Source organism: Sebastes umbrosus, chromosome 10 (genome assembly GCF_015220745.1).
Source record: "Sebastes umbrosus isolate fSebUmb1 chromosome 10, fSebUmb1.pri, whole genome shotgun sequence".
Classification (NCBI taxonomy): Eukaryota; Metazoa; Chordata; class Actinopteri; order Perciformes; family Sebastidae; genus Sebastes; species Sebastes umbrosus.
Genome location: NC_051278.1, coordinates 15801673 through 15912423, shown reverse-complemented (window position 1 = coordinate 15912423; position 110751 = coordinate 15801673). Strand labels below are relative to the sequence as shown.

Here is a 110751-nt window from a genome sequence, read left to right as displayed (position 1 = left end):
AAACATTATCATATATATTTTCAAGAGGCCCTGTGTAAATGCATTTTCTTCCTTGTTTCATGTTTTGTTTTTTGTTTTTTTACCTGGGATCGGACCCTTGTCTATTTACTCTTTGAATGAATGCAGTTTTACAATAATCTTGCACTTATATGAACATATAATTATGCTCCTTTTATATGTGAATTTGGGGCTCTGAATCAGAGAGAAAAACAGGTCTGGCACTGAGTCTGCACACTAATTTGCACCAGAGACACTTTTTGTGAATCATATAAACTGCATTGACTCACCAGTCTTCACACAGAACGCGACTGAAACTGAGTTGACAAGAGAAAATGTACACTTGAAGTTCATATTGTCCAGATTTCTCCCGTTAGTGAATAATGTTTGCTGTGTTTAGTCTGGGAGTGGATTGAAAGCAAACATGTTTTTGCACATCTATGACTATTGGAATCGGTGGGCGGTGTAACATCTTGCAGGTCGATGGATAAATTCTTTTGACACAACCTGTGCACACTCATCCTGTCTTTTACCTTATAAGGCCACTGAGCTACATCTCAACAGCAGATGAGCTAAATATGTGGACAGGTTTGTTCTCCTTATAAGGGCGTTATGTGCCACTCCCACCAATGACTGGCTCAAGCTCACCTGGGGGTTTTACCTAAAAAGGTAGAGCTCTACCTTCACCAAACTTAATGTTGGAAAAGGTGAGAAAAAATGTTTATATTGTGCCAGACAATGAAACACATAAATCCATTGTGATTTAGGCTTTAAATGTAATGTGGTTAAATGCAAATGCTGAGGTTGCAGCTGAAACTGTGTCACACCTGGGAAGACTGGGTGGGCCTTCATTTGGAGGTGTGCTCATTTACCCCGACTCCTCCTCTATGAGTCAACCTGCTCTCTTTCCTTAATATAACCCTTCAGCATTTTGACTACTGCTGCCATTTTTTCTCTGCTGCCTGTTTCATCACACATCAGAAACAAAATGGTGAGTAGCTTTCACAAAGACTTTGTCTGGAATGACTTGTGCTTTGGCAGTTGTTCTTCTTTGTGGTTTGTGTGCCCTGCAGGACATGTAATGTAGAGAGTTGATGAAACTTTGAAGTGCTAAATCCTCATTTTAACAACATAAAAGCTGTGTAAACTCAGTGAAGCCTGGTTGTCATTATATCTAAGAGTGTACGATTTTCATTTGGTGTTTCTTTGAGGACATGGTGTGCTGAGTGAAAAGCGAGTTTAGTGTCTGAAAGGGCTTGTACAAGGTGTGGTTTTGCCTCCAAAATGGAGGGAGCTTTGTTCGTGCTTCAAACTTGTTCTGGGAGAATCCCTTGGGGCGGTCTTTCTTGTGCTAACTTGTTCCACAATGACTGGAATGTGACAGAGCCAAGGCCTTGAGTATTCATAGGGAAGCTACACCCATGGCATGTTACTGCTGAAAAGCTGTGCACATTGAATTGCTTTGATAACACTTCTCTCCAAAGTTTTGAAGAACTACCTGTTTCTAAATCTTTCCAGTTCTTTCTGTCTCAAAACTAAAATACAAGTGAACACCTCCGCTCAAAATATGAGTCAAGTCCCAAATCCCATCAAAAGTGCTCAGACTGTGATGGTCTTTTATCATCTCCCATTTTACAAGGATCTGTACACTAAACTGGCAAATTAGACTGGGTGCTGAATTTACTAAATCCCATGATTTTAAAATAAGGGAGAAGAAAATGTAATTTCATTTGAATGAAATTCAACCATTTGCATCTACTCTTAAGACATATGGTTCTTATCGTCATTCAAAATACAAAATCTTATGCAAGTTAAAACCGTAAGATGCAATTGTAGGCTAACTCCATTTTTGTCTTTGTGTGTTATGATTTGTCATTATGTAACTTAAAATGTGTGGATACATTTTGAATGTGACAACAGGTTTCGATTGTCTGTGGGTTGTTTGTTTTTTTTTGTACTAAATACTAATATGTTTTGTGTTTTCTCAAAACAGACGTCTGGAGCAAAAGCCGCTGACTGTGTGAAGGATGTATTCCAAAAGATGAAAGTAGTGAAATGTGGTGATGACCAGGCGGAACGTATAAGATTGGTGTCACTTAAAATTGATGGTCTCATTAGTGTGGAGAAAACTTGGACGCAAAAAGAGGTTGAAGGCCTGGATGTCTTCCAGGTCTTCCAGGACGCGCTGCATGGTGAATACAAAGATTCGTCCCGCTACTTTATATATGACTGCCACTACGACTGCGAGGAATCCAGTAAAAAAGAGGAACTGGTCTTTGTGCTGTGGTAAGTCATTGTATTTCAATTGAAGCATAATTACTCTTACATTTATTTTTCCATCTGCTTCCTCAACTGACTGTAGAGCAGGATTAGCAATATAATCTTGGTAAAATCCTCACATGTATTTAAGAGATAATCTTATTCTGAGGATACTGTACATATTCTTGTGTGTGTGAATATTTCAGTCTATTAAGATAATGATTTCTCTTCCCATCAGGGCGCCTGAGAGTGCAAAAATCGCAGACCGAATGCTTTACTCCAGCTCGAAAGGTGCTTTGGGCCCGATCATAGATGGTAAGGTTTTTTTTTTCAGCTTTGTTCAATTTTTTTCATCACATTAAATTAGACTTTCCTAGATATTAGAGTTCAAGTTGAATGGTGTTCCCTCTCTTTATGTAACTCTTATTTCTTCAACAGGTGTCAAGCATACCCTGCAGGTAAATGACCCAACAGATTTTGACAAGGAATGCTTTCTGGACAAACTTGGAAAAGACGTAATTTCACTTGAGGGCCAGCCGTGTAAATAGAGCTTTTCCACAAAGATTAAAGGGAAGGTTTGGGCTCTGAATGGTATTATATTCCTGCAACATAAACCCCTGATGTTTGTGCCATACTAAGCTGTCCAGTTTGGCTGTGAAATCAGTCTTGTTCAGATGTATTCATTCGTAGACATATCCATACATTAATAATTCTATTGTCTGTCACTTGACTCTTGGTGCATGGTACATTTTATATTTCTCAAATCAGTAATTTGTGTTTTTTATTTTCATATGTACTGTTTGAATACCAGCATACGCCAGTCCATTTGTCTTCCTTGTGTGTATGTTCACTGCATACAACTATATCCTGTAAAATATCTTAATGGACATCCTACTGGAGTTTACTAGGTCAACATGACTGGGCCTGTGAGTTTTGACATAAACCTGCTTTTCTAGACTGTTACACTTTGAACACCTATAAATGGCACAACTTTTACAAATAAACAAAGTTTTGCCGAACATGCAACAGTTGTTGTTCTGTCTGAGTATTCAAATAAATCCGATGCAAGCAAGTGTGTGCTGTTTTTTTTTTTTTTTTCCACTTAAAGCAAATATGGACGAAGGCTATACTTAACAGGTAGCTGGGGGTTGGCCTAAGCACCTGGATTGTCCCTCCCTTTAGAAAACCTGGGGCCTGTCAGGCTCAGGAGGCCAGACTCAGCCTGGACCTAAACTAAACACTGAAAGTGATGCTGTCCATAATAAACTTGTATATTGGAAATATAGTAAAATCTTATGGGACTATAAAAATGTTTTTTAACAAACAGCAGGATAGCTTTAGTTTTTAGTTAATGAAATTTGCAGTTGAATAAAATTAACTAATTTTACTCTTAATTCCTATTCCATCACTGCAGCCATGTTTATGGACTTAATGATATATCAATACCATAAATAAAACTGCACCTTCGCACAGATTTTATACTCATGCTGTATTTCACACCTGCAACACAACCAGCATTAACAGTTTAAATGAATAGTTTGACTTTTTTTTGGAAAGACTGGTGTGCTTATTCACTTTCTTGGCGTGAGTCAAATGAGAAGATTGATACTACACATTAAATCTGTTTTCTAAATATGTAGCTGGAGCTAGCAGCCAGTTGGCTTAGTTTAGTTTAGCATAAAGACTGGAAACAGCTAGCCTTGCTCTGTCCAAAGGTGGCAAAATCCGCTTGCCTGGCAACCAGCAGAGACTCCATGAAGTTACTGGTCCAGTATAGTATAACCCATGGATGTATATAACCCATCATGAAACAGCAAATTGTTATTTTTACACTTTAATTTTTGTACGGATAAAAAAAAAAAAAAAAAAGATATAATCTGCTCATTAGTGAGCTTTAGGTGGATTTTGCTTTTAGCTACTGGCTGTAGTTTAATTATAAAGACCTGAAAGTGAACGATCTGCTACAAGGAAGTAACAGACAGCAGAACGCTGTGATTGACCAATCAGAATCAAGTATTCAACAAAGCCGTGTAATATATATATAAAAATATATATATATATACACTATGTATATATATATATACATAGTGTATATACAGTATATATATATATACATACAGTATATATATATACACACTATATATATATTGTATATATATATATACTGTACATATATATATATATACTGTATACGTATATATGTATATATATATATGTATACATATATATATATATATACATACATATATATGTATACATATATACATATGTGTATATATATATGTATATATGTATACATATATACATATGTATATATAGATATATGTATATATCTATATATATATAGATATATACATGTATATATACATTTTGTTTACGAGAAGAGCCCATATGAGACGTTGTCAGGAATGGCGGAGCCTACTGAAGTTCATTTTTCGTTACATAATAAGTTAATATATTGTAATTTTATTCGTATATTGTTTTTCTTGGTAATTTTATAATAGGTCTGAGGAAAATGTTGATATTCCCAACGACCTCATCTTTTATCCTCTGTCATTATGCCTTTGCATTTACAGCATTATGTTACCCACTTGCAAGCTTGCTGAATTGTTAGCCTCATCATCATCATCATCATCATCATCATCATCCTACTTGAATCGTCTCAATGGTGCATTTAAAGCTCTAATTCAAGCCAAATGAACATGTTGGCACGTTGAGGAAGGTCGTTCCCGCCCTCCGGACACGTTCCTGTATGTATCAATAATGTGACGTCACGTGTGTGACAATGGGCTCGCTACCTGGCAGATTTGTTTGATTTTTCAACTTAACCACAGTGAATTAAGAATAAAATAAAGTTCAATTTCTGTTTAGGTTGGCTTGTTTTGCTCACCCACCCACTATCTTGTCTTTCTATTCAGGGAGCTAGTAGTGAGGGTGTGTTGATGGGGGGAGGGGAGGATGATAGAGATCATGGCCGTAACAATCCCATACGTGGCTGTTGTTGTTAACCAACTCCATTTTGTAATATACTTCCTTGTGTCTGTAACAATTAATGCAACCTGAACCTCACTGTGTCAAAATAAATAAATGAATAATATACAGTGCAGGAAGGGGCAAAAAAAAAACACAGCAGCGAATGCTTTGCTATTGTTACTTTAATGTATTTATTTATTTAGTTGTTTTTTTTTGTTTTTTTACAAGAGCTAACTTTCGTTTACTTTTTTTAATTTTACTTTTTTTTTTTTACATAAAAACAACAGCAGCGAATGCTTTATTATTGTTACATAGCACCACAATAATAATAATATACACTTAAGTGACATTTTAAAATAAACGATAAAGGGCGCCGGTTACTGCTTCCATGGTTACTGTTGGCTAGCAACCAGTCTGGTATCCCGTGATGCTTTGCGTCGTGACGTATTGATTTGTTTTGCACAATTTAAGACTATACAACATAACAAAAAAAATAAATTAATAATATACAGTGCAGGAAGAGGCATAAAACCCACAGCAGCGAATGCCTAGCTATTACTACATTTATTTATTTATTTATTTTTTATTTATTTTTTTTTTTTTACAGAAGCTAACTTTCGTTTACTTTAAGCCACAATGAATTTATAACTCTCAATCTTGCTGCCACGTAGTAATACTTCCCGTAAGAAACCAAAGACTGATCTCTACACAGAAGAGCTGCAACAGCTTTTCACCCTGGCAGGGTGGTTTAAGTTTTAATAGTCAGCCTGAGCCAGCTGTGTTAAATCTTTAAAGGGGAACACCACCTAAATTAAGAAATCCAATATGTTATTTCCATGGTTTAGTAAAGTTCAATCAATATTTGTGAACATGAGCTGCAGCTCTCTCTCAAAGCCAGAAACCAGAGAAATAATTGTCTCAAACTTGTGATGTCATCGGGTATAAAGTCTGGAGCTGCTTCATAGACGATGAATGGGAGACTGATTTTGTGGAACCATCAAATGTTGTTCTTTTTTTATACCCAAACTACCTTTATTTTATTTTTAGCACTCTAGTTTTTGGATTTAGGATTGAGTTGTTCATGTTAACTAACATTTTTTTAGCTCCAGCTACATATTTAGCAAACATTCATGAGTGTGGTATCAATCTTCTCATTTGACTCGTGCGAAGAAAGTGAATAAGCACATCGGTCTTTCCAAAAAGAAAAAAAGTCAATCTATTAGGCTGGGCATACACTACGATTTTAGAAATGTTGTGTAATTCCTACTCATACTGTACAAGTAGATTGTTCGCGATGTAAAGCCAAAGCTCAGGGTTTATGTGCTCACACTGTACGGTCCGATCATCAGCCACGACCTTTACACTGTACGTGTAAAATAGAAAAAGAAAAAAAAAAACACGTCCCGTCTATAAAGATTTATTTGAAAGCTCCGAGACAGGTAACGTTTGTTTGGTAGCAGAGGTCTGTACGGGTCACAATGCTAACAAGGCAGAAAGGTGCTGCCTTGATCATCTGTTCCATCCTGTCGGCTGGAACGCCTAAAAAAAAAAAGAGGTGCCGGCGTATATACTCTGGCAGGTGGTTAGGAAGACGTGGACAATATGGCTTGTACATTTTGAAGAGCGAATTGGAGGTAAGCTACGTTTTACAATATCTATTGTACATTGTTATCTTGATACCCAAACTCTGATTGTAAGAAAAGTAGAAAAAATGAACTAACGTTGGGGAATCGGCTCGTGGCTCTGCTTCACCAATGCGAGAGCCTCTGACATGTCACAAATTCATCCGACTGTCTGACAGACGGTCAGGGGGAGTTAATCGGTCTTCGGTTCGGCTCAAAATTTGGGCCAGAAACGGGCTAAAATCATTCAGTTATGCCCAGCTTTAGACAATTTTGAAAATGTACATAGTTCCCCTTTAAATGTCATGAGTCAGATGTACAGTAGTACAGTATGTGCATACTTGCAGATTTTCCATTTGATTGATTTACACCGGATCTGAAACTATGTCAAAATACACAGTGACCAACTTTTCCTTTGCTTCCTGCCTGCACTCGTTGCACCTTTTCACAGTAACTTGCGACACAGACGCTGAACAGGAATTATATAGAGCTACACTGTAGTTTATTCATTCATACAAATTTGATGCGTGTAATTGGCAGCCGGCTACAGAGGAAAGCAGGCCCAAAAGGTAATGAAACACTGAACCATAAAAATGTTCCCATCATTCAACCACATAGAAAAGACATACAAAGTAATTGCACAGGTTGATGTACGTTTGACGTACAATCGGTTTCCCTTTTTAACACTGAACTATGGGGAAATGTCTGGAATATAAGGCAGGGGGATAAATAACTTCTGACATAGCCAGAATTGTTGATGGAATGTGGGTTTCAATAAAGATTGTAGCAGGATCATCTCCACTGATCTTACTTTGAAAATGCTCATAATATCATACATTTGATTCCTACAGTTGCAACAAATGCAATCAAACTACAGTACAAGAAAGAAATAGTTTTGGAATGCATAACTATGGTAATCATAAGGCATATTTGGCAGTTTTTTTGTTGTAGTGTCTGCGGTCAACTTCCTCTCAGACGGATGTTCCTTCCTTCAGCTCCACGTATTCTCCCTTGAAAACAGAAATATAGAGTCAGAATTGACAAGCATACTAAGACAATTTGAACTTACCAGTGTTTATGTGTAGTCTTACCTAGGGCTGTCGATCCATTAAAATATTTAATCGCGATTAATCGCACATGTTTTGATTTGTCAAGTATCTAATACTCTGAACGTGGGCAAATATGCTTGCTTTTTGCAAATGTATGTATATATTTATTATTGGAAATCAATTAACACAAAACAATGACATATTGTCCAGAAACCCTCACAGGTACTGCATTTAGCATAACAAATATGCTCATATCATAACATGGCAAACTCAAGCCCAACAGGCAACAACCTCTGTCAGTGTGTCAGTGTGCTGACTTGACCAAAACAACATGTGATTATCATTAAGTGGGCACGAGCTAGTATGACATGGTTGGTACCACTGGATTCTTTAGTTGTTCTACTTTCATATGATGCCAGTATCTTCACTAATTTTAAAACTGAGCCCGCTACAACCTGTGAAAGATCGATTAAGTTAAAGCGTTAAATAAATTAGTGGTGTTCAAACAAATTTGCCTTAACGTGTTGTTATCGGGTTAACTCTGACAGCCCTAGTCTTTCCACATTGGTTGTCTCACCTTTCCTTCCAGGTGCTCCTGTAGTGTTCTCACTGTGTCTCTCTCTTTGGTCAGCTGCTCCTGAGTGGCTTTGAGAAGCTGCTGAAGCTTGGTGGCTGCCTGGCCCAGGTCTTTGGACAGCTTCTTCTCCTTCTCCAGGCGCTCCTGTTCCAACAGCAAACGTTACTTCATAGCACCGAGCAAAAAGGAGACTCAATACAGAGATCTAAAGTGTTCAATATTAAATAAATAACACATGGGCTGTGTCCGAAATCATTCATTACTCCCTACTCACTATCTAGGGTGTTCTATGTAGAGGACTATATATTGAGCTCAATGGCAAAATGAAAACACACTTTCGGACACTACTCAGGTCATTTTAATTGCTGCCGCACAATTATAATGTGCCAGATCAACGTCTGCTGTTAAACCATCCATAATACACTGACATGTATTTTTGTGTGAGATAAATACATATTGCCTGTCAATCTGAGATACTCTGCAAGTTATGAGATTCATAAAAATAAAAGCATTAATCACAGTTAACGTTTGGATTCTGGGTGACGTTTGTTACCGCACCTTGAGCTGCGCAACATCTTCTGTGTCAGCTTGTGGTGACTCTGCAGAAACGTTCAGAAGATCCAACTGAGCCTGAAGTTCTGTTATAGTCTTCTGGGCCTAGAAGTTGACAACACACACTGATGTTATCCACTGGGAGTTTATTAGTCACCCTCTGGCATGACACGATTTAAAAAGGGTGCATCAACAATGCTACCCGCTACCTGCTGAAATTCTTCGGAAAGCTGCTGTCTCTGAGCCGCTTCCCCGTGCAGCTTCTCAGTCGTCTGACTCAACTCGTTCTGGAACTGAACGAAGACAAACAATAAATAACACTCGCACAGACAAATGGCCTACACATCCTTGTCTGTGGGCTCATTCTTGTGACAAAGCAGCAGCACGACACACCCACACGCACAAAAGCTGCTCGACCTGTGTGCCAAGTTAGTTGCCTCTCAGGTGAAAGTCAAACACAAACTTTCTGTTGATGTTAAGAATCGTACAAACAAATATCTGAAAACAAAAGGAAGAGTGAGCATGCTGAAAAAGGTGAGAGAAGCAGAGGTTAGAGTCAGAGAGGTTAGGTTGGAGCTATTTCCACTCAGTCAGTGCAAACAGTGGTTAGATGTGTGTCAGAGGAATACTGGACAGACTGGAAATACGGCTTTTTGCCAGTGTCATGCGTCACTCAGTATCTGTGTATTGTGGCCACATCCTCAATTCAGAACACGGGTTTGATGACGTGTTGAGCCAGATCACAAAGAAGAATAATTACAGAGTAACAAATCCATAACTTATCTTTGGGATTTTATACTAAATTGAGGCTCATTTGAGAAGTAAAGTAAAAACAAATCTTAGATCTTAGAAGAAGTGTCCTAGTCACTGTCCAGTACTCTCTGACAGGAAGTGAAGGGTGCCCTGTGACCTTTGCACCCTGACCTGACTGGGTTGAGCCTCAGCTGGGCCATTCTGTTCTCGCTGAACCCGCATCGTGATCTCGCCCAGCTGCTCTGTGACCTGAAACAGGAAGCCGGCACTGGTTACATAACCTCCCGTCCGTGAATCCCCTTTGTGTCACACGTCACCGACACCGCACTTTGATGGTTGTGTAGGTTAAAGAGGCATTTCCACAAATTTCTTGACATCTCATAAATAACATATCTCCCCTCTCACCTCAGTTACACTGAGGAATGACTGTGTAAATATTGTCGCCTGGATGACGGGGAAGTATGTTATGTCAGTAAAGTCACCTGTGCAAGCTCCTCCTTGTGCGCCTGGGCCTCCTTCTGGGCCAAATCCAGCTGGCTCTGATACTCCGACAGCTGCAGCTTCAGCTGAACACAGAGTACAGCGGAGACATGAACAGATGTCAGACAGGTTTAGTTTTAAATGCATCACGAGAGGTTGATACCTAGGATTTCATAAAAACAACCCCCACACAGAGTTAAATCAAGTGTAGATTGCTAATTCTTTTGGTATTTCAATAATTTTTCATTAATTAAACAAAACTTTAAAAGACAATATTATTCAATCAATAAAAAGGTGGAAAATTACCCTGAAATAATGTTGGAGTAAAAATGTTTGAAATGCAAGAAAATTAAAAATGCAAATAATATACAAGGCCACCTCCTTAATAGGGGAACTTGCTCATAGAAATTAGGGCTGTCAAACATTACCACAATTTAGGATTTTTAGATTGTAGTGGACTCAGAGTGAAGTCATTGGTACGAACCATTTCATACTAGCTTGTCGCAAGGGAGGTTAAATAACGCTCCAAACTTATGCTACATTTTCAATTTCATTTGCCCACTTTATGATTTATAAGTCATAGTCAGCACACTGACAGTTGTTGTTGCCTGTTGGGCTTGAGTTTGCCATGTTATGATTGTATGCTAAATGCAGTACCTGTGATGGTTTCCTGACAATATTTGTCATTGTTTTGTGTTGTTAATGATTTCCAATAATAAATACATACATACTTTTGCATAAAGCAAGCCCACTCCCATGTTGATAAGAGTACTAAATACTTGACAAATCTCCCTTTAAGCTTCATTTTAAACAGATAAAAATGTGTGATTAATTTGTGATCGATTGACAGCCCTAATAAAAATACAACACTAACCTGCTCCATCTCCTCTGAGGTCCCCTGGTTGTCTGACTGCTTCTCCAGCTGGGCTTCCAAAAGCATCATCTGCTCCTTCAACTGCAGGGAGAACCAAAATGAACTGGTTTACGTAGCCGCACACATTTCTAACCTGCTAGTTTACATCAATTTAAACTGTGTGCGGGGAAAAATCCTCACCTGCTCTGCACTTTGGTTTTCTGCCTCCAGCTTGCTGACTTTCTCTAAAGCCTGGTAATGTGTGAGAGGGACTATTGTGAGGAAGGGGTACCCACACATGGTGTAAAAAATCTCCAACGCTTAGTGATTTCAATGAGGTCTTATAACTTACCACCCTCAGCTGTTCCTCTGAGTCAGCCATCTTGGACTTCCATACCACCTCTTCCTCCTCCACACTCATCTGCAGATGTTTCAGCATTCCTTCCTAAAAGGAGAAGGGAAACAGGATTAAATGAGCTGTAGAAATTTACCCCATATTCACAGGACTGTTTCCCCAATCACTTACTGTTTCAGCCAGGACTATCCTGTACTGGTCACATTCAGCCTGCAGTGAGCCATGGCTCTCCTCGGCCTCCTTCAGTTTCTCCAGCAGCTCCTGAGACAAGGACAAACGCATTCAGAACGTCTTCTGCTGGGCTAATTCAAACCAGTATATCCTAAGTGAGTGTATAAAATTGTGGCTTACAGGCGACGCTGTGCTTGACTGAGACTCCTGGCTCTGTTGGCTGAGAGCTTCCTGAGCTTTCTGCGTAAATACTTGTAACCATTTGGACTAAGTGAGGAGAAAAAGCAGACATAAATCATTCATGTGCACATTATAATGCAAGAATAATGACCGTCAGAATAAAAGATCATTCAGCAAATCCTCTTGAGAAATGTGTTTTTCCTACCTGCTCTGTCTCTACGGGTATCTGTGGGAAGAGCGTCTGGAGAGCTTCTTTGGTTTCAGATTGAAAAGCTGTCAGTTCCGCCGTAACGCTCTGCTAAAACAACCGATGTCATAATCAGGAAGGTGATTAAGAAGGAAAACCGGCTCAATTGAGTGTGTAAAGAGAGCCTTACCGCATCAGTGGTCGTCCTTTCTCTCAGCTCCTCTTGTAGCGATGAGACAAGGGCATCCTTCTCAGTCATGCTAGCCAAAAAAAACAACATAGTCAAAACTGACATCTACAACAGACCTGACAATATGTGAGACTGATCTTTTTTTCATTCAACAAGATTATTTTACCTGCTCTTTAGTAGTTCCAGCTCTGTGGAGCTATCTGGTTGCTGAAACAGAATGGACATGCAAATGAGTCACTCACTGAGATCATTTTTTTTTCTGTTCTCCAGGGCAGCTCTAGAGGAAGAATCACGCAACACATCGAGAAGCACACTTACTGGTGTGCTGTTAAGTTGCACCATTTCTTCTTTGAGGTTTTTAAGCTCATCCTGAAGCGATGTGATGAGGCCGGCATCCTCACTAAAAAAAAAAAAAAAAGGGACACAATTCGGATTAGCTATAAATAAGCAGAGAGCAACAGTGTGGAAAATACATTAAAATTTGAGTCAAATACATGGATAGTAAAAAAAACACCATACCTCTTATTTCTTTGCTCTAGCCCAACAATAGTGTTCTCCTGTTAAAACAATACATTATTTGGGATTAGCAGTGCCACTCTGCAGATTTGGATGATTAAAAAAATATTAGGGCTGATAAAGTTAACACGATAATAACGGGTTTTGTGTTGTTAATTGATTTCCAATAATAAATATATACATACATTTGCATAAAGCAAGCATATTTGCCCACTCCCATGTTGATAAGAGTATTAAATACTACGATTAATAATGATTAACTATTTAATCGATTGACAGCCCTAAAAATATATATATTTCTCCTGAATAATGGAGAAGTGATTTTATTTGATAGTAGATCCAACAACCGATGTTTGAAACACTTACAGCAGCTTCCTGCTTCACCTGCAGTTGCTTCAGTTCCTCTTGAAGAGTGTTCAACTGGTTGTCTCTCTCCTGAAGGCTGCAGAGGGGGGCAGAGCATTTCAATCAATACAAGGAACAGCTCTGGATATGATGTTGGCTCTGAAGAAAGGAGGCTCACACACTTACCTGAGCTTTAGCTGTTCCACCTCTGCAGCATTCACCTGTCGAATCAGACATAACAAAACATCCTTAGGGGTGACTGCGTGGTCAAGCGTCTGTGGCTATTTCAGAAATGAGAGAGTATTGTCCTACCTGATCGTTATCCTCCTCCTTTTTGGTCTGATTGGCCTCCAGCAGTGAGTTGATGGAGGCCACCTGCTGCACGAGCTGGCTTTTCTCTGCCTGTGTCTCCTCCAGCTGGGCGGTGAGCGCTTCCACCTGAGCAGAGCGCTCACTGACCTCAGCCTCCAGTCCCCCAATACGCACCTGAACCTCTGCCGGGACAAATCACAGCACTCACAACTTGATCCATATTTTATATTCTGTGATATAGCCACTGGTTCTCATGTTTCTTTTTCACCATCAAGATGCCAACTCCTAAGCCTTGACACCTGGTAACCATTTAGACATTGCTCCTCCATTCTCTTACCTGCGATTGCGCTGTTGTCCTGCTGGGCATTGTCCAAAGAGGCCTGCAGGCTGTTGGTTCTACTCTGTGTGGCTCTGAGCTCCTCGCACACCTCCTCCAATCTCCTCTGTAACGCCTGCTCACTCTCACCATGGCTGGCCTGACAACAACATTGATGAAGATGTGTCAAACAGCAGGGGGCGGCAAAGATTCACAAAATAATCTTACTTGACAGCATTGATTCACTATATCAGTGCTTTTCTGTTGAAATATATTGCGACACATTCAGAGAAAAAGATTAAATAGAATATTCACAGATAATCCACAATCACAATATAATTTGGTTTGAGGTTGAGTAACAAGAAAATTAAAATTGACATTTTATCAAGAATATGTTTGGGATTTTTTTTTTTTTAAAGGAAGTGTCTTGTAAGAAGTTCTTTGAACAGGAAGGGAATTATAGATGATTAGCCTGCCTGTGCTTCTATTACAAAGCAGTTAATTGATAGTTGATGACAACAGAAGGCTGACAGTCCAACAACACATTTCACACGAGGAGCGAAACTCATCTCAAGTCAAAGAAATTAGAAATGATGCATTATTTGTCTACTGTATATTGACTGACAGCCTGAGCTATTGCATAACATGTTTGAAGACCTTAAACTGTTAGCAAATGATTTAACTGAATGCACACTTGACTGTCAGGACGTGCCGACTCACTTGCTCCACGTAACCCGTAATAGTTCAGACCAACAGCATTCCATCAGTGAGTGACTGTGTTGGCTGATGGTATATTTATATATATATATATATATATAGAACAGCAAATTAACAGATAATGTAAGACAGGGATGTAAGTCATGTGTCGTAAATACCAGAAGACCGATCCTGCTCTTTCACAGCCCGTTTACAGACGGCTTGAGGTGCTCAGACACGCACACATTCCAGCTGGTGCTGCTGAGACACATTTTCCCTGCAGCCCCATTATCGTGTGGCTACATTCCAGCCAAGCCCTCGGCTACGTGATTACAAGGCAATTAAACTTCAACAACATTAGAGGGTTGGTGTAAAGGTGGGAAAGGTCTAAGCTTGCTTTTTGAAGAGATGCTGTGATTAACTGGCTGCTCCAACAAGAAACAGCAAAAAAGATGGAATAAATTTGTTTCCATGTGGAAACTTGATCGCGTCCGACGTAATTCATAATAGAGATGATGTGGTGTTCCCACAGGCCAGGCCAACCTGCAGCAGGGAGAGCTGCTTCTCTGTAGTGGAGACCTTGGCTTCCAGCCCTTTCCTGACGTGGTCATCAGCAAGCAGAGCTTCTGTCTTCTCTCCGAGATCCTTGGTTAACTTGGTGCATTCCTGACGCAACTTGGCCAGCTCCGCATTTTGCCTGAGGACAGAATGAAAGACACATAGGAGAGACACAGGGAGAGTCAGGACAATTGTCTCATAAACATATGAGCCTTTGAATTTGTACACACTGTACTGTAATTATTACTTTAATTAGTATCAGTAGTAACAGGTAAAATGCAAGTCACTATGGGTTTCTCATTTACCGTTACAGGGAAACACTCACTTGCTCTCAGCCTGACTAGTGGCTTGGTTGAGGGCGTCACGGAGAATGGAGTTCTCCTGCTGTAGACGAGCCAGCTGGGCATTGGGGCCCTTTTCCAGCTGGTCCTGCAGGCTGACGATCTGTAAAATTATTTTAAAGTTTTTTAAAAGTTAAACCAGCCATGTTGGACTCTCACATCTTGGACAGCTGCTCTAAATCATCGTCAAGACAACTAAATTATAAAAGAGGACAAAATGCATTTTCACTTCCAAATAGAAGCCAGGACGGCAATAAAAGGGAAAAAAGCAAACTCAAATGTACTCATCTGAATTAAGAAACTGTAGCATTTGTGTATGACAGAACTGACCTTTGCATTGAGCCCCTGGGTCTGTGCTACATGGTCCTGGTAACTGGCCTGCATGCGTGCTTGCAGAGCGATCATTTCTTGCTCCCTCTTACTCAGCTGGGAACTCAGCCTCGTCTCCACACTGGTCACCTTGGACTTCTCAGCAGACAGCTCCTGAAAAACCAGAGCAAATTCAGATTCAGTGCATTGTGTCTGTGGCTAAAAAGCAAAGAAAGAGCCATTTCAGATATTGTTTCTCTAGTGCCAACATGATGACACATAAATGTAAAAAATGCTTCTGTGAACAATAGACCCTTTCATGTGCTGCCACCCATAGGCTGACATAGATAATACATGAGATACTTAACATTGAAATTGAGTGAGCCCCTTAATGCTTCTTAATAGATGTGGCCTGTGTATTACAGTCACCTTGTTAACTTTCCTCTAGTGCCACCTTCAGGACAAAAGATAAAGAGGACTGCAATCCAAATGTTGTTCATGTTCAACGACATGGCGTTTCCCTCCGCTGCCACCTTCAGGCCAAACTACACTTTTTGCCTAACTAGAATATTATTTTTTCATGCTATGCGTATTAAGAGTCTCAAAGGGATGCCAGCATGGCTATAGACCAGATGATGTGTTGTGGCAGGAGTATGGCACCCTCTGCAGCTTTACAGATGTGAGAGACACTTGTACGTCTAACCTTGGTAAGTTCTCTGAGACGGTTCTTTGCCGCAGTAGCATCCTCTTGCTCAGCCGCCAGCTGTTTCTCCCTCTCCTCCAGTTGTTTCTTCAGCATGGCAATGGGGTCTCCTTTCTGAGTGGCCTGAAAACACAGAAAGACAGCAAAAATAAAGTGAGTCTCCCTACAAGTCCCATTCAGTGAACTATCAAGTGCCTGTACACTCCAGCGAGTTTAACAGGTGCCTTTTCCTTTATCATCACTGACTGCTGTGTCCATTACCGTGTGCCAGGCGTCCTGAATGATGCCGACTTTCTCAGACAGGATCTCGATGAGCCTGTGAGCCTCTCCCTCACTGAACACCATGCTACTGATAGTGGACACCAGAGCCTTGTAGGGCAGGTACAGAGGAGCATCAGCAGAATCCACCGCTGCCACTAAAGAGGAAAACATGTCATGTAAGATAAGGAGGTTGTTTCAGACAGTTTTAAAGCTCATTAGGCTGTCACGGTGAAGTCTGAATTCCCACACTGCCTCAGGAAAAGGACAAGGTTGCGACTTGTCCTTTGGGTCTGGGGCGCTGGGCAGCTTCGGATGGCAAAGTGATGGGGCACTGTGGCACCAGGCGGAGACAAGCCTCAGGCAAGGGAGAACCCCACTCCCCTCCCTACCCATTGTCAGGGCACTGAGAGCCTTTGTCAGCTAACAAAACAGGGCAGTGGTGTTTGGACAGGCTGACGTGCTCTATGCCCTCCAGAGCGGAGTGCCAGACATTACCCACAACTGCCATTGGCACTACTTTCCACGGGTACACAGCTGGAAGTTCATCAGTACTGACAGGGTATTACTGCCTTAGATCCTGAGTGTATGCATGTGTAACTCAACTGTACAGACATGCCACCACTCCACCTCCAAACACTCAAGTGCTATCTCCAGTGTTAGGGCTAATGAAGTTCCTTCCTAGACAACCATTTTCACTTCAAAGGAGAAGGCTAATTTAACAATGGCGGTTCTAGTGTAACAACGTATTGATAGACTACAGTGAATTTGATCCTTGATGTGCAGAGAAGGGTTTGTGGGCGCTGATGTGGACACCACCAAGTCCAGACTACATGAAGGTTATAATAGTTTGACATTTTCAATTAGTTATAATTCTATTTTAGTTTTAGTTAGTCTTCAGAGTGTGTTTGCTAGTTTTAGTTTTTCAGAAAGGTGTAGTTTTATTTTAATATATTTAGTTTTACAGTAGTTTTTTTTTGTTAGGGCCAGGTATATTGTCTCAGAAGTATGTAGCTACATATACAGACAAAACACATGGTTGGAGAACTGTGTAGGAATGGCCATACTGTTTACTTTTCGCGCTAATTTAGTGAAGCAACTGCAGCATCGCGTCATCTCTTAGAATGTCAAGTCACAAGAGTTGACAGAAATTCATGCCGTCTCCTTTTTTATCCATATTATAGCTTAAAAAAAAAAAAAAAATTGAAATTAATTTGTTTATTTGTATTCTTATTAGATTTTTAACCGGGCAATATAGTTTCAGCTTAGTTTTTCTTAAAAGGATATTGTTTACTAAAAATATTTTTCACTGCTTATTTTCATTTTAGATTCAGTTTACTATAATAACCCTGTTACACGTCGAGCATAATAACGGCAGTCCTCTATAAGTGCAGACCAAACATCAGGCAGCTTTTACAATTTATTTAAAAAAAAAAAAAAAAAAGGTTATTTGTTTGAAAAGCCCTATAAATCAGTGTAAGAATATTGAAATTTGACAGAGGGAAAGACAGCTGTGCTGCCCTTTTGGCATAGTGGCCACACTCAAAACTGCAGATTATGTGATTGATACCCTTCAGAGCCTTCATCATGCACAATACAGACAGGATCCTTAAGACTGATGAGCCATCTGTATTATTCTCTTCCCATGATGAGATTATCTGTGTGATAATCAAGTGATTTCAACACTTTGGAAACTGTCATCTCTAATAACCACTTCTAAATTATAGAACTAGAACATGAAACATCTTATTTTAATTTTTCTAAGATGAAATGTACAGTTCCAACTGCAAAATGATAAATAGATATCTCTGAAACTTATCTGCTTACCAGGCTCAGTCTTCTTCTTGGAGGCCTTCTTCTTGGGCTCCTGTACTTTTCCTATAACAGCAGGAGCCTGCTGAGATCCCACTGGGGGCACGGCCATCACTGGGACGTCTTTAGTGACAGCTTCCAGCACTGCGACAGTCTTGGATGGAGCAGGTGAAGACTTGGCGGGGGCTGTAGCAGACTTGGCCGGGGCTGCAGCGGCTTTGGTGGGCGCGGGGGCAGACTTAGCCGATGCAGGAGCAGACTTAGCTGATGCAGGGGCAGTCTTGGCTGATGCAGGGGCAGTCTTGGCTGATGCAGGGGCAGTCTTGGCTGGGGCAGATGCAGTGGATGGAGCGGTTGCTTTAGTCGGGGCAGACGCGGGGGCCTGGGTTGGTGCAGGGACTGCGGAGGTCTTGACTGCTGCAGGGGCAGCCAGGAGTGGGGCTGTTTGGGTAGAGGCCGGCTCGACCTTAGCCACCTTCTTCTTCTTTTTCTCTTTTGGTGAGGGTGCAGGTGAGGGCTCAGCAAGAGGAGGGCTTGGTTCAGCAGCAGGCTTTGTCTGGGTGTCTGCTGGTGCCGGCGCTGCAGCTGGCTTAACCTCAGGAGCAGGGACAGGTTCAGGTTCAGGTACAGGAGCAGCAGCTACAACTGGGGCAGCGGCAGCCTCAATGACTTCATCAGCTTCAACTTCCTCTTCAAGTTTCTCAGGCTCTGGGATCTTTCCATTGGGCTTTTCTTCTTTCTTCTTCCCACGGCCCTTCTTCTCAGACACCTTGTCCTTTTTCTTTTTGTCAGAGCGAGTTGACTGTATCTTACCCAACTCCCTGCGCTGTTTAGCCAGGGCCTCCTCATAAGAGGTCTCCTTCATGGAGAAGGTGGAGACAAGAGCAATCCCGAGAGCAGAGATCACCATGAAACCACCAAACACCATTATCCCAAGGGTCTGGGGGTCGTAGATATCCATTGTTCAATTTCAGATGACCTAAAAAGAGAGCGGCAGACTTGTTAAAACAGTTAACAAAAAAGAATGTTTTTCTAAAGAAACTGCTTGCTGTGGACAATGACAGACCAGAGATTTGTAACGAGGGGAGAAAGAAGTTCACATACTTATTAATAATAAGTAAGTCAAAACTGTAATATCACCACCAGTATTATATATGCCTAGGCAAAATGAACCTGAACTGACAGCTGTATTAACAGAGCAGCTGATGAGATAGAACTATGATTAATGCTGTCTGGAGAACCACCACAGCCTTTCCTTTCAAAAGCCTCAAGGTGTCACTGTTATCCCCTTAAACTTGTGCATTGAGGCTGGCTGCATAATACACACCAGCAAATCTTATCAGCAAACTGTGTGACGAGTAGCAGCTGCTCAAAACCCACTTACTTCCACCTCGGATAAAACATATGTGTTCATGCAGCTCAAATTCACCCTCATAGTTAAATCTCAAACAATGACTGATTCAATAGCTTTCTGAGTTAAGTACAAGCACTGAAAACAAACTAAGCCAAAGTAAATACGATTAAATAAAATGTTTAACAGTTTACATTTCTTTGCACATTCTTTTTATAATTTTGGATTATTACACTACTGCGGTAAGGTGGCACAACGTGAACTAAAATACAGTGGTACTGTATGAAAATGTAATTTTACTCATCAGCAAATAGCCACATTGTTTTGGTTGCATTATACACCCAGAAATGCACCGAAAATATCTTTTAAAACAAACACAAAAATGTCCATTTGAGTGTGAGGAGTAAGCATTATAGTTAATATAAAGATTATTTTATTTACATATACAAACATCATCATATCTCTCATATTTCTGTAAATGTTCCTGCTATAGTTCATGTTCAGCCATCAACAAAGAGTTATGGAAAAGTTACTAAATCCTGTGTAGGCAAATTGCCAGAACTATCACACAAAAATGACCATTGTCATTTTTTCATATTTGATGAATGCTGCTAAAATTATGAGAGATATAATAAAGTTAAGTGCATTCGTGAAAGGGGCTTAAGACAAAAACTACCTACACTTTAAAACAACCTTAGTAAATTTGAATTTAAGGCAGGGAACAAAATCCAAACTAGGGATGCACCAATCCGACTTTTTCAGTCCCGATACGATAGCGAAACCGATACCAGTGTTAATTAATAAGCTGTATGCCTCATTGTGTGGAAATGACTAGGATCAATCTTTTATGTGTAAGGCAGGCTTGATTTAAACATTTCTTTCCTAACTTTGTTCAACAAAATGTGACCAATAAATACATCGATATAAATTTATTTAATTGTTATTTATTATTTAAATAATAAATCGTACACCAGCAACTTGATAAAAAAGCTTCAAAATTAACAGGAATTACAATAAACCTTGTTTAATGCAGCAACAAATTGGTCAAAACACAAACAGGAATTAAAATAAGAGTTCATAATGTGTATAGTATATAAACATAAAACAGAAACAATTGTCCCCATTGTCACCGATATCCGATCCAGTATTGGTATCGGTGCATCAGTAATCCAAACCACAGAGGAAAAAAGGGTTTCAGACAAACACTACATTGCCAGCAACTGCAAAAAAGTCCAGCAGTTGGCTGGTGGTTAGTGTTCATTTCCTGCCCTGTAAAAAAAAAATCCCTTAAAGGATCTTTCAGCTATCCCTTTAAGGCTCTCGGAGGATCCTGTCACAAACCAGAATGTTTAGCCTGCAGGGGAGGAAAGTTGGCCGAGTGTAGATAGCAGCTTAGGGACACTAAAAACCCCTTCTTTGATTTATTCTTGCAGCACTATCAGTTATAGCCAAATTTATATTATGGTTAGGGATGGTATCACATCAGAAAATACATAAATGCAAATGAATGTGGAGCTTTACAGTTTTAAAAAAAAACATCGTGACACGGTACAGGAAAACTGCTGAGCTATTTAAGCATGATCGAAACAAGAGTCCAGAGTCCCTGTTCATTGCAGGGTCTAATCGCTAGAAGTGAAGAGGAAGAGTTTGTACCGCCTGCTTATCTGTGATGTCACACGTCAGTGCATCTCCACCATAGACTAAACTCAGAAATATGACTTCAAGAAAACTGACTTTCTGAGGATGAAAGTGCATTTCAAGGTCCATGAGAGATAGGACTATAAGATGAAACTTAACTTGTGTAACAGTTATATAAATGTATAGCCTTTTAAGTCCAAAATATCATTCATTCAACTTTTGAAAACACATTTTTTTTAGGATAGCATTCCTATAAGTAGAAGGGTATAAATATATGTATGTATACATCCGTTTCTGGACGCATGTGTATATATATATATATATTTATATATACTGTATATTTGTTTTATCAACTTGTCATACCATTTTACCACTTCTATTATTATTGATATGTTCTGTGATGTTAAGTTTTAGCAGTTACCATATCTTTTACTTTAATTATCTGTTTTTATTGTCTTCTTGACATCTGTTTTGAGAAGTGCTATATAAATAAATGTGTTATTATTATTATTAATTAGAGTACCTACAGGGGGTGCATTATTAATTTAATATCAAACTAAAATTACAATACTGAGACCACAACTAAAGAGTTTGTACCGCCTGCTTATCTGTGATGTCACACGTCAGTGCATCTCCACCATAGATTAAACTCAGAAATATGACTTCAAGAACACTGACTTTCTGAGGATGAAAGTGCATTTCAAGGTCCATGAGAGATAGGACTATAAGATCAAACTTACTTGTGTAACAGTTATGTACATTTATAGCCTTTGAAGTCCAAAAAAATCTGGCTTTCATTCATTCATTGGAATACCTACAGGGGGTGCATTAGTACAAGGAATAGTCTTCAGCAAAAACGAAACCTATTGATTTTATTAAGCCATTAAATATGTAAATTCATACATTTTATTTTCCTTTAATGACTTTCATTACTTGTAGTTTCAAACATACTGTAAAGCATGAGAAATATACATGCAAACTTAAAACAAACATACAGACTTTTTTGGTCCATACTTTACTTTAACACAAACACTTCCAAGATAGTTCATTTAATATCAAACTAAAAATGACAATACTGAGACCACAACTTAAAAAAAAAAAAGGCCTTGAAAATGCATGCAACATTAGAGACACCCCTAAATGGTTATCAATGCAAATATGTATTAAAACAAAAAGTAATTTTTAAAATGCTTTCAATCATGACTTCTTCCAATCTAGCATTGCAACTAACACTATGAATCAATGAACTTGGCTATCATCCCTGCACATTATGGTACATAAAGTGTTGTTTTATGTTACAAAAATGCACCCCCAGAAGCTGTAATAAAACAAGTCTGCACGTTTGTGTTAAGTTTGCATTTATATTTCTCATGCTTTACAGTATGTTTGAAACAAAAAGTAATGAAAGTCATTGAAGGAAAAGAAAATGTATGCATTTACATATTAAATGGCTTAATAAAGTCAATAGGTTTCATTTTAGCTGAAGCCTATTCCATGTACTAATGCACCCCCTGTAGGTTATTCCAATGAATAATAATAATAATAATAATAATAATAATAATCAAATAATAGGCCTACATGTATTTATATAACACTTCCAAAACTTCCAAGATTCTTTTAATATCAAACTAAAAATTACAATACTGAGACCACAACCTTAAAAAAAGGCTTTTAAAATGTGTGCAACATTACATCATTACACCACTACATCATTATCAATGCAAACATGCATTAAAACAAAAAGTAATTGTAATTTTTATGCATTTACATATTTAATGGCTTAATAAAGTCAAGTTTTAATTTTAGCTGAAGACTATTCCATGTACTAATGCACCCACTGTAGGTTATTCCAATGAATAATAATAGATTTATTTATCCAATAACTTCCAAGATAGTTCATTTAATATCAAACTAAAATTACAAATCTGAGACCACAACTTTTATAAAAAAAAAAAAAAAAAAAAGAAATCCTCTAAAGTGTGTGCAACATTAGAGACACCCTATTATCAATGCAAATATGCATTAAAACAAAAAGTATTTTTTTTATGCTTTCAATCATGACTTCTTCCAGGCTAGCATTGCAGCTAACACTATGAATCAATGAACTTGGCTATCATCCCTGCACATTATGGAACATAAAGTGTTGTTTTATGTTACAAAAAAGCACCCCCAGAAGCTGTAATAAAACTGTGAACAAATAGCTTGTGAAGGAATAATTTCAGATAACTTTAACTGTCTTTCTGTGCTAGTAGTTAGCTCAGGAGTTAGCAGTAGTTAGCTTCCCAAGCTAGCTCTGATGAATACAACATTCCCACTCACCTCTCTCTGCTGATGACGACCTTTACTTCTGCTTGCTTCAAGGGGAAAGGAGACAGCTTTGACTTGTAACTGTTAGACTGTATGACTACCTATTTATCCAGCTATCTATCTAGCTAACTAGCTCTCTTTCTCTTCTCTCCCAGTGCTCTTCCTTCTCCTCTTCTCTCCGCTGGAGGATCCTGTGCTCTGCTGTGAAGTCGTGGCACTTCGAGCTGGCTAGACGTGCTGGCCCCGTGCCCCACATAGCTGCCAGGAATCCTACGAGGCTTCTGATTGGCTGGAATGACACTCCAAGCCCGGAAGTGAGCACGCTGGGAATTGTAGTCTTCATACATGAAAAATTGTAGTCTTCATACATGAAAATGTAGTCCAATCTAAAACTAATGTAGTTAGTTAAACAAACGGGTTTTTTTTAAAATGGAAAGTAACTATAAACGCGTTTACTCAAGAAAAAGTGTCAAAGGAAATGTTTTTTAACCATTTTATTTAGTGTTTTTAGCTATTTTAAGAGGTCATACTTTGTACCTTTCAATGAGAACACTGCAGTTTTGTTAAGCCTAAACTTCATTAAAGCTGAAGTAGGCAAGATTGGAGCAAATATGATTAAAAAAAAGTGATTTAGTTATGGAAAGGTTTCTAAATCCTGTGTAGGCAAATTACCAGAACTATCACACAAAAATGACTCTTGTCATTTTTTCATATTTGATGAATGCTGCTAAAATTATGAGAGATGTAATAAAGTTAAGTGCATGTGTGAAAGGGGCTTAAGACAAAAACTTCTTAAACTTTAAAACAACCTTAGTAAATATGAATTTAAGGATGGGAACAAAATCCAAACTAGGGATGCACCGATCCAACTTTTTCAGTCCCAATACGATAGCAAAACCGATACCAGTGTTTAATTAATAAGCTGTATGCCTCATTGTGTGGAAATGACTGGGATCATTATTTATGTGTAAGGCAACATCAGGCTTGACTTAAACTTTGCTTTCCTAACATTGCTTTCCTAAAACAAAATGTGACCAATAAATACATAGATATAAATATATTTAATTGTTACAAACTATAAAAATGTTTACTCGAGAAAAGTGTCAAAGGAAATCTTTTTAAACATTTCTTTAGTGTTTTTAGCTGTTTTAAGAGGTCATACTTTGTACCTTTCAATGAGAACACTGCAGTTTTTTAGGCCTACTCCATTAAAGGGACTGTTTGTAACTTCTTACACGTATAAATCAATCCGGGTCGGTGTCCCATGCGCGCTCACGTTTGGCTACGCTGTTCAGACAAGACTCCAACACAAACTACACGGAAGCACCAAAACCGCAAAGTTATATCTAGTGAAGCCCGTCGGTTAAACAGTGTTGGCCGCGGGGGAGACCGTAGCTTTGGTCTCCAGGGCCGGAGTCTCTGCTCCTCTGTTCCTCTGCCTGCTTGCCTTCACTCACACACAGCGCTCGTTCTCGCTATTTCGCTCCACTTGTGCATGTGCGCACACTACACACTGCAAAAGAGTTAGTTTAGCTCTGAGAATATCTAGTGAATGTACAGTGGACGTTTGTGCAGAAATAACTGCTGCAGCTCCTCCAGACCAACAGAGGTTTCCCGTGTCTTGTGAAGTGACGGGGCTCCGCAGCGAGTGACTTTATCGTCTCCGACTGGGTGCCGGTGTCTTCCCTGTTTCCTCCGGCCGCGGTCGGGAGGCTGAGGCAGGAAAAGCCAACACTAGGATCAGCAGTGATTCATGGAGAGACCTTCGTCTGGTCAGCTAACATTACTGCCAAGCAGGTGAAATATAGAGTGATATTGTGGTTTTAGCTGACGTGTGTCGTCTCACTGTGTTGAGCGATGTTCGTTCATGTCTATGTAGAGTGAGCAAGCGCGAGCCCGGCGCTGACTTTCGTTGACTTAACGGCCACAGGTGTCGCTGTTAACAAGCATTTCTGATTCTTACAACCAGTCCCTTTAATGTTACATGTAGGCTATGTGCAGTTAGTAGTAACAGTAGCCTAATAGTGACAGTAGTAGTTTTGTTTGAAAAAACATAGAGTTTAGGAATCTTATTATTCCAAGCTGTCTGTCTGTATCATTTATGCATAGGCTATTTATCATCTTATTCTGTTAAAGCTTTTCTGTGAAGCTGTCTAGGCCTATGATGTTTACACTGAGATAAAGGTAGGGTGACCAGATCCCAACAGACCGAATGTGGGACAAAGTATATTTGTGTGGGACATTGTGGGACACGTTACCAGTAGTAGTTACTAGAGGTAGTCTACAATTTTGACTATACCTCTCGTGTTCACCCTCTGTACGATTGAAAAATAACTGGCAAATTTCATCACATCCTTTGTTGTTGCTGCTCTTCCTTTTCTTTGTGGTAGTTTCCATCATATTCTGCCCAAATCTGCACAGCGTGTGACTCTGCGGTCACTCGCAATTTTCTCCGTTGGGCATATCATAGCAAAGATGGTGACAGGTCAACCTGCACTTGACCCACGCGTGCACAGTTTGACAGCAAACACAGCCCCGTGATGACAGCCTTCACTGCTTTCTTCACAACCACTGGATAAAAGCCAGATTTTTAAGATGTGTCTGTCCTGGAGTGGTTTGACTTTTGAAAACTAGAGCCAATGAAAATGTGGGATATTGTCTCAATATGTGGGATGTGGGACAAAAATGATGTGCAGTCCCTCATAAATTGGGACACCTGGTCACCCTAGAAAGGCCCGAGATGTTTATGTCTACTAATTTGTTGAAAGCAGTACTTCTACTTTTATTTACTTTTTTTTAATATGGGATCACCACTTTACCTTAAGTATCTTTTTTAATTTTTCCCAATACTGGATAGACCAGAGCATCAGGATAATTTCACATCCAGAAGTAAGCCTTTCAAACAATGCAACAGGCCTCCCAGAAATGATCATCATTAGCCACACCTGAATGTGCGGAAAGGTCACCTGCAAGGTGCAGGATAACATTGTTAACACTTATGACTGACAGTCCTTCCTGGAAGGCTTGTTTACCACACCCTTCATTATTATACCGCCCAAAAGAACTGGCACAGGGAGATTATAATGATATTGTATTAATGTGATGCATTATAACAATGTGAAGGCATTGTGTGCAAGTTATTAATTAAGTATGACGTGTAAGATTACTGTCAATGCGTAGCTCCTCCGCACATTTCCTCACACTGGGTCACTCATTTGAACACTGTGTTCATAGGCGTCCTCTGCTCAAACTGCTTACTAAAACAGTTTGTTAAGTGGACGCACTTGTTGCTCAGGTCTGGTCACAGATTGTCCTCGTCAGTCATCAACAAATTGTACTGTAAAAAACCTCACATTAACCTTACAATACTTAATAAACAGAAACAAACACAACACAGTACTTAACAATATACCAAATGTTTTGTAAAAAAAAAAGACTTCCAATGTGAGCTCTAACTATTTTTCTTCATAAGAATAGAGCATCTTGAGGAGTTGCAAAATATGATTTTGATTGAGCATTTTGTTTGTTTATGAACAACAATAATAAACCTCATTTATACACACAAGTGTGGTTTCCAATGCACTGATGTACCAAGTATATGTGACTGACAGTGTGAATAACAAAGTTAAACATGTTCGTTGGCATCGATTGCTGCTTGTTTTCTATCCTACGTCATAATAAAGACATTCAGCTGGTGTCCTGGGTAAAATCATTTCTTGTTTATGACACATTGTTGTACCCTGGGATGCAAAGGTTTTACTGGTTACAAACCAATTACCATATAACTCTTTATATGGCCACTGGTTTATCTGAATTTACAGCTAGTGTTTTTAATCTGATGCACATGAACCCCAGTCAGTGATTTTGCCTTCACTTTGCATTGCTGCTGTAGTTGATGTGTGGTATATTCACTCCTTTTTCCCACATTGACTGCCAAATGTTCTCACTAAACTCTGTCTTGCTCTCGTATTTGCATATTGTGATAATCAAGATGATAACTTAGCCCTTTACTTAAACAACACTGCACAAACTGCTGCGAAATATAAATGATTAGTCACACTCAAGGTATTTTATGTGATGAGATTAAATACTTGTCTTGTTGGTCTATGCATGCCAATTATTTAGAATTTGTGATTGTTTGTATTGTGTGTATGAAAGCAAAAGACTGCCTGAGCAGGGCAGGGCAGGGTAGGGCACACTGACCTAGAAAGGTTTGGCCTTTGGTCGTTTGAGCTTTTTAGTGTTTTGTGAATTACATTATTGGAGGAAGAAAATGTCCTTCAGATTGCTATAAAACTTAGTTTTGCCAAGATATTACTGTGAGATTCTCTGAGAATCAGAAAGAGTTATGTGATTTTCATTCAGTATTATGTTAATTCTCATTGAATAAGTTTCATATGTAACTCATAAGCATGAGAAAGCTGCTCATTTGCCACCACGCATCTGTATATTAATGGCTAAATCCTGAAAACTGAAACTGCCATAGGTCTCCCTTGGACTGGAGGACATTTAGTGATTTGTTTGAACTTGCAATCTGCAATGTTTCCCACTAAAGAAGAAGACGAGCCACTTGTGTTGGGGGTCTCTCAAGGCAGGACCCTTACCAAAAAGAAGTATACTTCAACTTTATTTGCGAATAAACTTAAGTATAGTTCTTGTATATTCCCAAGTATACTTTATGTAATAAGTATACTAATATCAATGTATTAGTAGTATACTTTTAAGTGTACTACTTCAATACTTCTTGGGACTAAATTGGCCACCTGTTTAATTTATAAAAGTATACTTTAAATATGCTTTAAATGTAAGTTTACATCAAAGTTGTATTTTTTACTGTAACTATAATATGAATTACTACAAGTGAACTTATAGGTATACTGTTAGCTTACTAGTTGTATACTTGTAGCCCACTTTTTAGTTTATTAAAATACACTTTAAAGTATACTCTCAGTAAACTACTAGTTTAATAGTTTTTACTGCAAGTATTTGTAAGTTTTCTTTAAGTGGACTTATAGTAGTTAGCCAAATGTACTTATACTTTTCTGTATACTTTTCAGTATAAGCCAAGTGTACTTGGACTTTTCTATATACTTGCCAATTACACTTAGACTTTTCTGTACACTTGCCAAGTACACTTAAACTTTTCTTTATTCTTGCCAAGTACACTTAGACTTTTCTGTATACTTGCCAAGTACACTTAGACTTTTCTGTATACTTGTCGGTATAAGCTAAGGATACTTAAGTATAATATTGTTAAGTATATCCCTGATAAGTACATAAAAAGTAAACTGAAAGCATACTCTCTTATTTTAAGTTTAAAAGAAGTATACTAATAGCACACTTGAATAAACTTATTTTTTTGGTAAGGAGTGACAATATCGGAGATACAGTATAGGCCCAGAGTCTCAGGGCTAGTAGTCTGTCTTTACATTTACTGTATATCATGAAACTGAAAATCTGTAGCTGTGTGCAAATTTTACCTGATGGCTACCAGGAAGAAGCATCATGTTCTTTCACTGAGGAAACGCAGACAGTTCAGTTATGTCAGCAAGTCCTGCAGGTGCACTTCTTTTTTAAAGTGAGTCCCTTCAGAGGACACGGTTTCTATTTGAGGAGGCCTTCATGCTTCATGCCTCCGGGCCTGCTCCGAGGCTTCTGTCTGCATTTATCATGACCTTTCAGTTGAACAGTGTAAAGCTGTGGGACATGAGGCAGGTGCTCAGTCAGCATAAGTAATTTGTTTACGGTTCACCTATCCATGACCTCAGCCACAGTGGTAAGTAGAAGACTCTGAAACACCTATATTTCATGACATGACACAGCATGAAATCTCTATTATTTGCTCTGTCCTTTCCTGGGCCTGCTTGTCTAAGAGGGTGTGACTGATGATTCTACAAGATTTGGGATCATAAAGACAGAGCTGAATTGATTATTAATGGTCACCGATAATGTCTCCAAAAGCTCTGAAAATGTGCAAAATCGTACTCCTTATCGTGCGTTAAGAGCCTGCAAATTATCTAAGCGTGCCCGGGGGGAGATAAGGAAATTCATAAAGTCAGCACCATAAGTCTTTGAAGCAGGCAGATTAGTTCCTTTACACCAGATCACACATATTTTACACAGTGCACTATTGCCTCAGAAGTTTTATTTCTGCAATTAGAGCAAGAAACGGAAGAAATTCTTTATCGTAATAACACAGCAGCTACACAAAGGGGACATGAAAAAGAATAAATTTAGCACTGATACTTCTCTGTTTCACACTGATATACTCAGATCAGTAACTGCATATTTTCATACAGGGACGTGACATAAGCTCTCTGCAAGTAAACGCCTAGACCACGGCAAATGAAAACAGACATCTTAATGTCTGGGCCTTGTTCTTTGAATCCATCATAGCAATACTTATTTAATGTCATGCTTTCAAACACTGTTTGCTCTGATCCCAGTTAGCAAACTTCATCAGTTTGCACTGATAATGTGTTATGATCTCATTGGCTCTAGTCTGTGGTTTCATCCAATCAGTGAATCGACCACACAAGGTCACTGCGACTGCACTACTGGTGATGTCAATATTGACAAATCCATCCTGGGCAGGTACAGTATATTCTGTCACTTAGGTGTAACCTTTCACCGCTGTGTGTGTGCGAGTAATGCAAGAGTTTCACATGGGCTGTAGTGTCACTGCAGATTATTTCTTTAGGCCATGTTGCTTAGTGCTTCTCGTGAAGTAGGACATGAAATGTGCGCTATGGTGGTTCCCATGAGCACGCTGGCATTTCCTCAAAGCTTATACGGTCCCATCACACTGTGGTCAATGGATTTAACACAAATGTGCATACAGCTGTATTGAAATTCAAGGGCCAACACACTAAAACTAACTGGAAACTGGATACAGTGGATGATAGATACCGCCACCTAGTGGTACGATAGGTCGCAGATTCAGTGCATTTTCATACACATGCTACTTGTTGCTTAAAAATAAGCTACAAACCCTCAAAACAAATACAGAAAGGCACAGGTCAATCTTGGGAAAGTAGGATTTATTCAATGCCATTATTACAAATTTATAAAAATGCTAATGTTCTGTAAGAAAAGCAAAATGTAAAGGAATTCACACAGTTGGAATCCAATAGAAATACATTCAATTTCTTAAAAAACTATAATGCATTTCAACACTCCACTGCGCCTGGTCATGATTTTAAAGTGTTTTTCATCTCCTTAGTGCATCTTTCTTTTTTCTTTTTATATCTGCTTTAAATAAACAGAATGTTTAGAGGATCTGGTAAATATATCAGGTCTGATACAGTAGACCCCATCAATAATAAAAGGGGGAATTTAGGGCAAAATAATGAAAAACAATAATTACACTGAAAAGTGGTTGGGGTGAAGAAGCTGCTGAGGATGTGATACATGTAGCGCAGGGGTATTACGCATGCCTTGTGAAAATAAATGGAAAATGCAAATTCAGAGTCATTACTAATGTTGATTTTGCTTTGAGAAAAATGCTAGATGCTTAAATAGCCTGTTTGACTTCTTCTCCTCACCAACCTCTTTCTGAAATCTAATGTGCATCTTTGATAACTGTGGCATTTGAGGCAACTTCCTACAAACAAGAATGTGGGGACCGATCCAACTGTCCATTCCTGAGGTGAAGAGCAGCTATTTTTAGACCACTTGAAGATGATCGGTCTCGTCTTATAAGTCAGTTTGGGGTTTTTCTTACTAGAGGGTTGGTTTGGTAGCACACTAATCTCAGAGCCCAGGAATGCAGACCATGAGGATGTATTTTTTTCCAGGCACTAGTTTTGCTTCTGTAAAACTGTTCCAATGGCAAACAAAAAAGCCCCAAAAGGTTAAGCATATGAATCATAAAACTCAGGTTATGGCTATGCGAAAAAAAAACATGCTCTAAGCCTTTTAAAAAAATTAAAAGTGTACATGAGAGAAGAGCTTTGAATTTACGGAGGCAAAAAATGATCAAAAAGGCAAGATTTTTACTATGTGCAGAATGTAAAAATAAGAAAACAAGAAATTGGGAAAAAAGATAAATCACCTCTATTGGTGCTGAAAAGTAATGGAAGACCTTAAATGTTGGCAGCCTCGTTCTCTAGAGGAATTCACATCGAGTTAGACTTCCATAAATAATGGAAAAGGATGGACCGCGGACCAGAGGACAGGGACTCTGTAAACATGAAGACATTCTGCTTACAAGACGCTTGGTCTCGTGCAGGGTTTTAAAGTGGCATCAGACCCATGGGTGGGAGCAGAGATGGGGCTTGGATTCATGTCCATACAAGGTCCCGGGGGACGCCGGGTTTCCATTTTCTATGTCTGGTCACTTGGTGATGGTAGGACAGGAATACTTGAATACTTGTCAGTTGCTCTTGAGCAGGTCAATGCATCCCTGCAATAGAGTCACATTGTTCTGTGGAGACAGGAGGAAACAGTGTCAATACTCATGGAGAATAGAGTCTGTTCTCATGTCATGAGGACATCCAATATGTCACAAAAATAAAACATTTAAACGCACACTTGTATCCCAGTTATAATCAGGTTTTTGAGTATCCTATCTAATGCGTTTGCAAGTGTTTTGCATTGATGCAAATGTTTGTGCATTAATATAGCAGTAAACACCTATTTGCTATGTAAAGTTATAGAGGAATAATGTCTATCTGAGCAGAGAATGAAGTCTTTCCCTCTGTGTGTTTTTAATCAGAACTTCTCTGTGCTTTGTTTACGTAACCCGTCAGGCCGCACGTGCATGTTGGGGCATGTGAGTCCCCGTGTGTTACCGCTGATAACACCGTCCCAACCCACAGCGTCACTGCAGAAGCGTATAGCACCCACCCTGCGGTTGATTAACACTGTTAGATCAGTCAGCACTGTTACTGCAATAGGTCTGCCTCCATTTTGGACTGAAAATGCCAATGACTCTGTAGCCATGGATGTATAAAGAGACGTCTGTGAATCAGCAGATCCTTTTTTGAGGTAAATCAACTTCTCAGTACAAACACTTAAATAGCCTTCATTTAAATTGTTATGTCCTAAAAGTTGTAAAGTTCACTAATCCAGAGTTTTTTTCCTCAGCATAATGATCGTGCATCAGAACCACGGGACTGCACCGACCTGCACGCTCATATGATATATCCGGTTCTGCTGGCTTCTTGCTAGCTGTATTAATAGTATTAACGTCTTTGTTCCCAAACAACCGGCTATCAGCCAGTAGCTAGTAGCGCTAGTAGAACGACATAAACGGAATTTAACATAGTATTATTAGTTGTAGGCTAACACGCAATTGGTTGCCTGTATTGTGCTGCTCACCTTGGCATGTTTTATCTCCAGCTCAGCCATCTCTATGAGGTTCTTCCTGAAGGCCACAACACGCCTGCCCTTGAAACTGGTCAGTTCTATGAAGATAACAGTGTCCGGTTAATGCAGTGCATATCGTTTTACACACAAAGAACCAAGTACAGGATGAGCCTGCATCTCTTTTGCACGGATGCACAAACCTTTCTTCCCAGACTCCGAGAGCTTGTCAAATTTCTGCAGGCACTGCTGCTGGTGCTCCTCTGCCTGGGGAATGTCCTTGCTCTTCAGTCGAGCTTTATCCAAAGCCTTGTTCGAGTTCTCGTAGTCAACTAAAGCCCGGGCTCGCCTGTACAGAAGGTCCTGACATGTTCCAGAGAGTTTAACAGGAGATCTAGCAATCCATTAAGCATCCAATTTCATGTTTGCAAAAGACAGAAGATGTGCTGGACAGAAAATGATAGTTATTGAGAAATACATGCTCTTCTGTTTTGTATAATATGGTTTCTTACTGCTCCTTGAATTCAATTATTTAAATTTGAATAAATACTCAATTAGTCCTTCTGCTGAATACAACAAATATGAACATCTAGAATCATCATCGACATCTTTTCCCATAAATCTTACTATAACTTACTTATAAAAGGACATGAGGATTAACACTGAGCCCTGATCAGTGGCATATAGCAGAGTGTTTGGTATTTCATTGAGTAGTGTTCTGTCTGGGTGTATTTGTTCGCATAGTTTTTGAAATTCAGCAATATGTGAACTTCATAAATGTTGTGAATCTGTGCAGAAGATAAACATGTCTCACCTTGGCGGCCTGGATGTCTCTCATGTAATATCTGAGCAGCTCTGTGAGTTTCAGCTCCTGGTCAGACGCTACTCTTCCCTCTACTTTCTGCAGGGACACGAATGAAGACACATAGTAGCTACAGCCACACTGTATGTACAAATCAGAACAGGCGTCTCAGTTTGTTGGTAATTGAAGTTCTACTCACTCTGAGCTTCTCAAACAGGTCTGACAACTTCTCCAGGTGCCTGAGATTTAAAAAAAAAAAAAAAAAAAAGTAAGTCCATAATATGGAAAACTCTGCACAAAGTATGTCTTTGCATAAAAATCATTAAAGGAACAGTGTGTAGGATCTGGATGAATCTAGCCGTGAGGTTGCAGATTACAACTTCTCCAGTGTGCCAAGCGTGTAGGAATGCTACGGTGGCCGATGCGAAAATGTGAATGGCCCTCTCTAGAGCCAGTTGTTGTAAGAGTAGAGTCCTTAGAGAGTGTGTGTGTACGTGGAAGGGAGTAGTGAAGTAAGAGAGAGAGAGAGAGCGGCGGCGATGGGAGCGAGTAGCGTTATCGACCCAAGCAGAAAAAGGTTAAGAGTTTGGTTTGTCCGTTCTGGGTTACCGTAGAAACATGGCAGCCAGCTCCGAGAAGAGGACCTGCTCCCTATGTAGATATAAACGGCTCATTCTAAGGTAACGAACACAATGATTCTTATTTTCAGGTGATTGTAAACTAAAGAAAACATACTTATTAATATGATATTACATTTCTGCTAATAGATCCCCCTAATTGTTACACACTGTTCCTTTAAATAATATATTAAACTCACTTTTTATTTGCTGTGCTATCATCGGCAGAGAGACTGTTCAGGGTGGCAGAGATATGAATGTAATCATCCGCAATATCTGTAATAACCGAAAATTAGCAATCAAAACTAAACAAATTAATTTATTCTTTTTCAACTCAAAATCAAATTTGATGAGGTAATGTAAAAACTCTGTTATACTTTTGTGCGAGCGGGTCATTTTCTCTGCTTTGGCAGTGGAATCTTTTATCTTGCTGTAGTAGTCCAGCAGGAATGTCTTCTCCTGCTCGAAAAAGTCGTCCACTTCCTGTGTGGGACACAAACACACAGGCAAAAGGTAATTGGGGAAGTGGCTACGACGTTACGTTTGAATGCCGTCATGAGTATAATCTAAGCAGATCATGCATGAGCCTCACCTTTATTCCTGAGATAAGGACCTCATCAGCTGACTTCACCATGTTTTTAAAGAATCCTCCAAACATTTCCTTGGCGTTCTTTCTTCTCACAGTGAGCTAAAATGACAGAATTACAAAAGGTACATATTAAACCTATAAGAGGAATATAATTTATTTGTTAAAGCTTATTATGTGTTGTTGTGGGAACTAAGTAGGGAAGTAATGTTTGTGATTGGGAACTAAGTAGGGAAGTAATGTTTGTGATTGTTCCAATAATTCATTGTTTTTGTATCATGTCACAATATGGTCCACAAATACATGTAGCCTATGCTCTTTTATCAGACTAGTATCTACATATGTAAAGAGTTTAACTCTTAGCCAAGTTCTGTTAACAAACACCACAGTCACTGACTGACAAAAAAGACTACATAGATAACTGCTGATCTCAGCAGGATGTAAGCCATGTGTCACAAGTCTCCAGTAAACTCTGCTTCCTCTTTTCCAACTGACAACCCAGGAAAGGAAGTCAGCATAATGTGGAACTCACATCCTGGTCATACTCTAAGAAAATCTGGAAGTTTCTGTCTTTGCTTAAAGTGGGGTGAGAGGACAATCTCTGCAGGAAGACTTCGTGCACTTGGACAGTTTTCTTGAACACAGCCAGGTACTCACTGAAAGTAAAATAAAACAGATACAGTAACAATATTTCAGTGACTTTTGTAAAGGATCTAACATGACAGTATCTAAAGAATACAAAGGAATATATGGTGTTTTGTTTGAATGTCACACTCACGCCTCCAGCTCCTGCTTCATTTTAGTGTACTCCTCCTTGGTCATGGTGGCTTCACCTTCCCCCAGTTTGTGCATCTTCTCTCTTGGGCTCTCAAAGTCAGGCTTTGGAGGTGCTGGAGGAATCTATGAATGACAACGATTAAGATTCAGGACAGGTTAAATGGTCTTAATGTGTGAGTCATGTCTGAAAGTAGTCCAACTTACTATTAGGCCAGCATAGTCCTCCGTCTCATTCAGAGTGTCATGTAGCCAGATGAAGTCTTCGTGCTGCCTGGGAACAGAGAAATCTGGCTTCTGGAAAGAGCTAAGTGTGGTCTGGGAACAAACATAATTTAATAGTATTTTGTAAAGAAAACTGTCAACATATCAGCAAATACCATCACAGAATATGTTTAAGGTTATGAGTAAGTTTATGTGTTGGGGTACACATTTTTATTTTACCTTAGTATGGACAGTAAACTTGACTTTGTCCCTTTCACAGAGTGCGTCAGGAATGTCAATAAGAAGAGAGGCATCATGGTTTAGATCCACAGACACAGAGCGCATCTAAGGAGAAAGAACACATCTGGGTTATCAAAAAAAAATGTAGCTGGCTGACTTTATGTGTACACACAAAATACATCACTAGTCATGTACAAATGCAATTTTTTTTTTGTTTATGGTCACTTGGTTTTAAATCTGGCTTTCAAGAAATATCCAACAGGTCTCTCCTCTGATCATCATTCTGGACTATATCATAAATGCCATTTGATTCATTTTATTTTGGTTTGATGCAACAGTTTATCTGCAGCGTTGCCTCGTCTTTGACGTTTCTATGAGGTACTGACGATTTAAGCTGTAAAGTGGGACTGCATGGAGACACTAATCAAGCCCAGCTTGTGACTGTTATACTTTGAATATTGGTTCAATAATACCAATAACCATTCAGTATTCACAATTAACATACTTAACAGTATCAGCAAAATCTTAGCCAGTAACACAGCAATACAAATCCACAGTGTCTGGAGTCTTTCCTAGCTTGACAATATACAAACAGGTCAGAGAAATGTTCATGTTAGACGTGCATGGCGGCCCTTTAGAAGTCATTCTTCCATGAGTTTAGAGATTGAAGTGTCGGTGTAGTGTTGGGTAAAAGGTCTGGAGACAGTTTGTTTTGGATCTAACAGTAGGCACAGACTCAAGTCCTGCTTCAGCCTAAGGCCTAGTTCCACACCCTTGTTGATCTGTTACAACATTTCACTATACGTACTTGTATGTGTATATTTGACAAATAAAAACATAGTCTTTACCATTTACTCTCTTGCTGATGAATGTACACACACACACACACACACACACACACACACACACCTTACACTCAGTTGTAAAAGGATCAAATGTTCAGTTTGTGTTTGCATCTGCAAATTTTTCTTGGGCACATAATCAGCTGTCCTGCTCAGGCTAAACAGGCTTTCCAGCGATGTAAAATACAATGCCAATTAGCATTGTAACAACAGGGAAATAATCGACCAAACACAAGTTTCCAAACTTTTTTTTCCGAGTTTATTTTGTTCATCCTATTTACATCAATTCCTACAAACTACACCCTGTGAACTGACCACGAAGTTGTATCAACACCTCTCTAAAACAGATAAAACACAAACTGAACATTATATCCTTTGTGATGGGTGTGCTTAATAAATTGACAACTAAGTGTAAGGTGTGTGTGTGTGTGTGTGTATACATTCATCAGCCAGAGAGTAAATGGTAAAGACTATGTTTATTCTTTATGCCATTAAAGATTCAAGAGATTTTATTTGTCACATATACACATACAAGTACTTATAGTGAAATGTTGTAACAGATCAATAAATAAAGGCTTTCCAACTATGTAAAATACAATGCCAATTAGCAGTGTAACAACAGAGAAATAATCAAAAACAAGTTTCCAAACTTTTTTTCCCAGTTTATTAGAAATTCCTCTTAGCAACACAAAACTACATGCTCCAAAAATTACTATAGAGTTGAATGTATACACACACACACACACACACACACACACACACACACACACACCTTACACTCAGTTGTCAATTTATTAGTTACACCCATCACAGAGGATATAATGTTCAGTTTATGTTTGTATCTGTTTTAGAGGTGTTGATACTTCGTGGTCAGTTCACAGGGTGTAGTTTGTAGTCATTGATGTAAATAGGATGAACAAAATATTAGAAAACTGCTCCAAAATTACTACAGAGTTGAATCAAGAAGGCCAAAAAAAGTAAAGTTATTTAGACACCTGTCAGAGTACTTTTAGCTCACTACAAGTCCAATGAGTTGTCACAGGCCAGTATGCTGCAAAACAGTTTGATAGAGTCAAAGCAGTAGAAGAAGAAGACATAACTTTAACATTAGGTTACTTTACTGTCACTTTTACATTATGTTTTGTTGCATGTTTTAGGTAACACTATCAAACACACTTTCTCCTGCATAAAAGCAGTTAGACACCACTAGTTTAACACTGAAGTGACCCACTTATTGATTAGCTTTATCAGCAGATCGTTAGCTCGCTTTAGCTTTAGCTCAGACAACAACAACACAAGTTAGCTTCAGTAACGTAGCTTAGCCAGAGAGCTACTGTTAATGTTAGCCAGCTCAACGCTACCTGGGCTGCCTTTAGACATATTTAACTCACCTTTTCTTTATTACTTTCGTCTATGGTGGATGTCATGATATCGACGTGAACAGGCCAACGATCCAAATAACAGACTACACACAGGAAGCTTCTCCTCTGCTGACTGTTAGCCTCCTGACGTTGCTGTCAAACCGTCGCCCCCATCCTGCTGATGACGTATTAAGTCCCGCCTCTAAGAGAATCTGATTGGACGACGTCGAATCTACAAATGCTGTGATTGGTTGTTAACCCAGTCACTCATATCACATATTCTATTCTTGTGATTTAATATAGAAATCTTTCAGATAACTTCTTTTTAAACATTACATTTTGTTATCATTGGGTAAACGACAGATAAGGCATAATAAACAACAAAAGGTAAATGAAAGTAACTAAACTAAACTGAGTACCTCCGGCTCACCACACGGACGTATTTCAATGATACACACGTGAGATGAGTGACAGTCAGAAATGAAGCAGCATGTAAAATTATGATATTCTGGAAATTATAAGGTTTCTTATAATTATATTGAATAATTTAAGTGATATAGATAGATAGATAGATATATAGATAGTAACTTTATTGATCCCGAGGGATGTTCAAGTTTCCAGCATCACAGTTCCATAGTGCAAAACATGTTAGTAAAAAGGCAGTAAAAAAGTTATTAGTGCAAAATACAAAGTACAAAAAAATATACCAGATATAAAAATACAAGGAGATGAAGAAAACTGTTAAAACTGAATTTAGTGCAGGGTAACAGCTGTGATACACAACTATTAAAAACAAGTGAATATAGTGCAGAAGAGACTGTTAAAGGGACTATTTGTAACTTTCAGAAATGCTTCTTAACAGCGACACCTGTGGCTGTGAAGTCAACGAAAGTCAGCGTCGGGCTCGCGCTTGCTCGCTCTCAATATACCTGAACGAGCATCGCTCAAAACAGTGAGGCGACACATGTCAGCTAAAACCACAACATCACTCTATATTTCAGCTGCTTGGCAGTAATGTTAGCTGACCAGACGAAGGTCTCTCCATGAACATGATTTAGATCTGATCCTAGTGTTGGCTTTTCCTGCCTAAGTGCAGGCTGAGGCAGCGGGGCTCTCCAGCGTGTCTCCCTGCTCTCTCCGCCCGCAGCCGGAGAGAGCAGAGGAGACACCGGCACCCGGTCGGTAACGAGAAGACAACGTAAATCTCTGTAGAGCTCCGTCACTTCACAAGACACGGAAAACCTCTGTTGGTCTGGAGGAGCTGCAGCAGTTATTTCTGCACAAACGTCCCCTGTGCATTCACTAGATATTCTCAGAGCTAAACTAACTCTTCTGCAGTGTGTAGTGAGCGCGCGTTCACGTCTAGAGGTGGAGCGAGCTGAGCTGTCTGAGTGAAGGCGAGCAGGCAGAGGAGGAGGGTACATCGGCTACACGCGAACGCGCATATGCGAGCGCGCATGTGTGCCGACCCGCTACATTTATACGCTTAAAAAGTTACAAATAGTCCCTTTAAAAGTGAGTATAGTGCATTATTATCCACCCTGCAGACCGTCCTCCTAACCCTAACCCTAACCTTAACCCTATTTGCGCAAACATACTGATCAAAAATTAAAAAAAAGCACTAAATTTGGCTGAATTATAAAAAGGCAGAAGTGATAAAATGAAGAGCCGAAAGAGCCGGCTCTTCTTTGGGGAGCTGAGCCAAAAGATCTGACTCACTAAAAAGAGACGGAATTCCCATCACTAGTCGGAAGTGTGTGTAACAGCAGAAGCGCGTCGTCTAGAAACAGTTGCTAGGGCGAGTTACTCTGCTGGAACGTGTTGGGGCAAGTACCATCACCAAAATGAAGCTAAACACTTTAAATATAACAGTTAAGTTACCATAAAAACACTGAAACAACTGTACGTATATGTAGTTAGTTATCTAGTGGGTTTCTGTTGTGTGAAAGTCGTCACAATGTTGGTTATTAAACGAGCAGTGTGTGTTATGGGCATCATTGTGCCTCCATGCGCCTCCCTCTCTGTGAGAAACTTCTCTGCTTGTCAGCAACTATCATCCTCAAAGAGACCCAGTCCGTACAGCTCAGTGGACAGTGAGCGCTACTCTTCTCTGGTGAAGTCAGTCATGTCCTCCAGGGTCAGCTCCCAGACTCCAGAGACCCTCCAAGCAGAGGACGAGCAGGTTTATGGACCTGTTGTCAAAGGTCAAGCTCCATCCTCTAGAGCAGAGAGGAGGGTACCCAAAACCCTGCATCCCTTCTTACACAGCGAGGAAGGGACCCTAGAAACAGAGGAGCCAGAGTCAGGAGGACCTCCAACCAGGATTGTGTTGAACAGGGGTGAAGGCAGGTCTTTGGTTCCCAGTGTGACCCGGATCATTCAGCAGACCCTCTCCCCAGAGCAGATCTTCTACCTGGAGAGGTGGAAGAGGAGGATGATTGCACAGCTTGGAGAGGAAGGCTTCAGAGAATACAGTCAGAGTAAGTGTTGTTACATCAATGTAATTAACTAACAATACATCTGTGCACTATTAATACACTGAATGTGAAATACATTTGTCCGTGCAATATATCCTTTGATGCAATATATACCTCAAGTGCAACTACCTTTGTTTACATTTTATTTATTACATATTATTTATTTGTTGCATCTATTTTATATTTTATACTTCTAGTGTAACACTTCTGTTTATATTTATTTATTACATGTACCCTACCTATTTTACAAGTGCAATTACCTCTGTTTACATTACATCTATTTTATATTTTATACCTCTAGTGTAACACTTCTGTTTATATTTATTTATTACATCTACTTTACCTGTTTTACAAGTGCAATTACCTCTGAATACATTACATCTATTTTTATATTTTATACCCCTAGTGTAACACTTCTGTTTATATTTATTTATTACACATACTCTACCTATTTTACAAGTGCAATTACCTCTGTTTACATTAAATCTATTTTATATTTTATACCTCTAGTGTAACACTTCTGTTTATATTTATTTATTACATCTACTTTACCTGTTTTACAAGTGCAATTACCTCTGAATACATTACATCTATTTTTATATTTTATACCCCTAGTGTAACACTTCTGTTTATATTTATTTATTACATATACTCTACCTATTTTACAAGTGCAATTACCTCTGTTTACATCTATTTTTATATTTTATAACTCTAGTGTAACACTTCTGTTTATATATATTTATTACATCTACCCTACCTATTTTACGAGTGCAATTACCTCTGTTTACATTACATCTATTTTTTACATTTTATACTTCTAGTGTAACACTTCTGTTTATATTTATTTATTACATCTACTTTACCTGTTTTATTTGCTTTATAACTGTGTGTGTTTTACCTGTTATATGTTTTATCTGCCTCGTTTAGTCTTGTCAAGTATTTGTTTTAAAGCACTGACCAGAACTGGCAACTGTGAAACTCGTTGTATTTAATACAATGACAATAAAGCTTTCTATTCTATTCTATTGAATTATGTGTGGTAAGAGAAACTGAAAAGTAACTAAAAGTTGTTGTATTCAATCAGATTTATTCAGGCAAGGGAGGCTTTTCCATTCAGCTTTGGAGGACATCTTGACATCAGGTGCAACATTGAAGAACAAGGAGACACCTGAGGAGCATCCACCTGAGGTACGGGGATACATGGAGAGCATCTCTCATGTACTGGAGGATGTCAGAGCAGTGAGAGCTACTGAAAGCACCGTGCAACACAACACACTGAACTATCTGGGAATTGTGGATTGTGTTGCTCGCTACAGGTAAATATTCAGATTTGCAGACTAAAGGTACTTTTTTCCATACCAGACTTGACTTCTTGACTGCATGTTTTTTTTTTTGTCTGCAGGGGTGTACTGTGTGTGATTGACTGGAAGACTTCAGAGAAGCCCAAACCATTCCTGAGCAACACATATGACAACCCTATTCAGGTGGCAGCCTACGCCGGGGCTTTGAACAATGACGACAACTACAAATACCAGGTGAATCTACTGAGATAAACGATGTGATGATCTATTGATTCTCTGCTTTTCACCCAGATTGTTTAACTTTCTCTCAGCCTGAAGTCAGAGTCCTTACTTAAAATACAAATTATAGCAAAAAAACAACATAAAAACACTTTTTTTGTTTTTTTTATTCTATTTTTTATTGACACTTCGCAACAAACATACTTCCATGAAATGAGTTACAGACCTTGTATATATACATCACCCACCTATGTCTGTCTAAAGTGCCACATTTTAAGAATTGTTATATATAGAAAAACTAACCAGTTAAAACTATGAACAAATCTTTTCATCACCATACAATCATAAGAAGCTGTCCTACTTCCACATCGGAAAAACCATGATGATATTATTTTATCGTGCTTTTATTGAGTCTGTTTTATCCTTTTCACGAGTGTCATGGTTTGGTAATATGCCTCTGAAGGACAGAAATAGACTGAGTCAGATCGTTAAATGGTCCAGTCAGCTGATTGGTGAGTCCCATCTGAGCTTAGAGTCCCTGTATACCAGGCAGTTACAGCGGATAGCCAGCTACATCTCACACGATGACTCTCATCCTCTGTCTGATGAGTTCCAGCTTCTCCCATCTGGTTGGAGGTTTAGGGTTCCAAGGTGTAGAACAAAGCGCTACAGGAACAGCTTTGTTCCAGTTGCAATTGTTCATTTGTTCATTGTTCATTTTTCTTTTTGCTGGGTCCTGATCCCAGTAAGCCTTTGAGTACTCTTTGTCATGTTTTTGGTGTGTCTGTCTCTTGTTTGTGCTCTACCTTAATGTCAATACGGATGCCATCCTCTATTTTTGCTGCAAAACAAATCTACCTACGGGTACAAATAAAGTCACCTGTACCTGATAGATTTGCAAAAATAAAAATTTGGCCTGTGGGCTGTTACATAGTTAAACCAGTTCCAGCGTGACACAAATAATTCCAATTTATGGTTAACATATGCTTTTATCCTCTCCATGTTGTAAATGTCCATCCATGCATTTAAAGTTGGGCTCTCCTGTGACAACCACTTCCTCGTAAGAGCCTTTCTACCAGCTACCAGCAATATATTTAATAAATATTTGTCTCTTTTCAGCCATTCTTGAGGCATACATCCAAAAAATAAGGCCTTACTCTCCAGGAGTACATGACAACTGAAAATATCTTGTCAGGCATTATGAATCCCTCTCCAAAAATCTTGAATCACGGGACAATCCCAGAAAACATGGTAATGATGTGCATTTAGATTTCCACATATTAAATCTTTCTGTCTGTCTGCTACTGATCTCTTCTCACTGCAGGTTGGACATGGACTCATTGTAGTAGCCTACAAGGATGGCTCACCCGCCCATGCTCATGAGTTGAGCTCAGAGCTGATGTTGGAGTACTGGAAAAAGTGGCTGATTCGTCTCGAAGACTTCACAGGCCAAAGGTAAATCAGTCAGAACAGTGTTCTATATCCATTTCAAAATAATTTAAATTCCATTCCCACTTAATTTTTTTATAAATCTGGAGCATATCCTAGCTATCGGCGCCGAATAATCGGTTTGGCCAAGCTCTACCACAAGTATTAATTTGATTTACACCAGAGCAGTATGGATAATAAATACTCTGACAACTAAAATTTCAAGTTCAACTTTAACTTCAGCAAGTAGTCGTTGACAATGAAATCCTTAAATCTCCCTCCATCTGTGCACTTACAGATATATATAAAAAAATATATGTATACAGAAAAAGTGTAACAAATCAAATTAGAATCTAAGGCATTAAATAGTGCAGCAGCTAATATATAGGAATTAAATATAATATAAAATTAAATATACTATACTGTGTTAGCCTGGTGGGTAATAGTAACATGTATAAACTGTAATGTAAACAGGTTGTGCAGTAATGTAGTATGTACTGTATATATACATAATGAGAACATCATTTTCCAATATGCACATCATTTACATTAAGATTTTTCTTCTTTTCATCTCAGATCCAGTCATGCATCGAGTGCTTTTGTGGAAAAGAGATGAGACGTGTGAAGAGAGGTGTGTCGGGGCATGTCCATGAAGCAGTTTGAGGCAAATGAACCTGAACTGAAAATGGAACATGCTCCCCATGCAGCAGGAGTGTAAAACATACACATTTTAAGCCGAAATTCTTGTACCTTTTCTATCCTGGGAGCAACTTATCATATTAGGGGACGTCTTCTTTGAGCTATTTAAAAATCATTGAATCCAAACCCGGCTTCCCTATATGAGGCTTTTAAAGAGCCCTAGTTCTCCTCCTCTAGGAAGCAGTACACTGGGTAAACCACGGCGTGGAGTATCTTGGCCCTGATGCTGACCTTTGGCGTAGTTTCTCCCTCTGAGTGTACAACATGCCCACTGCACATGTCACGTAGGTCAGGATCCAGGATGCAGGCTTTCCTTCTGCGTCCAGCACGATGCAGCAGGAGGGGAAGTTTGCGATCATGTTCTAGATCATCCTGACGGCGTCCTCGTTCTTTCCAAACTTCCATGTCCGATTCACCGAACAAATGTGTGATACATCCAGAGAGCTCAGTAAGAGCTGATGCAGAACAGAACAGAGCAGAGTCCTGCTTTACTACTGAACTATTAAACCTAAGATAATGATTTAGTCACACGCTAAGCCTGCATGGCTATGCTCTACTTGTCTACAGAGGGAAGGATACAGTATCATCATGTGACACATTGACAGTTTTCTGCTGGACACGTCTTTTTCTGATGCCACTGCTTTGAATATCTCAATGTGGCGAATAATGATTCCTTGGAGAGAAGTTATGAAAGAAAAACTATTAATAAATGTGTGAAACTTAATTTTGTATTTGTTTTGAGTTCTATTTTATCAGGATTAAAGATTTCAGTCTATCAGAAGGGATTTCAACTTTTCTTTGAAACCACAAAAGTGCAAATGTTGATGTATTTGGAAGACAGAAGCAGTTAATGCGTATGTTTTTACACAGTCATCTTGAAATAGAGGGTTTCAGTTCCCTTATGATATGAATCCTCCCTCAACACATCTCGTCTCCCTAACTTCTCCTTTTTAAATCCCCTTTTTGTTTTATAGCTCTCTGGCCATATAATCATTCGGATACTGTAATGGCACTATGGTTCTGACCTTTGCACTCATTGTGGTGCAGACATATGCCATAAGATGGGGGCATTATATGCCATAATAATGGGAGGACTTTGAACACAATAAAAGAAAAGATAATAAAATTCTACTTTATACCCCAGTGAAAAAACAATCACATTGAATAGAACATCAGGTGTCTGGGTTTTGTAGCTTCCATGTCATTGTTACGTCTGGTCATTGAGTGATGCAGGAATTATAATTTAATAGCACGCTCCTGAAAAATACAAGTTGAATTTTACTTTGGGCTGCAAAGATCAGTGCATTAATTAATTATTTTTTGCAATTAATTAATCAAAATGAACTTGCATGTTATTATTCAAGAGATGATGAAAAGAACAAAAGTGCTTATTGCTATTGTACTGGGTCCTGTCAATAGCTTCATCATTTGCAAAAACCAGAAGAGATCACCCTTCTGTAAGAAAAGAGTGATGTGAAGATACAGTATATGCAGAAATACGGATAAATATATATAATGCACATGGATAAGTAGCCTAGTTACCTGTTCCTATTGTGGTTTGCAGACACATTGAACTCTGACCACTAAAACCTTTACAGCTTCTGAACTCTGATCAACCTTTGATCTTCTTAAAAATGAAATAGTTATGTTGCAATCCAAAGAGTGGCTCCATGAGTTATTGAGGCAGTGAATATGTTGAAAGGTGTAGCAAACTAAATAATAATAGGATAATATTTCTCATCGCCTTGCAATAAGGCAGGCTGTACAATGTACAGTAGGCCTATTAAATTCTAGGTTACATGTGAGTTGTGCATGAACTTGTTCTCTATTGCCCAGCAGTGATGGAAGAAGTATTGGGATCTTTTACTTCAGTGAAAATAACAATACTACAGTGTAAAAATACTTTGTTACAAGTAAAAGTCCTGTATTCAAAATTGTACTCTAGTTGCGTCAAAACAAATATACGTAAAAACATTATGCAGGATAGCCAATTTCAGATTCATATATATCATATTACTGAATTATAATTAGTGATGCATTAATGTGTATATAAATTCAATGTTGTAGCTGGTCAAGGTGGGGATATTTTTAATTACTGCATATAGGCTTACTGCTGGGTAGTTTACTCTATAATAATTATAATTTTTAGTTGCTTTATATTCTGTGTTAAACAATCTGAATCCGCAAAGTAACTAGTAACTGGAGCTATCAAATGAATGTAGTAAAAAATACAATATTGGCCTCCAAAATTAATAGAAGTATAAATTAGCATAAAATGGCAACACTCAAGTAAAGTACAAGTACCTCAAGATTGTACTTGAGTACAGTTCTTGAGTAAATGTACTTTCAACCACTGTTGACCAGTGTATTAGAGGCTAATACTTGTCAAACAGGTCAAATACTTGTCATAAACCCAGTTTCAGATTTTTAAACTTGGTTTTCATCTTTGTCAAAATATAAAAATGGCAATATCAAATTGTTTCTGGAGACCATCATAGCCTATAAATCCATGTCTAAAAACAATGTACTATACCTAAACTAGTCAAAGCTGGACCCTAAAGACTGTTTTAGCTTTTTTATAGTTATGGAAACATAAAAAATACATTAAAAACTGCAGTCCTTAAACCTGGACTAAAAGGACACTGGGAACCTGCTGAAGATTTGACAATAATGTGAAAAGGAGAAAATAGATTTAAAACATGAGTAAAACAAGGTATGCATGACATATCTTTATTTTGGGGAGCCATTGTTACTGATCATTACATTGGTACTGTACTGTGATACTGTATGTGTTCATGTACATCATTTGATAATTGTTCGGTGCCGACAGAAAACAAGGAATGAATCCACCATTATAACAGTTCAGGTTTTGATACAATGCTTTGGAGAGCCTATACAATTTACATTTTAATCACAATTACATTCACTTGCAATTTATGTTTACCTGATAATAAGTCAGCTACACATTCAATCACAGTGGTTAGAAAATCAAAAGTTGAACTCACACCATTGCGCCCTGTATGAGGGATCCTCAATGAAGCCCAGGTTTTTAAATAGCCTGTAAGAGACCTCGTTCTCCTCCTCTATGAAGCAGAACACTGGGTGGCCCTCAGCGAAGAGCCTCTTTGCCAAGGTGCTGACCAGGACTTTGGCGTAGCCTCTCCCTCTGTGCTCTGGCAGAGTGTACAATAAGCCCAAAGCACAGTAATCATACACCAGAACCCAGGACACCGGCTGGCCCTGGTCGTCAGTGATGCAGCAGGATGGGAAGTTGCTGATGAGGTTTTTAATGTTCATGTAACCCTGCTTGTTCCCTCCGAACTTCCAGGTTTTATTCACCAAGTCAACGTGGGAAAGGTCAAGAGTGGAAATCCTCGATTCAAGCTCACTGTGTAGAGAAACACATTATGATGACCTTTCACTTGAGTGGAGAAACAATACTATTAAAAGTTATGTACACATGTCCTTATGAAGCACATTTTAATGATCTGGCTATACCTGTCAACTGCTGGTGGGAGTAGATGGCTGCTGTCTGGCAAATACAGGAGATGCACTGGGACGTGGCCTTGGTTGTTGACTTCTATGCCAGCAGACACTTCTTTGAGCATGGGGACATGGGAAATGTCATATCCTGTAGGACAAAAATGATTTACATGTTAATACCATTCTGTTATTTTTCTTTGCAAGGGGTTGCAAACCAGTAGTGGAGGAAGTATTCAACTTCTTTACTCGGTAAAAATAGCAAAGCCCACACTGCAAAAATACTCTATTACATGTTAAAGTCCTGAATTGAAAATATTAAAGGAACAGTGTGTAGGATTTGGTGGGATTTGGAGGATTTGCAGATTGCAACCAACTGAGTATCCCTCCGCTCACTCCTCCCTTGCCAAGACTGTGGTAACGTGAGCCGTCGAGTGTAAAACCATGATAACGCCGTTCGCCTCACTCAGAGACCATCCTTACCATGATAACACTACTTTAGGAGCAACGGAAGTCAGACGGCGACAGTTTTGCACTCTGCAGCTCACGTTACCGCAGTTTCATAAACGTGTTGGAGAATTACGGTGGCCTTCAGGTAATGTAAAAACGTGAAAGGCTCTCTCTAGAGCCAGTGTTTGATTTGTCCGTTCTGGGCTACTGTAGAAACATGACGGAGCAACATGGCAGACTTTAGATATGAAGTATGGGTGTAAGAAAATATTGAAAAAATCTAATATTGCAATATTATGTTTTGTGATACTGTATCAATTCTCAAAAACACCGTATTGATTTTTAATTAATAGTTTATGGGTTAATCAATACTTTATTTTATTTTCAAAGAGATGTGCCCTCTCAGTGTATTTGTCCTCTTAAAGTAGTGCTATGATGTTGGATGTTACAAGGACTGTGATAAATGCAAATGCAGATCTCACTGTCCTGATTGCATGAACAAAGATTTTATACATATGGTGGTGTGTTCTTTCCTAAAATAAGATTTAAAAAATCACAATATATTGCCTTACTTACAGTATCACAAGGCCTAACCCCTGTATCGTGATAGATATCGTAACGCCAGATTTTTGCCAATACACAGCCCTAATATGAAGGGCTCATTCTAAGCTAACTAAAACACAACGATTCTTCGTTTCAGGTGATTATACACTAATAAAAAACACAGTTATCAATATTATATTCCATTTCTGTGAGTATCAAACTTTTATATATTAGGCTGTTATGAAGATTATTATCAATGATGCATTCATGTTTAACTATCATATTACTGTTAGTTGGTCGAGGTGGAGTTCAAGTGGCTGTATTATATAGCTGTATTGTTATAGCCTATTTACACTAGGCTACACCACTGTTAGATGCAGCAGTGTCTGCAGAGATTTAGACTCACCTCCAATAAGAAAAAAAACGCTCCAGTCAATTGCATTCTCCTCTGTCAGTATTTTCTTTAAAACCTCTTCATCCGTGCTGTAGTAAGTCACCTTTTTCACGAAGTCCAGGGCGCGCTTGTTCTGTGAAGTAAAATGTATTAATCATGTGGACAAAAAGCATGATGTTTAGGTTACAACGTGTCTAATTCTCCTATGGGATGTGAACTCACCTTGGGGTCAGGTCTACAAATGATGACCTTAAAGTCAGGCCATGTATCAACGATGACCTCCAGTGTGGTTGGTTTCTTCCTGTTAATCCCATATAGGATACCGTATACCTAAAAACAGGAAAAGTTTAGACTATATTTAGGCCTATGAGCTGACATATTGAGGAATGTATTTTAAATAGTTGCAGCTTGTCTACCTTAAAACTCTTGGGTAAGTGTTTAAGCAGAACTCCTTCAGCGATCTGTAGTTCTTCTGAGTTCAGGACCTTCATGTTTGAGGAGTGAAGCTTCTTTAATGGTGCAGTTTATCCTGCCTGCTGGATTAAACTGCTCTGTTCCAATAAAAATAGTCTCAGCCTTCATAAATCATTGACAGGCGGTCACCAATCGCAGGCAATGTTACAAAGTGTCTCATAGCAGCTGAGCGGGTCAACTCAAAACAGAAAAATACCTTGCTACTTTCTGTCTGAAAATTAAAGCTCTTATATTTCTTTGATCCCAAATTGTTTGTGCAATTATTTAATGGCCAAAATACATTTTAATTACAAAAAAGTTTTATTATTGATTATGTAGGCCTAATGCTGTGACATTAGATACATCCCCTATTAATTATTAAAATAAAATCCGTAGTATAAAATGGAAATACTCAAATAACTAGTACCTCAAGACTGTACTTAAGCTAACTGCTTGAGTAAATGTACCTTCCACCACTGTCGTCCAGTGTATTAGAAGCTAATACTTGTCAAACAGGTAAATACTCGTCATAAACCTAGTTTCAGATTTGTGAAACTTTTTTTGTCATAATATTAAAAGGGCAATATCAAATTGTTTCTGGAGATCATCATAGCCTATAAATCTATGTCTAAAAACAATGTACTATACCTAAACTAGTCAAAGCTGGACCCTAAAGACTGTTTTAGCCTTTTTATAGTTATGGAAACAGATAAAAAATACATTAAAAACTGCAGTCCTTAAACCTGGACTAAAAGGACACTGGGAACCTGCTGAAGATTTGACAGTAATGTGAAAAGGAGAAAATAGATTTAAAACATGAATAAAACAAGGTATGCATGACATATCTTTATTTTGGGGAGCCATTGTTACTGATTATTACATTGGTACCGTACTGTGATACTGTATGTGTTCATGTACATCATTTGATATTTGTTCAGAAAACAACAGAAAACAAGGAATGAATCCACCATTATAACAGTTCAGGTTTTGATACAATGCTTTGGAGAGCCTATACAATTTACATTTTAATCACAATAACATTCACTTGCAATTTATGTTTACCTGATAATAAGTCAGCTATACATTCAATCACAGTGGTTAGAAAATCAAACGTTGAATTCCCACCATTGCGCCCTGTATGAGGGATCCTCAATGAAGCCCAGGTTTTTAAATAGCCTGTAGGAGACCTCGTTCTCCTCCTCTATGAAGCAGTACACTGGGTGGCCCTCAGCGAAGAGCCTCTTTGCCAAGGTGCTGACCAGGACTTTGGCGTAGCCTCTCCCTCTGTGCTCTGGCAGAGTGTACAATAAGCCCATAGCACAGTAATCATACACCAGAACCCAGGACACCGGCTGACCCTGGTCGTCAGTGATGCAGCAGGATGGGAAGTTGCTGATGAGGTTATTAATGATCATGAAACCCTGCTTGTTCCTTCCGAACTTCCAGGTTTTATTCACCAAGTCAACGTGGGAAAGGTTAAGAGTGGAAATCCTCGATTCAAGCTCACTGTGTAGAGAAACACATTATGATGACCTTTCACTTGAGTGGAGAAACAATACTATTAAACGTTTCACTTTTAAGCAAAGGGGATTGTATAGGGTTTTTTACGTATCCAAAGATTGATTTATTTTTATTTTTTTGTCCTTATAAAGCACATTTTAATGATCTGGCTATACCTGTCAACTGCTGGTGGGAGCAGATGGCTGCTGTCTGGCAAATACAGGAGATGCGTCGAGACATAGCATCGGTTGTTGACTTCTCTGTCAGCAGACACTTCTTTGAGCATGGGGACATGGGAAATGTCACATCCTGTAGGACAAAAATGATTCACATGTTAATACCATTCTGTTATTTTTCTTTGCAAGGGGTTACAAACCAGTAGTGGAGGAAGTATCTACCTCCTTTACTCGGTTAAAATAGCAAAGCCCACACTGCAAAAATACTCTATTACATGTTAAAGTCCTGAATTGAAAATATTAAAGGAACAGTGTGTAGGATTTGGCGGCATCTAGTGGTGTGGTTGCAGATGCAACCAACTGAGTACCCCTCCGCTCACTCCTCCCTTTCTAAGACTTCAATAACGTGAGTCACAGAGTGCAAAACCATGGTAACGGCGTTCGCCTCTATCAGAGGCAATATTTAGCATCTAAGTATCAAAAGTAAAAGTACTCATGCAGAAAAATAGTTCTGTGAGTATCAAACTTTTATATATTAGGCTGTTGTGAAGATTATTATTAGTGATGCATTAATGTTTAACAATTATATTACTGTAAGTTGGTCGAGGTGGAGTTCAAGTGCCTGTATTATATAGCTGTATTGTTATAGCCTATCTACACTAGGCTACACCACTGTTAGATGCAGCAGTGTCTCACCTCCAATAACAAAATAAGTGCTCCAGTCAATTGCATTCTCCTCTGTCAGTATTTTCCTTAAAATCTCTTCATCCGTGCTGTAGTAAGCCACCTTTTTCATGAAGTCCAGGGCGCGCTTGTTCTGTGAAGTAAAGACTAAATGTAGCAATCATGTGGACAAAAAGGACGATGTATAGGTTACAACGTGTCCAATTCTCCTATGGGATATGAACTCACCTTGGGGTCAGGTCTGCAAATGATAACCTTAAACTCAGGCCAGGTATCAACGCTGACCTCCAGTGTGGTTGGTTTCTTCCTGTTAATCCCATATAGGAAACCGTATACCTAAAAACATGAAAAGTTTAGACTATATTTAGGCCTATGAGCTGACATATTGAGGAATGTATTTTAAATAGCTTGCAGCTGTCTACCTTAAAACTCTTGGGTAAGTGTTTAAGCAGAACTCCTTCAGCAATCTGTAGTTCTTCTGAGTTCAGGACCTTCATGTTTGAGGAGTGAAGCTTCTTTAATGGTGCAGTTTATCCTGCCTGCTGGTTTAAACTGCTCTGTTCCAATAAAAATAGTCTCAGCCTTCATAAATCATTGACAGGCGGTCACCAATCGCAGGCCATGTTACAAAGTGTCTCATAGCAGCTGAGCGGGTCAACTCAAACAGAAAAATACCTGGCTCTTTTCTGTCTGAAAATTAAAGCTCTTATATTTCTTTGATCCCAAATTGTTTGTGCAATTATTTAATGGCCAAAATACATTTTAATAACAAAAAAAGTTGTATAATTGATTATGTAGGCCTAATGCTGTGACAGTAGAAATATCCCCTATTAATTATGAAAATAAAATCCGTAGCATAAAATGGAGCTACTCAAATAACTAGTACCTCAAGACTGTACTTAAGCTAACTGCTTGAGTAAATGTACCTTCCACCACTGTCGTCCAGTGTATTAGAGGCTAATACTTGTCAAACAGGTAAATACTCGTCATAAACCTAGTTTCAGATTTGTGAAACTTTTTTTTTTGTCATAATAGAAAAAGGGCAATATCAAATTGTTTCTGGAGATCATCATAGCCTATAAATCCATGTCTAAAAACAATGTACTTTACCTGAACTAGTCAAAGCTGGACCCTAAAGACTGTTTTAGCCTTTTTATAGTTATGGAAACAGATAAAAAATACATTAAAAACTGCAGTCCTTGAACCTGGACTAAAAGGACACTGGGAACCTGCTGAAGATTTGACAGTAATGTGAAAAGGAGAAAATAGATTTAAAACATGAATAAAACAAGGTATGCATGACATAATTTATCTTTATTTTGGGGAGCCATTGTTACTGATTATTACATTGGTACCGTACTGTGATACTGTATGTGTTCATGCACATCATTTGATAATTGTTCGATGCCGACAGAAACCAAGGGATGAATCCACCATTATAACAGTTCAGGTTTTGATGCAATGCTTTGGAGAGCCTATACAATTTACATTTTAATCACAATAACATTCACTTGCAATTTATGTTTACCTGATAATAAGTCAGCTATACATTCAATTCCCACCATTGCGCCCTGTATGAGGGATCCTCAATGAAGCCCAGGTTTTTAAATAGCTTGTAGGAGACCTCGTTCTCCTCCTCTATGAAGCAGTACACTGGGTGGCCCTCAGCGTGGAGCCTCTTTGCCAAGGTGCTGACCAGGACTTTGGCGTAGCCTCTCCCTCTGTGCTCTGGTAGAGTGTACATTAAGCCCATTGCACAGTAATCATACACCAGAATCCAGGACATCGGCTGGCCCTGGTCGTCAGTGATGCAGCAGGATGGGAAGTTGCTGATGAGGTTATTAATGATCATGTAACCCTGCTTGTTCCCTCCGAACTTCCAGGTTTTATTCACCAAGTCAACGTGGGAAAGGTTAAGAGTGGAAATCCTCGATTCAAGCTCACTGTGTAGAGAAACACATTATGATAACCTTTCACTTGAGTGGAGAAACAATTCTATTAAACGTTTCACTTTTAAGCGAAGTTATGTACACATGTCCTTATGAAGCACATTTTAATGATCTGGCTATACCTGTCAACTGCTGGTGGGAGCAGATGGCTGCTGTCTGGCAAATACAGGAGATGCACCGTGGTCAAGCATCGGTTGTTGACTTCTCTGTCAGTAGACACTTCTTTGAGCATAGGGACATGGGAAATGTCACATCCTGTAGGACAAAAATGATTCACATGTTAATACCATTCTGTTATTTTTCTTTGCAAGGGGTTGCAAACCAGTAGTGGAGGAAGTATTCACCTCCTTTACTCGGTTAAAATAGCAAAGCCCACACTGCAAAAATACTCTATTACATGTTAAAGTCCTGAATTGAAAATATTAAAGGAACAGTGTGTAGGATTTGGTGGCATCTAGTGGTGTGGTTGCAGATGCAACCAACTGAGGACCCCTCTGCTCACTCCTCCCTTTTATGGAAGTCAGATGCCGTCAGGTTTGCACTCTGCAGCTCACGTTACCGCAGTTTCACAGAGAACTACGTAGCCTTCAGGTAACGTAAAAGCGTGAAAGGCTCTCTCTAGAGCCAGTGTTTGGTTTGTTCGTTCTGGGCTACTCTAGAAACATGGTGGAGCAACATGGCGGACTCCGTGAAGAGGACCCACTCCCTATGTAGATATGAAGTAGGGGTGTAAGAAAATAGCGAAAAAATCTAATATCGCAATATTATGTTTTATGATACTGTATCAATACTCAAAATGTTTTAATTAATAGTTTATGGGTTAATCAATACTTTATTTTATTTTCAAAGAGATGTGCCCTCTCAGTGTATTTGTCCTCTTAAAGTAGTGCTATGATGTTGGATGTTACAGGGACTGTGATAAATGCAAATGCAGATCTCACTGTCCTGATTGAATAAAAAAAGATTTTATGCATATGGGGTTGTGTTCTTTCCTAAAATAAGATAAGAATACGATTTTTTTACAAAATCGCAATACATATCTTACCTACAGTATCACAAGGCCTAACCCCTGTATCGTGATAGATATCGTAACGCCAGATTCTTGCCAATACACAGCCCTAATATGAAGGGCTCATTCTAAGCTAACTAAAACACAACGATTCTTCGTTTCAGGTGATTATACACTAATGAAAACACAGTTATCAATATTATATTCCATTTCTGCAAATAGATCCCCCTCAATGTTACACACTATTCCTTTAACAAAAAGTATGTAACTATTAGCTAAATGTACTTAGTATCTTAAGTATCAGAAGTAAAAGTACTCATGCAGAAAAATGGTCCTGTGAGTATCAAACTTTTATATATTAGGCTGTTGTGAAGATTATTATCAGTGATGCATTAAGTAGCCTACTGTATTTAAGTTCAATTTTAGGTAATTATACTTAAAGGGACTGTTTGTAACTTTTTACACGTATAAATCTAACGGGTCGGTTTCCCATGCGCGCTCACATATGCCCGCTCGCTAGTGGCTACGCTGTTCAGACTCCCTGTGGACAGGTACCATCAGACTCCAACACAAACTACACGGAAGCACTAAAACCATAAAGTTCTATCTAGTGAAGCCCGTCTTGCAAAACAGTGCTGGCGGCGGTCGGAGAATGCGGGGGAGACCGTAGCTTTGGTCTCCAGGGCCGGAGTCACTGCTGTACTCTGCGCCTCTGCTCCTCTGCCTGCTTACCTTCACTCACACACCGCGCTCGTTCTCGCTCCACCTCTAGACGTGCATGCGCGCACACTACACACTGCAGAAGAGTTAGTTTAGCTCTGAGAATATCTAGTGAATGTACAGTGGACGTTTGTGCAGAAATGCTGCAGCTCCTCCAGACCAACAGAGGTTTCCCGTGTCTTGTGAAGTGACGGGGCTCCGCAGCGAGAAACGTTATCGTCTCCGACCGTGTGCCGGTGTCTCCCTCCGGCCGCGGTCGGAGACGATAACGTTTCTCTTCCTGCTTCTGCCCCGGAGGGTGAGGCAGGAAAAGCCAACACTAGGATCAGCATTGATTCAAGGAGAGACCTTCGTCTGGTCAGCTAACATTACTGCCAAGCAGGTGAAATATAGAGTGATATTGTGGTTTTAGCTGAACTGTGTCGCCTCACTGTGTTGAGCAATGCTCGTTCATGTCTGTTTAGAGCGAGCAAGCGCGAGCCCAACGCTGACTTTCGTTGACATAACGGCCACAGGTGTCGCTGTTAACAAGCAATTCTGAAAGTTACAAATAGTCCCTTTAACTAATTTACATTTCATGCCACTTTATACTTCAACTCCACTACAATTCAGAAGTAAATATCGTACCTTTTATTTCACTACATTTAGATTAATTGACAGCTGTAGGCTTATAGTTTACAAATGCGATTTTACTCAGGAAACATACAGTATGACCAGCTTATAAAATATGCATTATTATGAAGCTTCCTAACAGTATATGATACAACTACTTGAACTCCACCTCGACCAATTCAGAGTGAAATGAAAGTTAAACATTAAGTGAATGTTCTTACTAGTAGCCTATTTACACTAGGCTACACCACTGTTAGATGCAGCAGTGTCTGCAGAGGTCTAAACTCACCTCCAATAAGAAAATAAGTGCTCCAGTCAATTGCATTCTCCTCTGTCAGTATTTTCCTTAAAATCTCTTCATCCGTGCTGTAGTAAGCCACCTTTTTCATGAAGTCCAGGGCGTGCTTGTTCTGTGAAGTAAACGTGTAGCAATCATGTGGACAAAAAGCATGATGTTTAGGTTACAATGTGTCTAATTCTCCTGTGGGATGTGAACTCACCTTGGGGTCAGGTCTGCAAATGATGACCTTAAAGTCAGGCCATGTATCAACGATGACCTCCTTTGTGGTTGGTTTCTTCCTGTTAATCCCATATAGGAAACCGTAAACCTAAAAACAGAAAATGTTTAGACTATATTTAGGCCTATGAGCTGACATATGGAGGAATGCATTTTAAACAGCTTGCAGCTTGTCTACCTTAAAACTCTTGGGTAAGTGTTTAAGCAGAACTCCTTCAGCAATCTGTAGTTCTTCTGAGTTCAGGACCTTCATGTTTGAGGAGTGAAGCTTCTTTAAATGTCACAGAAATACTTTCATTATTTCCGGTAATGAACAGAATCGACATCGAATCAATAACAACTTTCGTTATGTACAGTATTTTATTTCCAGCGCACATTAAAGCTACCTGCAAATCCAACCAATGAGTACTTCCTGTCCAGATTTCAAAGTAAAGGGTGTGATTAAAGGCAACAGTAGTTTAATATTTGGACTTAGTACTTCTTATACTACTTGCACAATTAATATGAAGTACTTTTACTGTGTACTTTTTCAGTAATCCAATGTCAAAGTCCCCTCTAGAGAACAAGAATAAGACTTTTTTTTCGAAAAGTACACAGTAAAAGTACTTCATAATAATTGTGCAAGTAGTATAAGAAGTACTATGTTAAAATATACCAGATTCATAAACTACTTATGGAAGAAATGTGTTTTATCCGATTTCAAAGTTAGACAAAAAGTCTTATTCTTGTTCTCTAGAGGGGACTTTGACATTGGATTACTGAAAAAGTACACAGTAAAAGTACATCATGGTGATTGTGCTAGTAGTCTACAAAGTACTTTGTCCAAAAATATTAGATTAATAAACTACTTATTGAAGAATGTATTTTTATCCCACATCAAAGTGAGACGAAAATGCATATCATTGGTCTTTGGAAGGGACTTTGACATTGGATTACTGAAAAAGTACACAGTAAAAGTACTTCATATTAATTGTACAAGTAGTATAAGAAGTACTGTGTTAAAATATATCAGACTCATAAACTACTTATGGAAGAAATGTGTTTTATCCAACTTCAAAGTGAGACAAAAAGTCTTATTATTGTTCTGTAGAGGGGACTTTGACATTGGATTACTGAAAAAGTACACAGTAAAAGTACTTCACAGTATTTGAGCAAGTAGTATAAGAAGTATTAAGTCCAAATATTAAACTACTGTTGCCTTTAATCACACCCTTTACTTTGAAATCCGAACAGGAAGTATTCCTTGGTTGGATTTGCAGGTAGCTTTAAAGTGCGCTGGAAATAAAATACTGTACATACGCAAGTTGTTATTGATTCGATGTTGATTCTGCTCATTACCGGGAATAATTAAAGTATTTCTGTGACATTTAAAGAAGCTTCACTCCTCAAACATGAAGGTCCTGAACTCAGAAGAACTACAGATTGCTGAAGGAGTTCTGCTTAAACACTTACCCAAGAGTTTTAAGGTGGACAAGCTGCAAGCTGTTTAAAATGCATTCCTCCATATGTCAGCTCATAGGCCTAAATATAGTCTAAACATTTTCTGTTTTTAGGTATACGGTTTCCTATATGGGATTAACAGGAAGAAACCAACCACAAAGGAGGTCATCGTTGATACATGGCCTGACTTTAAGGTTATCATTTGCAAACCTGACCCCAAGGTGAGATAACATCCCATAGGAGAACTAGACACGTTGTAACCTAAACATCATGCTTTTTGTCCACATGATTAATACATTTTACTTCACAGAACAAGCGCGCCCTGGACTTCATGAAAAAGGTGACTTACTACAGCACGGATGAAGAGGTTTTAAAGAAAATACTGACAGAGGAGAATGCAATTGACTGGAGCACTTATTTTGTTATTGGAGGTGAGTTTAGACCTCTGCAGACACTGCTGCATCTAACAGTGGTGTAGCCTAGAGTAAATAGGCTACTAGTAAGAACATTCACTTAATGTTTAACTTTCATTTCACTCTGAAATGGTCGAGGTGGAGTTCAAGTAGTTGGATCATTTACTGTTAGGAAGCTTCATAATAATGCATATTTTATAAGCTGGTCATACTGTATGTTTCCTGAGTAAAATCGCATTTATAAACTATAAGCCTACAGCTGTCAATTAATATAAATGTAGTGAAATAAAAGGTACAATATTTACCTCTGAATTGTAGTGGAGTTGAAGTATAAAGTGGCATGAAATGTAAATCAGTTAAGTATAATTACCTCAAATTGAACTTTAAAGGGACTATTTGTAACTTTCAGAATTGCTTATTAACAGCGACACCTGTGGCCGTGAAATCAACGAAAGTCAGCGTCGAGCTCTCGCTTGCTTGCTCTAAATACACCTGAACGAGCATCGCTCAAACAGTCCCTTTAAAGGGACTGTTTGTATCTTCTTACATGTATAAAGCTTGCGTACGCGCGCTTGCGTGGCTACGCTGTTCAGACGAGACTCCAACACAAACTACATGGAAGCACCAAAACCGCAAAGTTATATCTAGTGAAGCCCGTCTTGCTAAACAGTGTTGACCGCGGTCGGAGGACGCGGGAGAGACCGTAGCTTTGGCCTCCAGGGCCGGAGTCTCTGCTCCATGCTCCTCTGCCTGCTTGCCTCACTCACACACCGCACGCGTTCTCGCTATTTCGCTCCACTCTTACATGCATGCGCGCACACTACACACTGCAGAAGACTTCATAGCTCTGAGAATATCTAGTGAATGTACAGTGGACGTTTGTGCAGAAATAAATGCTGCAGCTCCTCCAGACCAACAGAGGTTTCCCGTGTCTTGTGACGTGACGGGGCTCCGCAATGAGAAACGTTATCGTCTCCGACCGGGTGCCAGTGTCTCAGGACACCGGGAGGGAGGCTGAAGCAGGAAAAGCCAGCACTAGGATCAGCATTGATTCATGGAGAGACCTTCGTCTGGTCAGCTAACATTACTGCCAAGCAGGTGAAATATAGAGTGATATTTTGGGTTTAGCTGACGTGTGTCGCCTCACCGTTCATGTCTATTTAGAGCGAGCAAGCGCGAGCCCGACGTTGACTTTCATTGACTTAACGGCCACAGGTGTCGCTGTTAACAAGCATTTCTGATTCTTACGGTCCCTTTAAATACGGTAGAATGGGTATAATGGGAATCCATTGCTCCTAAAGTAGTGTTATCATGGTAAGGATGGTCTCTGAGTGAGGCGAACGGTGTTATCATGGTTTTACACTCGACGGCTCACGTTACCACAGTCTTGGCAAGGGAGGAGTGAGCGGAGGGATACTCAGTTGGCTGCAATATGCAAATCCTCCAAATGCCACCAAATCCTACACACTGTTCCTTTAATATTTTCAATTCAGGACTTTAACATGTAATAGAGTATTTTTGCAGTGTGGGCTTTGCTATTTTAACCGAGTAAAGGAGGTGAATACTTCCTCCACTACTGGTTTGCAAAGAAAAATAACAGAATGGTATTAACATGTGAATCATTTTTGTCCTACAGGATGTGACATTTCCCATGTCCCCATGCTCAAAGAAGTGTCTGCTGACAGAGAAGTCAACAACTGATGCTATGTCTCGACGCATCTCCTGTATTTGCCAGACAGCAGCCATCTGCTCCCACCAGCAGTTGACAGGTATAGCCAGATCATTAAAATGTGCTTTATAAGGACATGTGTACATAACTTTGCTTAAAAGTGAAATGTTTAATAGTATTGTGTCTCCACTCTGTTTTTCTCTACACAGTGAGCTTGAATCGAGGATTTCCACTCTTAACCTTTCCCACGTTGACTTGGTGAATAAAACCTGGAAGTTCGGAGGGAACAAGCAGGGTTTCATGATCATTAATAACCTCATCAGCAACTTCCCATCCTGCTGCATCACTGACGACCAGGGCCAGCCGGTGTCCTGGGTTCTGGTGTATGATTACTGCGCCATTGGCTTATTGTACACTCTACCAGAGCACAGAGGGAGAGGCTACGCCAAAGTCCTGGTCAGCACCTTGGCCAAAAGGCTCCACGCTGAGGGCTACCCAGTGTACTGCTTCATAGAGGAGGAGAACGAAGTCTCTTACAGGCTATTTAAAAACCTGGGCTTCATTGAGGATCCCTCATACAGGGCGCAATGGTGGGAATTCAACGTTTGATTTTCTAACCACTGTGATTGAATGTATAGCTGACTTATTATCAGGTAAACATAAATTGCAAGTGAATGTAATTGTGATTAAAATGTAAATTGTATAGGCTCTCCAAAGCATTGTATCAAAACCTGAACTGTTATAATGATGGATTCATTCCTTGTTTTCTGTCGGCACCGAACAATTTTCAAATTATGTACATGAACACATACAGTATCACAGTACAGTACCAATGTAATAATCAGTAACAATGGCTCCCCAAAATAAAGATATGTCATGCATACCTTGTTTTTTTCATGTTTTAAATCTATTTCACATTACTGTCAAATCTTCAGCAGGTTCCCAGTGTCCTTTTAGTCCAGGTTTAAGGACTGCAGTTTTTAATGTATTTTTTATCTGTTTCCATAACTATAAAAAAGCTAAAACACTCTTTAGGGTCCAGCTTAGACTAGTTTAGGTAAAGTACATTGTTTTTAGACATGGATTTATAGGCTATGATGGTCTTGAGAAACAATTTGATATTGCCCTTTTTATATTATGACAAAAAAAAGTTTCACAAATCTGAAAATGGGTTTATGACGAGTATTTACCTGTTTGACAAATATGAGCCTCAAATACACTGTACGACAGTGGTGGAAAGCACATCTACTCAAGCACTGTACTCAAGTACAGTCTTGAGGTTCTAGTTATTTGAGTATTTTCATTTTATGCTACGGATTTTATTTTCATAATTAATAGGGGATATTTCTACTGTCACAGCATTAGGCCTACATAATCAATAATACAATTTTTTTTTGTAATTAAAATGTATTTTGGCCATTAAATAATTGCACAAACAATTTGGGATCTAAGAAATATAAGAGTTTTAATTTTCAGACAGAATGCAGCAAGGTATTTGTCTGTTTTGAGTTGACCCGCTCAGCTGCTATGAGACACTTTGTAACCAGGCCTGCGATTGGTGACCGCCTGACAATGATTTATGAAGGCTGAGACTATTTTTATTGGAACAGAGCAGTTTAAACCAGCAGGCAGGATAAACTGCACCATTAAAGAAGCTTCACTCCTCAAACATGAAGGTCCTGAACTCAGAAGAACTACAGATCGCTGAAGGAGTTCTGCTTAAACACTTACCCAAGAGTTTTAAGGTAAACAAGCTGCAAGCTGTTTAAAATGCATTCCTCAATATGAATCATAATTATGAATCTGGTATATTTTAACATAGTACTTCTTATACTACTTGCACAATTATTATGAAGTACTTTTACTGTGTACTTTTGGAAAAAAAAGTCTTATTCTTGTTCTCTAGAGGGGACTTTGACATTGGATTACTGAAAAAGTACACAGTAAAAGTACTTCATATTAATTGTGCAAGTAGTATAAGAAGTACTAAGTCCAAATATTAAACTACTGTTGCCTTTAATCACACCCTTTACTTTGAAATCTGGACAGGAAGTACTCATTGGTTGGATTTGCAGGTAGCTTTAAAGTGCGCTGGAAATAAAATACTGTACATAACGAAAGTTGTTATTGATTGGATGTTGATTCTGTTCATTACCGGAAATAATGAAAGTATTTCTGTGACATTTAAAGAAGCTTCACTCCTCAAACATGAAGGTCCTGAACTCAGAAGAACTACAGATTGCTGAAGGAGTTCTGCTTAAACACTTACCCAAGAGTTTTAAGGTAGACAAGCTGCAAGCTGTTTAAAATACATTCCTCAATATGTCAGCTCATAGGCCTAAATATAGTCTAAACATTTTCTGTTTTTAGGTTTACGGTTTCCTATATGGGATTAACAGGAAGAAACCAACCACAAAGGAGGTCATCGTTGATACATGGCCTGACTTTAAGGTTATCATTTGCAGACCTGACCCCAAGGTGAGTTCACATCCCATAGGAGAACTAGACACATTGTAACCTAAACATCATGCTTTTTGTCCACATGATTAATACATTTTACTTCACAGAACAAGCACGCCCTGGACTTCGTGAAAAAGGTGACTTACTACAGCACGGATGAAGAGGTTTTAAAGAAAATACTGACAGAGGAGAATGCAATTGACTGGAGCGTTTATTTTCTTATTGGAGGTGAGTTTAGACACTGCTGCATCTAACAGTGGTGTAGCCTAGAGTAAATAGGCTACTAGTAAGAACATTCACTTAATGTTTAACTTTTATTTCACTCTGAAATGGTTGCGGTGGAGTTCAAGTAGTTGGATCATTTACTGTTAGGAAGCTTCATAATAATGCATATTTTATAAGCTGGTCATACTGTATGTTTCCTGAGTAAAATCACATTTATAAACTATAAGCCTACAGCTGTCAATTAATATAAATGTAGTGAAATAAAAGGTACAATATTTACCTCTGAATTGTAGTGGAGTTGAAGTATAAAGTGGCATGAAATGTAAATCAGTTAAGTATAATTACCTAAATTGAACTTAAAGGGACTGTATGTAACTTCTTACACGTATAAAGCTTGCGTACACGCGCTTGCGTGGCAACGCTGTTCAGATGAGACTCCAACATAAACTACATGGAAGCACCAAAACCGCAAAGTTATATCTAGTGAAGCCCGTCTTGCTAAACAGTGTTGGCCGCGGTCGGAGGACGCAGGAGAGACCGTAGCTTTGGTCTGCAAGTTCGGAGTCTCTGTTGTACTCTGTTCCTCTGTTCCTCTGCTCCTCTGCCTGCCTTCACTCACAGCTTGCTCCACCTCTAAACATGCATGCGCGCTCACTACACACTGCAGGAGACTTCGTAGCTCTGAGAATATCTAGTGAATGTACAGTGGACGTTTGTGCAGAAATAACTGTTGCAGCTCCTCCAGACCAACAGAGGTTTCCCGTATCTTGTGAGGTGACGGGGCTCCGCAGCGAGAAATGTTATCGTCTCCGACCGGGTGCCAGTGTCTCGCTCCGGCCGCGGTCGGGAGGCTGAAGCAGGAAAAGCCAACACTAGTAGCAGTGATTCATGGAGAGACCTTCGTCTGGTCAGCTAACATTACTGCCAAGCAGGTGAAATATAGAGTGATATTGTGGTTTTAGCTGACGTGTGTCTCCTCACTGTTTTGAGCGATGTTCGTTCATGTCTATTTAGAGCGAGCACAAACACGAGCACGACGCTGACTTTCATTGACTTAACGGCCACAGGTGTCGCTGTTAACAAGCATTTCTGATTCTTACAACCAGTCCCTTTAAATACAGTAGGCTACTTAATGCATCACTGATAATAATCTTCATAACAGCCTAAAATATAAAAGTTTGATACTCACAGGACCATTTTTCTGCATGAGTACTTTTACTTTTGATACTTAGATACTAAGTACATTTACTTAATAGTTACATACTTTTTTTGTAAAGGAAGTGTGTAACATTGAGGGGGATCTATTTGCAGAAATGGAATATAACTATTTTTTTATTAGTGTATAATCACCTGAAACGAAGAATCGTTGTGTTTTAATTAGCTTAGAATGAGCCCTTCATATTAGGGCTGTGTATTGGCAAGAATCTGGCGTTATGATATGTATCACGATACAGGGGTTAGGCCTTGTGATACTGTAAGTAAGGCAATATATTGTGATTTTTAAAATCTTATTTTAGGAAAGAACACACCACCATATGTATAAAATCTTTGTTCATGCAATCAGGACAGTGAGATCTGCATTTGCATTTATCACAGTCCCTGTAACATCCAACATCATAGCACTACTTTAAGAGGACATATACACTGAGAGGGCACATCTCTTTGAAAATAAAATAAAGTATTGATTAACCTGTAAACTATTAATTACAATTTTTGGAGAATCAATACAGTATCATAAAACATAATATCGCAATATTAGATTTTTTACTTACTTACTTACATACTTCATATTTACATAGGGAGCGGGTCCTCTTCACGGAGTCCGCTATGTTGCTCCGTCATGTTTCTACAGTAGCCCAGAACGGACAAACCAACACTGGCTCTAGAGAGAGCCTTTCACGTTTTTACGTTACCTGAAGGTCACCGTAGTTCTCTGTGAAACTGCGGTAACGTGAGCTGCAGAGTGCAAAACTGTCGCCGTCTGACTTCCATTGCTCCTAAAGTAGTGTTATCATGGTAAGGATGGTCTCTGAGTGAGGCAAACGGTGTTATCATGGTTTTACACTCGACGGCTCACGTTACTGCAGTCTTGGCAAGGGAGGAGTGAGCGGAGGGATACTCAGTTGGCTGCAATCTGCAAATCCTCCAAATGCCACCAAATCCTACACACTGTTCCTTTAACATTTTCAATGCAGGACTTTAACATGTAATAGAGTATTTTTGCAATGTGGGCTTTGCTATTTTTACCGAGTGAAGGAGGTGAATACTTCCTACACTACTTGTTTGTGACCCCTTGCAAAGAAAAATAACAGAATGGTATTAACATGTGAATCATTTTTGTCCTACAGGATGTGACATTTCCCATGTCCCCATGCTCAAAGAAGTGTCTGCTGACAGAGAAGTCAGCAACCGATGCTATGTCTCGACGCATCTCCTGTATTTGCCAGACAGCAGCCATCTGCTCCCACCAGCAGTTGACAGGTATAGCCAGATCATTAAAATGTGCTTCATAAGGACATGTGTACATAACTTCGCTTAAAAGTGAAACGTTTAATAGAATTGTTTCTCCACTCAAGTAAAAGGTCATCATAATGTGTTTCTCTACACAGTGAGCTTGAATCGAGGATTTCTACTCTTAACCTTTCCCACGTTGACTTGGTGAATAAAACCTGGAAGTTCGGAGGGAACAAGCAGGGTTTCATGATCATTAATAACCTCATCAGCAACTTCCCATCCTGCTGCATCACTGACGACCAGGGCCAGCCGGTGTCCTGGGTTCTGGTGTATGATTCCTGTGCTATGGGCTTATTGTACACTCTGCCAGAGCACAGAGGGAGAGGCTACGCCAAAGTCCTGGCCAGCACCTTGGCCAAGAGGCTCCACGCTGAGGGCTACCCAGTGTTCTGCTTCATAGAGGAGGAGAACGAAGTCTCCTACAGGCTATTTAAAAACCTGGGCTTCATTGAGGATCCCTCATACAGGGCGCAATGGTGGGAATTCAACGTTTGATTTTCTAACCACTGTGATTGAATGTATAGCTGACTTATTATCAGGTAAACATAAATTGCAAGTGAATGTAATTGTGATTAAAATGTAAATTGTATAGGCTCTCCAAAGCATTGCATCAAAACCTGAACTGTTATAATGGTGGATTCATTCCTTGTTTTCTGTTGGCACCGAACAATTATCAAATGATGTACATGAACACATACAGTATCACAGTACGGTACCAATGTAATAATCAGTAACAATGGCTCCCCGAAATAAAGATATGTCATGCATATCTTGTTTTATTCATGTTTGAGGAGTGAAGCTTCTTTAATGGTGCAGTTTATCCCGCCTGCTGGTTTAAACTGCTCTTTTCCAATAAAAATAGTCTCAGCCTTCATAAATCATTGACAGGCGGTCACCAATCGCAGGCTTGTTACAAAGTGTCTCATAGCAGCTGAGCGGGTCAACTCAAAACAGAAAAATACTTGGCTACTTTCTGTCTGAAAATTAAAGCTCTTATATTTCTTAGATCTCAAATTGTTTGTGCAATTATTTAATGGCCAAAATACATTTAATTATAAAAAAGCTTAATTATTGATTATGCAGGCCTAATGCTGTGACAGGAGATACATCCCCTATTAATTATCAAAATAGGGCTTTTTTAGGGCTGTAAATCGATTAAAATATTTAATTGCAATTAAGCGCATGATTGTTCATGATTATTCGCACATTTTTTATCTGTTCAAAATGTACCTTAAAGTCTGATTTGTCAAGAATTTAATACTCTTATCAACATGGGAGTGGGCAAATATGCTGCTTTATGCAAATGTATTTATATATTTATTATTGGAAATCAATTAACAACACAAACCTCACAGGTACTGCATTTAGCATAAAAAATATGCTCAAATCATGACATGCAAACACAAGCCAGTGTGCTGACTGGACTATAACTTGCCCCAAACTGCATGTGATTATTATAAAGTGGGCATGTCAGTAAAGGGGAGACTCGTGGGTACCCATAGAACCCATTTTCATTCACATACTTTGAGGTAAGAGGTCAAGGGACCCCTTTGAAAATGGCCATGACAGCTTTTCCTCGCCAAAATTTAGCACAAGCCTGGAGTGTTATTTAACCTCGTTCATGACAAGCTGTATGTTGGTTGGTACCAATGGATTCTTTAGGTTTTCTAGTTTCATATGATATCAGTATCTTCACTCTGGCTTTAAAACTGAGCTACAATGCTACAATGTCCGAAAAATCAATTGCGTTATTGCTTTGCGTGCGAAATTAGTGCCATTAAAATGTATTTGCGTTAACGCGTTATTATCGCGTTAACTTTGACAGGCCTTATTATTTTGTCTTCTCCTTGCTACTTTTGAATGCAGCCTATATTATTTTGTTACAGATGCCAGCTCATATGTGCTCTGTTTACATGTGATTACGTGGGATTTTGTAAAAAAAAAAAAAAAAAAAAGATTGATCCCCAGAAGGGGACATTCACATTAAAAGAATCAAAAAAGAGAAATACATTTAATAAAAAAAAATATATATCTGTGGTAATTCCGCTATTACTTCTGAAATTGAAGTTTTTCCTTCCTAAATTACCTTTCACTGCATTCATACTCTTATTGGCTAATGTCAGATGACGGATAGGAATAGCATGAAAACACACATAACACACTGTTCTGCACTCTTTCCAAAAATAATACAATATTTAACTGTGGTCAGGACAGAAAAAGCTCAACACCTAAATACATATACCACAAGGACACATTCAGTTTAGTTCACATGCTACTTTAATTTGCATTTAGTTTGAAAACAGCATGTGCTTTTTAGTAGCATAATCAACAGTTCAGTCCACTTGCTCAGTTTAGTGACTACAAAGTTGCTCCTCTAAAAGTAATATACCTCTACATTGCCATACTGTATAGGTTACTTGGAAACACTGTGATTTTCAAAGGTTATTCAATCTAGGATAAAGTGAAATAGCATAGGCAGAAAATGGAAATGTTAATACTTTTGTGTTTCATCTACAGGAAAATACATGTTGGTCTGTATGAAGGTTATTCTGCAAACGATGCCAATACTGAAGATTTCCCGCGTAGTTCTCTTACTCGCATCTCTCGTGCGTCACCTTGATTTCCTTCAACCATACGCGGCTCCACACTGTAAACACGCACTCGTAAGGCTGAGGAAGAAAAGGTTACACACATTATATATATATATATATTAAACAAAACAGCATAGAATATGAGATTATCATAGTCAATTATAAACATTTGTTGATTATTGCAAGAGCAGATTTCATCAAAAATGTTCCTCTTTCAATGAACTATAATCATCAATAGGCTAATGTTGAATTCATCTGGTTAAAAATGACCAGCCAGCTCCCTCGCTTCATGCTACTCTGTCTAATTCCAACTTCTGTGTGTGGCAACAGCAACAAACAAAGCTCGATGGTTAAAAAAGGGGAAGTTTCACAATCTATTTTCGGTCTACTGTTGAAGAGAAGTACATGTCTCCTGTATGACATTTAAACAGTGTGTGTCTAATAACTCCCAATGGAAAAACAAAGTGGGGATTTTTTTTTCTTCCAGAAGCTGAGGTTGTAGCCTCTAAATAAAGTCATTACCTGAGCCTTTTTTGGGTCTGTGTGGATGGCACACTCGTCATTTGCACGGTCCTTTCTGCAGGTGGACTTCGCCAGCCTCAAAGTTATGCGGTACTTCATGCCAGCAACCACCTGAGAGGAGAAGTGGGTAAACCTTAAAGATAAAGCTCTGTAGCAATAACATATCATTCAGGACAATACAAAATCAAGGCAAAACTGGCAGCCATTACACTCCAGCCAAGTTTAAATGAACACATACCCCAAATAATAACACTTGTCATTATCAGTTTATCGTTATGTCCGTCAAATACTAATGAAGTTCACACCAACACACACATTGTCTGGTGCAGCTCTTTGAAGTTTCAAGAAGGACATACAACTACTGATAAATGATTATAAATTACCTGCAGCAAAAAAAAAAAATATTTTTCATATATATCTATATATACATATATTAGGGCTGTCCCGAATACCATTTTGTGGGCTTCAAAGCTTTGGTGAGAAATATTCAAAGGTATTCTCTAAGCTTCGGGGGGGCAACGTGGCGCGGCAAGCTGACACGTTCTTCTGTCTGTCTGTCTGTCTGTCTCCATCTCCCCCGTTTCAGTGCCCTGGACAGAGCCAAACAGCGATATCCGTCTCAGAATAACTAATAATAATTAATGTTGAATAAGAATAATGAATGATGTTGTGTGATTATTCCTTATTTCGTGGGCTATTTGGGGATTTATACATTATTATTACATACTTGTATGTAAAAAATGTAATAAAAATATTTGAAAAAACAAAGCATTCGAATAGTGATTTGGAGGTCGAATATCATGGGTCAACAGTCGAAGCATTCAGGTCAGCCCTAACATTATATATATATATATATAGATAGATAGATAGATAGATAGATAGTAACTTACAGATAGTAAGTACAAAAATATACCAGATATAAAAATACAAGGAGATGAAGAAAACTGTTAAAACTGAATATAGTGCAGAAGAGACTGTTAAAAATGAGTATAGTGCAGGGTAACTCCAGTAGCTTAGTCTATGAAAGTGCACTGTGTGCATTATTATCTGTCCTGCAGACCGTCCTTCTTTGTCTCTCCCCCCAGAGAGGTGTTGTACACACATATATAAAAACATTTATTTTATAAAGATTTATTTTTATTAGCGGAAGGCTTATTTTACAATTCAATTCCAACGTGTATCAACATTTCTTTTTGTTTTTAAAACAAATATTGAAACCAGAGAAATAAAATAACATAAGAAATTCATAATTATAGAAACAAATGTGGTAATGATATATTATTGATAATGAACCTAACCTGGTATCAATATACTTTACTTAATAATAATAATAATAATAATAATAAGTAAATGAAAATATGAAAATATAAGATATGTGGTATTGATAGATTATTGATAATGAACCTAACCTTGTATCAATACACTTTACTTAATAATAATAATAATGAGTAAATTAAAATATAAAAATATAAGATACATTCAAAGTAATGAATTGAAATATTAAAGAAAAATGAATTAATTTATGTATTTTTAATAACAAAAGAAATTCATAATTATAGAAAAAAATGTGGTAATTATATATTATTGATAATGAACCTAACCTTGTATCAATATACTTTACTTAATAATGATAATAATAATAGTAATAATAATAATAATAATAACATTGAGTAAATGAAAATATAAAAATATAAGATACATTCAAAGTAATGTTTGAAATATTAAAGAAAAATGGTGATGTCTTTTTTAAAAGCCTGGGCTGACCTGCAGCAGACATGTTAACAATATTGAAACCAGAGAAATAAAATAACATAAGAAATTCATAATTATAGAAAAAAAATTGGTAATGACAAATAATTGATAATGAACCTAACCTTGTATCAATATACTTTACTTAATAATAATAATAATAATAATAATAATAATAATAATAATAATGACTAAATAAAAATATAAAAATATATTATTAATAATATTATATATTATAATATAATAAATAATATCATATATTATTGTTAATAATAATAATAATAATAATAATAATAAAAATAATAATAATGACTAAATAAAAATATAAAAATATATTATTATTAATATTATATATTATAATATAATAAATAATATCATATACTATTGTTAATAATAATAATAATAATAATAATAATAATAATAATAATAATGAGTAAACGAAAATATAAAAATATAAGATACATTCAAAGTAATTAATTGAAATATTAAAGAAAAATGAATTAATGTATGTATTTGTTAAAAGCCTGGGCTGACCTGCAGCAGACATGTTAACAAACATCCCAGACAGGACAGGAAAGGCTCTGATTGGATTATGGTGTTTTGTAATCAAAGGTTGCAGACATGTTTCACTGCCAAAATTTAAATTACCACCCAGATCCAACTAAGCACACAGTGTGTATAAATACATGGATAAACCACTGCAGTAGGCCGCAGGCTAACAGGCTAACAGGCTAACAGGCTAACAGGCTGACAGGCTAACAGGCTGACAGGCTAACAGGCTGACAGGCTAACAGGCTAACAGGCTGACTGAAGGCCTACACAAGATAAGATAAGATGAGCCTGTATTAATGTAGTTAGACTGGTCTGCAGACATTAACAAGTCCAGTTAAAGGTTTGCTGACCTGTCTCTCGGCGCTGACCACCTCCTCCACCTGACGCAGGTACATGTCGTTGGTGCCTTTGTTGTGGTGGACGACGGACACATTGATGGCGTTTTGGACCCCTTCGTCATTCACATCAACGTTTTGAAATCCTCCGACCATACCTGTCGAGGCGACGGCAAGAACCGCCGCAAAAACCAGGAGGACAATCTTCCACATCATGTTTCTCTGTAAGAATAATACAACAACAACAAAAATAACTGTTTCCTCCCTGTTATATGAACAACTGCGTCACTCACTGCTGTTGTTTGAGTGGCTTATCTCACCAGCCAATCAAACAACAGCATCTGATTCGAGTTCTCTCTCAGCAGCCAATCAGACAACAGCATCTGATTCGAGTTCTCTCTCTCAGCAGCCAATCAGACAACAGCATCTGATTCTGTTCTCTCTCAGCCAATCAAACATCAGCATCTGATTCTGTTCTCTCTCAGCCAATCAAACATCAGCATCTGATTCTGGGTTTCTCTCTCACCAGCCAGCTGCACAGTGTGTGTTTGTTTAATGCACCGCTGAACCCTGTAGTGTGTCCATTTGTACATATTCTAACATTATCTGAAGGGAAAAAAAGGAGACAAACAAGGTATGTTGAAATGCATGGTTGGTTGGATTTTGACGTGCTTGTACACGACTTTCCAGGCGCGGTTGCATACAAATTAACCATTTTCAACTTTGTCCCAGTACACACCTGTAGGAAGCACCTTTGGAGTTGCACAATGCAAAGACTGCAGATTTTAAAGTAAGTTTGATCGAGATAGAAGTATCTAGAGGTCAATTTTTGATAAGATTTAGGGGAACCAAATTTTGGAGTAGCTTATTGTTTATTTATTGTTTATTTGTTTTGCACAATTTAAGACTATACAACATAACAAAAAAATAAATGAATAATATAAAGTGCAGGAAGAGGCAAAAAAAAAAACACTGGGCTTATCTGAAGCCTCCACCTAGAGACAAGATTAATATAAAGAAATAATATGACTATATAATAGTGATAACAAACAATAAGGACAAGATATATATAATAACCATTTGTAGATACAGGTCTATAAAAAACACACCTGTAGGCTCACCTTTGGAATTGCACAATGCAAAGACTGCAGGTTTTGAATTAAGTTTGATCGAGATTAGAAGTATCTAGATGTCAATTCAATTCAATTCAATTCAATTTGCTTTATTGATCATGACTGTCAGGTGAACAATATTGCCAAAGGGTCAATTCAATAATAAATAAAAATAAAAAAGAACAAAATAAAAACAAAAACATATATATACATACTGTATATACAATTCATTAAGCAATTACAATATATAGATATTTAAAAAGAACATGCATGTAAATGGAAGAAAACAATAAAGAAGTAATTAATGTATATAGATGTCTCTAGATCTTCATCCTTCTAAATCCCTCTAGTAGAGGTCAATTTTCGATAAGATTTAGGGTAACCAAATTATGGAGTAGCTTTTCACATCCATCAATAAACTTTTCATTTGTCAAATGCTTCAAAAAGTCACTTAAAGGGTCATTTAATTGCTGTTTTGTAATTGCTTTTCCCCATGTTGTCCATGTATCTGTTTTCTGTAACTAACACACACACACACACACACACACACTTGTCCTTTATTTAACCAGCTTAGTCCCGTTGAGATCAAAGATCTCTTTTACAAGGGAGACCTGGCCAAGACAGCAGCAAGACAGTTATAGTGAAAGTAACAGACAACACATAAATTAACAACATTAAAACTTGCTCATACAAAACACTTGCACACAGACAACCTGGACTGCAGCGATTTCACCAGAGCCTTAAACTCATTCAAAGTAACTAAGTTTTGAAGTTGAAGATCAGATTTTCATTTTTTTTGCCTCTTCCTGCACTGTATATTATTCATTTATTTATTTTTTTGTTATGTTGTATAGTCTTAAATTGTGTAAAATAAATAAAGTATTTGTAATGATATCAGAGCTGTAATGATGTTTTTCTCCTCATATTTTCACACACACAGGGGAACTTTCTGTGGCTTGGATGTTGTCCAGCAGCAGCTCCTAATAGGCTCAGCTGTGGCAGCAGGTGGCTTACTGGCATACATAGTGCACAGAAGAAGACAAGTCAAAAGTATTCCTCTTGGTGATGGATGGTGGGGAGCAGGAAAGAAGACCCTGTCAGAGGATGATAGAATCTACCCCTTTAAAGTGAAAACCTCAGATGAAGAGATTAAGGTCGTTTTGAGCTATTAATTACATGTTTAATTACCAATTACCAAATTAAAAGTACCTATAATAACATGTTTATGTGAAGTTATCAATTCTTATTCAACAGGACCTTCAAATGCGCATTGACAAAACCCGCTACTCTGATCCTCTAGAAGATAGCTGCTTCCAGTATGGCTTCAATTCAACATATCTCAAGAAAGTGGTTTCCTATTGGAGACACGAGTTTGACTGGAAAAAGCAGGTGGCAGTGCTTAACAAGTATCCACACTTCAAAACTAAAATAGAAGGTACACACAACCCCGAGCTGAACTGGTTTGCTTTAATAATTGGGATATTTGGCCAAGAATCAGTCCACATAGGCCCACTGTTTTCTTTTCTTTGCTTCAATGCAGGATTGGATGTGCACTTCATCCACGTGCGACCACCACACCGTGAGAACCAGACGGTCCTGCCTCTTATGCTCGTTCACGGCTGGCCCGGCTCCTTCTACGAGTTCTACAAGATTCTGCCACTGCTCACAGAGAACCAGGACGGACTCGTGTTTGAGGTCATATGCCCGTCTATCCCTGGCTACGCTTTCTCAGAGGCCTCTCACAAACAAGGTTGATGAGTCTAAATAAATGTGATGTGTGTATTTCAGCTTGAGCGGCAGGATGTTTACAGCTTCCTGTATGTTTTCAGGGTTTGACAGTCTCGCTGCTGCCCGAGTTTTCCTGAAACTGATGGAGCGTTTAGGGTTCTCCCAGTTCTATCTGCAGGGAGGAGACTGGGGCTCTCTCATCACCACCAACATGGCCCAGATGAAGCCTCAGTAAGACAGCAAAACAAGCTGCCACAACTTATCGCTGCGCTGCACATTCCACCACCCACTTGTTTTTATAAAAAGGGAACATTGTGACATCCTTACTTAAATTGTGAAACAGTGCTTGCACTGTGTAAAGTTCACAACTGACCAAAACTACTGACATTACAAATTCCTGCAGTCTGGAGCAAATAGAGGACACTATGCCAAAAGAAAAACATGATCAAAAACTTGCATTTATAGCTATAAATTGCCGCTTTATACACATGTATTACACACATGTTGTAAGACCTATATATTTTTTTTGTCATCCTTTCCAGGTGCGTGAAAGGCCTTCACTTAAACATGTTTATGTCAAGAAAGGGGTTCAAAGTGATGCTTTCCATCATGATTGGTCAATATCTGCCCTTCCTGGTGGGCTTCAGTCGGGAGGATGTTCGCCGGCTGTTCCCTTTCATGGAGAAGAATGTCTGGGACATCCTGAGGGAGTCAGGCTACTTCCACATCCAAGCCACTAAACCAGACACTGCAGGTGAGGACAACCAAGAAACAGACAGGTCAAAGACGAACCACCTGAAACAAGCAAAATGATCCTGGTATTTTGTGGTCTCACTCCCAGCTAATATATCTTAAAGGTCCCATATTATGGTCACTTTCAGGTTCATACTTGTATTTTATGTTTCTATTAGAACATGTTTACATGCTGTAATGTTAAAAAAAAACTTCAGTTTCCTCAGTCTGCCCGAAAACGCCTTTGTGCCTCCGTCTGAAACACTCTTTTTAGCACATTTCAACAGAATTGTGTTACTAGGCAACAGCTTGGGTCCATGTTTACTTCCTGTCAGCTGATGTCATTCACATATTCTTCGTCCAAAATCGCACTCTATGCACTACATACTCAATATGTGTACTATCGTTCAACATACGTTTGTGTGAATAAACAGCAGTATGTATCTTTTAGGACGCACTGAGCAGTAATGTATATCGTCCCTTCAGGAGAGCCTCCTTGCCGGTTGGAGACGTGTAACCATGGTAACCCATGCCAACCTCATGTGACCAAAACGAGGATTTGTGAGAATCAAAGTCTGAACTAATTTAAAAATATATATTACGCCTAGCAAAGTGATTACTTTCAGTTAAATTGAAGCGTTATTGATGTTGTAGAGCTGTCCGTCAACATCCTTTATGAACGTTGTTGTCATTGCCACATTGCATTGTGGGATATTTATGCCGCCGTAGTGTCCAGCATTGCATACTGTAATATTTCACTGGAAATAGTATGAAATTCGCGTACTATTGGTTCCATACTATGGTTTCGGACATACTAAAATATCTCACATACTGTCTTAGCGTACTAAATAGCATGCTAGTATGGAATTTCGGACGCAACCATACACTGCAACCAGAAATAAACTCGGACACATTTAGAATGTTCACGTTTAAAACTGTGTAATGGTCTATATATTGTAGAGCGGGTCGCCCACCAATTGTAAAGTCGGCGGTACGATCCCTGGCTTCTCCAGTCCACATGTCCAAGTGTTCTTGAGCAAGACACTTAACCCCAAATGTGAAGTGTGAATGAGTATTTAGATTAGATCCTGATGGGCAGGTTGGCACCTTGCATGGCAGCCTCTGCCATCAGTGTATGAATGTGTGTACTTCACCACTTTGAGTGGTCGGAAAACTAGAAAGATGCTATATAGATGCAAGTCCATTTATATTTGTGACATCACAAATGGACAGAAATCCTGACGGCTTGTTTCAAACGCACAGTTACTGAATACGGGCTGTGTGTATTTCTCCATGGACTGAGCGTTTTGATACTTTCACAGTATTTATACAGGACTTAAACCTGCTTTATGATTAAAAAAAAGACTTGAAAATCTCACTTTTTACAATATGGGACCTTTATATTGTGTGTACAGGCTGTGGAGTGAATGACTCCCCTGTAGGCTTGGCGGCCTACATTCTGGAGAAGTTCTCCACCTGGACTGATCTGAGGAACAGAGATCTGCCGGATGGTGGGCTGGAGAGGTACAAGAGGGAATTCAATTTTGCCTTTTTTTTTTTATTTATAGCATAGAAATAATTGCCGGCTATAATTAATTATAAATGTCTGCGTCTTTACAGGAAATTCAGCCTGGATGAACTCTTGACAAATGTCATGATCTACTGGACCACGGGCTCAATCGCCTCCTCCATGCGCTTCTACAAAGAGAACTTCAAGAGTAATCCTGAGAAAAGAGTGGATGCAAAGTATGTGCTTATACTGTCAAAACTATGACTGCTGTTTTATAAAAGTGACAACCTTATTATCCTATTTTGTGTTATAATTCTGATTAACTTTCCTCTTTTGTTTTAGGACGGGGATATTTGTGCCCACTGGACTCGCCGCCTTCCCTGCGGAGCTGATGCACTGCCCTGAATCGTGGGCACAAATTAGGTACCGAAACATCTACTCCTACACTTTCATGCCTCGAGGTGGCCACTTTGCTGCCTTTGAGGAGCCTCGGCTGCTAGCCAACGACTTTGTCCAGTTTGTCAAAAAAGTGGAGGGGTTCTGAACCCGTCGATGCACTCTCAGACCAACGTAATTATGGTACATCTGTTCTTTATTATTGCTGTTGTCTTTGATTTAGATTGACCACACTACAATGCATTACTACAATGATTACCTCCAAAACTGCAGCACTGTCAAAATCTTTTTCAGGTTTTTAATAAATGTAAACATATACACAGATACTGGCACTCAAATGTATCCAAAGATTGTATTCAAGAAAGCAATATAATGCACTAAACCTTTCAAGTTATGCTCATTAAAAATATATTGCACCAATATTATGTGTGTTTTTCTGGTTAACATTCTTAAAAATGAGTGTTATTTTATGCAAAACATGTAAAACATTCTTCATAAATATAAACAATAATACACAAGTTCCCAAACAGATTTTATGATAACAAAGCCTCTCCAGAACACATTCTCTCAGTATTTCAGAAGAAAAAAAGAAAAATACACCATACTGCTTGTGTCAATATTGTTTAAGTGATGTACTTTTAATCACAAGTAGAAAAATTTAACTCATAATTTATTAAAATATGAACAGCTCAATTCAAAATTGAAGTTAAAAATTAATTTGAACCACCATTAAAATGGAATTGTAGTATACAGGCACCAGAAAGAGAGCTCCAATCTCAGACTATGTGCTCTCCAACTTTTTGGGTTAGTTGCCTAAGCCCTTGATAGTCATGGGCGCCTGGAACCACACATAATCCTGCCAGTCTGACTCCTGTGCCCTTGGTTCCTTACAGGCGCTGGGATCAGCAGACAGAGCAATAATTTGGTTCTTTACACGGGTTGGCACTTTAAATTGTAGTTTAGGGCGAAACCAACTGACACCGCAATTCCTGTGAGCCAGTGCCAAGACTGTTGTGGGCATTAAACGAACAGGTCTGCTGTCAGACAAGAGGTCAGCCACAAAAAGAGTGCGGAAGAGTTGCCTCAAGCATGAGGACACCCGCAGACATTGATCTCCACTGGCCAATACCAGAGCCTCCATGTTGATCTCGTACAGCTCTTTGGGGAGGTTGAGAGAGCCGCCCATTAGCAGCAGCACACGGGGCACCCTGCTAAGGGAAAAAAGCACCTCCAGCTGCTGCAGCACCTCCTCTAGCTCCTGAAGCGTCTGTTGACACTTGCGCCGGTCCATGTCTGCAGCCTTTACCGGCCTCCGACTTACTGTGTCTTTATCCTGAAAAGCAAAAACATTCAGCAACACACTTTTAGTTCATCTCAAATCCACAACATTTCTTCATTTATGGGCGGATTATGCGCACTATTCACCTGCATTGAGGCTTGCTGTTTCTTCTGGGAGTACACCAGCTGGTCATACGTCATGGGGAGTTGCTGTCTCTGATAGAGAACGCACTTGAGGATCTCGCTGACGAAGCGGCAGCAGCCATCCTGAGTTACGGTGCCAGGGAAAACCACGTTCACACGGCCTTCGTCCTGCGCTCTTCTCTTTACCTCGGAATCACTGTCCTCTGTGTTACGAAGTTGTTTACTTGCAGACACAATGGAATCTTGCAAACTTGTCTGACCAGAAGTATCCTCTTCTTGGGGGTTGTCTGTCAAAATAAGGACCAGAATAATGTCATTAGGGTGAACAATGGACTGGTGATGTTCAATTTTAGCTAGTTAAATGTTAATGAAATCTAGCAAGGCCAGTGTTGTAATAAAGCCATTGTCCCCATTTCCCCCTAAACTTAACATAGAGCTTAGAACATAGAGAATTACTCATACTGTACTTAGGCATAAGTAGCAAATACTCTGTTATCAGTAAAAGTCCTACTTTCAAAGTTTTGTTTAAGTATACATTTATACACTATTATATCAGGTTATCATCATATATATTATATTACTGGATTATTATGTGGCATGCCTTTACGTGTAAACAGCATTTTAATGCAGCTGGTCAGGATGGAGCTAATTTATCTACTTTATATACTGCTGGATAATTTACTCATATTTTCTTTGTTGTGTAATGTTTGTAAGCAAAAATAAGCAAAATATGTGTCTGTAAAGTAAGAATGAGTAGAATAGTAAAATCATGTCCATGACAAATGTTTGGATTTGTCCAAACCCCAAAAATATTCAGTTTACAATGATAAAGAGAAGCTGCAGATCATCACGATTATATTAAGACACTGAGGTCAGATAATGATTGGAGCTTTTGCAACCATTAATCGTTTATCAAAGTTGTTGCTGATTAATTGTTGATGAATAATCAATTAATTTAATAATTGTTTCAGCTGTAAACTATTGCTGTTAAATAAATGCAGTGGAGTAAAACCTTTAATAATATATTAGAAATATTCAAAGTGCCTCAAAACTGTATCTCAGTACAGTACTAACGTAAATGTGTTAGTAACTGCTAAATAACCTCAGACCATTATGTCTGTCATATGCAGTATTTAGATGAATACAGTGTTAACTGGAAACATACATGTATAATGTCATTAAGAGAACAGGATTGTTTTAATAATGACCTCAGGGATTTGTTGAGTTATCCACTATCAAAATGATAATAATGTGTTTTTACAGATCAGATGTTAAAGACATGATGCTATACACACCCAGGGTTATCATGTGACCTACCTGGAGTGCTGGCTGTGGAGGGCACAGCGGTGTTTTCCTTGTCTACAGCGTTGTCCACACTTTGCTGTTTTGAATTTAATCGATGTTCAGGTGAAGCATCTTTCAGTTCCGTTGCATTATTCGTCTTTAAACACGTGTCTACGTCCAGTTGTTGTTCGGCTACTTCCGCATATGAATGTAAGTCGCCGGGAACACTTTGTAACGTTAAGACTTCACTTGTCTTATTCGCTTCCTCCAGCGGGCCAACAACATCTTCATCTGACGACAACGTCAGACAGCTCGTTACCTCGCTGTCTCCGCTGTTAATAATGGACTTGTGTCCCCCCGTGTCTTCTGAGTTTGATGTTAGTTTAACTATAGTCGAGTCTTCTGCCATCGTTTTGAATGTCCCCGCCGGGTCTCTTCTCCGCACTGCATCATGGGAAATGTATATTACTGATGTGTTGGTCGCGAACGAGTCGGTTCAAAGAGCCGGCTCTTTTAAGTGAACGATAATGGTACGTGTCCACAGGCTCCGTGCTTTCCACGCTCCCCATTCATTGTCTATGTAAGCAGCCGCGCAATGCATTCTGGTAGCGTGGCGTCGCCATTCGAGAAACGGAGTGTCACAACGCCCGTTCCTCATTTGCATAAAGTTGAGGGCTAGTCTACTTCATGCAAATCAAGGGGCGTTCGACGCGACTCGCTGCCTCTCAAAACTCCTGAGAATCTTTTAAAATAAATGTTGTCGATCCAAAATAAATACAGACTCATCAACTGCATGGCTTATTTCTCGCCTCAAATTTTTTCAGAAACACATTTCGGTGAACTATTTTTGTGAAATAAGAGAAGAAAGTTTCCAAACGAGCCTCCATACTGTTTCCGGTTTGAAAGCTGGGAGCAGCAGCCAATGGAGGGAAAGCCTTTGTCCAATCAGGTGGGGACAGCCTTGTGTCTAGGACAGTCGACCAAGCGTCCAATGTTGGGAAGCGTCGCGTCCCCTCGCGATAAAAAACGCCCCTGTTGACACGTCCCTTGAGAGCCGTTTTTTTTTTTCATTTTTCTTTAATTAATTCAAGGCAGAGTGATAGGTTCATCTTCTCCGCGCCACGGGCACTCCATGTATTGACTGTGACTGAATGTTGTGTTAATGACGTCCGTGCGACTAATCAGGTAATGACGGACAAGGATCATACCATCAAGCAGGGAGGGGTGGAGGTGTGCAGCGCACTGACGGTCTACAGGTACAGAGCAGGAGGGAGAGGAGGAGAGAATAGCAGAAAAGATGAGTGACAGTCGGAAACGAAGCAGCATGTAAAATTATGATATTCTGGAAATTATAAGGTTTCGTATAATTATAATGAGTAATTTAAGTGATATATGTGCACACATGCTAATCATAGGTCAAAAAAGCGCTAAATTTGGCTGAATTATAAAAGGCAGAAGTGGTAAAAATGAAGAGCCGTTTGGGAGCCGAAAGAGCCGGCTCTTCTTGGGTGAGCTGAGCCAAATGATCTGGCTCACTAAAAAGAGCCGAAATTCCCATCACTAATGTATATCGATCGATAGCAATGCTGCGTTCACGTTCACATGGAAAGTTCCGAAATACAAGCCTCCTTTTTGTTTTCTTTTGTTTTCGTCAGGCTATTACGTGCTAATAAATACATACTTTTATTATTGCGGGTGTGAGTGTTGGGTTTGTATGTGATTCGTGTTTTTTTTTACAACTTACTGAATTTTGGTAGTCACTCACTACATTTTTTTTAGAATTAAGCGCTTTAATAGTGTCATTTTGTAACAGCTCAACAGACCTAACATTAAAGGTATGTGTCGCAAATGTAACGTAGAACAGAAGCTTACGTGCAGCTTTTCTAATAATTTAATTCATCGTTTGACGGCAAAAAATCAGGATATGACACCACACAACAGCATTTTTTTGGTGCTGTGTTGAGTACACAAACGCATCATATTGAGGTCCCGGAAGTGAACATCTCATTCTTATTCTGAATCGATTATTAGCCGTAATATCATCATAACCATCAAAGGTAGACTTTACCACACGCTACGAGGTTGTGAAACGATGGTATATGTTCCTGTTAGAAGCCAAGTCCGTATGATATCAACCTTGTTTTAAGAAAAAAAAAATTTATTCGTGATGTCATGGAGAAGGACTACACTACCCACAATCCTACGCGTAACAGCGACGTCACTGCTTGGTGGAGCTCGCTGTTACCATGGAAATGTATTAGGGCCACATTGAGGAAGAAAAAATAAATCTGAGATTTCGAGAATAAAGTCATAATATTATGAGAATAAAGTCATAATGTTATGAGAATAAAGTCATAATGTTATGAGAATAAAGTCATAATGTTATGAGAATAAAGTCATAATGTTATGAGAATAAAGTCATAATGTTATGAGAATAAAGTCATAATGTTATGAGAATAAAGTCATAATGTTATGAGAATAAAGTCATATGTTTACTAGAAAAAAATCATAATATTACGAGAATAAAGTAATATGAGAAAAAAAAGTCATAATATTACGATAAAAAAGTTGTAATATAATGAGAATAAAGTCATAATATTATGAGAATAAAGTCATAATATTACAAGAATAAAGTCATAATATTACGAGAAAAACAGTCATAATATTACGAGAAAAAAAGTCGGAATATTATGAGAATAAAGTCATAATATTACGAGAAAAAAGTAATATGAGAAAAAAAAGTCATAATATTACGATAAAAAAGTTGTAATATAATGAGAATAAAGTTGTAATATTATGAGAATAAAGTCATAATATTACAAGAATAAAGTCATAATATTACGAGAAAAACAGTCATAATATTATGAGAATAAAGTCATAATATTACAAGAATAAAGTCATAATATTATGAGAATAAAGTCATAATATTACAAGAATAAAGTCATAATATTACGAGAAAAACAGTCATAATATTATGAGAATAAAGTCATAATATTACAAGAATAAAGTCATAATATTATGAGAATAAAGTCATAATATTACAAGAATAAAGTCATAATATTACGAGAAAAACAGTCATAATATTATGAGAATAAAGTCATAATATTACAAGAATAAAGTCATAATATTATGAGAATAAAGTCATAATATTACAAGAATAAAGTCATAATATTACGAGAAAAACAGTCATAATATTATGAGAATAAAGTCATAATATTACAAGAAAAACAGTCATAATATTATGAGAATAAAGTCATAATATTACAAGAATAAAGTCATAATATTACAAGAATAAAGTCATAATATTACGAGAAAAACAGTCATAATATTATGAGAATAAAGTCATAATATTACAAGAATAAAGTCATAATATTACGAGAAAAACAGTCATAATATTATGAGAATAAAGTCATAATATTACAAGAAAAACAGTCATAATATTATGAGAATAAAGTCATAATATTACAAGAATAAAGTCATAACTTTACGAGAAAAAAATAAAGTAGCATGTAAAATTACTACTTTGTAATATTATGACATTATTCTCAAAATCTCAAATTTATTTATTTTTCCTCAATGTTGCCCTAATACTACCGTAGACCTACAACAGTGATAAATAAAAATGAAAATGTAAACAAAAAACAATTATTAATTTCCATGTTTATAAATCCACAGGGAGACACTGGAGAGGAGCTGAAGAGCCACAGGTTGCTGACTCCTGCCCTAGTGGCTACTTAGTGTAGTGCATGGAGAAGGTGAGCACAGGCCTCAGGTGTGATAATTAGGTGCGATAACGCTGCATTGATGTTTCACGCAGGAAGGCAGACTTCTCTTTCAAAGCAGCAGAAAACGGGCTGACTTGATTTGACTTTGATTAATAATGGATTCACTGCGAGTAGCGGTCCGAGCCCGTCCGTTGAACAAAAGGTAAGTCAAACGACTGCTTTTATTTCCCCTTTAGAATGAACTCTTGATGCCACTCACGTCCACTTTTCTTCCACAGAGAAAGGCATTTTTCATCGAAAGTGATAATTCGCATGAGGGGGAACTCTACATCTATTCAAAAGGTACTTTATCACAGAATAAAAACTACACTTATACAGCAGTTAATCGCGTTTTTATTAAGAGTTGGGCTGCACGTTTGACATTGTAGGGTTCACCTGTTCGAGGGGACGAGCTGAAGGACGGAAGGAAGACCTTTTCTTATGACTTTGCATATGATTCAACTGACAGATTAAGTCCCACATTTATATCCCAAGAGAAGGTATCTGTATTTTTCTGTTTCAACATTTTGTAAATTCTTTTTGCAGGACAATGACCTGATGCTTTAACTAACCTTTTCTCTACTGCTTCAGATTTTCCATGACTTGGGGTCTGATGTCCTGAAAGCTGCATTTGAGGGTTTCAACGCCTGTGTGTTTGCCTATGGCCAAACCGGCTCAGGAAAATCCTACACCATGATGGGTCACATAGTAAGGCCTTCTCTCAGCTTTCTCAGCACTCTTCACCCCTCGGCACAACATAAATTGCCTGGGTCAGTCCTTCATGCTGGTAGCCATCAGGCTCCACAACCAAGGCTGACCCCCATATGAGGACTATGAGGACTTTAAGAACTTTAAACATGCACTATCTGCCTTTTTTAAACATGCACTATCTGCAACCATCTTGGACTCAAACCACTGGCGCACTTACTTTACACTATACATCCTATAAACCACTTTATAGACTGCACATATGTACATATTACATTTATTTGTTGTACGTACATTTATTTATTGACAGACTGTACACACTATGTTCACCCATTCACTCTGTATCTTTTATATCTCTATTATTGTTTTTATAATTTTTGTATACCTTTACCTCTCCTGTGTTTCACTCTGTTTGCTGATGTTGCTGCTTTGACACCTGAATTTCCCTCCGGGGATTAATAAAGGTTCATCTTATCTTAAAGTGCCATTTTTAATTTATCTTGAGAGCTATCTTATAAACATTCGTAGGGCCACCTTGCATCCCAAAGGTGCCCTGTAAATAGGCCCTCAATCTTCAGGGACACCCAGGATGTCACAACACTGTTGAGCTTACATTGATTGCAGAATACCCCAGCAGTGCCAACCCAGTGTGCACATAGCACCACATTAGAAACTGAATGATGCAGCCTCATCAGACGTCTCCCCCATTTATCTCCATGTTGCTCCCCCACTAATCAGAAAATGTGATGAGGGCAGCAACCCACAGCTTTCCTCTCCTCACCTTACACCGCAGTGGAAAATTTCACATTACCAGCGAGCTTTCTGCTTGTCTACCAGGAGACTTGTAGCAAGGTCATCAGCAAAGCTGCTGTCAACATCCTAGATAATTATATATGGCTCTTAATGCTTACTATCTGTTACTTCGTAATTAAAACAAGAGGGGCATGCAGCTCAGAGTGGAATTGCTTTCATGCTTCAGTAATTCCATATCAGATGAGCTGCTGTTTGTGTTGTTCAGCAGTCTTTTGCATGTGCTGAGTTGTGGTCACGGCATCGCATAGACGCCCAAAACACAATAGGAGCAAAATTAAATTGTCATTTAAAAGTAACACTATCATTTTGTAGTGAGAGCTCTAAATGTGACATTTTCTCCCTTTCAATATGCCAGGAAGATAAAGGTTTAATTCCACGGATCTGTGAAGGCTTGTTCTCCGAGATATCTCGTAGAGGGAAGAGCGACGCCGTGTCATTCCGTACAGAGGTCAGGTAAGGGACCATCATATATAATGCTTCTTCTTATCTTCTTCTGCACATCAATCATTAAAGTTGGCAAGGAAAACTGATTCATGGCAAAGTTTTCTAGTAACCGCACTGAATTCAAAGCTATTGTTGCTCATGTTGGGGCGACGCTCTTTGAGTTATTTTATAATCTAATACAAAATATTAAAATGAAATATTAAAACAGACATTTTAAATGTAAGGATTAAGTGACTACAACTGCAAGCCTATTTCAGCGACAATACAGCCATTTTACTCATCATAATGTAGTAAAGTGTTTTTAAAAAAAAAGAAAGAAAGCATGTGCATCATGTAAAATGGTATGTCAGGCATGTCTTGACTGCCCCCTAACGGATCCACATGGGATCAAGACTTCAAATAGGTTGATTCGTTGCCATTATTAGAGAGTAAACCCTTGATATGACGAATGCGAAAGGGGCAACGTACCATGACGTGCATGTGCCATATAGAGATGTTGCATCATCAGCATTGTCACTTCAATACGACAGTAAGTCCTCAGTTTGTCTCTTATACCCATGATGCAATAATGAAAATGACCAGAAAACAATCTGTGTGTTCCAATACCCATACTACCACACTATTTAATATGGCTGAAACAAATTTAGTATGTACCAATAAATAGCATGTCAAATGCAGTATGCCAAAAATACCAGGATGGCCTACTGCATTCAGTCACATTTTGCAGTACGCAAGCCAGCATGCTTTTCTGGCTATTCTGACCCACAATTCTCTGCGTAGCGGATATATGAGCAAGAGGGTCAAAAGGGCCCAATGTTATGACGAAGTAGAATGTCCCAATTTTATGAATATTACATGCAACAGTACGTACTTTGTAAGGGCAGTTAAAAGTACTAAACGTACAAAAAAAGTGTGCAATTTGAAACAAGTACTTATTTTCAATATTTAATGATTTCAAAATTACACAGAACTGCAATACATTTCATGAGTGTGACAAAAGGCATCGTGGCCACCGAAAAGGAGTGCACACAGGGAAAAAACTAGGGAACCTTGCACTACTTTCTACTCCATCTGACAGTGACCAAGCCTCCAGTCAGAATTAAGAATGACAAAGCATGATAAAGATAAAGCCTTTTCTGGTTAATGAGTTGTTCCAGTGGTATGGTCTTAATTAACTTTATAAATTCATGACCTAACTGTAATGCAGTCCCTTTAAAACCAGAAAATACAGCATTAAGGATTTATTACAATAATCAAAATCCAAGATCTAGTCTCATCACAATATCTGTTTCATGATTACATGTCCCGGTTCTACTCCTAAATGATTATGTTGAGAGATAAAATTGAGGATTTTAAGTCGAGCTACTGTGAAACCCATTATTTATCCATTTTGTATCATGTGTGCTGCTGGCACATTATTTGGGTTTAATTCAACTCTAGAATTGGGTTTTATCTGTCTGGCTCTGCCAGACTTTGCTTCAGAGATGTTGAGTAGCTCGAAAATGACAGCGGGATGTCTTTTGACAAATAACACATTTGTACTGTATTTTTTTTTTGTTATATACCCATCAGAGGTGTGAGTGACACATCGCTTTCCAAAACATGTGATCATCAAAAGTATTACTGTCACCCTTTTCTTGCAGACAACATGAAAAACACAGATGGTTCCGCCTCTTTTCCTCTCCACAAGGACTGTTTACCTGGTTTCAACCAAAGCCTGCTCGAATGTGATTGGTCAATACTACTCAGACTACAAACTGAAACCAGAACGCTTCCGATGACAAAATCTTGTCCTGTAGTTGCCTACAGATTCTCTATAGGAATGCAGAATCTGTTTATAGAGATTATTGTAATAATGGCAGCTATGCCTCTAGTCATTTAGAAACCATCTAATATAGCAACCCGTTTGAGTTCTCACCACAGTGCCAGAAAACAACTTGAATGGCTACATCCACAGGATATGGTCTCTGCAATTCCATCACTGTCACACTCTCATAAAGCCTAATTGCTCCATGCCTTGCATTGTTTTTGTATCAGCCACTCAGACTAGTCCTTTTGCTTCTTGCCCTCACCCAGCATTGATTGAAGTGCTCTGCCGAAACCTACTTTGCATATATTTGTTTATTCATTGCCAATGCAAGCAGAGCAATGCATGCACAATATGCACAGTAATTTGGCTTTAAACTTAATGTGCATCTCTTTTCGTAGACGGTGAATAGCAGCTTGTTTTCTTCTCATTTGGTGCTGTGCCATTCACATATCAACCATGAAACCCTTTATTAATCTGTGCCTTTGTGGCCTTGTGTGCAATCTTGGATCCAATTTTGCATTTGTGTTTCTGTCTTGGCACCAGCTATTTGGAGATCTACAATGAACGTGTGCAGGATCTCCTCAAGAAGAGAGCTACACCCGCAGATGGAGGCTTGAAAGTGAGAGAGCACCCCAGGGATGGGCCCTATGTAGAGAGTAAGACAGGTTATTTATTCTCCAGCCCGTGTCCATGTCAGCTTGTATAAAATGCAGAAAATCTAATACAGACTACAATTTGTGTGTAGATCTGTCCAAGCACTTTGTACACAACTACAGTGACATAGAGGACCTGATCGTTCTCGGCAATGCCAACCGCACCACGGCCAGCACGGGCATGAATGAATTCAGCAGCCGCTCCCACGCCATCTTCACCATCAACTTCACCCAGGTGATCCGCAGTGCTTAAACATATCCTTGCTGCCAGGTCTCATGTTGCCAGTTTGAATTGGGTAAAACATTTTTTAAAGTTTCTCTTCAAACTCTTTGGGTGTTAGTAAAGTCCATCCCTCAAGAGCTCTAATTAGCCTTGTTTATCCGTTTTGTGGAATGATCATTTCCACCATGTTTTTTCCATCTTCAAAGGCTTTTTAATTTTTTCCCTCTTTAAGTAACACTTTTGTCGTGATACTGCCTTTAAGTATTCCTCTGTGATGTTGCCTCTTTTGAACTAGACGGAGATTGCTCAGTAATGTTTTTCTCATGCCACAGGCGTGGTTTGATGAGGAGCTGCCACGTGAGACGTTGAGTAAGATCCACCTGGTGGACCTGGCAGGCAGCGAGAGAGCTGATGCCACGCGCAACACAGGGACCCGGCTGAAGGAAGGTGCCAACATCAACAAATCCCTGGTCACCCTGGGCAGTGTGATCTCCGCTCTGGGTAAACGACGGTTGCAGCACGACTGACACCATGATACCACATCTTTATCTAGTGTTGAGCCGGTCAGCTCAATAATAGATAGCGAATAATGATTATATTCTATGCGAGGGCAGTCATTCCACCCTTTTCAAAATAAAACACAATATAAGGGTTACTTTTCTTACATTTTTATTATAGAATTTGATGTCTGGTTTCATTCCAAATTGGGTTTTCATCATTTGAAAGAAATGGATCAATAGAGCTTTAGAATAAGACATTTCATATGTTACTGGAACTCTCCAGTTTCTCTGAGTCAGTGTTTTTCTCTCTGTGTGACCTCGCAGCTGAACTCAGCGTGGGAGGACAGTTAAAGAAAAAGAGGAAGCAGATCTTCATTCCTTATAGAGACTCTGTGCTGACCTGGCTACTGAAAGACAGCCTGGGTGGAAACTCTGTGACTACTATGATAGCAAGTATGTACTGTAAATCATCAGAACTCTGCTGACACCGAGTCATTTCATGCTGTTTCCAGAAAGTGTGTTTCACCCCTTTTTATTCTTGAAAATGATAAAGATAATGTTAATAACCACATAATCCTTTCTTGTAGTGTTCTTTATGTTTTATCTCACCACTGCTCGTCAACCTGTGTGCTTTCCTCCCTGGTGGCCTCTCATGGCAGCCGTCTCACCTGCTGACGTGAACTACGGGGAGACCCTGAGCACGTTGCGCTACGCCAGCCGAGCCAAAAACATCGTGAACTCTCCCACGGTGAACGAAGACAGCAGTGTGAAGGCGATCAGAGAGCTCCAGGAAGAGGTTGACAGGCTCAGAGGGCTACTAGAAGAAGCCAATCAGGTCCTGTAAATGTTACATGTTACAGGATACTACAATATGTATGTTGACGGTCTTTTATTCAATGATTACATTGTAATTGTTGCTGTCTTTTTACTACTACTCCAGGTTTCCCGTGGGGAGCCTTCTTCCTCTGTGAAGGTAGAGGAGGAGCTGCATCAGAATGAGGCAAAGGTGAGTCATCCTCTGCCAACTGGAAACCTTCGGGGAGATTTGATGTTCTCCTCTGTAAACAATACACCTGCCCCCCCTGTCCCCAGGTCCAAGCACTGACCAAGGAGTGGACCAGCAAATGGGGCGAGACGCAGCGCATTTTGCAGGTACAGCAATGATTAATTTAACTTTAAATGTAGTAAAATCAGACATTGCCTTCCACGAAAGACCGACCATTGCACAAAGGCTGCATGTTTTTTTTTTTTTTAATTATTCATATAATTGTGATGTCTTTCTTGCTTTTTCTTTTGAGTTTGATTCAACAATTTGTTTAAATACACATTAATAAAGAGGCCAAGGGAGCTTTTGCGCAAATATCCTGGGGCCAATTTAACATCAGTTAGTTTGACTCACAAACGCCCTGTACTGCGTGTTTGACTCTTGGACATGAGCTAGAAGATAACAAGAGAAGACAATTGCTTTCGTCCTGTGATCCAGTTTGGTGTAGTTTATTCATTTAATCAGATAGTAAAATAAAGACAATCAAACCGTACTACTTTTTTCTCAAATACAGATTTGGGTGAACATTTCAGAATACAATGTGAGATATCTTTTGTTCAGTTACATTCTTTGGAGCTTTGTTGTTTCTTGACAGAAACTAGTTTGTTAGGTGCCCTTGTTGCTTGTATTTTTGTTGCCTGCCATGTTTTCTATACCCCCATTTTCAATTTAGTTATATGTCATAACAAATTTGGATTTCATTTCCAAGTCCAAAATCCAATTTGGTGAAGAATATTGTAAAAATGTCATTTGAAGCATGGTACAGAAATATATATGCAAGTAAAATAGAAGGCCACAGAGTACATAGAGTATAAAGGTTTGCTCTATTAATTTTAACACTGACAATCAACACAGCAGCGAGCTCCCTGCAGCAGTTTTGACAGACGTTGCTGCCTGCAGTAAAGACATCCTACCAGCTGGTGTCACTGCAAGTCTTGTAAACAGCCAGAGCCACTTCATGGAGTGGAGAGGCTAATGAGAGTCGAGTCAACCTGACATTTAAATTTAATTTTCCATCTATTTAGGTTTAAATGGCATCCAAAAGCCGAGTTCTTGTAATTATCGTGAAGTTGGTGTGTGTGTGACAGTGTTTGGGGAGTCTGACAAATAGAAACAGAACAGACGTGCCTTCTCTTTCAACCCAATATGGTTTCTTTGAGGCTGAGACGGCATCCTTTACAAGACCCCAAGCTGCAACAAAAAAAAAACGCCACAGTGTGCCAGCCCAGAGTTTACACTGAACACTTTTTCCTCTGTTGAATTTGTGCCCAACCTCCCAAATAACACCAAATGTCATCTGTTGGGGACTCGTCGTACTCAGCCAAGTCGCCTGTTGCATTATGCATTGAACTGTGAAGCGTGCCAGTCATGAAAAGTATGTGGCGACTTCTTCTCTCCATCGTACATGCTGAGCAGAACATTCTCTCTGGCAGATTTTTGGGATGAGTTTAAACTGTTGTGTTGATCTGGCCTTTTGAAAGATTTGTATATTTCTGACTTGTAGCAGCCGCTAATGATCCTGCACCAGAACACCAGAGTAAAGCTACACATTACACAATCAGACATTGTGTAAGGATTTTACATGAATGTTGGCTATATATATATATATATGAATAAATGTGTGTTGGATGATTAACATTCACATTGTGTATGGTGGTTAGCAGGTGACATTTAGTGGCTCGACAGCCTTTTATTCATGACAGCGTATTGGAACTCATTAGCAGCAGTCACTGCTCCTAATTAAGAGGTCTTGATTATTGACATATGGCACTTTCGTCTCTGACTATCTGGCATATTAATTAAAGTTACAGTGTTGTAAATCTGTTTGAATGGTCAAGCAGTGATGGCTTTATGCTCTGAGGCAACATCGTCCATCTCTTACTGGCAGAGCTGAAAAATATGCCTTATTTAGAGCTGTGCCCGTTCATGCAGAAGCACCTGTTATGATGCATGATGCAATGTGACACCGAGGCGAAAAGGCCACTGTACTGGTGACCGGCAGGCACACTGTTGTTGCCGAAACTCTTAAGTGTTTGATGAATGACTTTATGGATTTGACATTTGTCTTCCTGTGCATTTGCATTCCGCACAGACGTTAGAGGTGGCGTCTTTGCTCCGTTCAGTGCAGCGAAGCACATCCAGACCCAGTTTGAAGTCGGCCATTTAAAAAATCAGCACACGTACTTTACAAACAAAAAGCTTAATCACATTTGTGGAATTTATTTAAAGTAGATCTTACAAATGGCTTTGTTTTTAAATGGAATGATTTTGATATAATCCAACCTCATTGTTTAAGTGTACGGTGTTATACACAGTGCATGCTCTCTATCTCCAGCTCATAGTTTTTTAAATTAAGAGCCGTCTTCTCCAACTCCTCGAGTCTCATATATTTTGTGTTTAATTCAGTCGATGCCGTTGCTGAGAGCTAGATGAAAATTTCTGCTTGGGCCGCAAGGAGACAAGTTGACCAAGAGCGGTGTAAACAGAATTTTGAATTCTGTATTCAAAGCAGATTTAGAATGCAAAGTTATTCATCGTCAGCTTCCCAGATTGGTTACAGGGCATGTGGGAAAGAGAAAGTAATTAATATGAGATGGATTCCACAGCAGCCTTTTACCAGACACAGACGGCAACAGATTGAGAGAACAAAAAAGGCAGGAAGAGGGGTAAAGTGAAATGTTGTTCTACTTCAGGGGTATATAGCCTATACACACAGACACACACAGACACACACACACACACACACACACACACACACACACAGTTTTGTGAGTACTTCACGAGTGGAGTTCTGCTCCCCAGCCATCCTTTCAGGTCCGCTTGTACCATAGTGGTGGGAGGAACCTCAATTTCAGTACGATAACATGAACAACAGAGTTTCTTTGATCCTAGTGGTCTTTGTATTTCCCAAACATGCTGCAATCAGCACAAAGACACAACTTAAGCCTTGAATGCTCTGAGCCTGGCTCTGTTTAATGTCAATTTACCTCCTACTGTCAGCAGTTATACATCAGAGTTAGCCATTATTGCATTTCATGACCTTTACATATTCATATCTGCAGCTTGCCTTTGATTCTTCACATGCCAGTAAAACTCGGCTCCAAACTAGATTGACTTTTATTTTCTTAATTTAATTCATCAATATTATTTACACACATGGTGAGCATATGTTATAGGCATGCATACATGCCTACAAGGATTAAAATCGCCTACTGGGGTCCTAAATCAACCGTACTAATAAAAGTTCAGTTGATTTTCACATTCTTTAATGTGGTATTTTGGAGGAATTATTGATCATTTACTTATCAATTCTTAATGGGTAATTTTTTTTTAAATTTAGCACCAAATCTGTATAACAAATGGTATCAACCCAAAAATTGCTGCAACAATTTATGAGACACAAGCGAGCATGGGAATGGCCATCACAAAGTTATATCATCATGTTCTATGCTCGTATACACACCATAGAAAAAGCCATGCTGTGATTTTGATATCAAAAACTTTTGACATTTGGAGATTTCTGCAAGAATTGCATTTTTTGGTGATTTGATGGCAAGCGTTTCTTTTCTGGAAACTGCTCAGAAATTATAAAGTGGTCATGTCTGTGAAGGGGAGACTCGTTGGTACCCATAGAACCCATTTTCATTCACATATCTTGAGGTCAGAGGTCAAGGGACCCCTTTGAAAATCGCCGTGCCAGATTTTCCTCGCCAAAATTTTGCGCAACTTCATAGCGTTATTTAGCGTTCTTCCCGACAAGCTAGCATGACAGGGTTAGAACTTTAGGTTTTCTAGTTTCATATGATACCAGTATCTAGCTTGAAACTCAGCCTGCAACAACCTCTGAAAGACAGAATAGCGTCCAGGCCCGCCGTCAGGAATGTTAAGGGATTAAACAAATGAATGACAGAAAGAAATAATAAGAATTGTGACACAATATATTCTGAAATTTCAGCCATCAACTGACGTGAGTTGCAATGGGACACAAGAGCAGGAGAATTTGTTGACTGATTGGGAGCCCAGGTTGAATCCCTCTCTTAACCACAAGCTGCATGGATGGCAACATGCTGATGGCTGGAGTACATATCAAGCTAATTACACAAAACATTCATATAACAACCACAACACAAATGTCTCTGGTTGAGATTCTGCTTTTTAAATGTAGCGCACACATAAATAACATAAAGGGGCAAGTAAGAAACAGAAAGGACTGTTAATAAGATGCCAATTCTTATCTGTTGTTTACCATTGTGGAATATATCCAATCATTACAAACAAAAGGCTTCATGCCATTTTGAAAACTGGCCATGTAATTGCCTTTCCCTTCATGCGTTATTCATTTGAACTTTTATAAAGAGCAGTAATCGGGGATATAAATACAGCTCTTTCAATGAAATTAACCTTTTAATGTGACGGAGCAATTTGAATGCAGAAGTTTCTCTCTCTTGGCCTGGATTCAGTACCTGCTTATCTGTTCTGTTGGCAAGTTGCTCCACTTGACAAGGCTGATGGGCAGTCAGAAAAGAAGGATTTGTTGGCCTATGGCAGTGTTTTGAAATGCATATTAACCAAGTCTGGAACCTGAACTGTCAAAGTGCTGAGAAAAATCCATTAAAAATTCTGCCCAACCACAGATGATGGCTTTTAATGGAAGCCTAAATGCTGCCCGAGCCTGGCTGCTGGTCCGGGCCACAGTTAATTACAGTATGTTCACCAGCTGCCTCAATCTGAAAGCAGCCTCTTTTTGTCCTCGTAGCACACGCACACAGACTGACTGACTGGGTGTGGTGAGGAACAACTTTCTCTGTTATGTGTGTGAATTTTTGGGAGAAAAGAAGAGGATCTCATCTGCTCCTGTTGTGTGGGGAAAGTGACACAGTGCATTAATCTGCCAGGCTGCTCCTCACCTCCTAATGAAGTCTGTGAAGAATCCCTTTTAATTAAGTACAGGGGCTGGGGTCGATGCCTCTCCTTCTTCATTAGAAAAAAAAAAGGATTTTTTTCCCATCTCACAACTGCCAATGAGTGAGGTGGTGCTGGTGGACACATCGCTCCCTTCACTTCACGGTCCAATCTATACGAAAGAGAGTAGGAGGAGGTTGAAAGAGAGGGGAACTAGTTTATGCAGAGTGTTGCCTCTGAATCCTCCATATGTGAGATTTTCTGCTCTGCCTCTTGGGGAGGTACTTATGATAATCCATGGCAATGTGAGGCATTAGTCCACCAGCTTAACAGAAGAATACTTCTGATAGGGCCACTCATGCTTGGGTAGACTCTGGGTTATTGAACCACGGCCATTGCCCTGGGAGGAAAAGGTTAGCGGACTTGAACACTTTTCCTAGAGAGTTAAGTTTCTCTTTATGGCGTAATTCAGTGTGTCTTTTGAACCCGGCAGGTCATCCCAGGCTAAGTATTTAATTTCTTGTTGAATAATTGGCAGATTAACCGCTCAACAAAGTCATTCTGTCTGCCGCCTGTCTGGTCTTTTCTAATGCTTAAGTTAGAAATGAAATAATACTAAATGACATTTTCATACAAAGTTAAATGAATATTGCCCCTTGACTGACACACATGCTGTAAGGTGGTGTGACTCATGCTTTTACATTTCCTCAGCAACAATTGGTGGAGGCAGTGAAGCGGCGTATGGAGCAGATCAGAGGTTTTGAGTGTAGCTGTCTCGTGCTTTAGAAATGGCTTTCAAGGATTAAATCAATTTTTCTCCTTATCACATTTCTGTAGAGAGGTGCTATCATTAAATACATATTTATCAGGGATTTCTGGACGAGCAGAATGGAAATCTGAGTTCTGATGCAACTGTAATGTTGTGTTGTGCGTCACCATAATGCAGTATTAATCAATAGCCTATGTGTGAAATATGGACATTGAAGTGTTTTTCATCATTTTGCTTCTGAGATTTGGCATTTATGCAAATGCATGCCATGTTTTATGGGGGGGAAATGAAAATGTCCTCATAAAATAGTCTTATAATGACTAATTTTACTACACTTATTCACTTTCCTCCACAAATAATCATCTATTTATGGAAAATAAATGCTTTATGCGTAAGCCGTGGCATGCTTTCCACTTCATGTGAGCCTAATGAGGCATAGGAATTCACTTTAGTTTGACCTTCCATACAATACTCCCACCAGACACATTGTAAATGACACAGAACTGCCTGAAGTTTGTTGCCGTTATCTAAAGTTGACGTATACTTTACAAGCTCAGGAGTATTTTAACAGCAACATACAGTGTTGATAGCAGTGTATCAATAAAGGCAATGGTGCAAGGTATACAACCCATCTTGTGTGTGTGGGCGGCGGCGGCACTGCGTCTGTTTTGCTCGCTGAACACAATGTACAGTTTGACTCTCGCCACGATAATCTGAATGATTTATGGCGCCTCTCTTGCCGTTAGCCACTCTACCGCTTCATGGCGACACATGGTTGGAACGCCGCTATATCTGCTTGGCCTTCAGGCAAGGAAGAGCAGTCATAAAGAATTCAGTTTTCTGCTGGTTGCCATTAAATGTCTGTCAGCATTTTTTATTTTATATTGTGTGCCATTCCAGCTACAGGCTATTGGATGAGATTTTTTTTCCCTCATGGTATATTGTCTCTCTATAGGAGGAGACTGTGGCTCTGAGGAAGGAGGGGAGTGGAGTGGTCCTGGACTGCCAGTTACCTCATATGATAGGCATTAATGAAGACCTGCTCAGCACTGGAGTCGTCCTGTATTATTTGAAAGTGAAGAGATAATTTGAACTTCATCTAATTCACACACTATTTGTCTCAAATCATTACCAGCTAAGGTCCAACGCTTTCGTTAATTGCCAAACAACAGCTTGCATATTGTATCATGACCTTTTAATCCTCCCTGTAGGAGGGCAGAACTCTGATCGGGAGTGACGAAGCATCATGCAGTCAGGATATTGGTGAGTCAAGGTTACCGCACTAAATTCCCAGCTGCTGTGTTATGCATTGGACTGGAAATAGCTCTTTTTTATGCTTTCATATTTAATTGTATTGTAGTGCTTCATGGGCCTGGGCTCCTCGCTGAACATTGCGTGCTTGAGAACCGTGCTGGGGCCGTGACTCTGATCCCTCAGGATGGCGCACTGTGTTCAGTCAATGGCTCTGTGGTAACCGATCCCTGCCAGCTGACTCAGGGTAAGCATTTCTGCAAAGCTTAATATGCTCCTGATATTCTTTAATGAGCATTGGGGGAGGCGGGGGAAAGCAAGACATGTCTCTAATAATGAAGATTTCTCTCTCAGATTCCCAATTATTTAGCCAGTGGGAGGCAATAACAGGCTCATCCATTTTGAATGCAGTTATATGAGATCACTGCATCACATCTGCAAATGAAATCCACTTTATGTCCCTGGCAGCGCACTCAGGGCATGAGTGGATTGTGAACACGGCTCTCCACAGGGCAGATGCCATTTCTCTTACTAAACATTTTGAAGGGCGAGGGACCCCAGACAAAGCTCCAGACAAAGCCCCAGGCCCTCCATTTAATTGGCAGATGGAGTTGATAGGGCCGACAGGTTTGAAGTGGGCCACAGCATTAACCTTTCAAAGGACAGAGCCAAGCGGAGCTGAAACTCTCCTGCCCCCACTGAGCAGGCCCTGCTCGCCGGGGCTGGGAGCTTTCACCGCTTACTACCTCCTCATCCACACTGCTTTTGCTTTCCAGAGATAATAACTGCACACAGAACCAGGCGGCGCGGGGCCCGGCTACGCTAGTCTCTTTTATAACCATTTCAATTTATCCAATATCCCCTTCAGAAACGGCTGCATCTGAAGCTATTTTCTTGAACAAATGATAGTAATTTTCAGTCCAACAGCAGCTGGAATCCATCACGGGCTGCCCTCTCAGGTGCTTTGTCACTCGTCAGAAGTCATTAGCAGTAGCAAGATTAGTATTTGCCGTGCCGAGAGAGGAGAAGGGGAATGAAGAGGAGACCTCGAGAAAATCTGTGGATGTGGCCATATGAGTGCTAGTCCGATATATAAACCTTAATATCACTTCAATTCGATGGCTTTACAAGACTTCTCAAGTTACCTTGGACCATTTTCTCTGGTAAATCATCCCCCTGGTCTAGGTCACTGCCAATCACAGCGGGGATTGTGTTCATCATGGCAATTCATTCACTTTACCTCAGCAGAGGAAAATGTTGGAGAACTTCTTGTGCCATTCATCAACTTTTCCCCCAAGCTCAGTGCAGAGACAGTTCACTGCAATCCCACAATGACGGGGTGATTCCCATGACCAAAATCTTTTCCTCCTCACCTTTTTTATGCATTATAGATACTGTGCCACACACACACTTTAACAGTTATCTGGCAGACTTTCAGCACCATTACTGTCTTGGAACACATCACATATTGCCTCTGCCGATCTTTCTCACACTGTGTTGCATAATTCAGTGCTTGGTGCAGCATTTATACCAAATAGTAAAATTTAAGCTGGTGAGCGAGTTGGTGATTTGCCACTTTTATCATGCTCTACGTCTTTGTTTCCCTCTAGGTGCCATCATACAGCTAGGAAGAAGAACCGTACTCCGGTTTAACCACCCGACTGAAGCTGCCCAGCTCAGGGAGAAACTCCAGGTACAGATTGTGCTCTTATACTATCCTGCTGTTTTAGTGAAGCTGAGGGAGCCTCTTTCAGAAAAGATGCTGCCACAACTGCATTTTTTTGCTGGTAATTTTGTAAAAGCAAGTCAGCATCACACACTTTGTTTCCATAACTACCAGCTGTAATATCTGCTTCCTTCAGCAAACATTGCTCTTGTTGAACTCTAATTCACACTTCACTCCACATCAGAAAACTCCACAGCAGCACCAGCAGTGTGTGATCCACGCAGATTGTTTCTGATCAGAGTAAGAACTACTGCCCGCTTTTCAGCCGCCACTGCTTGTTTTTGCCTGTTTAGCATGAAACTCTATTTCTTCGTTCTGAATAATTGGCTCACAAAAAAAGCACCAGAGCTGCACATCATGAACAATCTCTCCACAATATTGAACTGTTTTCAATCTTTAGAGAAGCTCTCTGCTGTTGCTGAAAGGAGGCCAGGTGCAGCGGCTTTCAAAAACGGGCTGCTTTTCATCCAGCTTGCAAGAGCTCCCTCTTGGCTTTCATTCACTTTCATTTGTTTTTAACCATTGTGTGAATGCACCCTTTCTCCTGAGCAGACCTCAACCAGTGTTTCTCTCCAATAATTTGTTAATGTTTTAAGTGTTCTTAAGAAGTTTGGGTAGCGTGAGTGGGTGTTAGAATAAAGACCTGGATGTGTTTATGCGCTGGGCAGAATTAAGTGAATCACTTTGAATTAAGTAAACAATGACTGAAATATGTCAAATGTTAACTTGAAAATGGAAAGTTTAAAAGTTTGTTGTGGTGTTGAAAGTATCGCGGTGTGCCGCTGGTGATAGTTTAGCTCAACCAAAGAATGCTCCTTCAGATCATCATTAATATATTACATATAATATTTTACATATATTTCCTATCAATCCATATCTGCAGAGGTATCTAGTCTGTTTATGAACAGTGTCTATGAAAAATATTCACCCCCTTTGGTTGTTGTTTTACATCATCCAATCACATTAGGATTTCTTTTTTATGTGGATCAACAGAAAAAAATCAAAGTGAAGACAAATCTCCTAAATCATCACTTATGCAGCTATTTGTCTTATCAAGTTGCAATATAACCAGAATGGAGCTCTGTGTACAGTTGAAGTGTAACAGGTGATTTTAGATTAAATAAACCAGTATCTGTAATGCTGCAATCCATTGTACTCGGAGCTCGGAAGAAAACAACCTCTGACATGGAAAAGTTCAATGGAACGGTCATTTAAATCAAAATTCCACGTCGGAGACTCGGGCAAGATTTATTGAGCCCGAGTTCGCCAACATAAACACACCTGACGTCACAGCAACTTGGCGGCGTACACAGTGAACTACCTTTTCGGTATTTCTTTACTTTATGTAGTGTTTGTTTTGTGAAACCTGCTGTAACAACGTATAACCGGGTTCCTGCAGATCCTTAAATTGTCGTAAATTTGATTTTCGGACATATTTCCCCACAGGCTTCTCTAGTTGTTAATGTAATGATGGTTAAGCCATTTTTCCTCACTAATGGTGCTGTGGTAATTGATGTAGGTGCTCTGTAGATGTTTGTAAAGCTCACACACTTGCCATACAAACATCAGTTTGCTGCGGGCGTCCATATTTTCCCGAGCAGATGCACTGGGACGCATTTATATTGGAAGTCAGGAATACCGACTCGGAGTTATCGACTTCCGACTTGCAATGGATTGCAGCATATGGTGCAACCGCTTGTTAGTCAATTCCATAGCAACACCTACATCATGAAGACAAAGGGACATTACAAACCAAATCTTACCAAATTTACTGAAAACAATCAATCCCAATCAAGGGAAGGACAAGATAAGTGCAGTTAAATCACTCAATCAACCTCCTTTGACGAACCATTCTCCAAAACCAAAACTGAACACTGAAGCAGGTTACCGAGAGGACTGTAGGCACTCGGAAAGCGCTGCAGGCTTCCATTCCTGATATGGTAGACACTGTGCATACAAATACTGTTGCCTGGGTGCTTCACTACTCGAAGCTTTATGGCAGAGTGAAAGTCACTGTTGAAGAAACTCATGACATGTGGCTCAGTGTTTGTCAGAAGGCACATAAATAGTCCAAGGGGGTGATTAGTTTTTATAAACAACAATGATTGAGCATTGATAGTTACACAATCGGAAATTATTGCTGTAATATTCACACTCGGTGTATTTTAAAATGAACTTGCATGCAACTTGAATCATTTCATTCCGGTGCTTTATAATATTTTAGGTTGTAAAAATGGATTCACACACCATTTTATAGACACAGCTGTACTTCTGGTTTCTGACAGCTTTCTGCTCTATGCATTATTGAAAATTGCACGCCATTACAGCCAAGTAAAGCACAGACATCCAGGTCCCGCTGTGGTACCAAGAAGAGTCTTTGCCATTTATTTTTAACATCGATTCCAAATGAGATGGCCCCAAGAGTTTCATATTCACTCAGTCTTAGAATATGTAATACCACACTGAGAATGCAGTGTGTACCTGTGTTTTTTTTTAAAGCAGTATGTTTCAATAGTGGCAAATTGTAACAGAACTGTGATAAAGATAAACTATATGGAGCCACAAGAATGGACCTGGTTGTGCATTACAGCTGCTCTATCAAAATGCACAACCCTTTCATTTTGAGGAATATGTGATAGTTTCATGCTGATTAGCCTCATTTGGAAGGGCTTTGATTTACCAGATATTAGATTTTGACATTTCTCCAAATGTTGTCAAAGCTCTTCAATCTACCCTCTTATGTTTTGTGAAAAATAGTGTCAGGAATACTGATGACATGCAGCATATACTATAATTATACCATTGCATAATTGCAAATCTACCGCAGGCAGCTGTCACTCATTTCTCACACTCCGACAGATTTACGTTTCACAGTGCTGTCTCATTCTGTTGTCTGCAGAGCGGGCTGCCGTCTGCCTCCACCCTGCCCTTGACTGACGTGTCCAAATCTACTGAGAATCTGTCCAAGGTGGTGCTGCAAAACGAAGGGTGAGACTTATTCAGACATGTGTAATAGCTCTCTACACTCTATGACCCAAGCATAACCGAACCCAGTCCACCTCCATCTCCACGACGTGCCTGCTTATTGAGCAGCATTCATTGGGCACGTAGACCAAATCAAAGCGATAAATCATGGCAGCGCTTCTGTGAGAGGAGAGGTAGGAACATGCAAAAAAGCCATTCTGAAGTGCTTCATGCTGAGCCAGTGGAAATCACAGCAGGCACTTCTCCTACACTACAGCCCGAGGGCGTGTCCCAAAACGGCCTCTAGTTATGTAGGTAGTGAGCTTCCTCGTGTCAGGCGTCATTGAGGCGTCATATCTTTGGGGTACAACACATGCGCAGCAAAATATGGTCTGCACTCGCCGAAGTGAGCAAATCGCAACGAACGACCGCAGCTCCAGTTACACTGCGCATGTGTTATACCCCATACACCAAGAATGTGTCCTAGTCTCTTTCAATAGGCCTTGGTCACATACTGGAAGTTCATATAGGTCTTTCACATTCTACGATCTTGTCTGTATTTGTGAAAGGTCATCAGCCATGACCCAGTAGCGTCCCAATTCAAAGTCCACATTTAGCCAAGTGCAGTCCAAATGTGCACGTGGTTCTTCCACTGAGCCTTTTCTCAAGGATTCTTTGACAGTTGACTAGTGTGAAGCATGTATTTAGCGGCGAAGGCGGATGATATAAGCCACTGTTTCCAATTTTTGACCGAACTGTTATTGTGTCACCAAAACGGTGTCATCCCAGAAAGCCTTTTTGTCAATTGAGTGGTGGCACTGATGTGTCCGTAGTGTTTTAAACATAACATATAATGCTTTCCTAAACTTTGGCACTCAGAGTGGAAATCTAATTTGTTGCTTGTCCTAATTAGTTTGGCTGAAGGTAAAGTTTAAGATTCATGTTTTGTATTGGGCTGTTGTATAATAGCACCGCCTCTGTGTACAGTGACTTCTTATATGCAAGATCTCGCCACACTTTTAATATTTGTGTGTGTGGCTGTATACTGTATGATACTAAATTCTGTTTTATTGAAAAAAATACTTTATAGTGAGGATAAAAGATGTATCTGTTGACTGCATGTCAAGGTCAACGTGGATGAAAGCTCTGTGAAAGCTTGTTAAGTGGGCCTTTTTTGATTTGAGATTATTTTATCACAAAACAAGTGTACACACGTAAATTGAGGTGTCACAACAAAGTTCAAACTCCCAAAGACCAGACATTTGTGTACTCTGTATTGAGAAAGGCCTACTGACACAGGTAGAAAAATCTGCAACTAATACAATAACAAAAAAGTTTGATTCAGGGAAGTCGATTTAGGATTTATGTCAATTAAACCCACTATGTGACACTGATAATTAATTCATTTTTCTATAAAAACGTGTCATCAGGATAATTTTAATGAACAGTATGTAACATTTCAAGGGATCTATTAGCAGAAATGGAATATAATATTAACTGTTTTCATTAGTGTATAATCACCTGAAACTAAGAATCGTTGTTTTCATTAGCTTAGAATGAGCCCTTCATATCTACATAGGGAGCGGGTCCTCTTCACGGAGGTTGCCATCTGCAACCACACCACTAGATGCTGCCAAATCCTACACACTGTACCTTTTTTAAAGGATGCTATAATCATAAAAAATCCTATGCACAGTGGCTTTAACGCTGACAGTAATTCTTTTGTCAGTGCTAGCTCCTTACTATTATTTTTATTAGCACTTAGCAGCAGTTGTGTGCTTTTTACGCTATAGCCTGAGAGGCATTATGTTGATGTGACTGATCATTATACCCTGCCACTGCCTTGGAAGTGTGTGACAGGTCATTGATCTGTCAGCGTCTCAGTGTTCATTGAATTAGTGCCCAAAATCCAATTCACTCCCTAGTGATTCACCTACCTACTGAAGTAGTGAGCGATTTGAGACACACCTCCCCGGTCTCTCATGATCTGATAACTCTGATGTTTTACAGCATGTGGAGCTGTCTGACATGTAATTTCCCTCCCAGTGCAGTATGCCCAAAAAGCAGCGCTTCCGCTCAGGTGATTCATACTGCTTTCAATCCGACACCTGCAACCATGTTCCCCATCCGCTGGTCTGACACTGCTTGAATGTGGAAGCGTGAATACATGTGATGCTATTCAAGGCTGCTATTACTACATGGCTACTGTGTTCATCACTTTGCATCAGAAACACTTGGTTTGTGTGTGAAAGTGGTACCACGGAGTGGGCGAAAAGATGGAGAAGAATGGAAGTCAGTAGGAGTCGGTGGTGGAGGGAAACAGACAGCTTGATTGAAGTCTGTAGGTGTTAATGGCAGATCAGCAGCAGGACTGTAGAAATACACAGAGGCGAATATGGCAGTATTGGACACTACAAAATACACTTTGGCTATTTGATTCCTCTGAACACGCACCATAAAATATTATAATTTATAATATTTTAACCTCCTCTCACCTGGCACGCTGCACCACCATCTGTTTAAGCACTGAAGATGGGGGAGATGAGGGAAGGTCTTTTACTCCTCTCATTGCTTGGATATGTATTTCATCCTTGTTCTGCTTGCTGTTTGTGTAGCATAAGCTCCCCTGCAGCAAGGACAAGATTGATCTGAATTTGCACAAATCATCTTGGAATTAACCCTGAGTGGTAAATACGAGCAAAAAATTTGAATTCAAACGGTGGCTGTTCAGCTCTGGGAGTGCCACGAGATATCAATGAACTGACCTGCCGTTGCTTGAGGGGGTGCCCATTATCGGCTACATCGGTTGGATCAAAGAATTTCTCACTAGAGAGTTCGGACATGAAGAGGCTAACTGCATTCACAAAACGTCCGACCTTCTCCTCACAGCATGGGGACTGTTCACTTTTTTGTATTTAATCCAGCTCTTTGATTTTTTTTTTTATATATGCAATGTCAAAGTGCATTTGTTAGCTGAATGCATGTAGCCTTGCCTCGAAGCAAGAGGTTTTGAAAATCTATTAAATTGAGCTTTTAGTTCAGGAACATAAGATGCATACTCCTAAGGGAGTTAAAAAAGGGCTGTCTGTTATGGCAAGGTCAGACGTTTTTGTATTGTGTATGAATTCAAGGCCGTCCGAAAGACCCACGTATTACCTTCTAGTAAATGTTGGCCCACTGTGTTTGATTCATTCTTTATTAAATGGACTGTGTAAGAGTCTGATATGAGACCGTATTTTAAAGCCAAGTTGAAATGCAGCTCTTACAAACCCAGCAAGTTTGGACTCTGAGCAGTCCAGCTGGCGTTTGACCTGTGTAGCTTTTAATGGCCACCTGAGCTCTGAAAGTCCCTCACCTGACAAACCTCTCAGTACTTTCCATCTCTGGCCAGAAGGCCAAGTGGCAACGTCAGTATTTTTTGCCTCCTCTGACCACCGACAGGCTGTTATGAATCTTCTGAAATGGTGTTTTTCCACTGGTTAACGTCCATCACTCTAGGAGCTCCTGTGCCACTTAACACCTCCTGCCACTTGCTGTAGTGCAGCTAGAACAATCTCACCTACAAACCTATCTAACTCTGAAGGATTTTTTTTCTGTCACTTTACTTTAAAGGGAAACTTTGGTATTTTTAACTGACTAATAGCGACAACAATTTCTGAAATTGGTCCAGTATTGAGGGAGAGCGCTGTAAACGGCAGCTGCTCACAGGCTGCAATATGGTGCTACTGGGACGAGCTGGAACCGTAATTTACGTCCACTAAAAGTGCTTGTTTTTGCCATGACAGGCTCTGATTGTTATGTAAAGAGTCTCGCTCAAGGAGAAGTCTCGTTTTGAAATCTGTCGCTGGAAGACAACGGTGGAATAGTGGAATACATCCATGATGGAAATGCAAGTGCTTGCCGGGCAGAGTTTGTTGTGTGAAGTACAGAAAGCGTAGCTTAGTGTTATCTAAAAGATTTTCAATGTCATGGATGAATATTTAGCTGGTTTCAGCAATGTGGACGAGGTCTTTGAAATTGATGGTAGCCATATTTATTCACAACGAGACTTCTCCTTGACTTGGACACAATAATAAACAGACTGGATCCAGCGAACGGTACGGAAAATGGTTTATTTCTCTGTAGAGTCCTTTCCATAATGTTGACAGTCACTTATAATAACAATTTGAGCCTGTCAGTGGTACTTTGAGTGAACGGAACGTTACATTGACACTGCTAACCTCGCAGCTTGCATTGTGGCTGCAGGCTGAAGCATAATCCCTCAATTCTGCACCAATATAAACATTGTTGTCCCCATTAGTGACACTAAAACATGGGAAAATAGGGTCCAAGTTGAAAAAATACTGAAGTTACCCTTTAAGCTGTTCTTTTTAGTTAACATCTCAAGTGCCTCATTCAAATATCTGGGTTGAAGACAGCCACAAAATGAACTGGAAATGTTTGAAAATATGGTATGAGATGTGTTAAAGCTTGCGTATGAAAGGATGTAGGACTTCTCATGAAATCTCTGTGTGTGTGCATGTATGATGTGATGACTAGGGGGATGGAAGAGAAGCTCAATCAGCAGGAGGTGGAATTGCAGCAGGTCCGAGAAAGCCTGAACAGTCGCAGCCAGGACATCAAAAGACTTTCAAAGGAAAACAGTGGGGCTCCCCATCAACGGAGAGCAGAAGAGAAGACAATGGGGGCAGAGATGGAAGAGACTGGCATTGGGTAAGTTAGGGGGAGGCGAACTGTGCTCTCTGCGGTGATCTTAATGAGTCCATTGTTTGTGTACCAGTTTTGTTCGCAGTCATTCCCCAGCGAGAACACTTTAAACCTCTGCATGTGAGCTAAGTGTGTGTGACAGATAAAAATGATATGAAGAAAATGTGGTCGGCTTCTTAGACTTGGAATCCCAGATCGGTGTTCATCCATTTATTCATGTGAGTAGACAAACATCGCTGAGTACAGGACATCCTCTGTACTGATCCTCAGGATCTGCAAAAATCCTTTAATCGTCACGAGGACCTGTACAGTGATCCCTCTTGTTGATGTTGTCAACGCTTTAGCGCTCGCGCTTTCCCCCCCTCACCAACCTGCCGCAACGCACCAAGCTCAGCCAAAGGCCTGTTTACTGTCAGAAATCATTCTGAGCTGTATATTTGGTTTCTGCTCCCCCCTCTAGAGTGCTGAGTATTGTATGTAAATCCTCAAATCAACATGCACAGATTCTATTTAATTTCACAGCTAGTAGAGTGGCTCTAATCTCATCCAGCCATTTGGGCTGTTTGCATTTCAAATCTAATGGATGGTTTTTGTGAAATGGGGGTTTGGGGGTTATTGCAGTCTTGTCTTTTGCCTGCAAACAGTTTTGAAGTCTCCAGTGTCACACCACAGCAAACAATTAAATTAGCTTTGGAAAACAAAGAGCCCTGCAGCATGTATAAGCACATAAACCCGGCTGTATTGGGCACCTCTTCATATCAAGACACAATTTTTGTTTTCTGATAAAATACGAAATGCATTATTTCATTATTGTGTCTTCACTGTGTCCTTTTTCAGCCAGATGGATATGCTGGCTGCAGAGACAGCGGACTCCAAAGTGCCAAGCAGCTGTCTTACCTCTGCCACAGCGGAGAAGCTCATGACTACAGTATGTATTCATATTTTCTTTGTTCTACAGTTAGTCTGCAGTTGCTCTTGATTAAATAGAAAAGAAATAAGGACATAATCAAAAAGCCATGGGTAGTTTCTGCATGGAATTAAATAAATTGAATGAAGCTAAAACTCAGGGTGCAAAAAGTGAGATGACTTTGTTCTGCAGTTTTTGTTTATCGAGCCACCGTGGTTGCCACTGTGCAACTGAAGCACTAGTCCCTTTTGTCTTTGCAAAAACAGAGCAAATGTCAATACCTACCCCCCTCTCCAGCCAAGCCCAATACAGATTTTTATGAGGCATGAAATACTTTTTCCCTTGGCTTGTTGTGTTTGTTTATTATGCACGTATTTCCCTTGAAACCCCTACAGGAAAGTGTAATAGGGTTTAAATGACACTCATTTTGTGAAAGCATGTTGCAATGAGGGCACTTTTGAAGTATTTCTGTTTATACATGTACCTTGTTTTCCTGCACTCCATTTTCCTTTGCATGCATTTATGTATCCAAATATAATTGAATACATAAATACAGATGCATTTTAAAGGGGGCTGGGTGAAATAGTCATTTTAGTTCCGGCAATGGCAGTACTTATTTTGCAGTAAATAGCATTAAACAAACAGGATTTTTGAATTTACTCTGTATAAAAAAAGTTTTTTCCTCCTCTTTGTTTCTCCCTTTCTCACCCACCTACACAATATAAACTAGGCCATGCCTGTCCCTCACACTAGTTTTGAGTTGGATGGAGACACACTACAGGGTGGGATAAGCACCAGGGATGGCCAGGAGCAGGAGAGGGACTCGTGTCATAAATCAGGGCCAGGGCTCATGTCTGAGTGGCTGTGGAGGAAAGCTCAGAGTGCGGCTGGAGTTGCAAGTTATGAGGGAGAGGAGGTTTGGTCAGGGGATGCCAGCCTCCAGCAGACAAGTGTCCTGGGCCCGTGTGATGGATGTGGCACGAAACCAGAGGGGAATGCTAACAAGATCAAAGGCGTCGTGGCTGACTGCTACAAGGAGAGACCTGGCTCTAGTGGGAGCTCATTAGGCAGCACATCCCACCTGCAGAGCAGCAGAGGATCTAGCTCCACGCCTGTCCTCCCACAGACCAGCACTCCCTTTCAGCTCGACAAAAATCCCCTCAGCAGTCCGGCAGCCTGCTCCACACCTGAGGAAACTACCTTCGAGGGCCAGTTTGGCTGTGGAGAGATGGATGAATCTGGAGGTTTGGAGGAGATCCCGGGTGTGTGTGTGACAGAGACTGCAGCAGCCACAGTTCATCACTCAGGGCTGGGCTCTTTGGTCAGCAGAATTTCTTGGATTTTCCAAGATGCAGGGCGTCTCCTTTGGAGCGCTCCTACAGTACTGCAGCAAGTCAGGGAAGAAGGACTGCAGCCTGTTGGGGCCCGCTGGTCCAGTCATGTTGTCTCTCTGGTCAGGGAAAGTAATGTTCTGTCTGTAGTGAAGGACAGCCAGGTCTTCTCCATGGTTAAAGGGACTGTAGTCTTCTCTCTGTTCAAGAATAGTCACATTTATTCCATGGTGAAAGATCTACCTCTCATGCAGCACATCCAGATGGAGATAACTCAAAACCTTCAGCTTGAGGAGGCAGCTCAGATAATTCAGGGCTACATTAATCCTGACACCACACAAGCCCTAGTCCTGACACCAACACAAACCTTTAGCAAGGCAGAAGGATTTCCAGATGACGTGCCGTTAATCCCAGAAGATATCTGGACAAGGAATAAAAGTATCGGGGATCTGCGGTCACCACAAGAGCAAGACATGGCTGATGTTCATGTGAAACAAGGACACAAACTGATTACAGAGCTGTTGCCAGTGAAACACAGTGAGCCAGAGGTTACCCATGCACCAAAAGACAAAGATCAGGCATTGGAGAACTCGAGGACTGTGCGGAACAAAAACAAAGTCCAAGTCTTTTGTCAAACGTTGATAGAATTTCCTGATTCCCTTTTGTACCTGCAAACTTTACCATTATCAGACATAATGGACACTTTACAGTCCATCATCTCCACCACAGTGCCATCCTCCCAGAAGATTGTAGCTCTCTATTGGCTGAATGTTGCCAAATGCAACCAACCTGAGCCCCGTCCTGCCCTCCTGATCCTGACGGAGACTGGCCTCTACACCCTGACCACTGACTCTGGGCTCCTGGTTTTGTTCCATCACCTCCCCTTGTTGCAGTTGAAGGAGGTGCAGATAGGCTTTGCAGGCCACAGTCTGCGTTTGATCGGCACTACAGAGGAGAGCATCCTGGGTGTCTACACCCACAGCCAGCAGCTTACCAAAGAGCTGTGCAGGGCCATACTTGGTGTCATCTGCCCCGGGGACAACAGGGCCTCTCAGCACCCACTGCTCCATGGAGACTTGATGAAGTTGTCTTTAGACTGGCAGGCCCGTGTACCCGATCTGCTGCTGGATGCTGGTTTACGGGTTTGCTGCCACTTTCAGAAAAGTCTCGCTGATCTGGTTTACCTTCTTCATTGTAACATGGATCAAGAAACAGTAACTCTGGGAGAGATGCAGCTACTGCTGTACACAGGTGTAGGGGTGTGCATCAGCCCCAGTACCCACACTAAGCCTCTGGCTCAGCTTTTACTCACTGATACCCACCTTGGCCTGGTGCAGGAGGATGCTGTCTTTCACCCGACTCCACGCTCTGTCACCATAGGGCCCTGCCGTCCACAATTCAATGACTTAACTCTCTGTCAGCGCTCAGATGTGCGCTGCGTGCTGGTGCATGATGAAGACAAGCGCGGGGCTGTCAGTCTGGATGTAATCCTAGCAAATGTGAGGGGCAGGGGTCACCCTGAAAGCGTGACTAAGGCAGCTACTCCGCCTGCACAAGCTTCAAATTCATCTCCGCATGCAGAAGTGTGGAAATTAACTTTCAGTTGCTCCTCTGAGGCCGCCTGCCTGATTAATCACTTGTCAAATGTCTGATCAAGGACTGAACAGCCAGTAATGAACAGCCCAGCTTGAAAACGCTCACTCATAGGGAGCAAAAGTGCATCCCAACCAGACAATGCAAAGCACCGCTTCACTAAGTAAGTGACAGTGAAAACTATGACCTGTTTTGAAGTTTCTGTATTGATTTGTTTTTCTAGAAGTTTTTGTCTTTTTTAATAATGCATGACTTTAGCACTTTTATCTTTAAAACCCTTGACTGTCTTTGTTCTTGAATTGTTATTGTTCTTTAACCACTGGCCCCCCATTATTTTTGCCAAAGAGGTTGTCACTGTAATGTGGAATGTTTTAAATAATTAGGTGTTGAAGGTTCAACTTTGAGGATTAAAAACATGTTTGTGCCAGTTTCATTTGTTCCATGGGCATTGTAATATTTTTTAAAGGATTTTAGATTACCAATCCGACCAAATTAACTCCCTGTAATGGTTCTTTAAATGTTATATGTATATATATATATATATGCACTGTTTGTCAAGTTAATGCAAATTTAAAATATTTTATGTAAAAATGGATGAATATGTTTGTTAAATAAAAGGAAGGTAAAGCCACTGCTGCTCTGGAGTCTTGTTTACCACTTAGACTGCAGATACGCTCTGATAGTTGAGCTTTTAACTTGGGAAAACAAAGAATTCAGTCTGATGCATTTCACTGCTTTGTCTAATGTCTAATATTTTGTTTTCTTATCATCTCTGTCAGGCTTTCTTTCTCTTCCTACCCTCCTTTCTGTTTGTTTTGGCAGAGGCTCCTTTTTTTTTAAAACTTTCAGCCTCTTCCTCACTGTGTAGGAAGTCAAGACATGTATCATCGAACTCACCACTGGAAAGATACACTATTAGTATCTGAGGTCAAGGTGAACCTCATCCTCACAGTTACCACCTGCACAATTGCTCATTGGATCTAT

General features: G+C 39.4%; 11 protein-coding genes across 30 annotated transcripts; 5 read left to right on the top strand and 6 right to left on the bottom strand.

Moving 5' to 3' along the window:
- The first annotated feature begins 582 nt into the window (after window positions 1-582).
- On the top strand, window positions 583-3329 carry cfl1l (cofilin 1 (non-muscle), like). 3 transcript variants are annotated; one of them, XM_037782412.1, is made up of 5 exons: window positions 686-704; window positions 925-988; window positions 1991-2283; window positions 2495-2571; window positions 2695-3329. In XM_037782412.1, the coding sequence occupies exons 2-5, from the start codon at window positions 986-988 to the stop codon at window positions 2802-2804; spliced, it is 483 nt and encodes a 160-aa protein (XP_037638340.1). In that variant the 5' UTR covers window positions 686-704; window positions 925-985; the 3' UTR covers window positions 2805-3329. The 3 variants fall into 3 exon arrangements, with proteins under 3 accessions (XP_037638338.1, XP_037638340.1, XP_037638339.1); XM_037782410.1 differs by lacking the exon at window positions 925-988 and having other exon boundaries at window positions 583-704; XM_037782411.1 differs by lacking the exon at window positions 686-704 and having other exon boundaries at window positions 834-988.
- Window positions 3330-7325: 3996 nt separating this feature from the next.
- On the bottom strand, window positions 7326-23892 carry rrbp1a (ribosome binding protein 1a). 5 transcript variants are annotated; one of them, XM_037782270.1, is made up of 27 exons: window positions 23675-23892; window positions 18380-19343; window positions 16556-16710; window positions 16295-16417; window positions 15613-15765; window positions 15267-15385; window positions 14927-15080; window positions 13709-13847; window positions 13372-13553; window positions 13246-13280; window positions 13081-13156; window positions 12718-12755; window positions 12517-12598; window positions 12365-12405; window positions 12199-12268; window positions 12027-12119; window positions 11822-11908; window positions 11642-11731; window positions 11468-11560; window positions 11317-11367; window positions 11137-11217; window positions 10265-10348; window positions 9954-10031; window positions 9239-9322; window positions 9036-9134; window positions 8478-8621; window positions 7326-7861 (listed from the first exon to the last, which is right to left on the bottom strand). In XM_037782270.1, the coding sequence occupies exons 2-27, from the start codon at window positions 19323-19325 to the stop codon at window positions 7823-7825; spliced, it is 3336 nt and encodes a 1111-aa protein (XP_037638198.1). In that variant the 5' UTR covers window positions 19326-19343; window positions 23675-23892; the 3' UTR covers window positions 7326-7822. The 5 variants fall into 5 exon arrangements, with proteins under 5 accessions (XP_037638198.1, XP_037638200.1, XP_037638201.1 ...); XM_037782272.1 differs by having other exon boundaries at window positions 12365-12402; window positions 18380-19345; window positions 23677-23892; XM_037782273.1 differs by having other exon boundaries at window positions 12027-12116; window positions 12365-12402; window positions 18380-19345; window positions 23677-23892.
- Window positions 23893-30679: 6787 nt separating this feature from the next.
- On the bottom strand, window positions 30680-38617 carry snx5 (sorting nexin 5). The gene is made up of 13 exons (XM_037782353.1): window positions 38423-38617; window positions 36190-36294; window positions 35953-36063; window positions 35750-35871; window positions 35504-35627; window positions 34978-35073; window positions 34763-34868; window positions 34586-34661; window positions 33968-34007; window positions 33781-33867; window positions 33170-33329; window positions 32982-33067; window positions 30680-32085 (listed from the first exon to the last, which is right to left on the bottom strand). Exons 1-13 carry the CDS (start codon window positions 38456-38458, stop codon window positions 32035-32037), a joined length of 1200 nt encoding a protein of 399 aa, XP_037638281.1. The 5' UTR covers window positions 38459-38617; the 3' UTR covers window positions 30680-32034.
- Window positions 38618-40166: 1549 nt separating this feature from the next.
- On the top strand, window positions 40167-45240 carry mgme1 (mitochondrial genome maintenance exonuclease 1). 2 transcript variants are annotated; one of them, XM_037782364.1, is made up of 5 exons: window positions 40169-40872; window positions 41954-42185; window positions 42272-42404; window positions 43714-43844; window positions 44394-45240. In XM_037782364.1, the coding sequence occupies exons 1-5, from the start codon at window positions 40350-40352 to the stop codon at window positions 44431-44433; spliced, it is 1059 nt and encodes a 352-aa protein (XP_037638292.1). In that variant the 5' UTR covers window positions 40169-40349; the 3' UTR covers window positions 44434-45240. The 2 variants fall into 2 exon arrangements, with proteins under 2 accessions (XP_037638293.1, XP_037638292.1); XM_037782365.1 differs by lacking the exons at window positions 43714-43844; window positions 44394-45240 and adding an exon at window positions 43509-43667 and having other exon boundaries at window positions 40167-40872.
- A 1990-nt stretch (window positions 45241-47230) lies between these two features.
- Window positions 47231-52777, bottom strand: LOC119495656 (glycine N-acyltransferase-like protein 3). 4 transcript variants are annotated; one of them, XR_005208528.1, is made up of 6 exons: window positions 49800-49892; window positions 49606-49713; window positions 49396-49516; window positions 48015-48147; window positions 47448-47904; window positions 47231-47386 (listed from the first exon to the last, which is right to left on the bottom strand). XR_005208528.1 is itself a non-coding variant. In XM_037782380.1 (6 exons), the coding sequence occupies exons 1-6, from the start codon at window positions 52691-52693 to the stop codon at window positions 47505-47507; spliced, it is 930 nt and encodes a 309-aa protein (XP_037638308.1). In that variant the 5' UTR covers window positions 52694-52749; the 3' UTR covers window positions 47231-47504. The 4 variants fall into 4 exon arrangements, 3 of the variants coding, with proteins under 3 accessions (XP_037638308.1, XP_037638309.1, XP_037638311.1); XM_037782380.1 differs by adding an exon at window positions 52619-52749 and having other exon boundaries at window positions 47231-47904; XM_037782381.1 differs by adding an exon at window positions 52619-52747 and having other exon boundaries at window positions 47231-47904; window positions 49800-49868.
- Window positions 52778-53491: 714 nt separating this feature from the next.
- LOC119495661 (glycine N-acyltransferase-like protein 3) lies at window positions 53492-57670 on the bottom strand. The gene is made up of 5 exons (XM_037782389.1): window positions 57182-57670; window positions 56987-57094; window positions 56776-56896; window positions 54268-54400; window positions 53492-54139 (listed from the first exon to the last, which is right to left on the bottom strand). The coding sequence occupies exons 1-5, from the start codon at window positions 57254-57256 to the stop codon at window positions 53740-53742; spliced, it is 837 nt and encodes a 278-aa protein (XP_037638317.1). The 5' UTR covers window positions 57257-57670; the 3' UTR covers window positions 53492-53739.
- A 528-nt stretch (window positions 57671-58198) lies between these two features.
- LOC119495653 (glycine N-acyltransferase-like protein 3) lies at window positions 58199-66302 on the top strand. 7 transcript variants are annotated; one of them, XM_037782370.1, is made up of 7 exons: window positions 58199-58469; window positions 62178-62270; window positions 62740-62808; window positions 62896-63003; window positions 63093-63213; window positions 65559-65691; window positions 65820-66302. In XM_037782370.1, exons 1-7 carry the CDS (start codon window positions 58395-58397, stop codon window positions 66217-66219), a joined length of 999 nt encoding a protein of 332 aa, XP_037638298.1. In that variant the 5' UTR covers window positions 58199-58394; the 3' UTR covers window positions 66220-66302. The 7 variants fall into 7 exon arrangements, with proteins under 7 accessions (XP_037638298.1, XP_037638297.1, XP_037638303.1 ...); XM_037782369.1 differs by having other exon boundaries at window positions 58204-58469; window positions 62202-62270; window positions 62716-62808; XM_037782372.1 differs by having other exon boundaries at window positions 58216-58424; window positions 62226-62270; window positions 62716-62808.
- Window positions 66303-67983: 1681 nt separating this feature from the next.
- cst3 (cystatin C (amyloid angiopathy and cerebral hemorrhage)) lies at window positions 67984-71767 on the bottom strand. The gene is made up of 3 exons (XM_037782416.1): window positions 71489-71767; window positions 68838-68948; window positions 67984-68393 (listed from the first exon to the last, which is right to left on the bottom strand). Exons 1-3 carry the CDS (start codon window positions 71687-71689, stop codon window positions 68316-68318), a joined length of 390 nt encoding a protein of 129 aa, XP_037638344.1. The 5' UTR covers window positions 71690-71767; the 3' UTR covers window positions 67984-68315.
- Window positions 71768-71965: 198 nt separating this feature from the next.
- Window positions 71966-77373, top strand: ephx5 (epoxide hydrolase 5). Its single transcript, XM_037782338.1, has 10 exons — window positions 71966-72107; window positions 72206-72263; window positions 73526-73739; window positions 73840-74020; window positions 74126-74335; window positions 74415-74544; window positions 74856-75067; window positions 76461-76569; window positions 76666-76791; window positions 76898-77373. Exons 2-10 carry the CDS (start codon window positions 72241-72243, stop codon window positions 77097-77099), a joined length of 1407 nt encoding a protein of 468 aa, XP_037638266.1. The 5' UTR covers window positions 71966-72107; window positions 72206-72240; the 3' UTR covers window positions 77100-77373.
- LOC119495645 (MAD2L1 binding protein) lies at window positions 77236-80117 on the bottom strand. The gene is made up of 3 exons (XM_037782354.1): window positions 79691-80117; window positions 78377-78660; window positions 77236-78284 (listed from the first exon to the last, which is right to left on the bottom strand). Exons 1-3 carry the CDS (start codon window positions 80064-80066, stop codon window positions 77757-77759), a joined length of 1188 nt encoding a protein of 395 aa, XP_037638282.1. The 5' UTR covers window positions 80067-80117; the 3' UTR covers window positions 77236-77756.
- A 3047-nt stretch (window positions 80118-83164) lies between these two features.
- kif16bb (kinesin family member 16Bb) lies at window positions 83165-110398 on the top strand. 4 transcript variants are annotated; one of them, XM_037782260.1, is made up of 20 exons: window positions 83165-83584; window positions 83661-83724; window positions 83811-83921; window positions 84013-84129; window positions 85298-85395; window positions 87740-87852; window positions 87942-88084; window positions 88405-88519; window positions 88897-89025; window positions 89232-89407; window positions 89513-89578; window positions 89665-89724; window positions 96244-96363; window positions 96500-96551; window positions 96649-96786; window positions 98150-98232; window positions 101165-101253; window positions 105769-105942; window positions 106774-106864; window positions 107574-110398. In XM_037782260.1, exons 1-20 carry the CDS (start codon window positions 83538-83540, stop codon window positions 109824-109826), a joined length of 4239 nt encoding a protein of 1412 aa, XP_037638188.1. In that variant the 5' UTR covers window positions 83165-83537; the 3' UTR covers window positions 109827-110398. The 4 variants fall into 4 exon arrangements, with proteins under 4 accessions (XP_037638188.1, XP_037638187.1, XP_037638190.1 ...); XM_037782259.1 differs by having other exon boundaries at window positions 88405-88573; XM_037782262.1 differs by lacking the exons at window positions 83165-83584; window positions 83661-83724; window positions 83811-83921; window positions 85298-85395 and having other exon boundaries at window positions 84022-84129; window positions 88405-88573.
- Window positions 110399-110751: the final 353 nt, after the last annotated feature.

Coding starts and splice junctions, on each gene's coding strand:
- cfl1l (XM_037782410.1), top strand. Junction 2,284..2,494: donor GAACTGGTCTTTGTGCTGTG/GTAAGTCATTGT, acceptor TCTTCCCATCAG/GGCGCCTGAGAGTGCAAAAA. Junction 2,572..2,694: donor TTTGGGCCCGATCATAGATG/GTAAGGTTTTTT, acceptor TTTCTTCAACAG/GTGTCAAGCATACCCTGCAG.
- rrbp1a (XM_037782270.1), bottom strand. CDS start 19,325: ATGGATATCTACGACCCCCAGACCCTTGGGATAATGGTGTTTGGTGGT. Junction 13,554..13,708: donor GGACAACAGCGCAATCGCAG/GTAAGAGAATGG, acceptor TTGTCCCGGCAG/AGGTTCAGGTGCGTATTGGG. Junction 10,349..11,136: donor CCTCAGAGGAGATGGAGCAG/GTTAGTGTTGTA, acceptor CTCTGTGTTCAG/CTGAAGCTGCAGCTGTCGGA.
- snx5 (XM_037782353.1), bottom strand. CDS start 38,458: ATGACATCCACCATAGACGAAAGTAATAAAGAAAAG. Junction 35,074..35,503: donor TCTTAGAGTATGACCAGGAT/GTGAGTTCCACA, acceptor CTGTCATTTTAG/CTCACTGTGAGAAGAAAGAA. Junction 34,869..34,977: donor TCCTTATCTCAGGAATAAAG/GTGAGGCTCATG, acceptor TGTCCCACACAG/GAAGTGGACGACTTTTTCGA.
- mgme1 (XM_037782364.1), top strand. CDS start 40,350: ATGTTGGTTATTAAACGAGCAGTGTGTGTTATGGGCATCATTGTGCCT. Junction 40,873..41,953: donor CTTCAGAGAATACAGTCAGA/GTAAGTGTTGTT, acceptor GTATTCAATCAG/ATTTATTCAGGCAAGGGAGG. Junction 42,405..43,713: donor ACGACAACTACAAATACCAG/GTGAATCTACTG, acceptor TTCTCACTGCAG/GTTGGACATGGACTCATTGT.
- LOC119495656 (XM_037782380.1), bottom strand. CDS start 52,693: ATGAAGGTCCTGAACTCAGAAGAACTACAGATTGCTGAAGGAGTTCTG. Junction 49,893..52,618: donor ACTTACCCAAGAGTTTTAAG/GTAGACAGCTGC, acceptor GCACCATTAAAG/AAGCTTCACTCCTCAAACAT. Junction 49,714..49,799: donor ACTTACCCAAGAGTTTTAAG/GTAGACAAGCTG, acceptor TCCTGTTTTTAG/GTATACGGTATCCTATATGG.
- LOC119495661 (XM_037782389.1), bottom strand. CDS start 57,256: ATGAAGGTCCTGAACTCAGAAGAACTACAGATTGCTGAAGGAGTTCTG. Junction 56,897..56,986: donor TTTGCAGACCTGACCCCAAG/GTGAGTTCACAT, acceptor TTTACTTCACAG/AACAAGCACGCCCTGGACTT. Junction 54,401..56,775: donor CACTTATTTTCTTATTGGAG/GTGAGTTTAGAC, acceptor TTTGTCCTACAG/GATGTGACATTTCCCATGTC.
- LOC119495653 (XM_037782368.1), top strand. CDS start 58,395: ATGAAGGTCCTGAACTCAGAAGAACTACAGATTGCTGAAGGAGTTCTG. Junction 62,271..62,715: donor ACTTACCCAAGAGTTTTAAG/GTAAACAAGCTG, acceptor TGACATTTAAAG/AAGCTTCACTCCTCAAACAT. Junction 62,809..62,895: donor ACTTACCCAAGAGTTTTAAG/GTAGACAAGCTG, acceptor TTCTGTTTTTAG/GTTTACGGTTTCCTATATGG.
- cst3 (XM_037782416.1), bottom strand. CDS start 71,689: ATGATGTGGAAGATTGTCCTCCTGGTTTTTGCGGCGGTTCTTGCCGTC. Junction 68,949..71,488: donor TGGTCAGCGCCGAGAGACAG/GTCAGCAAACCT, acceptor TTCTCCTCTCAG/GTGGTTGCTGGCATGAAGTA. Junction 68,394..68,837: donor CAGACCCAAAAAAGGCTCAG/GTAATGACTTTA, acceptor TTTCTTCCTCAG/CCTTACGAGTGCGTGTTTAC.
- ephx5 (XM_037782338.1), top strand. CDS start 72,241: ATGCAAAGACTGCAGATTTTAAA. Junction 72,264..73,525: donor CAAAGACTGCAGATTTTAAA/GTAAGTTTGATC, acceptor TCACACACACAG/GGGAACTTTCTGTGGCTTGG. Junction 74,336..74,414: donor AGAGGCCTCTCACAAACAAG/GTTGATGAGTCT, acceptor GTATGTTTTCAG/GGTTTGACAGTCTCGCTGCT.
- LOC119495645 (XM_037782354.1), bottom strand. CDS start 80,066: ATGGCAGAAGACTCGACTATAGTTAAACTAACATCAAACTCAGAAGAC. Junction 78,661..79,690: donor CTCCACAGCCAGCACTCCAG/GTAGGTCACATG, acceptor TTATTTTGACAG/ACAACCCCCAAGAAGAGGAT. Junction 78,285..78,376: donor AACAGCAAGCCTCAATGCAG/GTGAATAGTGCG, acceptor TTTGCTTTTCAG/GATAAAGACACAGTAAGTCG.
- kif16bb (XM_037782259.1), top strand. CDS start 83,538: ATGGATTCACTGCGAGTAGCGGTCCGAGCCCGTCCGTTGAACAAAAG. Junction 89,579..89,664: donor TGCATCAGAATGAGGCAAAG/GTGAGTCATCCT, acceptor CCCTGTCCCCAG/GTCCAAGCACTGACCAAGGA. Junction 89,725..96,243: donor AGACGCAGCGCATTTTGCAG/GTACAGCAATGA, acceptor GTCTCTCTATAG/GAGGAGACTGTGGCTCTGAG.